This window comes from Rattus rattus, chromosome 3 (genome assembly GCF_011064425.1).
Source record: "Rattus rattus isolate New Zealand chromosome 3, Rrattus_CSIRO_v1, whole genome shotgun sequence".
NCBI classification, from domain to species: Eukaryota; Metazoa; Chordata; class Mammalia; order Rodentia; family Muridae; genus Rattus; species Rattus rattus.
The window spans coordinates 24,921,981-25,066,159 of NC_046156.1; the positions used below are offsets into that span (position 1 = coordinate 24,921,981).

The following is a 144,179-nucleotide window of genomic DNA, read 5'->3' on the forward strand; positions in this document are numbered from 1 at the left end:
TTAAAATTTTATTAAAAACAGAAGAGAGATAGGAAAAGAATAAAATTACATTTGGGAGTGTAGGTGTGGGTTTCTCAAAAGAACATAAAAGAGAGAGATGCCTGATAAAAGAAGAAGATATTCTCATGGAGGCTTAGATTTTCCCAGAGTCCCAGTTTATTTAAAGGGGTTTATGTAACAGTGTGCAACGACAGAACTAAAATCCAAGGAAATTCTCCTTAGAGTGTTGAACACCAAAAAACTGTGCAAAGGAGCTCAGAGGCAGACCTGCAGCAGATTCTCCACAGAGAGACAAACCACATCTTGACCATGATTTGATTTCAGCCTATCTGGTTGTGAAAGAACACGTATTTTTTATTTTAAGCCACTTGGTTCATGGTGGTTTGTCATGAAGAAATTAGTTTAAATGTAGGCTTCATGCTGTAGGAATATAAAGAAAGTCAAACCAGTAGGTTATGTATGCAAATGTTTGATAGGAAAGTGCATTGTCAAAGAGTAGCAAGTACTTAATATAACTAACTGGAAACATCAAGCATAGACATCTTGATAAAGAAATTTACCTAGGGACAAAAGAAGATCAATGAAAATAATTGTTAATAGGAGTTGTTCAATAAATTTCTACTTGAGTAAAAATTGTTAGATACTTTCTAAACATAAAGAGAAAGAACAACAAAGAATGAAGGGTTGAGGAGAGAAAGATGACTGCAGGAAAAAGCAGTAAAAATACAAATACTAGGTCTTAGATGGGTCAAGAAGTTTTAAGATAGTAGTAGAAGAAAAAAATTACATGAAGCTGTAGAAATTCTTAGGTGAATATATTTAATTGTGTTAATTAAAACTAAGACAGCAAAACTGGCTGAACATAAAGGGAAAATAGAAGATTCAAGGAACACACAAAGTTTATATCTAAGGACCTAATATTAGCACACATGGAGAGACTGTTTGGTATAGAGCAAAAATTACTTTTCCTTTTATTGAAAATAAGGCTTTTCATACAATGTAATCTTGTTATGGTTCCCCTCCCTCAACTCCTTCCAGCTCGTCCCCCTTCTCCTACCATGTAGTTCCATACACTTTCATTTTCTGCCTCTCCTTAGGAAACAAACAAGCCTCTAAGAAACAATAATAAATTAAAATAAGATAAAAAAAAACAAGCAAATTAGAATAGGGCAAAATAAACGGAAGAAAAGAGCCAAAGAAAAGCAAGAGAAACATATATAGATACAGAGACACACATTTGCCAAATAGGATTTTCATAAAAACATAAAACCAGTAACCATAATATATACATAAAGGGCTTATATGGTTAAAATTATCTAGGAATTAAAATTGTGAGATAAAGAACTTGATAGCACACCTGAAAGCCCTAGAACAAAAAGAAGCAAATACACCCAAGAAGAGTAGATGGCAGGAAATAATCAAACTCAGGGCTGAAATCAACCAAGTAGAAACAAAAACATCTATACAACGAATTAACAAAAACAGGAGATAGTTCTTTTAAAAAATCAATAAGATAGATAAACCCCTAGCCAGACTAAACAGTGGGCATAGCGACAGTATCCAAATTGATAAAATCAGAAATGAAAAGGGAAACATAACTACAAAATCTGAGAAAATTCAAAAAATCATCAGATATTACTACAAGAGCCTATCTTCAACAAAACTGGAAAATCTGGATGAAATAGACAATTTTCTAGACAGATACCTGGTACCAAAGTTAAATCAGGATCAGATAAACTATCTGAAGAGTCCCATAACCCCTAAAGAAATAGAAGCAGTCATTAAAAGTCTCCCACCCAACAAAAGCCCAGGACCTGATGGATTTAGTGCAGAATTGTCGCTTCTGTCTCTGACCCACAGAAAAGAGCAACACCACGACGTTCTTCTCAAAGCAGTTTATTCAGGAACCTTTCTTTCTGCATGTAAGCAGCAATCTCTCTTTTCTTCTCTCTCTCTTCTCTCCTCCGAGCACACTCCCTTATATCCTCCCTCAACTCCGCCTCGTCAGTCCAGTCTGCGTAATCTCAGTTCATAGATCCACGTCACATGGCCTGTTCTTGCGTCATGGTGCACCTGCACAGCTCTCACAATGGACGTGGCTAGTTTCAGGTGTGTGAGGAAGTCAGGTGCTAGTCATGAGACTTAGCTGCAGTCCTGGGCGCCATCTTGGGACTGCCGCCACACCCGCTCCCCACACAGAATTCTATCAGAGCTTCAAAGAAGACCTAATACCAATACTCTTCAAACTATTCTACAAAGTAGTGACAGAAAGAACATTACCAAAATTGTTCTATGAGGCCACAATTACACTTATACCTAAACCACACAAAGGCCCAACAAAGAAAAAGAATGTCAGACCAATCTCCCTTCTGAACATAGATGCAAAAATACTCAATAAAATACTCAATAAAATCTACAAAACCAAAACCAAGAACACTTCAAAATGATCACCCATCATGATCAAGTAGGCTTCATACTAGGGATGTGAGGATAGGTCAATATACAGAAATCCATCAATGTAATCCACTATGTAAATAAACCCAAAGAAAAAAAACCACATGATCATCTCATTAGATGCTGAAAAAGTATTTGACAAACTTCAACACTCCTTCATATTAAGTCTTGGAAAGATCAGAAATTCAAGGTCCATACCTAAACATAGTAAAGGCAATATACAGCAAACCAGTAGCCAACATCAAACTAAATGGAGAGAAACTTGAAGCAATCCCACTAAAATCAGGGACTAGACAAGGCTGCCCACTCTCTCCCTACCTATGCAATATGGTACTCAAAGTACTAGCCAGAGCAATCAGACAACAAAAGGAATTCAAAGGGATACAGATTGGAAGAGAAGATGTCAAAATATCACTATTTGCAGCTCATATGCTAGTATACTTATGTGGTCCCAAAAATTCCACCAAAGAACTCGAAAACTTCATAAACAACTTCAGAAAAGTGGCTGGATATAAAATTAACTCAAACAAATCAGTAGGTTTCCTCTTCTTAAAGGATAAACAGAATGAGAAGAAAATTAGAAGGAAAGAACACCCTTCACAATAGCCACAAACAATACAAAATACCTTAGTGTGACTCTAACCAAGCCAGTGAAAGATCTGTATGACAAGAACTTCAAGTCTTTAAAGAAAGACATTGAAGAAGATCTCAGAAAATGGAAATATCTCCCATGATCATAGATTGGCAGGATTGATATAGTAAAAGTGGCCATTTTGCCAAAGGCAATCTACATATTCCGTGAAATCCCTATGAAAATCCAACTCAATTCTTCATAGAATTGGAAAGAGCAATTTGCAAATTCATTTGAAATAACAAAAAAATCCAGGATAGCAAAAACTATTCTCAACAATAAAGGAACTGCTGGGGGGACTCACAATCCCCAACTTCAAACTGTATTACAGAGCAATAGGGATTAAAAAAACTGTGTGGTATTGGTACAGAGACCAGCAGATAGATCAATGGAACAGAATCGAAGATCCAGAAATGAACCCACATACCTATGGTCACTTGATCTTTAACAAAGAAGCTAAAACCATACAGTGGATAAAAGCATTTTCAACAAATGATGCAGGTTCAACTAGCAGTCAGCATGTATAAGAATGTAAATTGTTCCATTCCTATCACCTTGTACAAAGCTCATGTCCAAGTAAATCAAGGACCTCCACATGAAACCAGGTATACTCGAACTAATAGAAGAGAAAGTGGGGAAGAGTCTCAAAAACATAGGCATAGGGGAAATTTTCCTGAACAGAACATCAATGGTATATGCTCTAAGATCAAGAATCTACAAACGGGACCTCATAAAACCACACAGCTTCTGTAAGGCAAAGGATACTCTCAATAGGACGAAACTGCAATCAACAAATTAGGAAAAGATCTTTACCAATCCTACATCTGATAGTGAACTAATATCCAATATATACAAAGAACTCAGTAAGTTAGACTCCAGAGAATCAAATAATCCTATTAAGAATGGGAGACAGAACTAAACAAAGAATTCTCAATTGAAGACTATAGAATGACTGAGAAACACCTAAAGAAATGTTCAACATCTTTAGTCATAAGGGAAATGCAAATCAAAACAACCCTGAGATTTCACCTCACACCAATGAGAATGGCTAAGATCAAAAACTCAGGTGACAGCAAATGCTGGCAAGGATGTGGAGAAAGAGGAACACTCCTCCATTGTTGGTGGGATTGCAGACTGGTACAACCATTCTGGAATTCAGAATTTCCTCAGAAAATTGGACATTGCACTACCTGAGGACCCAGCTATACCTCTTTTGGGCATATACCCAAAAGATGCTCCAACATATAACAAGGGCTCATGCTACACTATATTTATAGCAGCCTTATTTATAATATCCATAAGCTGGAAAGAACCCAAATGCCCCTCAACAGAGAAATGGATACAGAAAATGTGGTACATTATATCACCTATTAAAAAATGACTTCGTGAAATTTTTAGGCAAATGGATGGAACTAGAAAATATCGTCCTGAGTGAGGTAACCCAATCACAAAAGAACACATATAGTATGCACTCACTGATAAGTAGTTATTAGGCCAAAAGCTCAGAATATGCAAGATACAATCCACAGACCCCATGAAGCTCAAGAAGTTGGAAAACCAAAGAGTAAATGCTTCAGTCCTTCTTAGAAGGGAAAACAAAACATTCACAGAAGGAAATACAGATACAAAGTATGGAGCAGAGACTGAGGCAAAGGTCATCCAGAGGCATCCTCACCCGGGGATGCATCCCATATACTATCACCAAGCCCAGACAATATTGTGGATGCCAAGAAGTGCATGCTGACAGGAGCCTGATATAGCTGTCTCCTGAGAGGCTCTGCCAGAGCCTAAGAAATAGAGTCAGATGCTCTCATCCAGCCATTGGAGTGAAAATGAGTCCCCCAGTGGAGGAGTTTTAAAAAAGGACTGAAGGAACTGAAGGGGTTTTCAACCCCATAGGAAGAGCAACAATATCAATCAACCAGGCCCCCTAGAGCTCCCAGAGACTAAACCACCAATCAAAGAGTACACATGGAGGCTCCAGCCATATATGTAGCTGAGGATGGCCTTATAGGGCATCAATGAGAGGAGAGGCTCTTGTCCTTGTAAAGGCTCAGCATCTCCGTGTTAGGGGAATGCCAGGGCAGGGAGATGGGAGAGAGTGGGTGGGTGGGTGAGGGAACACTCTCATAGAGGCTGGGGAAGTGGGTAAGGTATACAAGGATTTCAGAAGGGAAATTGTGAAAGGGGATAACATTTGAAATGTAAGTAAATGTCCAATCTAAATTAAAAAGAACTTCCAAAGATGCCACTGAGTTCATTTTTATTAAATTTTATTATTTATTCCCTTTAAGACCCAATATCAGCCCACCCTTTCCTCACAGTACCCCCCCTGCAAGTCTTCCCCCACTTCCTTGTTCCCCTTTTGAGAAGAAGCCTCCCTCTGGGTGTCAAACCCTATACCATACCACCACCCCACCTCCCACTCCCACACATGAAATCTCTGTAGGACTAGGCTTATCCTCTCCCACTAATGCCAAACAAGGCTATCCATTTAGGGGCACAGGATACAAGGGAAGGCAGTCAACAGGCTCAAGGAAAGCCCCTGCTCCAGTCGTTTGGAGGACCTGCATGACGATCAAGCTTCTCATGTGTTACATATGTGTTGGGGGTGGGGAATCGGCTAGGTCCAACCTGTTTTTGGTTGATGATTCAGTCTTTAAGAGCTCCCAAGAGTCCAGGTTATTTGACTCTTTTGATTTTTCTGTGAAGTCACTGTCCTCTTTGGGTCCCTTAATATTGGCCATCTACTACTAGGCATGGGTCTAACCTTAAGAATGTTTTGTTTCCCCAGTGAGACTCCCTTAGAGAAAACTATTTTTTTCATTTGCAAGTAGTTATCAATTGGAAATAGAATAGCACTTTGAATAGGGCTGGGGACATGTGTCCACTTCTCTCAATTCTAAGGCACCAGGCAGACCCAGTTCATGCTGACTCTCTCTGTATGATGTGGGCCAGATCTTTTGCATTTAGAATGTCTTTATTGGTTGGTGACATCGATTTCCTCTATTTGTTACCTGCCTTTGGCTTCAGCTTCTGCAGAGTTGCCTGAGCCCTGATGGGAGGAATTGGTGGAGACAACCCATTAGAGATGAAGTGTTTCAAGGACTCTGACTCTCAGAACACTGTTCACTTGTGGGTCTCTGTTTTTGCTTCCAACTACTTCAGGAGGAAGCTTTTCTGATGATGGCTGAAAAAATTATTGATCTGAGTGTAGTTGCGTGTCATTAAAGTTCATGTTCTTACTCTGCTTCTTCAGCAGAGCAATAGTATTTAATTTTACCCTAAGCCTCTATTCTATCTAGTCTCAGTTCTTGGCTATCCAAGCAGCATCAGGCCTGGGCCCTATCTCAAGAAGTGATCCTCAAACCAAATTAGGAATTGGTTGTTAGGCCCACAATCTCTGTGCCACAACTGCATCAGCATATCTTGCAGGCAGGTCACTATGGAGATTGAAGGGTTTATAGTTGGGTTGGTATTTATGTTTCTCCTTTAGTAGGGCATTTTCCACTACTGTGATCTGAACAATCGTTCATAGAGATGAGGCTCTATGTAGCCAACCAGCACAGCTTCTCCCTGTTCAATGAGTTGTGCAGGTCTTGTCTTCAGCCGGAGGGCCTTAATATCAGTTTGTGGAACAGTCAGTAGTCTTGGCAAAGCCCAACTTTGGTCAACTAGATTAGATGCATTCCATTCCTGGTACATGGAAACTCCATGTGGTAACGAGATGGCTCAGTAGTTAAGAGCACTGACTGCTCTTCCAGAGGTCCTGAGTTCAAATCCCAGCAACCACATGGTGGCATCTGTGATGAGATCTGATGCCCTCTTCTGGTGTGTCTGAAGACAGCTACAGTGTACTATATAATAAATAAATAAATCTCTTTAAAAAAAGAGAGAGAGAGATGTTAAGCTGGGGTTCCGTAACCCCGTTATTTGTTTATTTCATTTAGCTTGCTTTCATATATGTATATATTTTAGAAATCTTTTTTTCCATCTTTATTAACTTGAGTATTTCTTATTTACATTTCGATTGTTATTCCCCTTCCCGGTTTCCTGGTCAACATCCCCCTAACCCCTCCCCCTCCCCTAGGAATCTTTTATTGTGTTAAGTTTCCATAGGATCCCTCAAATGGCCCTTAGTTTTAGCTTCCTTTCCCAATGTTCCCTACTTCACCCTTTTTTCTCCCCACTTCTGTCTTTCATCCCAGAATTATCTATTCTATTTTCTCTTCTTAGGGAGATCAATCTCTCGCATATAGTCCTTTCTTTATGCCTACCCTCTGTGGTTATAAAAATTGTAGCTTGCTTATCAATAACAATAACTAACATTCACATTTAAGTGGATACATATTATATTTGCCTTCCTGGTTCTGAGTTATCTGATTTTTTTCCCTGGGTTCATCAATTTATCTGCAAATTTCATTTTCTAATACCTGATTAATATAGTAATTATAGCGAGAATTCTTAAGGAGCGCCTGTCCGTACAATGGAATGGAGCTGTACTGATTGCCAGTCTATCTTTGTTGCTATTCCGTTGTTTATAATAAAACACCATGACCAAGGCAACTTGCAGAAGAAAGTTTATTTGGGGAATATGCCTACAGAGTATTAGGTCCATAATGGGCAGATTGTCAGGGAGCAGGCATTGAAGTGGGAGCTGAAAGCTGAGAGGTGAGGGCTTACATTTTGAAATGCACTGGAAAGAGTACAGGTCTTTTGAAACTTTAAACCCGGATCTTGGTAGCATAGTTCCTCTAGCAAGATCACACCTCTTTTTTTTTTCTTTAAAGAAAGATACTTTTACTTTAGAACAGATTTAGATTTACAGAAAGTTTGAAATGACAGTGGAGCATTCTATCCCCAGTTTTTCCTAGTGTTGATATTTTATATTATCATGGTCTATATGTTACAACAAATAAGATAATACCAACACATCATTGTTAACTGAGGTGCATAATTTATATACAGTTCCTTACTTCCTACCCACTGTCCTTTCAAAAAGAAAGACTTATTTATTTTTATTTCATGTGCATTGCTGTTTTGATGCATGCACATATGTGCTTCTGGAAGTCAGAAGAAGGCATCAAATTTCCCCAGGACTAGAAGTACTGATGGGTGTGAACCACCAGGTGGATGCTGAGAGCTGAACCTGGACCCTGGAAGGGCAGCACCTCATAAACCTTCCCAAACAGCCACCAACCAACCAGGAACTAGGTATGCAAATGCCTGAGAATATGGGAAACAACTCATTCAAACTACCTCATTGGCTACCAGCAGTATTCATGAGCTTGAAGGTGACAGTCCAGAACTCAAAAACAAGAAATGAATCTGTAGTCACAGATGTGTAAATCACGGACCAATGGATCTGACACTGATAAGATAAAAATATTTCAACACGGTGGGAATAAACCGAATATACTGAAAAGGAATTACATGCAAAAGCTGCCAAACAGAAGATGATTGACAGAGACATCAATTTGGAACTTAGACAAAATTGTCCTTTCCAAACACCGGTTCCTCCACTAGCCAGCAGCATTACCTGAAATAAAACTTTACATATGAAATATATGACACTATGTCAACAAGTTAAGACAGGAAATAATAACACATAAGTGTTCGTTCTCTCTTATGCATTGTTGACAGACAGCTAGAGCCCAATTCCACTGTATATTCTGAGCAAACATGTAGCTAGCAAATAAAGTTTCTTGACCATTAGCAATAAGAAGTGAATATTCACATAATGATAGAACGCTTTGTCCTACTTAGTAATTAGATCATTTTAGTTTGCTGACAGGTAGAGCCTATCAACATTTCACGCCATGCTGTCTCTCACCCTGGCTATGTTTTCCAATATCCTCATATCTTGCTGATGGATGGGGTACACACATGTCATGCACATATACTCAAAGGTTTCAAATCACAGGTCCTGTTCACAGAGTTTGCTTCTGATCTTCTACCACTTACTCTGTGTTTCTATTGAAGTTCATAAGATAAGAGAAGGAAGAACATGATTTTTTAAAAATAGGTGAGTAGGGTCAGATAACAGTAGTACCTGGAATATGAAAAGCTACTTTTCATCTCCAAAACCTTTCACACACACACACACACACACACACACACACACACACACACACACACACACACGTCTGTAATTTATGACAGCCTGTATTTCAAGAACACATTCAATCCTCACAAAGGATCATACTAAGGTAAGCTGAAAGAATTCCAAGAATACCTGTGGTTTCAGCATCCTTCCATATTGCTAAATCTTCCAATATTTTTCTGTGTCTTTTTTTGTCTCGGGAAAACATACTGCTAGACTACAGGCTCCATCAGAGCTGGCTACTTTCCTGTTACATTCCCAGTACCTGGCATAACATTTGGGAGGAAATGCTTACACCTGAATCCTTGGATACCTACTCAGATTAACCAACAAGGTTTGTCTTGGAACCTTCTGGTAAATTTCCTGTGATGTCTATGGAAGTGCAGACCATTGCGTGTGGTTTCCACTCCACAAAGCACTCACAACCACCAGCTATCATCAAACTCAGAGGTCAGGCCATCAGGTCTGCTTGGAAAGTAATGTTTAAGTTCTGAGCAAAAGTCTGGAGCCGCATAAGCATGTGTGCACACTCGCTCTCCCCACTGGGTGCATTTTACAGGGGGCGAAGAGACCTACGCTCCGTCGATTTGTTTTAAGAACATTTACATTCCTGGTTTACATTCTGTTTGCTGGGACACTCTAATCTGAGAAGAATCCTCCAGGCTAGAAGTGTGGATCCATTTGAGGAGACTAAAAGCAAAGCTGTCGGGATTGGGGGCTGGAGGGTATTTCCAGTGACAAGGGTTAGGAGTGAAAGGAAATGGGTAGACGCTGAAAGTGGGAGCAAGAAAAGGAATCTCAGACTGAAAATATAAGCAGGATCCAAATGTTGAATTAAATCCCAAAGCCAGCGACACAGAAGTATAGTTGGCTACTGCATTCCTACACACTGTCCCCAAATTCACCTGTCATCTTGCTTTCTACTCACTAGCGAACAGCCAGTTGTTTCAGGAAAAATAAATTTTAAGGTAAAACTCAGAGCAAAACCCTAAAGTTAAAGGAGGGAAGTGAGTATTGGAAAGATTTTGATTTCAGGGGAACATCTTTCCCGTGCCATCAGCTGGCAGCTGACAGGAGAGGAGCAGAGAAAGATTGAAACCCAGAGTGTGGGCTAGAGAAGCGAAGACCAGGAGCTTGCGGGGTGGGGAGCAGGGGAGGAGGTGTTCTGTCAGTCGCTACCCGCGACGTCACGGAAGCTGGGGACTCCTGGAGGCTATAAAGCGCGCCTTCAGCGCAGATCTCAGCTCTCCCACTGCTGCCTGGGAGCTCCTCCCTGGCAGGACCCAAGCGAGGAGAATCTCTGGTTCTCTCCTGCCCAGAAGAGCAGCAAACTACCAGGAGTAAGTGAGGCTCCAGCTCCGTAGCCTTTGCCCCATCACAGCATCCCTGGGGGCGGTACCATCACTGCCGGCTACCAGGTAGTACCCCAAAACAACGTGCCTAAGGGGTGAAGAACTTCAAGGGAGCTGGCTCCTGCTAGCCGCCCCGGAGTGTGGCAGGTCCCAGGCTGCAGACGCTGGCCATGGCCTCAGTCCCCAGGGGCGAAAACTGGACCGACGGGACGGTGGAAGTGGGGACCCATACAGGGAATCTGAGCTCCGCGCTGGGGGTCACAGAGTGGCTTGCGCTCCAAGCTGGCAACTTCTCTTCAGCGCTGGGGTTGCCGGCGACAACCCAGGCACCTTCCCAGGTCCGGGCTAACCTGACGAATCAGTTCGTGCAGCCGTCCTGGCGGATCGCGCTCTGGTCCCTGGCCTATGGCTTGGTGGTGGCTGTGGCAGTCTTCGGAAACCTCATCGTTATCTGGATCATCCTAGCCCACAAGCGCATGAGAACTGTCACCAACTATTTCCTGGTAAACCTGGCTTTCTCCGACGCCTCCGTGGCTGCCTTCAACACCTTGATCAATTTCATCTATGGTCTTCACAGCGAGTGGTACTTTGGCGCCAACTACTGCCGCTTCCAGAACTTCTTTCCCATCACAGCGGTGTTTGCCAGCATCTACTCTATGACAGCCATTGCAGTGGACAGGTAAGGGGAGAAGGGAAAAGAAGCCGGTGAGGCATGGGCAGGAGAGCAAATTAGGCAAGCAGTCGTTAGCACTATAAAACAAATGATGACCCAACGGGATTTTAAAGGGATAGGAACTGTGAACCGGTTTCTGTTCTCATGGTCTCTCCCACTCCATTCCTGACTCTGGCATTGGGAGTCTGGAGGGACAGCAGAAGGCAAATGCGTGTGAAAATTCATCATGCCAAATAGGCAATCAGCTGGAATGACTGAACTAATGTTTAGAATTCGTGTTCCAAGAAAAATTGTTTTGCCTTCCTTTTCTCTGTTGTTTAGTCGCTATGCTGGCTAAGGAACATACAAAGAGCTACCCACCCATCCCCCTTTTTTCTGGAGTCCTAGTAAGTCTCTGCTCTCTAAACCTGACCCAACGCCAGTTCTTTCCTGCCATCCCTACCAGGTTCCAAGAGAGGCATCAAGCTCTGGCTAAAAATCTTGTCAGTTTCCATTTCGTTCTTGGCTAGAATTAAAGTCTAGTAATCCAAGGAAGACTCCTGTGCCTGGAAGCATGTAACTGAATTTCTCAGAAGATATAAGACATTACACCCACAGAATAAGGGGTTAAAGACTCACTTATATATACACATATATACATATATGTGCATATATATAGTGTTTACATATATTTGCATATATATTTGTGTGTGTATATATATACGTGTGTATATATGTGTGTGTATATATGTATATATATATGTGTGTGTGTGCATGTGTATGTGTGTGTGTATGCACATACACATACACGCACACATGCTCACACGTGCTCACACACACACATATAGGGAGTATGTTTCTCACCTAAAGTGGAATTCTGAAATGCTTAATTAAAAGCTGACTGAATCTCAAATAATTTTTACTATAGTCAAGTTTTTAAAAATTCTCCATGCATTTGCTTTCTCTTATAGAACACTAGAAAATGTATATGCTTGTGGAAACACTGGTGAGCCATTATCTGTCAGGGAAGATGGTTACATTTAAATTCAATATGATGATAGAGATGAACAGAGCCAGGTAATTCTGCATTCACCTTACTGATTGACATTTGCATGGGGCTTTAATGCCTGTCTTAGCATTAAAGATTCTGTGCAAAGATTGCTTTTTTACATTAATGAAGTTAATTATAAAGTCAAAAGGACTAAATAATTATTAATTATTCCTACACTCAGTCACCTATCATTATGTGAAAAATCTCAAATATTCAAAAATATTTTTTGAAATATTGAATGGAGAGTTTCTAATAGCATAGAGCTATGGAAATATTTCACATGCCAGGCCTACAATGTTAAGCCAAAGGAGCAATATATGCCTCTAACTAGGATAAACACACACACACACACACACACACCTTTTAAAGGTCTTCAATACTATCCAGTTCCTTTCCTTTCCCCTCTAGCTCTGATCTTCTGTATACCTCTGCTGGGGATAAACTTGGAGGCCAAGACTGAACAAAATCAGCCCAAAGTTTGGGAAAGTGAAATTCCTTCCCCTTAAACCTCGCCCCGTGGAAATAGAGCAAATGTTCCCTGATATTTGCAGACCATCCATTCTGATTTGCTCTTGTTTCTTTTTAAACAGATTTCCCACATGTGAGTTTTTGGGGTGATGAGGAAAGAGGTGTTAGTGTATCATGCCTTAACATAATCTGTGTCTTTTTTAAGTCCTAACGATGAAAATTCTAGTGTGTGCAAAATTGGCTTCTAATGGGGAAACTATTTTTCCGGTTTGATCTGGCCAACACGTCTGATGTGGCTTTGTGGCTCTCTTGACTGTAATGAAGAGCTACTTTATGCTGAGTACTTGGAAATATTATGAATTTATCACTTATTCTTCTTCATGCATTTCATAGAAAACATCATAAAACTAAATAAAATTCCCACAGCGCACATTCTGCTATGGAATTGAAGTGAGCTCAGTTTGTGCATTGCAGATCTCTTCTGCTTAAATGGTTATTTAAAAGAACACTCTTATCTGAGCAGACAAAATGATTTAAGAACTATATGTGTGAAGAAAACCATATCTGAGATAATTTTTAAATCAAAGAGTCCAACAGTTGGTAAAATTTGTTTTTAACCACTCCATAGATCCTTTCAGCGATGGTATCTTATCAAACACAGACTAGGAGCTGGCTCTGCAGCCCTATCATAAGCTAAACTGTGCAAGATTAGTCCTCCTGAGGTTGCAAAGGCATCATGGATTCTCAGGTTACAGTTACACGGACGGACTGCTGCACATAGCTGACATCATCACTAACAATACATGTTTCACAGAATGCATAGTTTCCTCTATAATTAATGCTTTATTAAAATAACTATAAATTTAAATAATATGCAAAATGTTCCCATTAATAAAGGATATGTCCAACCAGTGGCTGTCAGGTTTCATGCATCCCAGGACAGCTGGGTATGTGGCTCAACCCTTTTTAAATGACAGTCAGCATCCCTAATGTCGTATTAACCGGTGTAGGGGACCCTATTCTCATTGGAAAGCACATGCACTTTCATTTGTTTCTTTACCTAAAGTAAAAGAGCTCCCAAGTGTGGAAGGAGAATAAACTTGGTTCAGGCACGTGGCCTTCCACAGCAGCGGCAAGTGTTTGAAAGCCTCCTGCAGCAGTGGAAAACTCAGACTTGAACTAGGGCTATTTCCTTAATAAGCAATTGGCAGTAATGGTCACATGTTTATCTGATAAAAAAAAAATGTGTCTCTCTGAAATGCATTCTGCACTAATAGAATTGATTGTTTTATTTTTCCACTCTGTAAATAACTCCACCAAAAACTAGGATGTGACATCACAGGTGTTTGTTTTCTACTGGCATGTGGTGCTGACTACATTATTAGCAATCCCTCAATGCCTGCTTTGTTGCCTGAAAGGCCACTTCTCTATCATCATGGCCACCTTGATACCCAGACCACAAACACAAGGCAGAATTGCTTCCACTACCGGCCTGAGTTACTCTTCATCATCCTCTCCAAATTGCCTTCCTGAAATAAAACATTTGGCTACAACACATGCCTTTAAAAAGGCCAAACCTCTCCAAGATCATGTTGAGGAACCAAGATTCAAACCATTTCAGTCCGATCGGTGCTGTGCTCCTCTGAGCCTCTGTGCTGTTGTGCCTGGTTACCTTTGTAGCCTGGAATTAGTTGGACTAAGATTACCTTCAGAACTGTTGGAATCTAGCACTTGTTTATACCCCGAGCATTGATGGAAACACATAACAAGTTCTTGTTACCTGTGTCTTCGTAGAGAGTGTAGGAGGTAGAAAACTATTACTAGAATGGTTACTGCAATAAATTTTGATTTCTGCTCATTTACTGAGTACAGCACTTAATTTAGGGAAACGAATAGTCAGTAAATATTTTCCTCCATTTTCCAGGCATGCATTTTTAAATTAAGTTAGAAATTTCAGTACATTTTATTAACACAGTGAAAGGTTATCTCCACATACTGATCTTGTTTGATCTGAATTCAATTTGTTGTTTCTTCCTGGTAAACCTAAAGGAGATAATTTCATATGTTTTATGTAACTGCCCAAAACAAATTCACTGCAAAGAATAGTTTGTTATTTAGACTCAGAGATAGACCAAATTCATAATTATTGAAAGGAACACTTAAATGAACCAAGAAATAGTATTTATCCAAATAAGTAAAAGAAAATCAACTTATTTTCTATCTTCTGTTATACTGTTTCATAAAATTAATTCATGCAAATTAATCATGGAGGGTCTGGGGAGGGCTTTTAAGTAGATTCAACAAATGGCAGAAATGAAGAACAGTGAAGAGCTGACTCTAAGGGTATGATAGAATTCTACATTATTGCATATATGTATATATATATGTTTAATGTTTTTGTAAATGTTTTTCTAGAAATCTTTTTATCTATCTGACTCGAGAGCCCTGAGCCACTCTCAGGGAAAACACTCTCTGCAGTCACAGTTACTTCTCGCTATTCTCGTAACTCACGACACATTCTTTAGTCCATAAGATGAATCTGATGAAGTCAGCATAAGATAAGTCACTTAATATCACCGAATTACTTACAAAATAGTAATCAAATCTATGTTTTGAGTAATATTACTTTCAGGGAATATCATAAACCATTGGGTCTGCTGTAGTTCTTGTACAAGGACTTTAAAAGCCTTTTTGTATATAGAAATTATTGGTCTATAATGGCTAATGGTAGAAGTTCTGTTGCAGTGCCAATATTTTTAAAATTTATTTGTGTGTGTGTGTGTGTGTGTGTGTGTGTGTGTGTGTGTGTGTGTGTAAAACACATGTGCACACAGGCATTCAGGTGCCCACATAACCCAGGGGCACTGAATCCCTGGGTTCTGAGAATTTCATTCAGTAAGCACTCAACTGTTGAGCCATCTTACCAAGCCGTCATTGTGAATTCTTATAAAATTAGCCATGAGTGCATAACAAGAGCAATAAATGCATTTTAATTCATTAGATGAACACGTAAGGTCAGTGCATCTAAGCTACATTCAGTGATTTGTTATGTAATTAGAACTCCCGTTTGTGCCGTGATGACGCTATCAACCTTAGGTAGCATATGCCCCAGCTAATCTTCAGTAAGGAGGTACTGCTGAAGCATTGCTAGCACTGCTGCCCTCCAATGGGTACAGCTTTCAAAAGCAACTCCCTAATACCTAACGCACTATGCCAATATAACCCAAATGTAAAACAAAGGGAGAAATAGAACATTAACCAAATAAAGACAGATATCTAACAAGCATCAATCCTCCTACCCATTGCTGACATTCAAACATCGTGTTTCCTTATCAGCTCTTTGCTCATTAAGCCACGCAAACCTCCTTTCCTGTTTCTGTTCAAAGAGTCGTATGCTGAATCCCAGCCAGCATGTCAGTTCTCTGACCTTCCGGACCATTCTGCAGAGCTCATCCAAGGGCTTCTGCCTGCGAGTCTCGCCTCAGTTTCCAGTTCATTTGGCCCCTTCCTTCCTCCTGACTATGTTTCTGAAACCCCACCTGCGTGTAACAATTTCATTTTAGGGACTTCAGTTCCAAATACTGAATCTGTTTCTTTCTTTATTTTCTTGTTTGTGTACAAGCTGTCTCATCCAAACCTGAGCTTACATGTATCCCTTTGGAACAAAATGGTTGGTTGCTTGGTTTGTTATCTATAACTAGTTTTCTTCAGGTTATAAATTTCACAAAGATAAAATGCAAATACATTAAAGGAAATAGATAAATTAAAATCAGTTAAAAATTGAGTGTGGAGAAAAAGAATGTGTGTATATATGCATATATATATACATTTCTTCTATATCTATACAAACATAAGATATGATTAGGATAATGTAACACTGGCTATCAAGGCAAAGGATCCTAATCCATTGGAAAACTTCACTATCAATTATTCTTCTGTTATTTGGCTTCACATCTGAGGCTTTTTTGATGTTCTAACAACCTAAGTTTCTTGACAGCCATACACAAAAATAAACAGATTACTAACATTGCTGACTTTGTGCATACACACAGTGCTCTCGTTCAGCAAGGGCTGAAGAGTCTCTGATACTTCGTCATGAGGAATGTGCGCTATGGGTCAAAGGGACAACATCTTTTACCAAAACCATCACTGATAGAAAGTATGTTCTCTCTGGGTTTTATCAAGAGGTTTATCTTGGTGACAAAGACATAGAACCAACCAGAACTCAGTGAAAAGCTCCCGGAGTACTTGCAATTTCTGGGTGATCTCATCCGACCCAAGATCAAATGAAGAAGGGGATAAAATGCTGTTTTCTGTAGAACTATTTGGCTTGCCTTCAGTTTGAACACAGTGTGACAAGCAGAAAAAAATCAAAGCTGTCAGGCATGACCAAAGTCTTCCAAATCATCTTCACACTGGTCCCCGTCTGCCATCTGATGATCCCACTTTCCCACTGTAGTATTGAAGTTTGTTCACTGTTAAGAGTAGTGTTCACAGTGAAAAAAACAATTGTGTGTCCTTAGTGTGTGCAGTGGGAATGCTCTGTGTGTATGCATGCATGTGCGTGTATGTGTGTGTTCCTTGTGACAGAATTTCCCTCTACAGCCCATACTGGCCTGAAACCACCAGCTGATGAAATCAGAGAAGTGGGCATCTTCACCTGCATAGCCAAACAAATTTGAGTTTTCCTTGTTTGGGGCATGGAATTCAGTTTATTATTCTCAAGAGTGGGACCTGTCCTGGGGTGTGGTAAACCTACCAAGGCTCACATCATTAAAGAAAATTTATCAACATAGAAACCTACAATTGTCCAAGGTGCAAAAGAATCAGATACCATAGAGTGTTCAACCCTTCAGGGAAAGTATATACTGTGTCCTTCCACTGAGGGCTCAGAAGAGGAAATAGAAAAAGCATAAGAGATGATAGATGACTATAAGCAGCTACAGTCTTCTGGGGCAGCTGCACACATGATCCCAAAGGACAAGACCTGTCCAGCACAAGGCAGACCAGTTCAAGCAAGGAGAAGAGAGTTGGGCAAAAGTTTGCTCCATAGCCGGTAAACTGTTGGCAACTGTTCACTGTTGGGAAAGACCTGGTTTTCTCTAAGGCGTAGTCTCTCAAATAAGTCAACTACACTCCAAATGTGGAAGGCCCCACATCCAAGAATATTTGGATATCACAAATTGGCCTTAATGAAAGCAAGAATGACAAACATTGGGAAAGGGAGTTGAATCTAGGAAGAGTTGGGAAAGAGAAAGTGAATATGATAAAAAAATATAAAATTCTTTTAAAATGTATACAAATTTTAAAAGTACATAAGAAATCTCCTTGTGGAGACAGGGAGGGCAGGGAGGAGGTATGGGATGTGGAACAGTTGGAGGGTGGACCTAGAGGGGAATAAAATCTGGTGTGTAAAAACAAAAAGAAAAAAGAAAATAATAATGATAACAATAATAATAATGATGATGATGATGATGATTATAATAATAACAGTGATGATGATTATAATGATGATGAAGATGATGATGATGTAAAATTGATTTTACTTTTCCTAGCAGTTATCAAATGCCAACAGCTCCTCAAATGGGGGTGCGATTCCGTGTCCATTTCTCCCCCTCCATGCTGGGATTTTGTCTGGCGTGAGCTTGCACAGATAATACTTATGCTATCAAAACCGTCATGAGTTCATTTGTGCTACTGCCCCATTATGCACAGAAACAGTTTCCTTGAAATTATTTACAACTTCTGGCTCTTACGACTTTTCCACCATTCTTTCTCTAAACTCTCCGAGCTTTTCAGGAAACGTTCGATAGGTATGTCTCCCATTTAGGACTAAGTGCCTCACAGTTTTTATTCTTCTGTTTTTGATTGTGAGCTTAGCCTCTAACGGCTGAGCCATCTCTCCAGCCCGACAGCTTTTATTCTTTACATGTTCACCAGCTAATGGTCTATTATCACTGTCATCTACTTCAAAAAGCTTCCGTGATGATGCTTGAGAGACACTCTGATCTATGGTTATAACAATGAGTCACTAGGAGTCATTTTAGCACAGTGTGTATTTAGCAGAATGATAGTGATAGGTCCTCCCGTAGTACCTATTGCCTATCCAGCCACAATGACAGACCCCTTAAATAATATTCTATATGGGCTCTTTCTCGTGGACTGGACAACAGTTACAAAGTATGGGTTATTTCTAGAGCATCCATTTACCCTCGCACTAGTACCATGCCCTGTTGGCCATCTGTGTCTCCCGGTGTTTGCAGCCAGATGCGGTTGATGAGCATATTCATCCTCTGGTGGCAAGCTTTTGTTTGCCAGCACTAGGAAAGATAGCGAGCAGGGATGAAGCTTCCAACTAAATACTAAATAAATAATGATTTCTGCTGTGACTCGAGCATGTAGTATCTTCCACGATAAGCTCTTATCATCAGGTTCTGGAAGATAACCAAGAGTACTGGCAATAGCTTGTAATAATTGGGGTATATGGGACCCCACCTGCCAAAAATTGAAAAATAAGTAATCCATTTCTGGTACCATGGTTTTTACTTGTTGGTGTCCACTTTCTGTTTAGTATACTATCCTCCCACTATAAGGTAATTTCATTTCATTAAATATATATATATATATATATATATATATATCAGTAAATTTCTACAATGTTAGGTTTCCTTGTGACTCTTTTTAAAAGATTTATTCTTATTTCTAATTATGTGTGTCAATATGTGTATGCATATAGATAGTTCATGTGAGACCAGAAACGTCAAATCCCCTGAATCTCCTGTTGCTGGAGTTATAGAAGATCGCATGCTGCCTAACAACATGGGTAACAGGGATCGAATTCGGGCACTCTGGGAAGGAAGCATGGGCTCTTAACCACTGAGCAACCTCTACAGCCCTATATGGCTTTCTCAGAAGGTCTTCAGTGTTAATTACCCCTTCCTATATATTTTCCTCCTGTCTCATCCCAATTTAACTCTCCTGTCCCATTGCCTTTAGCCCTCTATACGACTGTGCTATACTTCATTACTCTTAAGACAACCCCCAGTTGTCCTTTACTAATTTCTCGATGTCTATGGGTATCCCGAATGAAGATTCAAAGCTGTTTCTCCAAATGACATAAAACATGGGGGATTTGTCTCTTTGTATCTGAATTGTTTCGCTTGAAATGATGGTTTCTAGCATCATTTCTCTGTGAATTCCATAATTTCATTTTAATAGATATTGCATCATGTAAATGTAGCACATTGAAGCTATCCACTCATCAGGATATTGACATCCAGGCTGTCCCCATTTCTTCACTCCTAGGAACATGTGAATGCTGTACATGGAAGAGTAAGCATCTCTGAAAGAATGTGTGCCTTCCTTTGGGTGTATCCCCTATAGTAGCACTGTCGTAGCTGGAGTTTCTACTGCTGTGTTTAAACATCACGAGCAAAAGGGTTTACTTCATCTCACGGCTTGTATTCCACCATCAGGGCAGTTAGGACAAGAGTTCAAGGCAGGGACCTGGAGGCAAGAACTGAAACAGTGACCATGGAGAGTTCTTACTGACTTCCTCAACCCATAATTTGTTAAAACATCCAGGACCACCCAGTCCAGAGGTGTCAATTCTAGCTTCAGTTAAGTTGGCATAAAACAGGGCAGCACCATTGTGTAACTGAATCATGTGGTAGATATGTTCCCGGTGTCTTCAGGAACCATGACACTCATTTTCATAGTGGTTTTACCAGTTTACCTCCCCATCACCAATAAGAGCTTTCCTTTCCACGCATCTGTACCAACAACATCTGTGTGAGCATCTTCTGTTGTTTGGTTGGTTTGTTGGTGGGTTGGTTGGCTTGGTTTGATTTTTATTTTGGTCATTCTGACTAGGGTAATGTGAAATAACAAAGCTGTTTTACTTTGCATCTCCCTGATGACTTAAGATGCTGAACATTTTTTAAAACTGTCTCTCAGCTATTGGAGTTTCATCATTTGATAGCTCTGTTTAGATGTGTGCCTTTTTACTGTTGTTTGTTTGTTTATTTTAATTTGGTCATTTGTTTCCTTGATGTTTAGATTTGTAGAGCCATAGCTATAGCTAAAACAGATGTCTCCATTATGTAGACTGCTCCTTCGCTTAATTATGGTGTCATCTGCTGTACAGAGGTATTTTGGTTTCATATGATCCCATTTGTTAATTATTTTCTTAATACCTGGGCTACTAGGATTCTATGCAGAAATCCCATTCCTATGCCTATACATTCAAATAAATTCCCTACTTTCTCCCTTAAACGGTATCAGTTCTTAAGGTCCTTGATCTAAGTTCTGCACAGATGATAGCTATGAACCTGTTTTTCTTTCTTCTACATAGAACTATCCAATTTGACCATCACCGTTTGTTGATGATATTCTTTTTTCCCCTATGTGAGTTGTTGGTTTCTCTGTCAAAAGTCAGGTAGTCACTGAACTGAGAATAGGGACCCCCCGTTGAAGGAATCAGAGAAAGAACTGGAAGAGCTTGAAGGGGCTCGAGACCCCATATGTACAACAATGCCAAGCAACCAGAGCTTCCAGGGACTAAGCCACTACCTAAAGACTATACATGGACTGACCCTGGACTCTGACCTCATAGGTAGCAATGAATATCCTAGTAAGAGCACCAGTGGAAGGGGAAGCCCTGGGTCCTGCTAAGACTGAACCCCCAGTGAACTAGACTGTTGGGGGGAGGGCGGCAATGGGGGGAGGGTGGGGAGGGGAACACCCATAAGGAAGGGGAGGAGGGGATGTTTGCCCGGAAACTGGGAAAGGGAAAAAAACTCGAAATGTATATAAAAAATATTCAAGTTAATAAAAAAAAAAAAAAGTCAGGTAGTCACAGGTTCTATGATCACAGTGGCCATAGCATGTGTTTTGATTACAAAAGCTCTGTAGCGTATAACTTGGATCAGGGATGGTGATACTTGAACAGCTTCCTATATTTCAGGGATATTTTAGATATCCTTTTTGTTTCCCAATTCAGTGTAAAAGCATTATTTCAATTCCTGTGAAAATCTGCTTTATACTTTTGATGGTATTCCAATGAAATCTATAGATTAGGTCTCATAGGGTAAGCATTTCCACAATTTTAATATTACTAATACACAAGCATAAGAGGTCTTTCCTTCTTCTAGTATCTTGTTCAATTTCTTCCTTTAGTGTCTTCAGGTTTTCATTTTGTCAGTCTTTCACTCCCTTAGAATTGTTCCAGTATATTTTTGAGAGTACCGTGAAAGGGATTATTTCTCTGATTTATCACTTGATATGTTTGGCATTTGCATATGGGAAGACTACTGTTCTGTGTGCTAATTTTGTATTCTGCTACTTTGGTGAAAGGATTTATCAGCTGTGGGAGTTTTCTGCAGTCTTTAGAACTAAACGTTCAGCAAATAAGGATAATTGACTTCCTTTCCTTTGCTATTTCCTCTCATCCATGTCACGTATCTTATTTCTCCAGATACAGAACCAACACTACATTGAACAGGAATCGAAAGAGTGGAATCTTAGTCTAGTTTCTCATTTTTATAGAAATGCTTTGAATTTTTCTCCATTTAACGTGATGCTGTCTGTGGGTTTGTTGTATGTTGCCTTTATGATGCTGAGATGTCCCCACAACCCTAGATTGTTCAGGACATTTCTGACAAGGGGGTGTGTGGTTTTAGTCATAAATACAACTCCCAGCCTCATAGTAATGTTCTGTAGGCTTAGAAGATCCTCTCCTCTGACCTTCAGAAGTTTGAAAGTGTCTCCCTGGATTCTTTAGGTGATCCTAGAATTCTAAGTTGGGTTCTACACTGTGTTGGTTCCAGGAAGTTGGTAGATATGGTGACTGACAGGGAGACAGGAAAATTGATCTGACTGACCTTCCTGGATTTCTGGTCTACACACTACTCAGGGTCTGTGTTGAGAGTGTGGGTGACTGATAGGAGTATTATTTTCTTTTCTTTCCTTTTTTCCTGTGTGTGTGTGTGTGTGTGTGTGTGTGTGTGTGTGTGTGTGTGTGTGTGTGTCTTATTTAGAGTTTTATTGCTATGAACAGACACCAGGACCAATGTAAGTTCTATAAAGGACAACATTTAATTGAGAATGGCTTACAGGTTCAGAGGTTCAGTCCATTATCATCAGGGCAGGAGCATGGCAGCATCTAGACAGGCATGGTGCAGGAGGAGCTGAGTTCTACATTTTTACCCGAAGGAAGCCAGAAACTGACTGAACATCCTCAGGCTACTAGGAGGAGGGTCTCCAAGCTCACTCCAACAGTGACACACTTCCTCTAACAAAGCCACACCTTCTAATAGTGCCATTCCCTGGACCAAGCATATGCAAACCATCACATTCCACTCCTTGGCCCCTATAGGCTTATTCAAACACATGAGTCTATGGAGGTCACCTAAACATAGTATAATAAAGTACATTTAGTCCAACTTCCCAAGTCCCCATAGTCTATAGCAGTTTCAACAATGTTAAAAGTCAAAAGTTCAAAGCCTCTTCTGAGGTCCATCCAATCACATAATTGTAATCACTGAATTAAGACAGGCAGCCAGTTGGGCAAACTTCAAACTCTGTCATCTCCATGTCTAATATCAAAGCCATCTTTAGATCTTCAACTCCTTTTTCATCTTTGTTGACTGCAACAAATTCTTTCTCCTGAGCTGGTTCCACTCCCTGTTAGCAGCTTTCCTCAGCAGATAGCCTGTGACTCTGGCATCTTTAACATCTTTGAGTCTCCAAGGCAGTTTCAATGTTACAGCTTGTTTCAATGTCTGGGACCAACACATGATCCTCCAAAGGGCTGGTTTCACTTCTCTAGTTCTGCCCTCTGTGGCAGTTTAACTTCAGGTTGATCCACAGTACACCGTTACTGTCGTTCTTGGTGATCATTCCATGGTACTGGCATCCCCAATACACTGGGGTCTTCCGCTGCAACTAGGCTTCACCAATAGCCTCTCCTAGGCTCTCTTCATGTGCCAACTCAACTCCTTTGCATGACCCCTTCAGTCCTGGGCCATCAATTGCAACTGAGGGTGCACCTTCACCAATGGCCTTCCACAGCCTCTCACAGTGCCCAGCCTCAGCTGCTTTTCATGACCCTCTGATGCCTTCAAAACCAGTACCACCTGAGTGACTCTTACACATTACCAAGTCCAACCACAGCACAAGGTACAACCTTGACATCTCTGGAACACAGCTCTCAAAAAGTACTTCCCAGAAGATTTCACCTCAGTGATGCTGATCTCTTTCTTAGCTCCAGCTAACCAGCATCAGGTGTCCCAGTAGTCTCCTCCTCTTGAATATAAAGCCAGAGTCGCATGACTGAGTCTGCTGAGTTCTGCTGCTTGCAGGAGCTGGAATATGACCCCATCATTCTATTACATTATCACTAGCTTCCTCTTCTCTAACTCCTTCACTGCCTAAGCTTGACTGTCCTGGATCTTGCTCTGTAGATTGACCTTGAATTTAGAGATCTGTATGCCTGTCTCCTAGGATTAAAGGTTTGTGCTAAGTTGCCTGGAGCTCACTTAGCTAAATGGGATCTTGCTGCAAGGTCATTACTCCCTTAATTTAATTTAATATCCTTGAACACAGGATTCAGCTCCATTTCACTTCCTGGTGTCCTTTTAATACTCGAACCATATACATTTGTATTTTTCCTTTCTCAACTTCCCCTTTTTTCATTAAAGTGCTCTTCATGAGACTTAACCAGAGAACAAAATCTATGATGGGCATTTCTGATATTTCCTTTGTCAATGCAATTAATCTGAGTCTTTTCATCTCAGCCTCAGGCAGACTCTTCAGACAAGGGCAAAAAGTAGCCACATTCTTCACCAAAATACCACAAAAGCAATCTTTACAGCACATACTGAAATCCATTTCCTCTGAACTCTCTTGGGCCAGGACTGCATAATTTAAATCACTCTCAGTTTCAAAGACTTCTGCATTCCTACTAAGATAGTCCATTAAGCCCCCATTTAAAGCATTCCATTGTTTTCCAAATCCAAAATCCCAAAATTCTTCCAAACAAAAGCATGGTCAGCAATATCCCAGGCCCTGGTACCAACTTCTGTCTTTAGTTAGGGTTTTATTGCTGTGAACAGACACCATGATCAATCTAAGTTTTGTAAAGGACAACATTTAATTGGGGCTGGATCACAGGTTCAGAGGTTCAGTACATTATCATCAAGGTGGGACCATGACAGCGTACAGCATCCAGGCAGGCATGGTGCAGGAGGATCTGAGTTCTACATCTTCACCTGTAGGAAGCCAGGAGCAGACTGAGTATTATTTTCTTATATATGCATTTCTCTACTTAAAAACATATATTTAATGATGACAGTGATTATAACTTTATATAAACAATAGGTTATTTTCCCACAAACTTACAAGAAACTGAAAGTTCACGTTGCCTGCTTTTATTCATCTTGTCTCCAATTTACTTCTAAAAGATCAATATTTGCCTTTACAAATGACCCTTGCAAGAGAGGTTGACTACACATAGTCATTCCTATGCACTTCTGAAATTATGTCATTAAAATAAGTAATGACATATCGTGTCCTATTTTCCACTTATTTTTATATAGTTATGGTTCAACTGTTGGCTTATAAATTTTTATAGAAAAACAGACTGAAGAATTAAAGGAAAACTTCTTACTTGAAACACAATATGGCATTTTAAAATGAACAGAATTGTTCACACATATGTCTTCATCATTGTCAATGTCATCATCATCATCACCACAACTACCACAAACATCATCATTACCATCATCATCATCATCATACCACCACCATCATCATCACCATCACTAACCTTCCATAATAAGCTTGCTTATTATGTACAATGCTCTTCATGTTTACTAGTTTTATTATCTCGCTTTCTGCTTCTATTGACTGCTCACCAGGAATTGTTAATTATATTCCTCAGTTTTCTTTGTACATTTTCGAGGTGTCATGTAACTTCAAACTATGACATTTTATTCTACTTTAAGTTAAATCCACTAAATTTACCTGACCTGGTCGCCTACTTTTAATCTTATAAATCTTATAAATTTTTAATTTTATAAATTTGGATGTTAAGGTAGAAAGACCATGATTCTCAGGTCAGTAGTGGCTATAATGTGTTTGAAGACATCCTTTGCTACATAACAATACATTGTCTAAATCATCCCCACCAAAAATAACCCACTTAAAATTTGTTATGATTGATGTAAAAATCTAAGCCTCTTAATACACAAATAACCTCATCGACACCATCATTTCATAGAATATTTTCATCATCACAAAAGAATTACTTCCAGTCACTTTGTATTCATGCCCTCAGCCTCCTTAAAACCCTATCAGTAACTAATCCATTCTCCATTGCTTGGTCTATCAGTGAAAAGGTCATATTAACATAAGCATTCTGTGTGTGGTCTTGAGAATTGGTACTTTTGCTCGCCAGAACATCTCTGGTATTATCTAATGGACTGAATAATTCACAGGGCTGTTCAAATATTCTTTATTGTATCCCATTGTGCAGTTGCCCACTCTGTGGGCCACTTACAGTTTCCTAGTTATGAGGAACTATAAGAAGAGTTGCTTTGAGCATCTCTGAGCCTTGGTCAACTTTCAGTTGAGCAAAATGTGGGCTTTTCTTTCTGAACCATCCATCTACAACTACCACACTCTGAATTGTATGCTCTTTTCACAGCACTTAAGTCTTCTAATATTTTCTTCTTTTTTAAGGTTGATTTTACTTCTGGAAACTTTGAATTCCTATATGACTTTTGGGTAAGCTTCTGTTAAGGGATTGGATTGTGGAGGTTTATTAGGATAGTGATACATGTTCTGATTAAGAGGGCATTGTCAGCTGAAGAGTATTGAGCCTTCCAGTCCATCTTCATTTCTTGTGTTTCAGTTCATCCAGCTCCTCTTTACTTACTGTCACCAGTACTTTGTAGACCTAAGTAATGAGCCATGCATTCCTTTTTTTTTAATTTTTATCTTAAGTATGGTTTTTAAAAGATTATTTTAAAACACACACACACACACACACACACACACACACTTTTCTTTTTTACAGTTCAGTCATTATCCCCATCCCAGTCCTCTTTCCCACTGTTCCACATCCCATTTCTCCTCTCCCGTCTCCCAGAGGATGCCCCCAGCCCACCCCACTTTAAAGTTCACTTTCAGATGTTTCATTTTCATCTCATTCTAATGTTTATCGGGTTAGATATTAGTGCACTCCATCTGGTTCTTTCATTTTTACTGATTTATTCCAAAGCTTGGAGAGTACTCTCTTTTTCCATTCTTTTATGTTCAACCCACTAGTCTGTGTAAGTTTAGTTTCTAATTAATGTGGACTTGAGACAACAGTTGATGTTACTTTCTCTCAGCCGGAAGAACATCTATTAGCATTTATTTAAGGTGGATATTTTGAACAAATTCTCTGAGTCCTGTTTATGTGAGAATTTCTTTAATTCCACTGGCTGTATATATTTTATGTTTTAGATTCAGGTAGATGGTTCTTTTTCAATAATATATAAGGTTGGGATCAAGGTAAGTGTTTTTTACATATGGATGCCCAATTGTTTCAAAATATTTGGTGAAGCAACTGTCACTTGTCCATTTCATCTCTTTTTCACCTAGGTCAAGAATCAATGAGCCATATTTCTGGAGGTCTATTTATGGACGCTTGATTTTGCTTCATTGATCGTTGTGTGTACCAAGTCCCACAGGCGTGATTACTGAGCATAATCTAGGTCCTGAAATTTCAAAGTGTGATTCACTCTACTTCAACCTTGTTTGCACTTGTTTTTCTGTTCTACTTCTTGGCTTTTCATACAAATTTCAGAATGAGCTCATGTAGTAACAACAGACTCTTACCTTATAATAACCACATTAAATCTGTTGGGTCAGTTTGGAGATCAACACTTATCATGCTTAATCTTCCAAACAATATCTCTCTTCATCATATTTAAGATTTTTTAAGGCAATAGTTTTTATTTCTCAAGTAAATAGATCCTGTTTTGTTTTGTTAGATTTATGAGTAGATTTTTAGAATGTAAAAATTTTCTGTTTCAAGTAGTTTATGGTTAATATATAACTAATCTTGTTATTTTGTTTATTAAACCTTGATGAACTCACTTAGTTTTAGGTAGAAGCTTATTAGACTTATTTGCATCACTGAAAGTATTTTGTGAGAAGAAATTATTTTTCTTTTATTAGATGTTTGTCAGCCCTTACTTGTGGCTTATTATACCATAAACATAATATTGAATAAAGGTAATAAAAGTGGGCATTCTTGTGTTATTCTTATAATAGGAAAATGTACAGAATTTTATCATTAAGCATATTATAATACTGAGATGCTATAGATTATGAGAGATTTATGAAATTATTTTATGTTTTAATGTGCTGAGAATTTATAATACACATGTTTTTTTTAACTTTATCTGATGTTTTCTGTATCACTTGGTATATTCAATAGTTTAGATTAAGATAATTAATTTTTTAATAAAGGACAAGCCGAACATTTTGTTAGTATTATATTAGTAAGGGTTCTCTAAAAGAACAAATATGATAGAATTAGTATCTCTATCAAAAAGGATTTATTAGATTGGCTGACAAGATGCTGTCTGGATAGTCTCACACTGGAGAGACTGGGACTCTTATAGTTGTTCAGTCAGCTAGACTGGATGTCTCAGCAGTTTCAAGATGACACTGAAAGTGTAGAGAATTCTTTGGAGAGCTGTTGGTCTCTGGTCTGTGTTGGAATTCCAAAGAAATTGCTTCTATATTGTTTAAAGAATGCCATAGCAACTTGCCAGCGAGAATAGACTTACCAGCAAGAATAAGGGCAAACAGGCAAAAAGCAAAATTTTCTTCTTCTATGACTTTTCTTCTGGGCTATAGCAAAAATTAACACCCAGATTTAAGGTGGGCCCTCTTGCTTCAACTGCTCTAATTAAGTAACTTCTTCTCGCCTTTGTCCAACAGTTTGGGTTTTAATTGATTCTAGATACAATCAAACCCACAATAAGGATTAGCTATCACAGTTAGAAATGAAAAGACATAATACTAAAATACTATAAACTTGTGCTGAATGTCCATCTTCAATTTCTGCCCTTGTATTGTTGAAGACTGGTGCAGGAGAACAAGGTAGAGCTCGGGCTTGTCCTCACCCACTTGACTGAACCTGGACTACAGTTTGTCCACATGATAGACATAGGCAAAGAAAAGTATAGAGGTGGCCCCCGTCTGGGCCATGACTTACAGTTTAAGTCAGGTTTAAGCTTGCAGCTTGTTTCCACATTGCACACACTACCATCTACCCTTTAGAGAAGCAGGGTTGTGTGAGAATGAGGCTTACTCCCTTATTGTTTCGTGTTACGTTAGCACCATCAAAGTTCAATCACAGAAGATTCAGTTCTTTGAATCTGACTCTTTTTGTTCACCCAGCATAATGCTTGTGAGATTCATTCCTGTTCTTGCATGTATCCACTGGCTTTTACTGGACATAAACTGTTGATGGAAACACTGAGTAAAACTAGTATAAGCATTGAAGGAGCTGGAAAGATGGTTCAGTGGTTAGGAGCCCAGCTGCTCTTACAGAGAACCTAGGTTGGGTCTTCAACAGCCACATTGTCCAGCAGTGTCTCACAACCATGTGTAACTCTAGCCCCAGAGGATCAAGAAACTTTCTTGACCTGCATGGGAACAAGGCACACACACCATGCACGTAAATACATGAAGGCAACCACTCACATACATAAGATAGAAATAGATATCTCTTTAAAAAGTAAACGGATTCCTTCTTGCCTAGTCAGTTTGCCCTACCTCACCTCCCCATTGTCTCTCCTCTGCTTCCCTCCCTCCTCTACTCTCTCTTCTCCCTCTTCCTCCTCAATGCTCTATTGAAGGTGAAAATCAATTATCTAGAAGGTCTTCAAAAGTCTTTGCTCTACTGCAATTTAATTAGCCTGTAATTAATCTCAGCTCTTTAACTTGCTTAAGAAGAGTCATGAACGTGTAAATTGTGTGGATTTCTTTTAATCGTCATAGTATGGTGGGTCTTATTTGTAGCTTTTTTGAAACATTCCACAAAAACTCTTAGTCTCAAAACACCTAAGATTCCACTAATGCAAAGAATCCTGGTTATTTAAGATGGACTTTTAAGTGCCTAGGAGAAAGAGAAATTTATCATAAAGAACCAGCCCCATGCAAACGAAATCTAAAAGAACCATGGGTTTGGAGCCATTGAAAAGCACTGTTAAACAACCATGCTTCCTGGCACCATCCTCAGCACAGGGGAAAGGACATAGATGCATGAAAGGATCTGCTGGGTTTGTAGGATCATGACCTTGTTCTTGTGACTCAAGATTATATCTAATACACCTAATCTAGTTTTAGGTTTATGGGGTTTTGTTTGGTTGGTTTGGTTTTATTACAACGTCCACTTTATTAGATTTTTTTTGAGGAGAAGACTATGAACAGATTGACAGCCTGGCTTGTCTTGTTTCTTTAATTTTCCTAGAAGCATCTCAAAGATGAAGACGTGAGTTGATAGCTTTCATTTGGAAACTCATGCTGAGGGCTGGAGACTTTCTTAATACTGACCTTCTGTGGAAAGAGGACTATGGCGATAGTAGAAGAAGAGATAGAAACAAGCTCTGTGTCTTCCATGAACACTTCTGATTCCGTGTGGTACAGCTCCCATGCCCTCACGTCTGAGGGAGGCAGTTCCTGACAGAGCCTGGAGCCCACTTTTCATTAAAGAAATACTTTAAAGGGGAATAAAAGTGTAGCTGACAGTGGAAGCACAAACTGCAAAGTGAGCCTCCAGTTTCAAAACGGCAATACTATATAGATGTTTATAGTGCAGACAAAGTTGGTGTCGCCTCTTGGGGTTCTTAGCTTCATTAGTAAAAGAATTTGAGATGGACTCAAGTGGAAACAAAAGAGAAATTTTGTGAGGGTTTAAAAGAAAAGCTGCAAGGTTGGAAGGCTGTAAACCCTTAACTGCTGTCCAAAGGGTAATGGAGGTGAGAAGGAAAAAGCCATGCCATTTCAGGGGCATGGGTGTCAGCTCGTGGTGGACAAACAGCCACATTGCTGGGGCAGTGCAGTGTGGAGGAAAGCTTTGGAAAAAGCAGTAAAGAAGCCCAAAATGATGAAAGTGTTAGGGAAATGCCAAAATGTTTGGGAAAGCATAGTTATAAGAGAGAGAGGAAGAAGAAAGGGCAAAGATAGGTTTTGCGAATTCAGGCAGGGAGAACTTTATGTGCCTGAAGTCGATAAGACACTGCTAATTGATTTAATTTGTTATTATTATTAAGCAAGTCTTGAGGAGTTAGAAGTCTTCCTCAGTGGGATGACTTTCACTGAGCATGTTCATAACTCTGGAATTGACCCTGAGGAACACACAAATACATGTATAGATGTATGCAGAGTTGAATCCCAAGAAGAAAAACTATTTGTTAATGGAACATGTCTCTCTCAGGTTAGGGTGGGAAGGAAGAGAGAGAGAGAAAGACAGACAGACAGACAGACAGAGACAGAGTCATATGAATAATTGTACTTTACATTACAGCTTTCTGTTTAGCTCCTGAGTAAATGTTGGTTTGTAGCATTTTTTTAAACTCTATTTATCTGCCTTTGGCATTAGGCTAATATTAGCCTCTGTATGGATCCTATAGAGCCTGTAGTTTTCAATTATTTTGCACTGTACCTCATTTATCATTATGCTCTTTAAATTTTTCACAGTATCCAAGAGTGAACCTACCCACTCCTAGATGAATAGGTAGATGTTTGACCAACAAGGGCCTTGCTTTCAAGGACCATTCATGGGATTAGAGAATTTCTCTATTTCTCCTCAGAAAATGTCTGCAACATTTGCTTATATTTGGGGACACAACTCCACAGTGACATCATTGACATTTTTAGGATTTTATGGCTCACTTGCTCTTTGTAGAATTCCCATACTTATATTATCTGCTTCGGGTGTTTTTCCAAGGAGTCAGCTTTCACATTCACAATTTTATGCTGTGGTTCTGTTGGGCCTTTATTGATTTTTCTATCATTTGATTTCCTTTCTTCCCTCTTGCTGAATTCATTTTTCTCTTATTGTTTTCTACTTTCTTAACCTTATAGCCTTTGTTTAAAGTTTTTTTTTCTTCTCTGATACTAAGCATTTGGTTCTGATTTTCATCAAAGTTTACATTAGGTGTCCTGCTAGTGTTTATATTTTACATACCTGATTCAATACAAGGTATTCTCTTAGATTTCTTTGGGAATACTTTGACCCATTTTGTGGCAGGCAGACTTTAAGGTGTTTCTCATTATCTCTGTCTCCCAGACATATTCTCTTTAAACTTACCTCCTGTTAAGTGATCAACCTCTGATTTGCATCTATCCAGCAAGATGTAGCAAATGTCATAAGATGTTAGAGTGATAATTATCTAATCTTATAATTTGCACCTCGTTACCATACAGACCTAGCAATTGCCTTTATTCTATTGATGACTTTAAAGAAACAAGTCGTGTGAGACTTGGGCCACAAGAAGGGTAGATGTAGGTGGTTTTGAGTCAGCATCCCAGAAGCAAATGTGTTCAAACCTCGTGAGCTCCAAGTAGAAGAACCAGTGAAAATCTCCACAGATTTCTGAATCATAGAAGTTGTGCCTTATTGAATTTGTGTGGTTTAAACCATTGAGTTACTGAACAGTTTGTTACACATCGCATAAAACAGAGTTATAAATTGTTGACTTAGTGACAGTGCATCACCTATCAACTGGGCTACAGCAGAGTTTTGTAAAACTCCCGAGCTTGGAAACTTTCCTCTATCGTGGAATGGTCCTCCAAGAGTCACAGTTGTCATCTTCAGCAGGACAGCGGTGATGACTTGAAAGAGGCATTTGATTTTTGACAAAGGAGCCAAATCCATCCAATGGAAAAAAGATAGCATTTTCAGCAAATGGTGCTGGTTCAACTGGAGGTCAACATGTAGAAGAATGCAGATCGATCCATGCTTATCACCCTGTACAAAGCTTAAGTCCAAGTGGATCAAGGACCTCCACATCAAACCAGACACACTCAAACTAATAGAAGAAAAACTAGGGAAGCATCTGCAACACATGGGCACTTTTCCTGAACAAAACCAATGGCATGCTCTAAGATCAAGAATGAGCTTCTCATGAAAGGACACTCTGGTTAGGACAAAGCGGCAAACCAACAGATTGGGAAAAAGATCTTTACCAATCCTAATATAATTCCAAAACCATACAAAGAACTAAAAAGTTGCAGACAAATAACCCTATTAAAAAATGGGAGTTAAACAAAGAATTCACAGCTGAGGAATGCATATGGCTGAGAAACACCTTTTCAACATCTTTTGTAGTCATCAGGAAAATGCAAATCGGAGATTTCACCTCACCAGTTGAATAAAAACTCAGGTGACAGCAAATGCTGGCTGTGGAGAAAGGACACTCCTCCATTGTTGAACTGGGATTACAGACTGGTACAACCATTCACAGAAATATAGTCTGGGTTCTCAGAAAATTGGACATAAACTGCCTGGGATAAATATCATTTTTCTAAAGATGCCCCAACATATAAAAAAGTTCCACTATGTTCTATAATTATGGAATGCCCTTCAACAATGTTTAGTCCACTATATTTGACTATGTTACTGGCTTATATATTCCCCAAACTATGCTTTTTACTCTCGTCTTAGAGTGCAGTCCTTCTAATGACTAAAAGAGTTTATGGTCTGGGGATGTAGCTCAGTGGTAGATTGCTTATCTACCAATGTCCTGAATTTAATCCCCATGCCATATATGGATGTGCGCATACACAGAAACACACACACACACACACACACACACACACACACACACAGAGAGAGAGAGAGAGAGAGAGAGAGAGAGAGAGAGAATACTAATACAATTTTTAAAGGTTTATTATAAAACAGTACATCAAGTTACCTGTCAACAGTCTCATGTGGACATGTGAACAGTTACCTATTACCATCTACAGAGTATACAGATGAACAAGTACACTCTGTGATGCATGGATATTTGGAAATGACAAACACATATCTCAGAATGCATTCATGTCAGCATTCATGACTTTACAAAATGAATACGTGTATTCATTGGTACATTTAGAACATAATATAAATAATATTTTAGACAAATTTTATAATGTCAGTAAGTAAATGATCCCTCAGTGTGTGGGAAAATAAATGTTGATGGGAAAGGTCATAAAACAGTATAAGCAACATGAATTCTTCTTGTGCTGTAGGATTGTTTCATTTTTAGGTTGGGAAGTTAATTTTTAAATATCCCATGCCATCAATTTGAAATGCAAACAGAACAGGAGAAACTTCTGTGTATAATTTTAGAAGCAAACATAGCAAGAAACACAATCAAACACAATCAATTAAAAATAAAACATCTGAAGAAGAAAAAAAAGTAAACTTAGAGATGGAAATTACCAGCAAACTGAAATCTTGTTATAAGAAGTTTTCAGACTATGTTATCAAGCAGGTGGCTGTACAGAATGATTGTCAATGTCGTAATAGCTCCATTAACAGTAAGTGAGAACACAAATGAGACAGTTATTTTTTCTTATTCTAGACAGTTAAAAAATTGTCCTCACATGGTGAGAAAAACAAAGCTGGAAAATCTATACCTCTCATCGATAATTTCAGGTAATAGATCTGTTAAATAAAAGCAGCTGTGAACTGGGAAATTGGACTCTTAATCAGGGTTCCATTCTTAGCCACATTGTAAAACACAGATGAAATGCTATTGTGTATATATCAATGATGACATGCTCACTTAATGATACTGAGAAAGATGTGTTCTTTTAAGTTAACCTAGAACCTTCCAATTGATGATCATGTAGGGATATGTATTATAGTAGGAAATACTTGTCGTGTAGCACAGATAGCTTTAATATTTGATGGACAACGGCATCAAGATATTTTCCAATTTTAATATAAATGTCTCAATATTCCGTATTATAGAAGATTTGAAAATATGGTAGAATTTTCTAATTTCTCATAGAATCACTGCCTGTTTGTCACAGCAGCCTCCATTTTATCCACAAAGGCACAAAGAGGTTGGTCAATAATGGTCAGCAACGTACTCAAGGGTGCTTGTGAGCTGTGTTTGATCCACGCATCCTGCCTCCTGGAAAGGGAGGATATCAAAAGGAAACTTTTGTCAAATGTCAAACTGTGGCTAACTGACTAAATGAAAGTGGCTAAATTATGGGGCTTAATATAACATGTAATTCATACTGAATAGATAGGGCAACTTTTCCAAGCTAATCATGAATCTTAAATTGCTTGAAGGTCTTAATCTACAAATATGTAATTAACAATTAAAGGTAAAAATAGATACATAACTATTTCTTTTGCTATATAAACCACACAAGAAAAAAAGATTTGCATATCGCCTCCTGCTCCATAGTTCTCGCTAGGCACCATGAAGATCACCCTTTATTTTTCCTGCTCTCAAGTTCCTGCCTTGGACATAGTCTGACAGCATGATGTATGCATAGTTTGAGAAAAGTTAGAGAAAACATTCGATTGAAGTAGTTAAGAGAGGTGAAAAGAACAGAGCTGCTTAGACAACGGTGTGCTTCTCCTTGCATGGATTTTAAGATGTTACCAACCCAACATCATAACTCAAAACCACTCCATATTGGGAAAGAAAAAGAAGCAAGAAAACAAGAGTAAACTACTATCAAACTCCATGATATGATGGGATTTGACTCAACTGAATTCTTTATGGTTTGAATTTTAAAAAAATCACATGTAACCTTTTCTTTTCTGTTCAGGAAGAATTTTCCTTGTAAATAATCATTCTGCATGCTCTTAGCATAGTCCTCCAGAGATGTCATTGCATTGAAAGACGAGATTACTTTAAGATTGAGCTTAAAGAGTTCAAAAGCATTTATTTTATTATGGTTAAGCAAGCGAAACTCAGTGTAGAAGATTCAGGTTTCCCCAAACTTTTGAAAATTTCACATATTAATATTGACTATACATCATTCCCCTTCCCACTCCTATCTCCAATTCCTTCTGTGTCCTCCCCATTCCTCAAATCCAAGCTCTCTCATTCTTTAGTTACAATTGTTTTGCACATGCCTATAGAGTATATAATTATAGAATATATAATTCTCAGTTCAATTCTCAGTTCTTGGAAACTGGCCCCCCTCAGATTATCCACAATGTGAATGAGTGAAGACAATTTTTCAAATTATTATTTTGTTAAAATGTATATTCTACTCAACTTTAGAGGACACGAAAATATAATTAAGGGACAAAATTAACTACAGGAACAGCCTCTACTTCTAACGTTTATTCTGAGTTTTGATGTTTAATGGCTGCTTTCTCCACGTGCACATTTAAATAAACCTTTGAGGCACACAACTTAGAAGCTAGTACAATTTGGAAATTCTACTGATAACTCTGATCTCTGGGAGTTTAAGACAATACACTGGGACGACTGCAAGCTGCTATTCATTTCAGAAAGGAACTTGATATATATAGATCTATGCTAAATAATTAATAGAATTGATTCCTTCTACGTTCAACTAAATTGCAGTGTTTTCAGGTGTAACATTATTTCCATTGAATCACTGAACACTAGAAGTGCTTGCTGAAATTGCACAAAAGGTCTCATCAGTCTTCATTTAAAAAGTATTATTTTAAGAAGAAACATTAGAAGAAAGGTCCACTACACTACATCATCCCGATGAAATAGATTTGGACAGAAAAGATAGGGACTGCATTAAAAGCAGATTTTTCTTTTAATCTTTAGAAATTAGTTACAAATGTATTTTTCTTTCCATGCTAATCACAGTACCAAAGATTCATTTTAAATAAGTTACACTTAGTTTTCATTTAAGTTTACCTTCATAGCCCTTTTATTTTCATGTTAAGTGCACCATGTTTATTATTGTTTAGAATACTTTGCTTACTACACTTCTGTCATCTAATTCTTAATATGTTTTCTTCTATATAATCTAAGAATCATATAAGTGAATAACTGATAGATAATATTTTTAACTTCTTACTCATGTTCACAGATCTCTCTTCCCCACTGTGTGTGTGTGTGTATGTGTGTGTGTGTGTGTGTGTGTGTGTTTTAGTCAATAGTTATTGACTTTAAAATCTGTCACAACAAAGCTGACAAATGACTCAGCAGATAGAACACTTGGAACAAAAGCTCAATGACCTGAGTTCTATCCTTGAAACCCACTGAACTCACTCTCCACAGTTACTTTCTGTCCTTTATACGTGTGGGACACCACACATGTGCCTGACACATACACACACACACACACATACATGTACACACACACATACGTGTGCACACATATATGCACACAAACATGTACACACAAGCAAACAATAAGCAAAAGAAGAAGAAAATAATGGATGAATGAATGAATGAATGAATGGGTGGATGAATAAAATGTATTATGATAACATGTATCATTCTTAAATTTTTGTAGATATTATGGTAATTAAAAAGAGAAAGCTGACCTAGGAAGTGCAACTTCAAAAAAGTTTTCGCATCTCTTAAGTGATGTTTTACAGCAGAAACCAACCCTGGCACTCAAAAGGGAGAAGTTGAAATGTTGAGTCACTGTACATCACCAGCAGCTATAGTTAGGAATCCAGAGTACGTGTTACATTGGGATTTATAGTCTAGAGCATTTACTGTGGCCAGTTGCACACTGAGAATAAGTAAGAATGGCTGAGAGCAATCTATACTGTCTCACGGACCTTTTCCTCACAGGATTTGCAAAATCAAGCAAGCACCCGAGGGTCGCGTTCTTCATTGCCAAACTTCCAATGTGTAGGAAGCACATAAAGTCAAGAAAATGCTTATTAAAAATACTAGCAGATAATGAATTATAACTAGATATCTATCATACTTACAAAACAGAACAGGCTGTCCCATGGAGAGTAAATAAACAAATTATATCAGAACATTTGATTTTCAAAAAACCATCAGAGTAAATACAAAAGACTCCCCCAGTTAGCAGGAAAAGATAGTAATGAAACGGAGTGTAGATTTGAGACAAAAGGCAAACCGAACACATGTACAGAAGTCCTTGAGTCCAAATGAGGAATACAAGAATGGTCATCCCTACAACACAATAGAAAACTTCGGAAAGTGTTAAGGTGACAGGCTAATTTGAATACTGAAGAAGCCTTAAGTATCTGTTACTTATGAAACAACCACGCCTCAGAAACTAGACTGCATGAAAATCTGGAGGAGAGGGTGGTCCCAGCTCAGCTAGGTGTCCAGGGGAACCCAGTGTGCTCCCATGAGAGGCTCGAGTTTCTTCAAAGGAATATACTGACGGCAACTGTTAGGATGATATATTTCTCAATTTGATCTTTTGTTTGTTAAGATCCAGAGGGGTTTGGTTCCCACAAGCCTGAGCATATATTTGCTCCATTCCTATTGGTGAGCAAGTTACTGTCAGTGGGACAAGGTACAGAACAGAATCAACTTCATACTGACCATCAGTGAGAAAATGTTTCTGTCTTTGTTTTGCTACGTCTCCCTCTGTATTCTGCCATTTTGTGACTTTCATCAAGCTTTTCCCTAAATGTCATCCTCGCCAGTGACCAGACCCTGTCCTTGAAGCATAATCTAATACAGGACAAAACAGTCTCCACAGAACTTACTGTCTCCGGTCTCTCGGGGAGCGTTCTCCAGCATAAACTTGGATGCTTTTCTTTCCATTTCCCCTCATCTCTGCCTTTCCCTATTTTCCTGCCTTTATGATATCAATTATATTTAATTAGGACCCAGCCTGTCTACTCACTCCGCAGAGTTTTAACCTGAAATGAGAACCTTAGGGGTACCCAATACACAATATAAACATAATTTAACCAGTCAATGGATTACCTTGGCCTTGTCTTTGCAGCACTTGTCACATTTGAATTGATATCTAGCGGAGTCGTTTGATTAGGTTCTGCTGTGATTTAGGTACTTTTCCTTGCATGCAGACTGATGTCTTGGAAGTTCAGTTCCCAATATTGGATATCAAAGGGTAGTGGAGATTTTATGGGTGAGCATAGTGGGGTGTGATTAGTTCAAATCTGAGAGAGAGTAATGAGACAAAAAGCAGGATCAGCCCTCAACGGCTACTCCCCATCAAGCCCATGATCTCCGTTTCCACAATCTGTCCTACCACTCTGGTGCCCCATGGCGCTCTCGCTGGCTGCTACCAGGACCATGTCTTTGAGCTCCAACACTATAAGCTACTTAAACTTTACTTCCTCATAAAATACCCAATTGGGTTATTATTTAAAGCAGTAGAAAATAGATTAATTCAGTATCTGTTTCACAGACTGTAAGTAATTAAAATGGCATGTGTGTTCATGGCTACATCAGTGCTTTGTGTGGAATAGCACAAAAGGCTTTAATCTGATGTTCCAATGAATGGCGTTGGTACTTATTAATAGACTAGAAATGGCAAAAATGTCTTCCTTAATTTTCAAGATCTGACATGATGGCTCATCAAATACAACTGAATTCAACCCCCAAACACACGTTAATGTGGAAAGAGAAAAAAACTCCACAGAGCTCTCTTCTGACATAGATATTATACTCACACAATAAAAATAAATAATAAATAAAAATAAGATTTTTTTAAAATCCTTTTAAAGTTTCAAGATTTCACATTAATTTGTGAGAACTTAAATTGATTCTACATAATTCAGGTGAAATAATAGTCTAACTATTAACAATTAATTTATCTAAAGTCAGGTTAACTAGACAAAAAGAGTCAATGAAAACTTTGGACTTGTTTTGACCTATCTGTGTTATAGGACCCGGAAAGTACTCTAAGTTTATAAAAACCAATTGTGCAAATATCCAAATGGCATTTATAAACCTCAGAACCAACAAAGAAGCCAGATGGTGACGTAATTGAGTAATACACACTTGGGTAGTACAGCAAACTTTATTGGTGAGCGTGCTTGGCTCTGGAAGCATTCATGCAGCCATAACTAATCTACTGAGATACTTTAAAATTGAGATGCAGTAGCAGTGAGAGCAAAAACGTGCCTGCCTACAGTTCCTGTGATAGAAAGTCGTCAGTGTTTAACATTATACATGAATGCTTTTGGATTAGAAGGTAAAAAATACTACTTTGATGGTCTATGAAGTTCCAGCTTATATCCATTTACCTACTCTTCTACAGGACTTACATGAATATTAAAGCCATAATTTCTTTCCATTTGGACTTTGACAACTACAAGAACATCCCGATAAAAGAATTCCTCTTCCTTCTGTTACCTCTATAGAAAATTGACAAGGATTTTCCATTGTTGTGCACTATGAGTAATTTTAATCAACCTAAACCTCCATTTACTTTTCTATAAAATATGTGCCATGGTAATATCTATTGATGAGGGTATTTTAGGTGTTGAGCATATGCGCAGTGAATTGCCTGGCTGTCGTTAGTAATCAGTGATGGCTGGGAGTGTTATCTTCATCACCAAGAACATGAGGGGTGAATTTTAAGTAGCCTTCCATTCCAACGTTGCATTACATGTTCTTGCGTGATTCACTTTGTTTTCCTAACCTACTGTACCATATTTTTCTATTTTAAAGCTGCCTTTTATTTTTCCATTTTAAAGCTACAATAATATATAATTGATACATATATTTTTATATGTATATATGTGTATATGTATATATATACATATATATATATATAACAATCTTACGAGTTTGAGAAAATGCATTTAACTATGATAACCCACATAGTCAAGTTACTAATTACATCCAACACCTCCAGAAATTCCTTGTGCATTTTATATGTATAGAGGGGATGTCTTAATTTCCTGAAACATTTAACTTGAGAAGTTCCTAATGCCATTTGGAATCATAGATTCTGTGTTGTACAGCCAATCTTTAGGGCATTATTTCTTGCATCAATGAAACTTCATGCCCAGTAAGCATTAGTTACCCATTTCCTTTTCTCCCCACTATTCTATGCTTGGTTCTATGAATTTAACTATTTTAGATGCTTCCTATCCATGCAATCTTGCAGCAAAGTATAACAATCACAGATAAGTAGAATGTTTGCATCTAAAACTTATATATTTATTATCTATCACATAGATAATTTTTCTTTAGGTAAATTATGACTAATGCTAATCTCCTTACTCTTAATGTTGCACTGGTTAGTATATGTTTGCAGGGGGCATCTTGGTGTGTGTCTAGGGGTGTATGCATGTATAAGCAATATTGTAATATTAACAACATTCTTCCTAAACCTGAAGTATAATCTCTGAACACAAATAAATAAAAAACATATTTGTAAAGCACAAAATAGACCACAGTAAAAATAAAACAACATGTATGTTTATTGGTAGAAACATGAATTAAATTGATTTTATAAATAATATTTTTCTCTAATCACTAGCTTAAAAATCTGTCAATTAGCCATATTTTATCCAATTTAAAGCTGAAATCATTTTTCTAAGGTACATGCTTGCCATATGGGCTGTAGGAATAATGTGACTTTTCTTTTGAAAATCCAGAGTGGGCTGCAGTAGCCATGTGTAAGTGTGCACTTCAGACTGCAAGTGCGCATTCCCAGACTGTGGGGCTGTGATAAATACCACAAATTCCCCCGGCTGCAATAAAACTCAGCTTGTTGGCTAGAGTGAAAGCCAAACCTCCATCCGGCTTGAAGTTCTCATCCCAGCTGAATGATGAATATTCCTTTTTTTGCAGGTTTAAGTAAGGGTGTGGCCACAGCGCTCATGTGGGGTTCTCTATTCTTGACAATAATCTACAATATCCATGTTGTATTACTTTAATTTTGTATTCAAAAATTAAGCCAACAGAGACAGAGGAGAAATGACAGTTGGTGTCTGGGAATGTACCTCGGTGGTAAAACACTTTCATGGCTAATGCAACAAGGCCCAAGCTTGACTCTCCACACTGCCAAGAGAAAAAGAAAGACAGGAAGAAAGAAAGAAAGAAAGAAAGAAAGAAAGAAAGAAAGAAAGAAAGAAAGAAAGAAAGAAAGAAAGAGAGAGAGAGAGAAAGAAAGAAAGAAAGGAGAGAGAGAGAAAGAAAGAAAGAAGGAAGGAAGGAAGGAAGGAAGGAAGGAAGGAAGGAAGGAAGGAAGGAGAGAGAACGCAGCTGAAGTATCAAGTCTGCATTTTCAGGCACTCAGTAGATACGTTTTCAGTTCCATCCAGCAGAAATTTATGAATTCAGATAGTGCACTAGGCACAGCACCAAGTAATCAATACTTCCACTTACATTGTTTCCATTGATCCTCACTGCACCCCTAAGGCGTGGATGTTCTTACTTCTATTTTAGAAATAATGAGGCTGAGTTTCAAACAGTTAAGCAGGTCTCAGAATAGGGTTTGACCCCAAATCTGCTGACTCCTGAGGCAGTGCCATCATTATCTGTCTTGCTCGTTGCAGATGTAAAATCCTTATCAACTTAAGCAGTGAGAAATGTCTATGAAAGCACTTTGAAGCTCCGGTTTTAAATTCCAAAAATGAAGGAAATGACAAAATGCTCTCGTCTGTTTCACATAGGTATATGGCCATTATTGATCCGTTGAAACCCAGACTTTCTGCCACAGCCACTAAGATTGTCATTGGAAGTATTTGGATTTTGGCCTTTCTACTTGCCTTCCCTCAATGCCTTTATTCCAAAATAAAAGTCATGCCGGGCCGTACTCTTTGCTACGTGCAGTGGCCAGAAGGTCCCAAGCAACATTTCACGTAAGTAAATTCTCCTTGACAATTTTTAGCTTGATCTATCAAGCTCTTAGAGAAATGAAGATTGGGAGAAAAACTATGCATAAAAGACAAAGCCATTCCCCTGGTGGGGGGGTAGGGGAGGATGGTCATATATTATATGGAAGAAGAAATGTGAAATACACTCCGATATCATGTGTTGGTTTGTATAGCTACAAAGGTTTTTAATTGGAGGTGTGATGACCTCTGTTGGAGAAGAACCTGCATTTCCTAAAAGGAGCGGTAAATGCTGGAGGCTGTGTGCCAGGACAGCAGGGTGCTATTGACAGAGCAGTGAGAAAGTGGGCACTGAAGCCCAAGTGTTGATTGCTCTTTTAGGAAACCTGGCAGGAGTGGAAGGAGGTCCTGGCAGGGGTTTTAATTTTGTTTTGCTTTCATTTGTATGGATTTGTTCATTTCAGCATGAAGAAACCTGGACACTAAATTAAAATGGAACTAGGTGGGCCATTTGAAAAAAGAAATGGAAAAATTTCATTTTAGATCTAAGAAAAGTAAAAGAGAAAAACCAACATAATTGTTTAATTGATTTTCTTCTGTTCCTGTATATTTCAGTAAAATTGTTTCTTTTCCTATTTTTAATGACATTTAAAAATAATAAATATTGACAATAACTACAAATCTTTTGAGACAGGGTCTCTTTATGTAGCCCTGGTTGACTTTCAACTTCAAGACATATTCGTGCCTATGCCTCCCAAGGGCTGAGGTCAAAGGTTTGTGAAACCCTGCCTGGCCAGCAATCACGTTTTAAACAGTTATTTTATCTAACTCTGCATCCCCAAGAGTCCAGAATTTTTTTTTAAGGGAATAAAAGGTAGTTTATTCTGGAGCCATTTTTGAGTTACTATAACACATGAACACAGATTTAGGTTAGTGTGAACTCTTTTATAGGCTCAGGTTGCAGAATATTTGATCACACGGTGAACCCTGAGATTGTGTTGTTTGCTGTAAAAGCCGGTTTCTGTTTGCAGTGTGGCTCAGCCTTAGCATACACCTTTAATCCATCTGGCTGAAATCCAGACACACCTTCAGAGCACACCTTTAATCCCAAACCATGAAGGGAAGGTTAATTTGTAGAAGGAACCAGCCATTTTTGAAAGTGATATCTAATTGAGAGGCAGAGATAGTGACGAATCAGATAATGATTTGACTAAATAGGATATGCCCAACTCTCATGAGAGCACAAAGAAAAAGAGAGGCTATGGCGGGGGGGGGGGGGGATTGAAAAAGCAGTTTTACTGGAACAGTTATGGAGAGACAGGTGGCAGATGGAGAATAATCTCAATGCAAATGAAAACAAAACAAACCAAGAATGAGAAGGAGCCGGAGGATTAGAACAGATTATCAAAGTTACTATGAGACCAAACAGAGAAATTTAATCAAAGGCTGAGAGAGGAGTCAGTTTGAGTCAGTCAGCTTAGAGAAGAGTTTGAGTCAGAACGGGTGAATTGAACCAGCCGACCAGAGTTCAGAAAGAACAGGAAAGGGTGAGCTTATTCAGAAGTAAATCTCAAAGTCTGAAAACAAGCTAGGCCATTGTATGGAGGTCAGAGGCTTCCAGGACTAAGCCTAGGTTAGCAGACAGAGACAATAAACCTTGAAGACGACAATCACATTAGGTGAATAACAGTTACTTTAATAAGCCCAAGATGCCATCGGATGACAGTTTTAGCTTTCAGGCTAGTGGAAGCTAGTGGTCTGCTAAGCTAATAGATTCCAGCTCATTTTTACCTCTCTGTAAAATGATGTTAGTTCAGACCAGAAGAGGGCCAGGAATAGCTTCTCCAGAGGACTAGAACTCAAGATAAAGAAAGTAGCCCCTGGGCCTGCAATAGTCCCATCTCTTCTCAGTTTTTGAGTTGGTCGTTCATTCAGCCATGCCTTCTTTTAAGTCTTCTTTCTGGGTTCTCTCACCTAAACAGGAAGCACTTTGTAAAGGGAAGGCAAGGTTATTAAACTGTGTTTTGCCTACCTGATATTGTGGGTAATCTTAGCTGTGAAGTGGTATCATTCTGGATCACTTCATCATTAATTTTAAACCAGTACTTAGCTACCAGGAAGAAGGTAGGGAAAGAGATTTAGGATTTGTCTTAGAAGATAAACCTCAGGTATAAAGTCATTAATTAATTTAAAGCCTTCAAAAGGCAGTAGAAACCACATAAAGTATGTAAAATTGCATGTGGGCCAGAATATTCTGCGTTATGCTCCCATTTCTCCCTAAGGGCAAACTTACCATTTTGGTGGGAAAGGATGGAATCAATTTGGCAATTTATAGAACTGTGTGTTTACCATGCCTGATGACAACGTGCTTGTATGTAATCCACCAAGCATCAAGGCAAGAAAATATTCCATGACCATACATGCTAACGTTTTTACCTGATTTTTTTTTAAATCAAAAGAATTGTACATCACGGCCCAGAGTGTCTAGTTCCTCTTCTCATGTGGAAGAAACCATTTATTTTGTGAATTTCTAATGTCACAGGAATAAAATAGTCTGTGGTGGCATATAATGCAGGTCATGGCAGGCTTATTCTATCCCATACCCTGATCTTTCAGGACTCCGTCCAATTGTTTAGCGCAACAATTACTAAACAAGGAACCAAGCATCAGGGATATTCGGCCTCGGTTCTAACTGAAGGGAATATGTACAAATTAAGAGAAGAAAGACCTTATTTATAAATTTTTATTCATAAAATTCAGTTTGGGACTGTGCAATTAAAATATTTGACACAGGACTCTAGGTTACAATGCTTACGAGATAATGTGTGAAATGAAGACAGAGAGATAAGGCGGAAATGAAGGTTGGCCTTTATGAGTTAAAGTTCAACAAACTCAAAGTCCTGTACGTTTCACTCAAATGATTTATCAGCACGTGTGTGTGTGCGTCTCTCTGCAGGTACCACATCATTGTTATCATCCTGGTGTACTGTTTCCCACTGCTCATCATGGGTGTCACCTACACCATCGTTGGAATTACTCTCTGGGGAGGAGAGATCCCAGGAGACACCTGTGACAAGTACCATGAGCAGCTGAAGGCTAAACGAAAGGTACTGTCCCATGTGACTGACCCATGTAACGCACCATTTTGGTGCAGACTGGACCACTTCCAAGGAGGAAAGCACTGACTGATATTAGAAATGTGTTCTCATATCTCACATTCTAAACGCCTCCTTTGTTTGCCAGGACTTTTTCCTTTGTGTAATCTTTGTTCTTGGTGGCAAACCTCAGCCCCTGGAAAGGTCTGTGAATGTCTGGCTACAGTAGAACAGCTGCACCCTTAAGGATGAGCTGTTTCGTCAGCCCCTGTTGTAGCCCATTCTCAATTACTTCACCTGAAATTCTCTAAGTTTCTCTTAAATGGAATCTAGCTGATTTTATTTCTGCATGTGTGGCTGCATTTTACAGTACTGGATCAGAGCACCTCTGCTGTACTCTGAAATCTGCTCAAAGTTGCATTTATCCTGAGTGACATGGCTCTCTGAAGTTAGAAGGCTGGAATTTTCTCATCCACTTTGTCTACTCTCCCTCACTCTCCTCTTCTCCCTCTTCTTCTATCTCTCCTTCTCTCCCTTCTCCCCCTCTGTCTCTCCCCTTCTCCTCTTTCTCTCCTTCCCCCATCTGTCTCTCCCCTTCTCCTCTCTCTCCTCCTCTCATGTCCCTCTGCTTCTCCTCTCTTCCACCTTCCTCCCTTCCGTCCTTCCCCCTCTCTTCTCTCTCTTTCCTCCTTTCTCTCCTCCCCTATCTGTCCCTCCCCTTCTTCTTTGCCTTCTCTTCTCTTTCCCTCCCTTCTCTCTTGTTCCTCCCACTCAGCAGCAAGCATATACACATGTTTAAGGGATGTAGTGTTCTACAATTCACTGAATGAAATGAAAAAAGAAAATTTCTGATCATTCACCTTAAATCCCTAAAATTTTGCTAATTACACAAACATGCCAGGCATTGTTATTTATTCCACCGAGGACTGCTTGATTTATTTATTGGACTACCTTCCAATGAGAGTTCTTTTAAAATTTTGTTGTAATCTTAAAGTATCTTGCCTACTTCTATGTCATTAAAAATCAAGCCAATTTTTAAAATATTGTGTAGCAAATCTTTCTGTCTTGATGGCACATCCTCTGCCTGATGATAACAAATGATACTATAATAATACTTTAGTTATGATACATCACAACTTTTATATCTAAAAACAGGAGGTAAGCATGATTTATTTCTGACTAAATACAGATAATATATAAAATTTTATGATTTTCAAGACTTCATCATAAAAATGATCTGTACAAACAACCTTTAAAATGTGAGGGGGGAAAAAACCTAAACTTGGATATACTTCAACAATATGCTTATCTTCAAATTATTATTATTATTGTTATTATTATTATTATTATTATTATTATTATTATTAGGGGATACCACTATGTGTCACAGGTGGAAGGTTAGAGGATAAATTTCAAGAAATTTAAGTCTATTATTCAAGATTTTAATTATTTTTCATATACATGTAGTATTTCTTCAGGAAGAAATGAAAATTTTTTATTTGTTCTTTTATTTTTTAACATAAAGTCTCATTGAGAACTAAAGTAAGAGGAAGTTTGTCTCTTTTACCCTTCTCCATTGCTGGTGAATATACAGCATTCATAAGCCTTTAGTTCATTAACCTACACTTTCAGAGTAGAAATAGCAACCCACAAAGGAACATGACTTCTCTAGATTATTTCAGAGAAGAGGACACTTAAAAATTCTGAGAGCATTTCTCTTTCTCTCAGAGTTTGTACTGACAGAAAATGTAAAATGCCTTCATGGCTATGGGCATCTCATAGCCAGTCACCTCAACTTTGGATTTCCTAACAGTTTATAATGTGTTTCTAACAGTGTCTGAACAGTAATTCTCATTTTACCTTAATTTTAAAGAATGGATATCTCTTCCTTTCTTCTTGTTTTAAAAAATGCTACTGACTTTATTTTATCTGATACATAATAGTTGTACATACATATATATGTATATGCATATATATGTTTCATATATATATATAACTTAAATATCATTTAGCAGATGGATTTATCTATCTCATTCATGTGTGTGTGTGTGTGTGAGCACGTGTGTGTGTGTGTTCACACAGGTGTGTGCATGTGTATGAAATATCCTGGTATAGTGTGAAATAGCATGCAATGTCTTTATTCAGCATGATAGTCTCATATTTTTTGTCATCACATCTGTAATTCTTGTGTTGGATGTTCTCTTTAGTTACGGCCTGTTTCCCAGAGAATAAATACATTATGGTAATACTAATTTAGACTTGAGACAGGAAACTCCTGGATATAGTGGTGCAAATTAGCCATGACCATTCAGGACAACTCCACAAACAACTTTGATCTAGTCATTTAAAAATAAACGATTTGACAAAGGTTGACTGACAGCTTTAAAAACATGTGTACAAGAATAAACACATTAGCTGGGCAGTGGTGGTGCACTCCTTTAATCCCATCTCTTGGGAGGCAGAAGCAGGTGGATCTCTGTGAGTTCAAGACCAGCCAGGTCTATAGAGCAAGCTCTAGGACAGCTACACAAATAAGCCTTGTTTTAGAAAACAAAACAAAACAAAAAGAATAAACACATCTTAAATATACTTAAAGTTAGCTAGCCAATATTGGCCCCTCTATCTCAATACTCAGAAAACTAATGTTAGAAGACATTAAATTCAGTGCCAGCCTGGTCTACAGTGAGTAGAAAGACAGCAAGAGGTTGAAAGTAAGACTCAGCTATTCTTACCATCTCTTTCTCCCATAATCCTTAGGGTAATGCTATGCTAAATCCTTTGAAGAATAGCTAGTACATTGTGTGGATAGTCAGCTAAAAGAATAAGATATAGAAGATATTACTGTCTCTTATACTATAAATGTTATGTGTCAGTTTAAGAATCGGTCAAAACATAAGAGTCTACATATTTAGAAGATTAAGGCTGTGGAAATCAAAAGGTGAATTAGAACAGTAGGGCAGAGAGAATCATTGTTGCTTCAATTTTCCTATTTTCTTATTTTAGAATAAACAGAGGTTCTGATACAAAAAAATGATCACTTTGAGACTCACTTGCATTTTGTCATTTATTGCTATCCCTTTACCCTGGTATGATGAATTCAAGGAGTCACACTTTGTACTTTCAGAGAAGCATTTATAGTTAATAAATAAATGCTGTCCAAAAAGGGACAATGAATCCTGGCGGGGCCCTGTTTTCCAGGATTTTTATTTTCTTAATCTTCTGATTTATAGTAATGAAGAAGAAAGTTAGCTCTGTAGAAGAAAGTTTTAGATTCCCATGTACTTGTAGAACCATCCTCTGACCTAAATTGACTAAGTTTTATTGTCCATTTAATTTTTATATCAAAGGATACTTTAGATTTGTCTTCTTGTTTGATTGTTCTTTTCTTAGACAAAACCTTTTATATAGCATTTTTGAAGAGACTAAGATTCGGTTCTTTTGGGGGCAGTGTCTATGTAGTTCACAGCAATAGGTAAAGTTTTAACTAGGTTTTGTAATCTTTGGATACAGCTTGGCCAAGGTAGACTTATGTGTGTGAGTGGAGTCTTCATGTTAAATGTAACTCTGATTTTATTCCTGACATCTAGAAAACTGTACCTCTTGCCTATGAAATAAAAACAAATCCATTTTGAATAGATAGATATGAACTGAATCTTGAGATTTACTTTTTTTATTCTTTTTTTATAGTAAATTGAAAGAACTGTGGGAAAATTTAACAATTGCCCAGACCCATGTTTCCACAACCAAATTGTTTCTTTTACGTGTCATTGAATTCCCTCAGAGATAAAAAGCACACTGTAAACCGGGATCTCCTGCCTAAAGGAATTTTCTGGATCCCTGGAAAGACAGAGGTCATATTTTAAATTCAAATGGACACTTCCTTCTACTTCCAAATTTCTACTTCTGTTTTCTTTTTTAACTTAAAAAAATTAGTATATTAAGCAGCCGTACAGAAGTCAGAACCAGTAGTTGACCTTAAAGAAAAGACATAAAGTCTCACCTTATATTGAGAAAAAGAAAACCAGACATAGTAGGGTCCACATGGGTCCCTTTTCCCACCAAAATGGGCCAGCTGCTGCTTCACAGATTTGTGGCTCAGTTTTGAGAAACAATCTCTGTCTTTCCCTGGGTTGCACCAGGAGTGTAAATTACTGAGAAGGCATATCTGAAATTGGTACAAAAAGTTAATACCTTCCTTTTTCTTTCTTCTGTTTATTTTTTGTGTGTAAGTACACAGCTGCTCTCTTCAGACACAACAGAGGAGGGCATCAGATTCCATTACAGATGGCTGTGAGCCACCATGTGGTTGCTGGGAATTGAACTCAGGACCTCTAGAAGAACGGTCAGGGCACTTAACCACTGGGCCATCCACCTCCCCAGCCTACATTACCTTTCCTTAATTTGAGTGATTTTAAATCTGGGAATTATTTCAAGTTTTGGGAGGATGGGAAGCTTTTGCTTCAGTGTGAAGAAGCCACTGCATGATCAACCCAATGTCGGCTGTTAATTATAAAATATTCTGAATATCCATTGTGTTTGAATTTGCCCAATTTATGAGTTCTTCGAAATAATGTATTAGAAGCTCTGATGACACAGACAGTAGGAAAATCTTATTAATTGTCAAGCAAGGTCTGCAGAGGATTGAAGCAGATATCTGGATCAGATTCTGTTACCTTTAGCTGCTTGAGAACATTAGCGACTGGGTGTGATGTTGTAACTACTGTGTAATGTAAGGGAGCACTGAAGAAGTGGGGTACTCAGTAACATAAAAGCTAACTGTAAGACTTTTGAGTCAATTTTACATCAGAGGCTCAACAACCATTGAATTCCCTCTCTTGGTGTCCCTCAGCACTGTGCTCCCCCTCCATTTGTGTGTCCTTATTGATAGTCAATATAGAGTGTGTGTTTCTAAAATTCAGTAAGTATGGTATTACTTTAGCCTATATCTATGGCAATCCGTGGCTCGTCACAGAAAATCCAGATTATACTACAGGAACCCAATGGGGTGCCATCAATTGTATCTGCTTTAATGAGAGAGTAGGGATTAAATTGATGCCTTCCTTGTTCTAGTGTCCATCAGGCTTATGGGTGCACACTGATGTCGACACAGCCTTACTGGTAGCTAATGGGTCATTCTCTGGGAGCTGAGGGTAGTTACCCAAGATCATTTCTTCTTCCCTTTGGAGTTACAAGGAGGAGAATGAAAGGCAAGCCCCACACACATTCTCTTCCAGATGAGAAGACAGGTCTCTGACTCTACAACTCTAGAAGGAAATTTGGTTCTTTCTTTTCTTTCTTGTTAAAGTTAGAAGTGTTTAGAGATCTGAAGTAAGACTGTAGTCTCCAGCACTGTCTAATTACTATTCTTTATAATCAAATTTTACTGACTTAAGCCTTGTTTTTCATTTTATTTTAGGAAAAAATATTACTTTATGATAAAAAAATATAAAATTTATTTATGATAATTGCTTTGCTAAACATACATATCTTTAAATCTTTGTACATTTTCTATTTACTTGTCCTTTAGTAAATTTGATTCAATTTTAATTTATGTCTTGAGGCAACATTTAAGAAATTTTCAATTAAGACATAATCATTTTCCCAAGGAAAAAACATTAGCAGAACGTATTTTACCGTATTAATAGCTTTCTGTATGTGGAATCACATGTCTCAATGTGAATTTAAAGTTGTTATCAATACTTAATAGTGAAGTCCCAAGGGAGAGGCAATTTTCAATTGTCAGCTATGAGTCAACAATACAAGCCAACAGTATGTCATATTTATTAAGAGGGCCAAACATATGTTGTTTCATCCTTAAAACTTAAGAAGCTAAGGTAACTTATGGATGCTATTTTGGGGAAAATGGCTGGGCTGAGCTACCTTGTCCTCAGAGCAGGAATGCTGTTGCCTCTGAGCAGGACTGCTTTCTACTCAGAAAAAGGTAACCATTATAAGCTGTGGCTGCAGACTCTCTTGTGGCGTCTTGGCTCTGCTGGAGAAGTCCACACTTTAATGAGAGGCCCAGAGCATCTGGAGTCTGACCTCTACTGACCCATGATGCCTTATGCAGATAACAAAAAGGAAACATCTCACAGGGTGAAACTTATTTCTCAGTAAAATAATGAGATGTCTGCCTGACCATTTACATATGAATGCTACAAATGGGTCCCACCCAATAAAACTTATGGATAGTCTTTTAACTACTATGGAGGCCTTTCTATCTCTCAAATGGTGTGATCTACTGTCTGGAAACATGGAAAGCATTAACAGAATAACTTAAACATTTAATAGAGAGATACATCCCAACCAATAGAGCAGGTAAGCAAATGTTAACGGTTCTGAAGACAGCTTGGCTTCATTTGTCTGTCTGTTTTGAGACAGGGCCTCACTATGTAGCTCTGGTTGACCTTGAACTCACAAAGATCTGCCTACTTCTATTTCCTGGGAGTGGAGATTAAAAATGTGAGCTATGATACCTAGCAATCTTTATTCTTCCAACAAATGAGACTTTACTCATTTGTCAAATATTTTAAGTCATAGGAATTGGAAGGGTTTGGGCTAATTTAACAGTTTTAATTTATGTGTGTGATCAATTGCCTATAAGCAAATTTGGTATCATGCAAACATTGTATGAAAGCAAGCATACATGTAGAGATAAGACAAAGTATGCCTATCCAAATAAACACATACAAAATACATTTTAAAAAACACAGTATCTCATAATTTTGTTAGATTTGTCATTTGTATGCTTTTAGGCTGTTAATGTAATTTTCTCAGTAACTCTAATATATTCATTGTACCCACATTCTAATCTCAAATCTATTCTTTTCAAGTTGAATGATGAGATGAAAGGAATAAAATTGATCTCCTTTATGAAACTCTAAACATAAACATGATTTAAGGCATAGTAGAAAACAAAATGTCAAAAGATAATGGCTGATATGTGGACTATATATCTTGTATTTTAATTTTTAAAAGAAATCAAAAGAAAAGAGTAGATGTCTTTAGAAACCAAAATTTATTTTGTAATGCATTGTAAAGTGATCAACAAAAATGTAGTAAACACTCTGGAGAGTTATAGGTAGACTGCTCTGACATAACTTGTTTTCAATCAGATATACAAAACTACTTTTAATGTTTATCCAATTTTCATTACTTCTTTTATTGTTTGAAGTTATAATATAGTTACATTATTCCCCCTACCCTTTCCTCCCTCCAAACCCTCTCATATGCCCCTCCTTGCTCTGTTTCAAATTCACACCTACTGCCTTTATTGTTTTTACATATGTACACACACACACACACACACACACACACACACACACACACTTACATTCCTGCTCATTCTGTACAATGGTACTTGTATATGTCTTTTAGGGTAGACCATTTGGTATTGGATAACTTGGGCTTTTATCTAATGAACTTTTTAAAAATATACATGACTTTTATATATACTCATGATGCGCAAATTCAGTGATATGTAGAATTTTTAAAAACTTTCAGTTCATTGCTTAAATACTCAGAAACTTACAGGTATTGCTATGCATCTGTGTCTATAAAATTTAAAACTTGAATGGAATGAAAGTTCTCAGACTTGGTTGTTCTTACATACAGCATGAGAAGCTTTGATTAGATTCACCTCCCTTTCTCAACTCTTCCCAGATGTGGGCCCTTTCCCAAAGTCTTTGTCTTTTTCTTTTTAAAACCAAGCCCAATTTGTGCTGTAAACTCACTCTTGTATATGCAGCCTTCCCCTGGAGAACAGTCAACCTACCTGTGGCTACATCTTAAAAATGTAGCTATTCTCTCAGAGGCTTACGTTTGCCAGTAGCTCCTCGGGCAGGGATAGTATTTTCTCCTTGACCTCCTATTCCTGCTGGGATTGTTGTCTGGCATGAGCTTGCACAGGCCCTCTGCATGCTCTCGAAACCAATGTCTTTTCATATGTGCATGTGCCCTACTGTGTCCAGAAAACACTGTTTCCTTGTAGTCACTTCTGACTCTGGCTCTTATGATCTTCTCTCCCTTCTTCCCATCTTTGAGCTACAGAAAAGAGGATATATATATATATATATATGCCACATTTAGAGCTAAGCATAACTTCCTTATTCTCTGTACTTTGACCATGACAGTCTTTGTGTTAATTGCTGAATGCAGAGGTTTCTCTAATGAAGGTTGAGGGATGTGTTAGTCTATGGGTAAAATGATAAGTCACTAGGGCTTAGCTTAATGCTATGTCCATTTAGCAAAATAATATGAGTTTTCCCCTAGAACCTATGACCTGTTCTTGGAGTAGCCACAGGTTCTTGGACTGATAATATTGCCAGGATTAGATCAGGCCTTAAATCCGGTCAGAAAAGGACTGGTTACTCCCATGATTGTTTTGCCACTATTGTACCAGTGGGCATGCCTTGACAGGTCTGTCATCACTGTAGCTTACAGGGTTCACAGATGGGTCATGGTGGTGTTTGTTTTATTCCTCCAGTACAATACATAGCAAGTTCCAGCACAATCAAAGCTAGTGTGGTGGTTTGAATACATATGTCCCCCATAGACTCATGTGTGTGATGGCTTGGCCCAGAGACAGTGGCACTACTAGCAGGTATGGCCTTGTTGGAGGAAGTGTGTCACTGTAGGGGTGGGCTTTGAGGGCTCATATATTTGTTCAAGCTCTACCCAATGTAGGCACAGTCCTCTTCTGAGTCTGTGGATCAAGATATAGAACTCTTAGCTCCTCCAGCTCCATGTCTGCCTGCAAGATGCCATGCTTTCTGCCATGATGACAATAAACTAAACCTCTCAAACTGTAAGCCAACCCCAATTACATGTTTTTCTTTTATAAGAGGTGTAATGGTCATGATGTCTCTTCACAACAATAAAACTCTAACTAAGACAGAAGTTGGTATCAGGAACACGGGTTTGCTATGATAGACCTAACCACGTCTTTGCTTGGAGATATGTGGGTTTTAGGACTTTGGCTTGGAAACGCAGTTGAATTCTCTAAACATTGCTTAATGGGGCCATACGAGACTCTCTCCTGTGGGTCACTCTTATGAAGAGTGCTTTTATCAAATATAGCAAGCTGAGAAAGAAAAGTAAAACAAAATGAGTTGAGGGTTAAAGGGACACCAGGAATTGGAGTTAAATCCTGTGTTCAAGGAGATAAACAGATAAAAGATAGTAAATGTAATAAAGGCAATCAAAATGTAATCAGGACAAGATCTCACCCAACTAAGCTTCCATTTCGTGAAGGATATTCCCCAAGGGACATTGCCACCTATGTGTTTGTGGTTGTAAATGGAATAGTTAGGCATTATTTTACCTTTCTTATGTTTTATACATTTGAAGTTTTATGAGAGACAGTTTTATCACGTTAGGCATTATTTTTGACCTGGTTATTGTTTTCTTTAGACATAAGGAGATATGATTGTGTGTCGAGTTGACAAGGGATGGATTGTGATACCAATTCTTTGTTGTCAACTTGACTAATTCTGGAATGAACTACAATTCAGAAATGGAGTCCCTACCTGTGATCTAAGTCTTGAGGCAGGAAGACAACATGCCTTTGATTTGGATCTTGAAGCTAGAAGACACAGGCTTTTGATTAGGATCATAAGGTGAGATGACATCCACATTTGATCTAGATTGACACATGTCTTCACTCCACACCTTCAGGCATGGCGGCCATGCTTATAAATTTCTTGTGATAAGGAATTGAAGAAAAGCTTGGGTCCAGGATTGGTGGTACATGCCTTTAATCCCAGCATTCAGGAGACAGAAGCATGCATATCTGAGTTCAAGGTCAGCCTGATCTACAGAACAAGCTCCAGGAAAGCCAAGCTTAATCAGTGAAGGAAACCATTGACAACAAATAGCTGATGAATTTGTAATTGAATGAGGAGGTCATGTTCCAGCCCCAGCAAGCAACAGAACTCGGTGGTTTCAGCCATGTAATTCTGGCTTTAGAATCAAGGATGGAATCCCCCTCAGCAACTAAGGAATTGTTGAGGCTAGATGTGCAGCAGGATGATCCTTCATGCAGACCTAGAAAGGCCATTGCATGAAGCTGTGAAGGTGAAGCCTGGATTGTCTTGGAGACAGCAAGATGTCAAAACCTACTGAGGAAAGCTTCTAACAAGGAATGGAACCATCCCAGGAGAAAAAAGTGTGTTGCAGTCAACAAAGCTGAGAGGAGGTGGAGATCTGAAGAGCATTTTGAGAAGAGACATGTAGAGTAGAGTTTGGCATCTGCTCAGCTGGTTTTTGGCCTTGCTTTGTCCCAGTGTCCTCACTATATTACCTTCCCTATGCTTTGGAATGACAATGTATATCCTATGCCAAGATATACTGGAAGTATGTAATCTGCTTTTTTTTAATTTTGATTCTATAGGGGATTACAGTTAAGAGATGCCTATGAGTCTCAGAAGATACTTTGGACTTTTAAACAGGATTGAGACTGTTATAGACTATGGAGACCTTTGAGGTCGAACTAAATGTATTTTGTACTATGTTATAGCTGCAAGCCTATTGGGCCCAGGGAGTAAAATGTGGTAGTTTGAATAGGTATGGTTCCGTAGACTACTGTGTGAATGCTTGGCCCATATGGAATGGCACTATTAGGTGTGGCATTATTGGAGTAGGTCTGGCCTTGTTGGAGGCAATGTGTCACTGTGGAGACAGTGTCACTGTGGAAGTGGTGTATCACTGTGGAGGAAGTGTGTCACTGTAAGGGCAGACTTTCAGGTCTCACAAATATATTCTGAAGCTCCACCCAGTGTAGAACACAGTCTCCTTCTGATGACTGTGGATCAAGATGTAGAACTCTCAGCTCCTCCAGCTCCAGGTCTGCCTGCAAGCTGCCATGCTTCCTGCCATGCTGATAATGAAGTAAACCTCTCAAACTGTAAGCCAACCCCAATTACATGTTTTCTTTTATAAGAGGTGCCACGGTCATGGTGTCTCTTCAGAGCAATAAAACTCTAAGATAGCTAATCAGCAGGAACGAAACTGCCAAGTTAGTACCAGCTTCATTTCTCCATGTTGTATGGATCAAGATCAAAGCCCAGAATCGATAATGGTTTACATTTTGGGGAGCTGTTGGACAGTGAGGTTCATTGTCAATGCTACTGTTTACTCTCCAGATCTTTACAGAGAGACCATACAGTTGAAGACACTACACACTTGAGTCACCTAGTAAACTAAAAAGCTTAACTACTTCTAAAGTTTAATTTCTTGAGTTATTCAGTATACACAGTGACTTTCCTTAGAAGGATTTTAAACTTTCTTAAGCTCAGATTAATTATATAATAAAAGGTATGTGGCAGAACCAAAAATTCAACTGTCCAAAATGATTATAAGTTTGCTTTTTGTTTTCCCACCAATATTTGTAAATAAATTTGTCTTTGACAACAACCTAAATATTTAACAACTGTACAACTATATTCTAAATCCACAAATATATCTGAAACTCAGTCACTATCTTGATCTGTAATCACATCTGATTGTTTATATGTTAACATTATACTGATTAATAATACTTCACAACTTACATCTACTATCCAACAAGTCAACAATCTACCCCTTCATTCTGTTTTGTTCAGGACGGCCTTAGATTTCCTTGCTTTACTCATGCATAAAAAATAAAACTCATTTTTTCCAGTTAGAAGGATTTTTACTTATTTTTTTAATATTTTTTAATGAGCTAGACTGTGATGGTACAAGCCTTTAATCACAGCACTAAGGAGGCAGAAGCCAGCAGATCTCTGTGAGTTTGACGGCAGCCTGGTCTACAGAGTGAGTTCTAAGGCAGCCAAAGCTACACACACAGATACACACAGACCCAGACCCAGACCCAGACCCACACACACACACACAGAGAGAGAGAGAGAGAGAGAGAGAGAGAGAGAGAGAGAGGAAGAGAGGAAGAGAAGGAAGAAGAGAAGGAGGAAGAGAGACAGAGACAGAAACACAGAGAGATTGCCATATGACAGACAGTGCAGCAGGTTTGTGTGATAGGGAAGATGAATTTTCTATAGGAGAATCCAGTAAGATTGAAACTATTATGGACACGTGGGAGTAAATACCACTTTGCAATAAGATGATAATTGACAGTAACCTCTGTATGCAGGTTCATACACCTATTCTGTTCTCTGTTTAGAGATTTTCCAAGAACCTCCTACTACACTCTAAGTTGCATAACAGTGAAGACAAACACGTGAACTACTAAGAATCATGAACACCAGTCCACTAGTGACCCTCCACCAGTTGCCTAACCCTAGAGCCTAGCTTACAGGGGCACAGAAAACAATCATTTTGCTACACTATTTGTATTTTCTCACTATTTTTGCAGTGTGTGTGTGTGTGTGTGTGTGTAAAAGAAATATCTCCATCCAATACATAAATCTAGATAAAATTGTATTACAGAGGTTGCCAACTGGAAACTGTGTATACAGTGTCCCTAGGGAAAGATGGGCTAATCACTGACTGATTCTGCAGCAATTTGGGTCCTTCAGAGGTAAGGACCGCCTGCCTCATTTTTTGGCCTGGTAATTACATGGTTTGTGTGAGTAACAGTATGTTGTCTCCTAGCCTCTGGTCCACTGTCAGCGGGAATGTCGTCTGTGGCTGTTTATTCAGCACGGTGACAGACTGATTGGTATTCACTAATATCTCTATATTTTCCTTATCCTCTGTTTTTGAAAGATTGGGAGGTTTTTTGTTGTTGTTGTTTTTTGTTGTTTTTGTTTTTGTTTTTGTTTTTGTTTGAAAACCACTGACTGAGTTTGAGGAAAGCTATGATCACAAAGTGAAACAAGAATAATTAAACTGTGCAAAGATTAATCCACAAGACTGCAGTGGGCTCAAGAAACTATCTGGCTATTTATTCAGTGTCCCAATCAACAGCACAAAGTATCACATTAAATAATAATAGTAATCTGCCCCAGGAACCTCTGTAATTTTATCCACTTAGCCATTAGAGTTATAAAATCTGAACTTTCTTTTCTTTCAGATGTTCAGCTTCTTTAACTGTCTATAATTAAAATGATATTATATATCAGATCACAGCTAGTCACATGTGTCCTCTGACTTAGACTTAGTAACACTGTGAGATAATGTTTGACTTAAGCTGATGGTGTAAGAAAAGCTTAAAGTGTTTTTGTAAAAGTAAATTTTACTCACCTGACTCCAACTGCCATCTCAGAGCTGATTGCTGAATGAGTTAACCCTTTCCAGTTCTTTCTGAACTCTGGCTGGCTGATTCAACTCAGCTGTTCTGACTCAAACTCCCCTCCATGCTGACTGGTTCAATCTGGCTTCTCTCAACCTTTCAATGAATTGCTCTGCTTGGCCTCAAGCTAACTCTGGCAATCTGTTCTAATATTTTTGCTCCTTCTCATTCTCTGGTTCACTCTGTCTTCACCTGTTTCTAGCTCGTTCTCTCTCCAACCTGTCTCTGTAAAACTGTCCATGTAAAACCTGCCTCTGAACTCCATGAACTGAACTCTGAACTCCTCTGAGTTTGCCATGAACACTGCACTCCACTGCACTGCCTCTCTCGACTCACTGACTCACAACTGACAGACCAACTCCATGGCACTGAACTCAGCTGACTAACTGAACTGGAAGATCTGCAGGCCTTTGTCTCTGGAGTGCTGGGATTAAAGGTGTGCACCACCATGCCTAGATTTAAGCTTTTCTTTACCTGAAACTTGCTCTATACCAGTTGGCCTTGAGCTGAGGTATTTGCTTGCCTTTGTCTCCTGGGATTAAAGGCAAATCTGTATTCCAGTCAGATCACACAAACCTAGAAGGTCTTTGGATGTGATCTCTTGCCAGAGCAGCTCTGTTACTAGATTCAATCTCCTCTACAGTATTTGAGTTCCTTGCAATTATGGTGTCAAGTGGATGGAGGTAACTGGTTTGGAACCCTACTCCTGAAGTCAGGGAAAGGATCAACTGCCTTTCTACTTCCTTTTATGGTGCATTATAGTTAAAATGAATCTCAGGAAAAATGGGAGAGATACTAGTTGTTTTACTTAATAATATTATTTATTTACATTCCAAATGTTGCCTCTTTCCCATTCCCCTTTCTCCTAATTCTTTACCCCATCCCTCCTCCTGTTTGCCTCTGAGAGGATGCTCATCGACCCACCTACCTACTTTACACCCCCCCATGCCCCTTCCCTGGGTCATAAAGTCTCCTCAGAATTAGGCACATCCTCTCCCATTAAGCCCAGACAAGGCTGTCCTTTGCTACATATGTGCTGGGGGCCACAGACCAGCCATGTATGCTCTTTTGTTGGCTTAGTCCCTGGAAGCTCTGAGGGGTGTAGTTAGTTAAATACTGTTGTTCTCCCTATGGAGTTGCAATCCCCTTCAGTTCCTTCAGTCCTCCCTCCAACTCTTCCATAGGGGTCCCAGCCTCAGTCCAATGGTTGGAGGTAAATATCTGGATCTGTTTCAGTCAGGTGCTGGCAGAGCCTCTCAGAGGACAGTCATGCCAGCCTCCTGTCTGCAAGTACAACATGACATCAGCAATAGTGTCAGGGATTAGTGCCTGCCCATGGAACAGATCCCAAATTGGGGCAGTCTCTGGACGGCCTTTCCTTCAGTCTCTGCTCCATTTTTGTCCCTGCATTTCCTTTAGACAGGAACAATTCTGGGTCAAATAATTTGAGATGGGTGGGAGGCCCCATCCCTCAACCAGGGGCCTTATCTATCTACTAGAGGTGCTCTCCCCACTGTTGACCATTTTGACTAAGGACATCCCCATTGAGTCCTGAAAGCCTCTGACATTCCTGGTGTCTGGAACTTTCTAGAGGTTCCTCCTGCCCCCACCCCTCAAAGCTGCACAAGAAATGGACTTTTAAAGGTGGGAAAGGCTCTGGAGAGATTGTTCAGTGGTTGAGAGAACACACTACTCTTGCAGATCATTTGGTTCCCAGCACCTACGTCAGGTAGCTCACACCTGTCAAAAACTCCAATTCTGAAAGGTCCCAGCCAATGCTTCTCACTCCCTAGGGCACCTGCAGACACACCCACAGACACATACTCATACACATCACTGAGAATAAAACAGTGGTGCTGGAGAGAGTCTCAGTGCTTAGGACCACCACCTGCTGCTTGTCCAGGGGACTCAGCTTCAATTTCTAGCACCCACATGGTAGTTAACAACTATCTGGAACTCCAGTTCTAGAAGAGACAACGCCCTCTATGAGCTAGGCATTTGCACACACATGTTACATAAACATGCATCCAGGCAAAATACTAATACACACAAAATAAAATATTTTTAAAAGAATAAAATCTTTTTAATAATAAAAATTAGAGATGAAGAAAAACATGATACTTCTATCATGATTAGCACTTCCTACAATGTATTCTCAAAATAAAATTTATTAAAACAGATTTCTTTTATACACTTAATCCCTTTAATGCTATTGTCTGGGTAATTAATGATATATTTTTCTCCTTGAAAGAACTGTCTCTTACCTCTTGGCCCTCTTGTACCTAGGAACCAAATTTTAATTAACTTTATCTATTCTATGATTTTAAGCTTTGTGTGTCCTGAAAAATAATTGCTTGTTTTATTGATGATTTTCTACGTGGGCCCCAAAACAGACCTATATTATCTCCACATGAGATTTCTTTCACACTGTCTTAGCTCAGTCACCAGGCAAATGTGTGTGTGTGTGTGTGTGTGTGTGTGTGTGTGTGTGTGTGTGTGTGTGTGTGTGTGTGTGTGTGTGTGTGTGTGTGTGTGTGTGTGTGTGTGTGTGTGTGTGTATATGTGTGTGTGAGTGTGTGTGTGTGAGTGTGTGTGTATGTGTGTATATGTGTGTGTATGTGTGTGTATGTGTGTGTGTGTGTGTGTGTGTGTGTGTGTATGCAGATCTCTTGCTCCATTTTCTTCTCCCCTCTTCTCTGTACCTTTTGCTGCCCATCTGGATCCACTGCTCAAGTTTAACTTTTCTATCATTTTTGTTTGTATGTGTGTATTAGATGTGGTTGTATGTGGTCTACACACATGGTGTTCATTTAAAGGTCAGAGACCACCTTTGGGTGTCATTACCCACCTCATGTCTTCTTCTGAGACAGATGATCTTTTGTTATTTGATACCACATACCTGACACTAGAGGTTTGTGAGCATCTGAGATTCTCCTGCCTCTGCCTCGTGTTCTCACACCTGGCTTTACAAGGTCTCTGGGAGTTCAAACCCAGATCCTACACTTGTGTGGTTAGTGCTTTAACCACTGAGTAACACAATTCCTCAATTCAAGATTTTATTTTTTAAAATTTAACATGTGATTTAAATATAAAACTACAGCAAGTGTTCCTATAATTTAAATAATGTGAATTCACTACTCTGCTTGAAAAAAAAAATGCCCTCTGTATTTCCAATTTTAGTCTCCTGCAGTCTGGATGTAGAATATAAAGACAGAAACCATATTTCTCTGCTACATGTTGCAAGAATACTTTATTTCTATGAGTACAGGTGTTTACTATATTACCTTTCTTTTGTCTTTTAACACATTTTTGCATTCTTATTTTTTTCAGCAGATATCAGAAAGATTTTTCTCTATGCTTTTGCTTAATTATTAGGTGCTCCAAGGATTCTAGCTGCCTCCACATTTCCAGCTTTTCCTTGTGGTATTCCCAAGTTCATGACTTTGTCAAATCATTCATATGCCTCCCAGCCTTTCTTTACTCTGTTTATATTTAAAAATCATATAGTGATTACTTCCTATCCTTTGGTTCTCAGGAATAACCCTGAGATTAATTCTCTCTAGTTATTTTATTATTCTCCAAAATGATGTGTCAGTCTTCTGTAAGCCTCTGAGATGGGGTTCGTAAAGCCCCCTGCTATGTCTAAGCCCGGATGAAGTAAGTGATTTCTATCGGTGTACATGAAGAGCACAAGCGAGCTGCACCTTGTACAGCAAAGGAAAGTAGCATCCTAATCCCACTGAAAATAGAACAGCGGTTTCATACCTAAAAGGGATATGAAAAAAGGACAGAAAAATTAGCCCTCCAAATGCTACCCATCTTGATTAAAAGGCAAATCAAATCCATTAATATAAATACAGGGAAGGTTAATGAGTGATGGTCAAAATTTTATTAACCCATTTTCGTATTTGCTTCTAAATGTGGCTTTCTGGAAAAGGAAAAGGTGTGTTTTTTTCTTACATGATTGTGAATACAAGCCAGTTCCCTATCGCCTCATCGTCCTTGAACAATGAGAATTCATGGTACATCACGTCACACACTTCTGAACCAGAAATTTTACGAGGAACATCCCTGCAGAGAGACTCCTTAATGGTTCTGTGAAGTGGTGAACAAGTCAGCCTCCATATACTTACAGCTCGCCTGTGACACAGTGAGCAGAGACTGTCTTTGGCTGCGTTATTGCCCTCATCTTCCTAAAAGATTCCCTAGGATTAGACTTTATTTAAACAAATGACTCAAAAATGAATAATCTCGCTGTTCCACCTCAAGTGTCACAGCCTAAAAGAGAGGCTTAGTCCAGAGACATCTTTGCTAAAATAGTTTCCACCAAAATTTTAATATATACCTAAATCACAAAAGTTGCTTTTATTATAAACCAAAAATTTCCATAAAATAAGCAGAATGTGTTATAGTCCAAAACATAAAATGATACTTTTCAAATTTTTTGAAGAAAAATAACATCTGTTTGCTGGCAGTTTCAGAACGTAAACAAAATTACAACTTCTCTGAACTATGTCGGCATACACACACATTCCCACCCAACTAAAGAACAGGGTTATATCATTCAAGTAGAAATGAGGCACGTAATTGTGTTTATGTAAATTTAGCACAAAGATAAACTGTCATGTACTCATATTCCATAAGTTTCCCAAGATTAATACACCCCAAATTGAGTGTGGACAGACGCATACACAGTAAATCCATCTTTAATTTTGACCTTGAATCTGTTAGATTAGAACAACACTTACCTCATTTGGCTTTGAGCATGTGGCTCCTTAAAGCTATTGAATGCCCTTAACCATGACCTGGATGTTAATCCCTTCTGCATCTGACCCCTCTGTCAGCCACAGGGCTCCACAGCAGAGCAGCTCGTGGTGGGTACCTGAGTAAGTCCTAGGTCTGGATTTAATTGGTACCTTCCAACAAGCTCCGTAAAGCTAATGGATAGGATCTATGTCTTATTCACCTTTATTTAGATGGTGAGACTCAGCTGAAGCCTAGCAAAAAGCACAGGTGAAAAGTTGATTTGTACGATTTCACAGACAAATAATTTCAGACTATTGTATAATTTTTTTCATGCCTTATTTTTTTCCCAAGAATTTTGAAGTCCCAGGGAATGTTTTGCTTTCCTGATTACAGTTTCTCCAGGATGAATGATAAACACCTTTCTTTCAAAGTAGGGATGGCAATCCAGTGTCTGAGAGATCTCAGGGGTCCAGGTTAATATAGACTGCTGGTCCTCCTACAGGGTTATCCTCCTCCTCAGCTTCCTCCACCTTTCCCTAATTCAACCAGAGGGGTCAGCAGCTTCTGTTCATTGGTTGGGTGCACATATCTGCATCTGACTGTTTCAACTGCTTGTTGGGTCTTTTGGAGGGCAGTCATGATAGGTCCCTTTTTGTGAGTGCCCCAGAACCTCAGTAACAGTGTCAGGTTTTGGGGCCTCCCCTCAAGCTGGATCCCACTTTGGGCCTGTGACTTGACCTTCGTTTACTCAAACTCTTCTCCATCTCCATCCCACTGGATCACCAACCAGACAATATACACCAGCTGAGATAAAGCCCCTAACACATATACAGCAGAGGACTCCCAGGTCTGGGCTCTGTCAGAGAAGATGCACCTAACCCTCAAGAGACTGAAGGCCCCAGGAAGTTTAGAGGTCTGGTGGGGCGGATGGGGTGGGGCATCCTCGTGGAGACAGGGGCTGGGATAGGTGGGAAGGAGAGATGAGATGTGGAACAGTCAGAGGGTGGACCAGGAGGGGAACAAAATCTAGAGTATAAAAGCAAACCAGCAAGCAAACAAACAAAGTAGGGATGACAATTAAATCTATTACTCTATTCAAGGATGAATCATTTAACAATAATTATTAAATGGGATAGCTTATATTTAACATAGGAAGTAGAATATTCCCAAATGTTTCTAAATATGCTATCTTCTTAAGTAGTGACTCAAACAATCATGTTCTTCTAATATTTATGACCCAAGTGCATAAATATGTCTAAAGATTGTGATAGTGTGTGCTCTGGAAACCAGGTATTCATTATTATAAGAAGGTATATAGCAATTATCATGATTTATAAGTTACTATCAAGAGTAAACTTTAATCAGACAGGGTTATGATTAATAAGAACTTAATATTTAAATGTTTTTCCCAATGTAGAGGTTGAAAGTTATTTTTCCCTCCTTTTAATGACTAAAAATGAGAGAAATATTATTTTGAAGGTATGAAAATTCTAGGGTCCTTAAAAATGTGTAGGATAATATGGAAATTATGTATGTGTGTGTGCGTACGTGTGTGTGTGTGTGTGTGTGTGTGTTACTAACTATTGCAGAACCAAAACTAAATGGAAATATCTAATATTTTGTATCAATTTTAAGGATTTATATTTGGTTTTCTATTTTCAACAGTTTTTGTATCTCACCTGAAATTCTTTATCTATTGATGTATTATTTGTCTATACCTACGTTAATGTAACAATCAGCTATTTAAAGGCCTATCAAATGGTAAAACTTACTTGTTGGATTGTAAGTCATTTTTCTATTTCTTTTCATGTTTAATAACTTTATGGTACTTAATGCACACTGTCAGACAAATGTTGAAATTCTGAGTCATTTCATTATCTATGTAATTCTGTGATTTCTCTTTAGAAATCACATGTTATTGCCACTAGACCAACTTAAATTTACTTTTTACCTCAAGAGCATAACTGTTTTAGTTTGTCTGAACATTTATATACCCCAAATTTAAGGGCCTCCACATTCATAAAAGAAACTTTACTAAAGCTCAAAACACACATTGAACCCCACACAAGAATAGTAGGAGACTCCAACACCCAAATTTCACCAATGAACAGGTCATTGAAACAGAAACAGAGCATAGACACAGTGAAACTAGTAGAGGTTATAAACCAAATGGGTTTAACAGATATCTACAGAAATTTTCACCCTAAGATGAAAGACTGTATCTTCTCAGTACCTCAAGGTCAATCTTGTAAAACACGGTTTTGTTTCTAATGTGTAGGCTTCCCGAGAAAAATCTAAGGATTTTACTGAAACCCTTTAAATTGATAGAACTCAAACTATAAACTCTATCATCCTTATGAGGAGTAACAAATGTTTTGTATGTGCAAGCAAAATGTGGTAGATCATAGGAAGATAGGTAAATGATAGATAGATAGATAGATAGATAGATAGATAGATAGATAGATAGATAGATAGATAGATAGATAAGAGAGAGAGTTATGTATGACGGACAGATAATAGATGGGAGATAAATAGAAATTACCATTTTATCAATGATATAGAAACTCTAGCTTGTGTCTCTTTCTATATACAGTCCTCCCTAAGCATTAGCAAAGGTGGTTCCAGGACCCCTCACAAGTACTAGAATCATAAGATGCTCAATTCTCTTATATAATAGCTCATACGATGTGCATACAATCCATTTGCATCTGCTTATATATCTTAAGTCATCTCTAGATTGCTTACACCTAATATGATGAAAATGTTATATAAAGTGTTATTGTAATATATTGTTTAGGAGTAGCATATATACGTTCTGTATAGATGCTTGCTTTATTCTTCTTTAAAATAATTTCAATATACAGTTGGTTTAATCTATAGATGCAGAACCTTAAAATGTATAGGTTGTTACCTGTATACACACACACACACACACACACACACACACACACACACACACATACACATTATATAGGTATGTAAGCAGCATCTTTGTGTGTATATAGAGAGAGGGGGAGAGAGAGAGGTAGATTGATATGCATTATTATTATGTGTGATAAGTACAAGGACCCCACCCTGTACTTACCAAAAGCTTCAAATAACCTAATCCCCTATGTAAAATATGTAATATTTTACATAACTTATATATGTCAAGTTCTATACTTTAAATCACCCAAACATTCCTTATAATACCTATTAAATGTAAATACTACAGAAATAACTTTCATATTATATTTCTCTGGTAATAATGAAAGAAAAACAAAGTAAATTTGTACATTTAGTAAAGATGAAAATATTGTAAGCTTGACTGCCTAGTGTATAAGCAATAATCTACACAAATTAATTTTACATGTCTCCAAATACAAATATATAGCCATACACATCAGTATATATGTGTCAGATTAAAAAACTGTTCAGTATGAACTAGGTGTGATACTCTCTATGTTATATGTATAATATATACATATTAACTGTATTGTTAATCTGTCATTATTAGGAGTCAGATATCCAAAATTACCCTCAAATTATCTAATTTCCACTATTTCTAATCCACTTGATTTTGTGGCATTGAATCTCTTAGAAATGCTCTAGTTTTCCTGACATAGTATGGAGAACATGTTTGGGATGTCTTAGATGTATTTCTAGAACTGTCAGAGCAGAGGATTTTTACTCTTGGCATTAATAACCTCAGTGAGTACATCTAAAGTAGACAAACTATCTTGGCTTTTCCCTAGACAAACTTTACAAGTCAGTACACATATCTTAAAGGCAAATAGTGAGTGATTCTGATAATTTGTGCTTTATACTAATCAATTGGTCTATATACAGTTTTAGCAATTGAATGGCGACTGGGTTCTTGCACTTTTTGACTTTTAAAGATACTTGTGGTTGGGACTGGAGTTAACAGTGGTAACAGCATATATTGCTCTTCCAGAGAACTCGGGTTCGGTTCCCAGAACCCATGTCAAGTACTTCACAGCTTCCTGTAACTCTAGCTCAGGGAGTGTGACACACTCATACACATATGCCCACATGTGCACACATACACTCAATTACAAATAGTAATAATATTTTAATTTGTCATTTTATTATTCAATTAATATTTTATCAAATACATTTCGCCTACCTAATTTTCCAAGTCTAGAATTCCTCCTGCCTCCAGAGACACCTATCAATCAGCATGCACCTTGCTTTTGCATTTTGAGATATTAGTTCACAATGATCTTGATCAGTTGTTGCTGTAAAATTATAAAAAAGGCTGACTTTTTTTTTTAACCACAGTGCCCCAAGATATCTGGTAGATATCTTGATCTCAGTCAGCAAAGCATCTCACCCACTTTGCTCTATCGCATATCACACTGCCAAAGGCTTCTCTCTGAGCCTGGCAGCAGTCTCTCTACCCACCTAGTTCCCAAGGCAGGTTGCCACCATGCCAGAAACACACATCCCAATTCCATGGTGGCTCAGTGTCACCAGCCACCACATACTTTCTTGAACTCAAATCGCCACATGAAAGAACACACAACACAATAACCTCTAACTCAATTGATAAGATTATAATTATCTTACCTATACACACAAAGCCCTGTACACATCCATCCCTTATGAACATTCATAACAACAGGTAAACGTAAAGAGTGGAATCTTAACATCAGCCTCCATGTTCTCTCAGTAGCTTCTCTCTCCTGTCTCTTCCACTCCAGTCTCCTCCTCTTCCCTCAAACTTTTCTCCCACCCATCCTTCCTTCTCGTCCAATGACAGTCCTCATTCTGTCTCCTACTTGCCTTCACCTGTATGACATCATCCTACAATCAGTAAGTAGTTCTAAAATGCCAGGGGTTCCCTTTATGAATTCTTTCTCACGCATTACAGTAAAAAAGAAGTTTCTTTCTTCCTAGCATTGCTGATATTGAGAAAGGGATGCGAAAGTTTCTAGAATATGTAAATTGAATCACACACACTTTGGAGTACAAAGTAAATTATTTTGATATACTATCACATTCTACAAAAGTAAATTGGTGCTTAAAAGATTCTGTGAGTGCTTCTGAGATAGAGTACAGAGAATAATACAGATAAGTAATGATTCACACCAAAAATAGCAACACACCAAAAATCTAACCAATAGCATGCTGAAGCTGTGCTATGCGTTTGTGCTGTTGCCAGTGTAATAACCTGTATCATTACCTCCTTGAGAAGCAGCCCCATCTGTGACTTTCAGTTTCTTATAGATATATAATATGGGTTAACTCACAGTTCTGTACAATTCCTGTTCATTCATCAACTACTTTGTTGAGAGTATTCTATGTGCTGTCTACGTTTCTAGACACATTGAGAGAACATTATTAAGAAACATGATGGCGTCAGATGAAATCACCCAGATCTTTTCATTGCATCATCCATAAATCTACCCACTTACGCCCTCTAATCTACATTCTCCAATCCCATTGCAGTGAAGAACTCCTGGTATCAATTAAACCATAAATGTCTTTCAGACTTAATCTCTTCATTAACATGCAAATCCAGTTTTACTCCAGGACTTGCAGGCTGATCACAGTGATAGTTAAGTATTGTTAAAGATGGCTAATTTTAGAAAATTATCCTTTGATTTAGTTTCTCTTCCTTCGCCTAGCTTCCAACCTCCATTAAAGGCAAACAAACTCAGAGTCATTTGAAAGTGGATCCCTCTGTCCCTCTTATTCAGGTTGCCTCTTGTCATCATGGAAACTTCTCTTCTCTTGCTGACAGTTTGATTGGCATTCTACAAGACTGACAGTGTTATGTCCTATAGGAGAGTAAATTTCTTATATTGACTTTCCTTGGGATGTTTCCATTACTTTCTAATCAACCTCTGTTACTTCCTTATACTCTTTCAACTCTTTCGCTCTACCTGCCATCCAAATAGCAGAACTAATGAGAGGTTAGTCAGAGCAAATTCTCACCTTCACTGTCTGAGTGACTTACTTCATATTTTCTGACATAATTATTATCTATAAATGTTTGAAACACATGTGTGGTTCAAACCAATTCCTCCTTTATGATCAATGTATTTACACAGCCAGCTATACACTTCATGCATTTGGTTTGAAATTTTCACACATATTTTAAACTCACAGTATATAAAAAATGACCTCTAATTTTTAGTTTCCATGCCTGGAATGAAAATGTCCTCTTTGCAAACTATCCAGACATCAGTAAATAGCATTTACACATCCCAGAACCAAATAAAGAAAAGAGCCAATTTGGAGCATTCTCTCTTCTTTCTTTATTTTTAGTTTTTAACCATAATAAGCCCCTATTCCATCCCCCCTTCCACCTACATCTATAAGGGTGCTCCTCCACCACCCACCCGCTCCCACTTCACCACCCTGGCATTCTGCTACACTGGGGCATCGAGCCTTCACAGGACCAAAGGCCTCTCCTGCCATTGATGACAGATAAGGTGATTCTCTGCTACATATGCAGCTGGAGCCATGGGTCCCTCCATGTATACTCTTTGATTGGTGGTTTAGTCCCTGAGATCTCTGGAGGGTCTGGTTGGTTGATATTGTTGTTTTTCCTGTGGGGTTTCAAACCCCTTCAGCTCCTTCAGTCCTTTCCCTAACTCCTCCATTGGGATCCCCATGCTCAGTCAGTCCAATGGTTGGCCGTGATCTTCCACATCGGTATTTGTCAGGCTATGACAAAGCCTCTCCACAGACAGCTATATCAGGCTCCTCTCAGCAAGTACTTCTTGGTGTCTGCAATAGTGTGTGGATTTGGTGTCTATATGTGGAATAGATTCCCAGGTGGGGAAGTCTCTGGATGGCCTTTCCTTCAGTGTCTGCTCCATATTTCCTTTAGACAAGAGCAATTCTGGGTTAACATTTTGAAGATGAGTGGGTTGCCCAATCCACTAGGGACCTTGCATAATTTCTGGATATGGTCTCTACAGGTTCTCCCTCCCCTTTGTTGGGCATTTCAGCTACTCTCATCCTCTTTGGGTCCTGGGAGCCTCTTGCTTTCTTAGTATCTGGGAATTTCTGATGGCAACCCCCAGTTCCCCTTTCGCCATTGCTACACACCTCTGTTCAACTTCCTGACCCTCTGAATATTACTCCTGTCTCCTCCCATACCTGATCCTTCTCTCCTCCTCTCTTCCTCCCAAGTCCCACCCACCCTCTACCTACTGTGAGTATTTTATTCCCCCTTCTATGAAGGACTGAAATATCCAAATTTTGGACTTCGTTCTTCTTGAGCTTCATATGCTCTAGGAGTTGTATTATGGGTATTCTGAGCTTATTGCCTAATATCCACTTATCAGTGAGTACAGACCATGTGTGTACTTTTGTGACTGTGTCCTCACTCAGGATGATATTTCCTAATTGCATCCATTAGACTTTGAATTTCATTGTTTTTAATAGCTGAGTAGTACTCCGTTATGTAAATGCACCACAATTTATGTGTACATTTCTCTGTTGAGGGATAACTGGGTTCATTCCAGCTTCTGGCTATTATAAATAAGGCTGCTATGAACATAGTAGAGCATGGGTCCTTGTTATATGTCTGAGAATCTTTTTGGTGTATGCCAAGTAGTGGTATACCTGTGTCCTCAGGTAGTTCTATATCCAATTGTTTTGGAACCACCAGAGTGGTTGTACCAGCTTGCAATCTCACCAACAATGAAGGAGTGTTCCTATTTCTCCTTGCCAGCACCTACTATCATCTGAGTTTTTAATCTTAGCCATTCTGAGTGATGTAAGATGGAACCTCAGGGTCATTTTGATTTCCATTTCCCTGATGACTAAGGATGCTGAACATTTTTTAGGTACTTCTAGGCCATTCAAATTTTCCCCTGTGCCCTTGGGTTTGAGGTTCTTCCCCACTTTCTCATCTATTAGATTCAATGTATCTGGTTTTATGTGGAGATCCTTGATCCACATGGACTTGAGTTTTGTACAAGTAAATAAGAATGGATCAATTTGCATTTTTCCACAGGCTGACTTCCAGTTGAACCAGCACCATTTGTTGAAAATGCTGTCTTTTTTCCACTGGATGGCTTTACATCCTTTGTCAAAGATCAAGTAACCATAAGTGTGTGGATTCATTTTGGTCTTCAGTTCTACTACACTGATCTACCTGCCTGTCTCTGTACCAATACCATACAGTTTTTAACAGGATTGCTCTGTAATATAGCTTTTGAAGTCAGGGATGGTGATTCACCTAGAGGTTCTTTTATTGTTGAGAATAGTTTTTGCTATCCTGAGTTTTTTTATTCCAAATGAATTTGCAACTTGCTCTTTCTAAGTCTATGAATAATTGAGTTGGAATTTTGATGAGAATTACATTGAATCTGTAGACTGCTTGCAGAAGATGGCTATTTTTACAATATTAATCCTGCCAATCCATGAGCATGGGAAGTCTTTTCATCTTCTGAGACCTTCAATTTCCTTCTTCAGAGTCTTGAAGTTCTTGTCATAGAGATGTTTCACTTGCTTGGTTACACCAAGATATTTTATATTCTTTGTGACTGTTTTGAAGGGTGTTTTTTCCCTAATTTCTTTCTCAGTCTGTTTATCCTGTGAATAGAGGAAGGCTATTGATTTGTTTAACTTAATTTTATATTCAGCCACTTTGCTGAAGTTGTTTGTCAGGTTTAGTAGTTCTCTGGTGGAATTTCTAGGATCACTTAAGTATACTATCATATCACCTCCAAATAGTGATATTTTGACTTCTTCCTTTCCAATTTGTATCCAATTGACCTCCTTTTGTTGTCTAATTGCTCTGGCTAGAACTTTGAGTACTATATTGAATAGATATGAAGAAAGAGGGCAGCTTTGTCTGTCTCTAATTCTAGTGGGATTGCTTCAAATTTCTCTCCATTTCATTTGATGTTGGCTACTGGTTTGCTGTATATTGCTTTTACTATGTTTAGGTATGGGCATTGAATTCCTGATCTTTCCAAGACTTTTAACATGAATGGGTGTTGAATCTTGTCAAATGCTTTCTCAGCATCTAATGAGATGGCATGTGTTTTTTTTCCTTTGAGTTTGTTTATGTAATGATTTACATAGATGGATTTCCTTATATTGAACCACCCTGCATCCCTGGGATAAAGCCTACTTGATTGTGGTGAATGGTCATTTTGATGTATTTTATATTTGGTTTGTGAGCATTTTATTGAGTATTTTTGCATTGATATGCATAAGGGAAATTGGTCTGATGTTCTCTTTGTTGGATCTTTGTGTGGTTATGCTATAAGTATAATTATAGCTTCAAAGAAAGAATAAGGTGGTATTACTTCCATTTCTATTTTGTGGAATAGTTTGAAGAGTATTGATATTAGGTTTTCTTTAGAGGTCTGATAGAATTCTGTACTAAAACCATCTGGTCCTGGCTCTCTTTGGTTGGGAGATTTTTAATAACTGTTTTTATTTCTTTAGGAGTTGTAGGGCTGTTAAGATGGTTTATCTGATCCTGATTTAACTTTGGTACCTGGTATCTGTCTATAAAATTGTCCATTTCATCCAGATTTTCCAGTTTTATTGAATATAGACTTTCATACTAGGAACTGATAATTTTTTAATTTCCTCAGTTTCTGTTGTTATGTCTTTCTTTTCATTTCTGATTTTAATTAATTGGGATACTGTCTTTGTGACCTCTGGTTAGTCTGGCTATGGGTTTATCTAGCTTACTGATTTTTTTCAAAGAATCAACTCTTGGTTCTGTTGATTCTTTGTGTAGTTCTTTTTGTTTCTACTTGCTTGATTTCAGCTCTGAGTTTATTTCCTGCCATCTACTCCTCTTGGGTGAATTTGCTTCTTTTTGTTCTAGAGCTTTCAGGTATGCTGTAAAGTAGCTAGTGTATGTTCTCCACAGTTTCTTTTTGGAGGCACTCAGAGCTAAGAGTTTTCCTCTTAGCACTGCTTTCATTGTGTCCCATAAGTTTGGGTATGTTGTGCCTCCATTTTCATTAAATTCTTTAAAAGTCTTTAATTTCTTTCTTTATTTCTTCCTTGAACAAGTTGTCATTGAATAAAGAGTTGTTCAGTTTCCATGTGTATGTGGACTTTCTGTTGTTTTTGATGTTATTGAATACCAGCCTTAGTCCATGGTGATCTGATAGGATGCATGGGATTATTTCAATTGTATCTGTTGAAGTCTGTTTTGTGACCCATTACATGACCTGTTTTCTAGAAGTGCTAAAAACAAGATATAGTCTTTTGCTTTATGGTAAAATATTCTATAGATATCTGTTAAATCCTTTTAATTCATAACTCTCTCTTCTTTCTAACCCACATCCAATGCTTCTCTAAGTTCTATTAAATATCTTCCGTAGAAATATCAATTAGCCCCTCTTCTCATCAACCCCATTGGAGTTCTTATCCCATACACTTCTACTGTGTGCCAGAACTATCAGAATAATCTCCTCAACCACATTCCCTAGGACCAGCCTTGTTATCAAACTCATTGTCCAGGAACCAAAGTTATATTCTTAAAATGCACATACTCATGAACGTACTCAGTTTACATTTTGAGTGGTTTTATAAAGCATTTATCAAAGTAACCCAAACACAGTTTGAGTTTTGTAAAATAATGTTTAAGACCACATGACTCTTGTTACACTTTACTCTTCCAACTAAAGTTTTTGTAACTTTATCATTCACAAGCACATTTCAGGTATGTTTGCTCCATGCAACTTTCTTCCTCATTAGTCATTCACATTAGTGTTAGCTGTCAGTGATATGAAAGTCTTTTCTACCAGGACATTCTCTAGATTTCAGTTGAATACTGTTTCCTCTAAGAGCTCTTAGACTGTATTCCACTGTGTATATTGATTACTTTCTCTAAAGATTTAATCGGGGAGAGAGAGCTCACTGCCGGGACAGGTAGGCACTCCGGAGATTGCAGAGCGGAAGAGATCACCTACACTGCCCACACCCTGCCCATATCCCTGGGCCAAGAGGAAACTGTATACGGCCTCTGGGTTCCCTTGGATAAGGGCACAGGAGCAGCAAGTCCTCTGCTTCTAAGACACTGCCGGAACCTGAAGGGACCAACCGGATAAGCTGTTCTCTGCACCCAAATCCCATGGGAGGGAGAGTTAAACCTTCAGAGAGGCAGACACGCCTGGGAAACCAGAAGCACAGGAATCCAAGCAACAGAAACCAAGACTACATGGCATCATCGGAGCCCAATTCTCCCACCAAAGCAAACACGGAATATCCAAACACACCAGAAAAGCAAGATCTAGTTTCAAAATCATATTTGATCATGATGCTGGAGGACTTCAAGAAAAACATGAAGAACTCCCTTAGAGAATTCCAGGAAAAGGACTTCAAGAAAGACATGAAGAACTCCCTTAGAGAATTCCAGGAAAACATAAATAAACAAGTAGAAGCCTATAGAGAGGAATCACAAAAATCCCTGAAAAAATTCCAGGAAAACACAATCAAACAATTGAAGGAATTAAAAATGGAAATAGAAGCAATCAAGAAAGAACACATGGAAACAACCCTGGATATAGAAAACCAAAGGAAGAGACAAGGAGCCGTAGATACAAGCTTCACCAACAGAATACAAGAGATAGAAGAGAGAATCTCAGGAGCAGAAGACTCCATAGAAATCATTGACCCAACTGTCAAAGATGATGTAAAGCAGAAAAAGTTACTGGTCCAAAACATACATGAAACCCAGGACTCCATGAGAAGATCAAACCTAAGGATAATAGGTATAGAAGAGAGTGAAGACTCCCAGCTCAAAGGGCCAGTAAATATCTTCAACAAAATCATAGAAGAAAACTTCCCTAACCTAAAAAAAGAGATACCCATAGGCATACAAGAAGCCTACAGAACTCCAAATAGATTGGACCAGAAAAGAAACACCTCCCGACACATAATAGTTAAAACACCAAATGCACAAAATAAAGAAAGAATATTAAAAGCAGTAAGGGAAAAAGGGCAAGTAACATATAAAGGCAGACCTATCAGAATCACACCAGACTTTTCTCCAGACACTATGAAAGCCAGAAGATCCTGGACAGATGTCATACAAACCCTAAGAGAACACAAATGCCAGCCCAGGTTACTGTATCCTGCAAAACTCTCAATTAACATAGATGGAGAAACCGAGATATTCCATTACAAAACCAAATTTACACAATATCTTTCTACAAATCCAGCACTACAAAGGATAATAAATGGTAAAGCCCAACATAAGGAGGCAAGCTGTACCCTAGAAGAAGCAAGAAACTAATCGTCTTGGCAACAAAACAAAGAGAAGAAAAGCACACAAACATAACCTCACATCCAAATATGAATAAAGCAGGAAGCAATAATCACTATTCCTTAATATCTCTCAACATCAATGGCCTCAACTCCCCAATAAAAAGACATAGATTAACAAACTGGATACGCAACGAGGACCCTGCATTCTGCTGCCTACAGGAAACATACCTCAGAGACAAAGACAGACACTTCCTCAGAGTGAAAGGCTGGAAAACAACTTTCCAAGCAAATGGTCTGAAGAAGCAAGCTGGAGTAGCCATTCTAATATCGAATATAACCAATTTTCAACTAAAAGTCATCAAAAAAGATAAGGAAGGACACTTCATATTCATCAAAGGAAAAATCCACCAAGATGAACTCTCAATCCTAAATATCTATGCCCCAAATACAAGGGCACCTACATACATAAAAGAAACCTTACTAAAGCTCAAAACACACACTGAATCATACACAATAATAGTAGGAGATTTTGACACCCCTCTCTCATCAATGGACAGATCATGGAAACAGAAATTAAACAGAGATGTAGACACACTAAGAGAAGTCATGAACCAAATGGACTTAACGGATATTTATAGAACATTCTATCCTAAAGCAAAAGGATATACCTTCTTCTCAGCTCCTCATGGTACTTTCTCCAAAATTGACCATATAATTGGTCAAAAAACGTGCCTCAACAGGTACAGAAAGATAGAAATAATCCCATGCATGCTATCAGACCACCACAGCCTAAAGCTGGTCTTCAATAACAATAAGGGAAAACGCCCCCATATACGTGGAAGTTGAACAATGCTCTACTCAACGATAACCTGGTCAAGGAAGAAATAAAGAAAGAAATTAAAGACTTCTTAGAATTTAATGAAAATGAAGGTACAACATACCCAAACTTATGGGACACAACGAAAGCTGTGCTAAGAGGAAAAGTCATAGCTCTGAGTGCCTGAAGAAAGAAACAGGAGAGAGCATATGTCAGCAGCTTGACAGCACACCTAAAAGCTCTAGAACAAAAAGAAGCAAATACACCCAGGAGGAGTAGAATTCCTTCTATGAAGCCACAATTACTCTTATACCTAAACCACACAAAGACCCAACAAAGAAAGAGAACTTCAGACCAATTTTCTGTATGAATATCGACGCAAAAATACTCAATAAAATTCTGGCAAACCGAATCCAAGAGCAAATCAAAACAATCATCCACCATGATCAAGTAGGCTTCATCCCAGGCATGCAGGGATGGTTTAATATACAGAAAACCATCAACGTTATCCATTATATAAACAAACTGAAAGAACAAAACCACATGATCATTTCATTAGATGCTGAGAAAGCATTTACAAAATTCAACAACCCTTCATGATAAAAGTCCTGGAAAGAATAGGAATTCCAGGCCCATACCTAAACATAGTAAAAGCCATATAGAGCAAATCAATTGCTAACATTAAACTAAATGGAGAGAAACTTGAAGCAATCCCACTGAAATCAGGGACTAGACAAGGCTGCCCACTCTCTCCCTACTTATTCAATATAGTTCTTGAAGTTCTAGCCAGAGCAATCAGACAACAAAAGGAGATCAAGGGGATACAGATTGGAAAAGAAGAAGTCAAAATATCACTATTTGCAGATGATATGATAGTATATTTAAGTGATCCCAAAATTTCCACCAGAGAACTACTAAAGCTGATAAACAATTTCAGCAAAGTGGCTGGGTATAAAATTAACTCAAATAAATCAGTAGCCTTCCTCTACACAAAAGAGAAACAAGCCGAGAAAGAAATTAGGGAAATGACACCCTTCATAATAGACCAAATAATATAAAGTACCTCGGTGTGACTTTAACCAAGCAAGGGAAAGATCTGTACAATAAGAACTTCAAGACTCTGAAGAAAGAAATTGAAGAAGATCTCAGAAGATGGAAAGATCTCCCATGCACATGGATTGGCAGGATTAATATAGTAAAAATGGCCATTCTACCAAAAGCGATCTACAGATTCAATGCAATCCCCATCAAAATACCAATCCAATTCTTCAAAGAGTTAGACAGAACAATTTGCAAATTCATCTGGAATAACAAAAAACCCAGGATAGCTAAAACTATTCTCAACAATAAAAGGACTTCAGGGGGAATCACTATCCCTGAACTCAAGCAGTATTACAGAGCAATAGTGATAAAAACTGCATGGTATTGGTACAGAGACAGACAGATAGACCAATGGAACAGAATTGAAGACCCAGAAATGAACCCACACACCTATGGTCACTTGATTTTTGACAAAGGAGCCAAAACCATCCAATGGAAAAAAAGATAGCATTTTCAGCAAATGGTGCTGGTTCAACTGGAGGTCAACATGTAGAAGAATGCAAATCAATCCAAGCTTATCACCCTGTACAAAGCTTAAGTCCAAGTGGATCAAGGACCTCCACATCAAACCAGATACACTCAAACTAATAGAAGAAAAACTAGGGCAGCATCTCGAACACATGGGCACTGGAGAAAATTTACTGAACAAAACACCAATGGCTTATGCTCTAAGATCAAGAATCGACAAATGGGATCTCATAAAACTGCCAAGCTTCTGTAAGGCAAAGGACATTGTGGTTAGGACAAAACGACAACCAGCAGATTGGGAAAAGATCTTTACCAATCCTACAACAATAGAGGCCTTATATCCAAAATATACAAAGAACTCAAGAAGTTAGGCCGCAGGGAGACAAATAACCCTTTTAAAAAATGGGGTTCAGAACTAAACAAAGAATTCACAGCTGAGGAATGCCGAATGGCTGGGAAACACCTAAAGAAATGTTCAACATCTTTAGTCATCAGGGAAATGCAAATCAAAACAACCCTGAGATTTCACCTCACACCAGTGAGAATGGCTAAGATCAAAAACTCAGGTGACAACAAATGCTGGCAATGTTGGTGGGATTGCAGACTGGTACAACCATTCTGGAAATCAGTCTGGAGATTCCTCAGAAAACTGGACAGTGAACTACCTGAGGATCCAGCTATACCCCTCTTGGGCATATACCCAAAAGATGCCCCAACATATAAAAAAGACACATGCTCCACTATGTTCATACATAGCAATGTTATTTATAATAGCCAGAAGCTGGAAAGAACCCAGATGCCCTTCAACAGAGGAATGGATACAGAAAATGTGGTACATCTACACAATGGAATATTACTCAGCTATCAAAAACAATGACTTTATGAAATTCATAGACAAATGGTTGGAACTGGAAAATATCATCCTGAGTGAGGTAACCCAATCACAGAAAAACACACATGGTATGCACTCATTGATAAGTGGCTCTTAGCCCAAATGCTTGAATTACCCTAGATTTCTAGAACACATGAAACTCAAGACAGATGATCAAAATGTGAATGCTTCACTCCTTCTTTAAAAGGGGAACAAGAATACCCTTGGCAGGGAATAGGGAGGCAAAGTTTAGAACAGAGGCAGAAGGAACACCCACTCAGAGCCTGCCCCAAGTGTGGCCCATACATATACAGCCACCTAATTAGACAAGATGGATGAAGCAAAGAAGTGCAGGCCAACAGGAGCCGGATGTAGATCTCTCCTGAGAGACACAGCCAGAATACAGCAAATACAGAGGCGAATGCCAGCAGCAAACCACTGAACTGAGAATAGGACCCCCGTTGAAGGCATCAGAGAAAGAACTGGAAGAGCTTGAAGGGGCTCGAGACCCCATATGAACAACAATGCCAAGCAAGCAGAGCTTCCAGGGACTAAGCCACTACCTAAAGACTATGCATGGACTGACCCTGGACTCTGACCTCATAGGAAGCAATGAATATCCTAGTAAGATCACCAGTGGAAGGGAAGCCCTTGGTCCTGCTAAGACTGAACCCCCAGTGAACTAGACTGTTGGGGGAGGCAGCAATGGGGGAGGATGGGAGGGGAACACCCATAAAGAAGGGGGGGAGGATTAGGGGATGTTTGCCCAGAAACCGGGAAAGGAAATAACACTCGAAATGTAAATAAGAAATACTCAAGTTAATAAAAAAAAAGAAGAAGAAAAAAAAAGATTTAATCATCGTTTTAAATGCATTCATAATAACATAGTGTCTTTATTTGGAATGTAGTGTAAGAATAGTCTTTTCTTTTTTAGTTCATTACTGTGTTTGTAGAACTGGCCTTTGTTACTTTAGAACCACAGCATTATTAGGAAATCAATTATTATCTTAGGCTATGATAGATTAAGTATAAAAGAAAGACAGTTCATTTTGAATATATATTCTCACATAGTTTATGCAGTCATTCTTTCCAAGTGCCCAAATAACCCAAAACAAAGGAGTGATAAAGATTTATTGAATTTAGCTGTAAAGTGTTTTACATCTTATTTTGTTCACGTGAATGATTTTGGGGTTCATGCAGTAGACATAATGCAGATAAACAGTGGTGGTGTAAAGTGTATTTAAATTATTCTTCTTTCAGTTAAAGTCTTCTAGCATGATTTAGAGGAAGCTCTTTTATTCAACAGATATTTATTCAGCATCATGGACTCTGGTAAGTTCTAGAGACACAAAGTTGAGTGATATATGCAGCCTTTTCTGGGCTGGAGGAACAGAAACCATTTTTCATGTTACCAAAATACATGTGTTAGACAACATCAGAGTAATATGCTGAGTCCCCTTAGACATTACCCTACACTGCCTGAAGATAGAGGGAAATGACTCAGAGAAGAGACCTAAGGAGCCTCCCACAGGAAAGTACTTCCCTGTGGCAAAGAGTGACGATCAGGGATACTGGGAAAAATATGTGTTTTCACATCACATAACTTTACTTCACTGTAAAAAGAAATAAGATCAGAATTTACACACACCACTGACTCAGTTTACAGGATGCTATACGGAAATCACTTTCTTTTCAGTGACTAATCTGACTTTCTACCGGATTCAGTGTGGGGAAGACTAATTTTAAATATCCTATATTACTGCAACTTCAAAGGGCAAAAAATAAATAATTACACTTTGACAATGAAAGGCCAACTTCAAAAGCACACTGAAAAATTGAGCAATAACAATAAAGTCTAGTCTCCTTCCATAAAGAAAAAAATCACACAGAAGCAGTAGTTGGCTCAATATTGTATTTTATACAGCATAATTGATCATACTGTGATTCTAAGAGAACTAGCTGAGTCAAAATCCCTAAGAGAAAGAGATGTGATCTGTATGTTCTGAGGCCTGAGCAGTGCACAATCTCTGTTAAAAATAGTATTTTATTTTACTACTTTATGAGTGGCTTTGGAATTTTGCTTGAATGTAGGTGTCTGTGTATGTGCCCCATTTTTATAGTGCCTACAGAACCAGAAGAAGACATGATGGTTCTCTGGAACTGGAGGTACAGAGAGCTGTGAACTGCTTTGTGGGTACTGGGAATTAAACTCGGGTCCTCTGGAAGAATAGCAAGTGTTCTTAGCCATTGAGCCATCTCTACAGACTTATTCCATATTCTCTTATTCTTTGAATGTTGACCAAATGAAAGTCTCCATTTTAATGGCCACCTACTGCAAGAAGAAGCTTCTCTAATGAAGGAAAACAGATGCTTTGATCTATTAGAGTTAGATGAGGTGGGAAAATTTTAAGAGCTAGAAGTGGTAGATAACATCAAGAAAACAGTATTTTCCTTTCATGACAAGGCAGTAGCACATATGAACTCAAAAGGGTTTTGACAGCATTCATGAGACCTGCACAAGGTCTAGACGTCAGCATCCCAATCTGAATCCCAGCTCAGACATGTATGTACAAAATCCTACCTCTAGCTATGGAAATACTGGCTCCTTGATAACTGCTATGAGTCAAATTTCTTTAATGCTGTGAGCCCTGGACTGTGAACCACATCAGGAAAGACATCATTCCTGAGACTAGATGGCAAACACAAACTAGAATCTATTTAAAGAAAGAAGGAAAGTCAATGTTGAATGAAAAGGGAGAGGAGGGAAGAAAGGGAGGAGTAGTTAGGGGAGGGGCAAATTAGTTCAAAATACATTGAATGAATAACTCAATTAATTAATAGAAAATATTGTCTTTGAAGATTAGAAAAGAGAACTAGTTGGTAGCAACATATAGAAAAACAATCTGTGATTCTGACACATGGTGTCAGCATAGACATTTTCTGCCTATCTAAGCAGTTTTGAACTCAAAGATCTCTCCTTGCAGCTCCTGGAACAGACAGGGATGGAAAGTCTCTGCCATATGAACTGCAGAGAGAAAGTGGGGGAAAGGAGAGAGAGAGAGAGAGAGAGAGAGAGGAGAGGAGAGGAAAGGAGAAAGCAGAGAGAGGAAAGGGGAAAGGGGAAGGGGAGAGGGGAAAAGGGAAAGGGGGAGGGGAAGGGGAGAGGGAGAGATTGTAGACCTCCTTATCTATTGCACTGTCTTTTCAAAGAAAGTAAAAAGGTAAATGAAGTCCGTCTTCCTTTTGTGCATCTTGAACCCTGATAGTAGCTATTTATCTGGAACTGCAGTAGTCCTTTCAGAAAATCGTCTGTGTAGCTTCACTTTATAACACATATACATGAGATTGTCAAGGACTTATAGATCCTATCTATTTGCCTTCAGATAAATGAATAGTGTGATATTATACTACGTAAGGACACAAAATATTGCAAGTACAGTCCCTATTTCTCAGTCTTCACTCAGAGAACTTCATTCATACTCATGTAGATTTAAAGCTCTTCATCAATCTTGAGCTGCCCACACCATATCAACTACTTTTCTCATTCTTTACTTTTTGGAGGCTTTTCTGTGATACTTCTTGGGGAAGGATGTTCCATAGATTCTGTTCCACATGAGCATTTGATGACCGTGGTAAAAGAGGGAAGAAGGAAAGAAGGATGTAAGGGCTTTCTCTAAAGGTCTTGAGAAAATGAGCTTTACCAAAAATGGGGTGCAAGCTAGTGAAGATTTGAGCCCCAGTAATAATAGCATGGACCTTGCATTTGGGAACTTGAAAAATCACTACATTTCCTTGTTTCAAACCCTTCATTGCAAATGTAGAAAAAAATAATAATTCTTCTGTCAAAGCTTTGCCAGGAAAATTAAATAGCCTCACACATTTGAAAGTTTTTTTTAATTTATCCATGAAGTTGGTATTTTCCAAGGTATATGTTGTTATACTTTGTTCTTAACATCCTCCTCCCACACTGCCCACATCCATCACCTGTCTCAACCAGAATTCTTTCTATTGCTGTGAAAAGACACTAAAACCATGTCACTTTTTATAAAGAAAAACATTTAATTCAGACTTGCTTACAGTTTCAGAGGTTTAGTCCATTATCCTCATGAGGGGAAGCATGGCGGCATGTAAGCTGTTATCACTGCTGAGAGTTCTATGTCCCAATCTGAAGGCAGCAGGAGAAGAGAGACACTGCTCATGGCTTGAGCATTTGAAATCCCAAAGCCTACCCTCAGTGACACACTTCCTTCAACAAGTCCATACTCTCTAATCCCTGTCAAGTAGCATCCCTACCTAATGACCAAGCATTCAAATATATGAGCCTATGGCGGGGGCAGCATTCTTATTCAAATCTTCCCATCAGATCTAGCCCAGACTGATGGTCCTACTACTCCCAAAGAGTCCCCCATTTCTGCTTTCATATAGTATACATTCCATTACTTTATTTTCCTTTCTGCCTCTCTGCTAAGATTTCCCTTCTTTTTATCTGGTTCCTTTTTTAACTTTATGACCTACAAACACACATATGCATATTATATATATATATATATATATGTGTGTGTGTGTGTGTGTACATATATATATGTATATATCATACAGTGATTTTTATGTATATATATATATATGTGTGTTTGTAATTTAAATTTTATTTCTTATAAATAAGAGAAGTTATGTAGTTGTCTCTTTCAGTGTGGCTTATTTCCCAAACAGAGCAAATACCAGTTTCATAACTGTCAGGAGCCATAATAGGGCAAGCTGATAACTAGTAGTTGATCCTCCTGAGATGGTCTGCCTCTAATTATAATATAATCTCTGACAGATTTGCTCTTGTGAGGCAAGGCCATAAAAGAATTCATTCTAAGAAAGATTCCTCCTATTAATATGCTTTTCCTGTTATCATTAAACATATATAACAATAACTAGGTATTAGCCCACCCCTTTGGAGCAGATCTGCAGAGCCATGAAGATGTACTGTCTCGTAGTGATGCTATATAGACAAATAGATGACTTCTTAAGTCTTAAAGATAATCCTATAAGAATTCCTAAAAATTATATCAGTGCTTATTAAGCTCTTTTATAGTGGGACTGCTATTAGGTGCTTTCCTGATATTCAAAATTGCAATGAGAACTTTGCCAGTCTCCCATGTGTCACCAGTTAACTGCTCTTAGTAACCAAACTTTCTCTTACTCAGAGCACAGTCCAAGAGATAAACCAATCAATTAACCAAAGGTCATAAAAAGGGAACTAATGGTTTATTATAGGTGCTAGGGCAGAAGATAAAATATTGACTGGGTTTATCTATAAAAAAAAACCCTTCACTAATAACTTAGTTATGGTTTTAAACCTTCAGTGAACCTGAGGAGCTGTGACAGGTGATGGAGGTCAACTACTAATGGACATGCGTGTAAACGCTCTCTGTTGTAAACTTCTATTTCAATTATGATTGGACTTGTGTGTGAACTTGTGATGAACTTTTTAACATGCGATCATGTACTCTGAAAGAGGTGTAGGTATCGAGGACAAAGAGATGAGGGAAGAATTTTTCCGTAAGAATTTTTTCCTTTAGGAGAAAATTTCCCTTTCCCTACATAGAAGAGTTTTCCCTTTACCCACTTAGGATCTTTCTGCTTTCCCCCCTTTTCTTACATAGCTTCAATAGGAAACGTTTTTACAACTTAGTGAAAAAAACGCCATAATCACTTTTCAGTGTCCCTTTTTCTTCCTGAGACTTATGACTAGCTGACTTGCAGCTGAAAGTTAGAGCCTTGCAGTTCCTGCTGAGATAGAACAAAGGCCTTTTCTTAATCCCGATGTTAGGCTACAGGTGTCAATTGCCAGTGGCATTTTACCCTCAGAAAGAGCAAGAAGGTTTTTAGGACTTTTTAGAAGTTATCATCAGCATTTTAGTATAGTTAGAGAGTTAGAACATCCGGAGACCCTCAGACTTTAAAGCCATGCCAGAGTCCTACTCTGTGCCCCTGCCACTATCCTCTCTGGGCTCGGATGATCTTGGCACATAGCATTTTCCACAAATGCTGTGACATTTATTTTTGTTGCTAAATAAAATGCCAGTGTATACATCTACATTTCTTTCTGATGGGATATTTTATGTATTTACTTTCAAATGTTATCCCCTTCCCTCCCATACCCCCTCTCCCTTGTCCCTGCTTCTGTGAAGATGCTCCCACTCCCACCTCAATGCCTTGGCATTCCCCTACTCTGGGGAAACAAGCCGTCACAGGACCAGACAATGCCATCCTCTGCTACATTCACAATGGCTGGTTTCATATCCCAACTATAAATGTGAGTTATAAATGTAGATATGTAAATGTCTTTGGGTTTTGTAGAGTACTACCTAAGTAATAGCTAGATCATATGGGAGTTCTACTTTAGCATTTGAGAAAACCCCATGGTGCTTACAATAGTTGCTGTGCCAATGTGCATTCCCAACTATAATGTGTAAAATCCTTCCTTCCTCATACTCTTGCCAGAAGTTACTGTTGTTCTCACTCCACACAGCCTTTCTGACTTATGTGAGATGAAATCTCATGGCAATTCTTTTACGTTTGTTTTTAATTAAAGTATGAAAATATCATTTTCCCCATTCCAATCACTCTCTCAAACACTTCCCATGCTCTGCCTTGTACTACCTCAAATTCATGAGCTCTGTTTTCTTAGTTACTGATATACATACATTTTTATATATTACATATTTATATTTATAATATATATATATGTATATGTATGTATTCCTAAATATGTAAACACAACTTGATCACACTATATAATGTTACTTACAAGTATATGATTTCAAAGCTGATCACTTGGTATTAGACAATGAATGTGGAGAAGACTATTCCTGGGAAGATTATTTCTCCCACTCTCATCTTTCCTTAGTTGCCTATGTTTCTTTGTCTATGGCTGAGGACATTTAAAGAACTACTGGTTACTACCAAGACATGTGTGCCACCACTCCACCCTTAGGGCTATCATCCTATGGTGGTCATTATTGTAATTCATGGGTTAATAGCTGGGGTAAAACCATAGGTTGCTTCCCTCCTTTGGAAGTTTGCATGGTGTCTTCCAGTACCAAAAAAACTAAGTCCTCTGGGAGGAGGCATTCAACTCATTTGCATATCAGGTGCCTCTGAGCCCTGTGTCTGAAGCACAAGGTATCTTCAGCAATAGAAACTTAACCTTCTACTTCTGGAAATCAAGAACAAAAGGAACAATCTGTAATATTTTGGGAGTCTCTTGGACAATTCTAGTCAACAACTCAAAAGAGGGCTTCTTACACCTGGTGAGGAGGTTGCTGTTAGCTCATGTCTAACTGTTAAAGGGAGTATTATCAGCCCAGATGAGAAAGTTTTATTTATAGACTTATAGGCTTATGGTTATATAGCCCATATTTCCCCTAGAAGTTTCAAACTTTCATATCCTACAATGAAGCTATAATGCATTCTAAATTGATTCCTGTGCAGGGTAACAGGTAGATCCAGTTTTATCCTTCAACATGCAGACATCCACATCTAGAGGCCATCTTTTTTCTAATCTGTGTTTTTACACTGTTGTCAAGAACTAGTTGACTGTAGCTGTCACTGTAGTCACCTATTCCATTAGACAGGCCCGCATGTCTGCATTTATGCTAACACCATACAACTGGGTTACTATGACACTATAAGATCAGATGTAATCTATGACACCAACAATATTGCTCTTTCTACTTAAAGTCAAACTGGTTATTTCAGGTTTTACTGATATTTGACTCCATATGAACTTCAAGATTTCTTTTTCCAGTCTTTAGGAGTATAATTGAGATTTCAAAGGTGTTTGTATTGATCCTGTAGATTTTGGAAAAATAACCACTTACAATATTGGTTTTGCCAATCAATAAGCACAGGATGTCTTTCCATCTTCTAGTGCCTTCAGATTTTTATCCTGTGTTTTAAATGGTTATTATAAAATCTTTATTCTCCTTGGTTAGGTTTGATTGCATTTTGTTTTAGCAATTAGAGGTTCTTTTTATTGCTGTTATTTTCTACTTGTTCATTATTGGTATGTTGAACACTACTGACTTTTGTATGCTGATTTTGTACCTCGACAATTCATTTAAAATATTTATCAAACTTAAGAACTTTTTCTGTGGAGCCATTAGGGACTTTCAAGTATACTATAGTATCATTTTCCAATAGAAAAATTTATATTTCTTTCTTATAAGTATCCCTTCCATTTCTTTGATTTAATGCTTCAACACTAAGTTCTATAAGAGGGAGAGTAGTGAACACTGTCTCATTCCTGATTGTTTAGTAAATGCTTTAAGCGTTTTACCAATTAGTATGATGTTGTTTGTAGACTGTCACTTGTAGCTTTTCTTATGCTGAGGGATGTTGACTCTACTCCTAGTTTCTTCCTGATACGTATCATAAAGGGGTGAGAAAACTTGTGAATAATCTTTGCTTAAGATATTCAGATAACTTCATCATTTCTATCCTTATGTTAATTTATGTGCTATTTTCAATTTATTGATATGTGTTCATGGAATGATAACAAGTAGTCACAATGTATGATGATACTGTGTTCCTGGAGCTATAGGATCTTTACTGAGAATTTTGTATACAAATTCAGCAAAGAAATTGATCTATTTATGTTGTTACTATTGTGTTCTTTTCCAATTTCAATACAAGAGTATTGCTGGCTTTAGAGAATCAAGTTGGTAGTCTCCCTTCCCTTTCTATTGTATAGAATACTTTGAAAAACATTGATGTTTGCTCTTAATTAAAAGTTTGATAGAATTTGGGGACAAACTTGTCAGTCACAGACATTGTTTCTTTATTATCATTGTTTCTTCTTCTATGTTGTTCATATCATTCGGGTTTCATATATGTCTTTACATGTATTCATTTTTCTGTATTTTCCAGTTTGAGGACCATAAATATTCAATATACTTTTTTTTTCTTTTTTCTTTTTTTCGGAGCTGTGGAACGAACCCAGGGCCTTGCGCTTGCTAGGCAAGTGCTCTACCGTTGAGCTAAATCCCCAACCCCTCAATGTACTTTTTAATGATTATCTGGATTTCATTAGAATCTATTGTAACTGCCTCCTTAACATCTCTATTTCTATTAATTTTAGTTTTGTCCTTTTTTGGTAGGCTTGGCTACGGACTTGTCAATTGTGTTTATTTACTCATAAAACTTTCCTTTTTATTGGTTATTTTATTTATTTATATTTCAAATTTATCCTCCTTCCCAGTTTCCCCTCCACATGCTCCCTATCCCCTCCTCCCTGCCCCCTGCCTCTAAGAGGGTGCTCATCCACTCCTGCCTCTGCAGCCTAGAGTTCCCCTATCCTGGGTCATCAAGCCTCCACAGAACCAAGGGGCTCCCCTCCCAGTGAGACCAGATAGGCAATCTTCTGCTACATTGTCAGCTGGAGCCATGGGTACTCCCTGTGTACTCTTTGGTTGGTGGTTTAGTCCCTGGGAGCATTGGGTGGGGGTGGGGTGGTCTGGTTGGTTGATATTGTTGTTTCTATGCATTGTTCTTTTTGACTCTGTGTCATTAATTTCTGCTCTAATCTATAGACTATTTTTGCTTCAGCTGATTGGGAGCTTGACTTGCTCGCATGCATCTAAATGTTTTAAGTACAACATTAGGCTAATTATTTGAGATTTCCCTGACATTTTAATGTAAACAGAAAGAGATATAAGCTTTCATCTTTAGAACTGCCTTATCTATACCACAATGGTTATAGGAAACTATGCCTCCATTTTCATTTAACTCACTGATTTTTTTTTATGTCCTGAAAGATTTCTTCAAAGATGTACTGTTCTTTCAAGAATATTCTTTTCAGTTTCCAAGTATTTGTATAGTTTTTCTTGCTAATGAATTCTTAGTTTTACTGCACTGTGATCTAACAAGAGAAGAAAATATTCTGAATCTTTTATATTGGTTATTTTATATTTTATATTGGTTAAGAGTTGATTTGTAGACCAGAATGTGGTCTGTTTTAGAAAATATTCCATGGACTATTGAAAAGAATGCATATTCTGTTCCTGTTGGATGGAACATCTGTAGACATCTGTTAGGTCTTTTTGATCTATAGTGTAACTTACCTTTAAAGTTTGATGTCTTTTAGTTTAGAGGTCTAAATAAAGATGAGTGTGGGGTATTAAACTCATCAACTGTCTTTCTGTCGGGGTTTATCTGGCTTTTTAGTCCTCTTACTATTTGTTGCCTAAAATCAGATGCCCCTACCATGGTCTACAAAGAGATACACATCAGCCAGAGAGCTACATAGTGCGACCCTTTCTCAAAAATGAAAGAAAAAGAATTGGAAGCCCAATATTTAACATATATTTATAACTTTGCATCTTCTTGGTGAGTGTTTCTCTTTTATTAATATGTAACAGCCTCCTTTTTCTTTACTACATAATTTTGGCTAGAACTCTGGTTTCCTGATATCAGAATAACTATGTCAGCTACATTTTGCCCATTCACTTGATAGATTAACAGCGCTTATTTAAAATTAATTATCTTATTTATCTACATTTCAAAAGTTTTCCCCCTTCCCTGTCTCCCCTCCACAAATCCCCCTATATCCCTTTCCCTTTGCCTCTAAAAGGGTGCTCTCACACCCACTCACCCACCCACTCCAACCTCACTCCTCTAGTATTCCCCATCACTGGGGCATCAAGCCTCCACAGGACCAAGCTCCCACTGAGGCCAGACAAGGCAATCCTCTGCTATATATGATATAGCGGGAGCCATGGATCAACTCATGTATACTCTTTGGTTGGTGGTTTAGTTCCTGAGAGCTCTGAAGGGTCCAGTTAGTTGATATTGTTGTTCTTTTTATGGGGTTGCAAGCTCCTTCAGTCCTTCCCCTAACTCTTTCTTGGGGTCCTCAGGTTCAGTCCAGTGGTTGGCTGTGAGTATCTACATCTGTCTTAGTCAGGTGTTGGCAGAATCTCACAGAGTACAGCTCTATTCCAAGCTCTGTTCTGCAAGCACTTCTTAAAGTCAGCGTAAGTGTTGGGTTTTGATGTCTGCAGATGGAATAGGTCCCAAGGTGGGACAGTCTTTGGATGGCCTTTCCTACAGTTCACTCTCAGTCTGTGGTTGTATTTACTGGCGAGGCACGCTGCTTGACAAAAACAGATGGCTACGTCTTGTTTTCTAGCCCAGCCAACCAATCTGAGTCTGTATTGATGAGTTGAGACCATTTACCTTTAAAGTTATTATTGAAAGATGTTCATGAATTCCTGATAATTGGTTGTTTTGTGATCGGCTGCTTTGCTGTTTGTCCTTTATTTCCTCTCCCCTATGACTTATAGTCATTTAGGCACGATGGATTGCTTCTTTGCTCTGCTTTGAAAGTATTCTCCTCCAGTGAAATCCATTTCTTCTCTTTTACTTTCACAATAGAACCTCTCCTATTTGTACAATATTCTTTTAAACATCTTATGAAGTGCTGGATTGGCAGTCATGATCTACCTAACTTTGTGATTGTCTTGACTCTATCTAATACTCTATTTTAAGAGGCAGATTTTCTGAATATTGCAATCTTGGTAAATTACTAGCTTTCAGGCCTTGAAATGTATTGTTTCATGCTTTCCTGGCTTTTAGAGTTGCTGATGAGAATTCTAATGTTATTGTTGATGAGCCAGTTTATCCTTTGCAGCTGTTAATATGGTTTTTTTTTTTTTTTTTTTTTTTTTTTTTTTTTTGCTTTGCATTTTGGCAACTTGACTAGGTCATGGAGAGGTTCATCCCTGGACCTGGGTTGGAGATTCTAAATACATTTTGTATTGGGATATTCACTTTTTTTACTTTAGCATTTGGACATTTTCTGCTGTAATTTCATTGATATATGTATATAATATATATTCTCTATGACTTTTTAACTGAGACCCTTCTTATAGTCTATATATTCTTAGGTATGATCCATTGATCATACTCTACAATCTTAAGATATTGTGGCCATGGACTTCTATTTCCAAGATACTACCAGGATGAGTTTCTATGATGATTCTCTAAAGATGTACAGGAACCAGGTGGCTTACAGAACAAAGACACCAATTAATATTGGATTTCGTACAACCCCAAATATAACTGAAACTGTTGCTTGAGCTTAGACTGAAGAGTGAGTCCTTTTATGTATTGAACAATACCTTCAGCAACACAGAGGCATACACAGAAAGTTGCTCAAGGAAATAGTGCAAGGGAAAATGTAGTAATAGTAATAGAAGCTTAAATAGTAGAATGGAATGTCCTTAACTAGACCATGAAATGAAAATATTGCTAGCTCATCATGAATTTATTAGAGAAAAACCTAAAGGACAAAAGAACAGTGACTGACCCTCTACTTCGTCTATTGCCATGTAATAAGCTAGTCATCATCATAAGAAAAGCAGAAGTGTGAAACCCTTTGGTAAAACCAACACTTGGGATGATGAACAGGGAACAACAAATGATCAACGCCAGCCTGGGATACAGAAGGACATGTGACCTCAATGAAACAGAAAGATGGGAAATATTTATCAAAAACATGGTCAACCTTATCTGGCAAGACATGCCCACAGGGGCAATAGTGACATGAACACCTTGAAAGTGAGAAACCACTTTCTTATTTTACTTAAGTCCCACTCCACAAGATAAAACCAATACTTGGTACCACTACCAGGGCAAGAACCTATGACTAGGCAGGTCATAGGTCCTAAAGCAGAACCTGTTACTATTATATTGCTAAGTAGACAACATAAAACCAACTCTTGGTTGCCTATCATTATACCCATAGATTAATGCATCTCTCAGTTCTCATCAGAGAATTTTCTACTTGAAGTGGGTAATGATTAACATATAGACCCACGACTGGCAAAAAGCACAAAAACTAAGGACCACAGAATGCTCAGCCTAAATGGAACACAAGCAATCCTTTCTGCCAAGGCTCGGGGATCATGGAAGAAGACAGAGAAAGTGTAAAAGCCAGAGGCATGGATGATGGCAAAGAAACATATCTTATGGACAAGCAGAGCAGCCACACATCTGAACTCAGTGCTTGTAACAGCAAGCCAAGTCTAGTACAAATCCAAGACCAAGCCTCAGCATGCAATCCACCCTAGATATTGAACTATTGACAATTAGTAGTCAATAGGTGGGAGAATAGGAGTCAACTGAAGAGAGGAGCAGAAGGCAAGTCAGTTTTTTCGAAGAGAGTGGCTCCTAAATCAGACATGCTCCAGGAGAATACCACATGTCCATGAATATTTAAATAGCAAAATTTGTCATAGTTTTTAATGATACAGTATTATGTATATGAGAAGGAGGGATTGAATCTGGGAAGAGTTATAATAGATGAGTGGCATGACCAAAGCACAGTATGTGAAATTCTCAAAGAACTAATAAAAATTTTAAAACATGGTCTAACTCCTATTCGTATTACAAGACTATGCGTTTAAACTCTGTTGTGTATTTTACATATTTTGACTATATACGCAATGAATAATGTATATTTATTACATGTTTGTATTTATTAGTCAGATTCATACCTTCAAAAGAGATAGCATTTTCAAGCTACATTTGACTTTTTAAAAAAAAGTTAAATGCCTCAAAACCAAGAATCAGTCATAATATTTATCATATTTGGGCTTTCATCTAAAATTTATTCCAATACTGGCAAATAAATCTATGTCTGTAGTTTTAAAATCATGTAAGTTGCACGGCCATTTCCTATTTTCGTTCTTCTCTAACGACCAATGTTGCCAGAGGTGAATGCTTAAGTGTGATCACTAAGAAGCCTTTCGCATCATCAAAGGGACTTACTTTTCAACCTTAGCTCAAGTGACAGATTCAATTTGATTTCTGAGTTTTATGAAAACCAAGACTAATCTGTCTCCACCTGGAAAACAAGCCTTCAGTGTGCTTGTCATTCCTTCTTCTATACGGGAATTAGTGTGGAAAGCAGAAACTGTGAGGAGGACCATATCTAACCTAAAAGAGGCCAAACTGATAGGAATAGAATCCCTGCTCTATTTTGTATACTGCTGCAAGAGGGTCTACAGGCAACTTAACCATTAATCTGTATTTCACTAAGATCCTGCAAAATACATTTACCTTATCAATTCTTAAATTCAAATTCTTAAATGCATGTAAGTATATATGCATATAAGTATATGTGTGTGTTTGTGTGTGTGTGTGTGTGTGTGTGTGTCTTACTTGAAAAATGGGTTGAACTTGAAGGAAAATCCATTTTGATGAAAATAATTTCTAAAGCTATTATGTGACAGTTTCCTCCCAGTTCACATAGTTCTTCCACTGAGAGAGAAGGGAACTCTAAGCACATAAACAAAAGATCGCATGTCTAGAAAAACAGAAAGCTTCCTAAGGCCCCTGCCTCACAACACAAAGGAACTAATACCTGCTTAGGGAGGCACTTGGCCAGCTGCAGAGACTGTAGCTGTGAGAACGTCCTGGTCCTATGGACTGCTTACAGGATGCCCAGAAAGCTCTAGGCTTGCAGCCAGCTTTCATGAGTCTTCACCAATATTAGAGTGGGCTTTTTGTGATGTGCCTGATTTTGTAGGCCCCCCTGCTCTTGTAAGGAACCCCTCTCACATACTCTTGTCAGTAACTTCCAAAACCTTTGTTGATTCGCCAACTTGGACATCAGAACAATCACAATTTGGAGCTCTAAAAGGCTCCCTTTCAGGGGTGAATAAAACGTGTGTGTGTGTGTGTGTGTGTGTGTGTGTGTGTGTGTGTGTGTGTGTTACACATCCTCCTGTGAAAAGTCTGTCACATCAGCTATGATGCCAGACCGTTACCTGCTTCAATACAATGGCAGAAAGGACACATGGCAAATGTTCCCCCTCTAAAGGGGAGAACTCAGGAAAGATCAGGGATGGGCCCCAAGACTTTTAGCATTTTGAAATATTTATTACATACATCAAGATCCCCTTTGCATGAACAAGTTCCACGTTTGTTTTTCTGAGTAACAGAATAATACACTTGAAAGGACAAATAACAAGGTGCTCCTCGGAGTTTTGAAGGTTAGAAAGCTTGAAAGCTAGTGGGACAAATTCTATCTCATTTAAATGATTGACCAAGGTGCTGTAGATCTGTGTTCTCTGGGCTCATAGTGGCAAGGCAGTCCTGTTAACCTGTCAGCTGCCTTCCTTCCACTGTCTTGAAGGAAACACATGCATGCTTCCCTGGTGAGATCCCATCTCTGTCTCCAAATCAAAGATGACAGATTCTCTACTGGTAAAACCTTCCTCCTATTTCTGCCATCCACTGAGACACCAGTTTAGGTCTTATGTCGTCTCCTGCAACCACTTCAGCAAATGATGATATGGCCATGTCTCTGTGTTCTCTCCAGAAAACACTTCCACACTTTTGTCATTTAGACAGACTGGCAATTGTTTATCTTTATCTATGTCCTGTTTTGTCGGAAACAGCAAGAGAACTTAGGCCAGGCCTTTAAACTGGTTAGAATTCCCTTTTATTAATTAACATCCCAGTTCCTCATTCACACGTTCTGCTTTCTATAGACATTAGAACATTACCTGGCTATATAGCTTCCAGATCATAAGAAGAATTGTCTTTACTCCGTGGTCCAGTAACTGTGTTTGAATTTTATCCCGGAATTTACCAGACACAGCTGAAACACCTTTGTGAATATTCTATCCATCAGTATACATGTATATCCCTCCCTAGTGTCCTATTCCACTATGAGCCCTCACTAAAGTTCCCTTCCATTATCCACTGTCTTATCAATAGTCTCTCAGAGAAAAGCCAGGCTCTTGATTACATATCAAAATTCTTTTGCCCAACATCAATAGCCTAGTTCTAATGCCTCAGCACATTTTAAAATATTTATTACATCAGCACCCCACTTTCCATGAACAAATTCCACATTTATTTTTTCTGGGGCAACATAATACCAGACTGGAAGATGTAAATAACAAGGGTCACTTTCTCAGAATTTTGAAGGTCATGAGTACAAGCACAAAAGCAGCACAGGGTGCTTTCTTCCGAAGCTGACCTACCTGCAGGCCCGTGGCCATCTTCGCCCTGTGCCTTCACACACAGTCCCATGGATGTCTCTGTTGTCAAATCATCTCTTCCCAAAAAATACAAGTAATGTTGGAGATCTCCCATCATGCTTTTTCACCAAATCACAATCTTTCTAAATAGGATCACATTCGACGACTTGATATTCAGATTTCAAGATATAACATCTGAAGGGTACATCATACAGGCTAGGACAAACCTGTGTACATTATCTATAGTTTTCTGTCATAATTCCATGGAATTAATCCATGTTTCCTTTGTTTTCATGTTTCCTTTGTTTCATCTTTATAATGCCACACATCTCCTTACTAATGATGTACCCCTTCAATTATTTTAATTCATGATATTATTAAAATCTTAGCATCATCCCAAAGGCTATGTTTTTAATGAGAAAATAAATAAGACATTAAAATTGTGTCTGATAAAGTATAGAAAATAAGTTGCAAGTACATTAAGTATATACAAATGTTTCATCTGACACATGAGCATAGCTGCTGTCTTATCATGTCTTATTAACATGGGCTTCATATCACCCCTTATAGGCAATATTCAAAGCTAGTTGGATTTGGAATGCTGCCTAATTTCCTCTATGACCTTAATATCAGTGTCACAATATGCTCAGAATACAGCCATATCCTCACCTTTTCTGAACAGACTGGCATGCAGAATATCTTTCTAACTTGGAGTGAAAATTTTAAGCACTGGTTTTGAAATTGAAGTGCCAAAACTTAGCTTAAATAACTGGTGAAATAGTATTTTAAATGTAGATGTTTTTATTTTTTTGTTACTTTTGCAGTTCAAATAAGAAAGGTCTATGTTTCTCAAAGCAATGTTCAATTGAAGTTTCTAACAGAGAGAACAAATAAAGGAAGGGATAGGCTGTGGTCTATAGTTTCAAAAAGTATGTGCTTTGTAGAGATGCTATCCAAAAATCTTTCTTTCACACAGGATTGACTTTAGATATTCAGAAAGAAATTTTATTGCATGAAAAATTGGCTCATGGTTTTTCTAATAGTGTGCAATGTTTTAATTTCCTAGACTGACTCTTTCTTTGTGACCTAAATCATAAAATCACCCATTCTGCTGTAATTGAATGTGAAAGATAAGAACAGCTGCAGGCATTGTAGTCTAACCTGTATGAGATACAGAAATCTAACGTTTCTTTTCCCCTTTATTAGAGGTAGAAAAAAATGGGTATTTATCTCATTAGCATGTGATCTGTGCTTCAATCATGCATGTTTGGTTAAAGTAGATTTTTCAATACTAAGAACGGGCACTGGGCAGGCGAGATGGGTCAGCTGGTAAATGTGCTTGCCACCAAGTCTAATGACCTGAATTGGATCCCTCGTTCCCATATGGTAGGAAAGAGAATCAGCTCTCAAAGACGTCCTCTGACCTCCATGTATGCCATGTAGCTGCACACATATAAACACACAAAGTAGAAGATAGATATATACATAGATATATACATTGATAGATGATAGATAGACACATACATATATATATATATAGATGATAGAAAATAGAGAGATGACAGATAGATACATACATACATACATACATAGATGATAGATAGATAGATAGATAGATAGAGAGATAGAGAGAGATGATAGAGAGATAGAGAGATAGATAGAGAGATAGATATAGGTAAACGAGAGAGAGAGAGAGAGAGAGAAGAGAGAGAGAGAGAGAATTGAAGTAAATAGGTAAAAACAGGCACCAAGGCATTTTAAGACATATGTCACTTGTTTATGTGCCTTTCCTGTTGCTCACAAAATCCTGAGTCAATGAAAAGGGATGGTAAAAAAAAGACTTTTTCCTTCTTTTATGTTTATGGAATATTTTTAAGTATTTCTTTTGGTTGGTTGGTTGGTTTTGGTTTGATTTGATTTTTGGGATCATAACATTATGTTCTCTCTCCTTTTTCGTCCTCCAAACCCTCTCACACACTCCTCCTTGTTCTTTCAAATTTATAGACTCCTTTTCCACTGATTTTTGTTACATAAATGTATTTATATGAACAGATATAAATATTTCTAGATACATAAATACAATATGCTCAGTCTATATTTCTTAGTATTTTATGAGGAAGAGGATTATAAATTTGTAATATTTCTTACAACAAAATAATTTCTCCCATCCAGAAAAACTACTTTTGTATTTACATAAAAACAAGATGGTGGGTGAGATGGTTCATCATATGAGTGCTTACTGCTAAGGCTGACTGCCTGAATTCCACCATGGAATCACACGGTGGAAAGAAAAAACTGTATCCTACCAGTTGCCCTCTGACCTCCACACGCATAACGTGGCGGGGACATACACACACACACACATACATACACACACACATATACACATATTCACACACACATACACATACACACACACATATACACATAAATTCACACACACACACACACACACACACGAGAAAGAGGGGGTAGTCTCTTTGGTTTGCCTAAGACACTGTAAATGCACTTCTAAATCCTTAGCGAGGAGGTCTGAGGGGCTCTGTGTAGATATTAGTATCAGCTCCTCTCCTTCACTATGCACGTGAATTGGAAATTATTTCAAACCTCTGTTCCATCTCCACACACGTCTCAGTTGTGTCTTTCCTTTTCGAGCTCTTTCCCCTGCAATGAATCCACTCACAAATACACTGATAATGGTAATGAGTCTTCATTCGGTATTATTGCAGAACTATTTTATTCTCTGGTGGTTTGTGTCTCTATGAAGGGCTCCAGTAAGTTCCATATTCCAGTCTCAAGGGTGGTTTTCTGATGCTTTATGTTTGCTCACAATGAAATTTATTGCCTCACCTAAAGAGTATAATTCTATATTGATTGTTTATTCATTCTTTCTCTCTATTTACCAAAATTTATTTCCCATAAAAAAGAAATCACTTTTATATATATATACATATATATATATATATATATATATATATATATACACACACACACAATTCAAAACTTAATGAATAAGTGACACCCACAACTCATTATTGCATATAATATTGGGCACCACTTAAACACTTACCCACCAGTGTGCCTCTTAATATCTTTTTTACACTCATCTTCATTCTCTTATTTTTAACATTTTAAGAACTAATTATATATAAATGCCATCTATGTATCTAAGATAGATCAGTAAAGGGTAAAAAAAATAAAGAGCAAACATAGCAAATAATATTTTAAAACAGGTACATACTAAGTGGTTCTGGTTCCACTAGAAAGACAGCAGGTCACATTACTAAATAAGATGATTGACAGCTGTGCAAAGGCTTCAGGGAGATGAGAGCATTGGCCATTGGAACATCTAGAAGCAGAGTGTTTTAGTGGCAGAGCATTATGAATGGTGCATGGTAGAGGCTCACACCATTTGTTCAAGGAATGGTGGGATTGTTCGCATACCCAACTTCATTCAGTCCAGAATCCCTTCAGCATTCAGCTAGGTCTTGCATCCAGCTAATTATTGCAATATCAAGTCCATGTTCATAAATATTTTTATTTTATTCATAAATGTTCACATCATCGTATTACTGTGCACTTTACAAGAATCTTACATTCTTACTATTGCCGTTGTGGTCTAGGCATCAAGGTAATGCACTTGCCCACTATCATTATATTTCTCAGGATATTTTTTAGAATTCAACAAATGGAACAAATGTTTCAAGCTTGTATAAAAAACAAAGGTGTAAGAGTTATGCTCTGAAGACCTAACTTTGTCCCATTAAAAAGCAATTAAATCTCTTAGTCTTTAGTTTCCTAATGAACAGCAGAGAGACCATAACCTGTTGAAATGTATAGTGCTGCTTTTGGACAGGAAAGACGATGGAGACAACATGCTGCTTGAGTTCTAAAAGCCAAAGCTCAGAAGGGGAGAAACTGCTTCGAGGCAGAGGGCACAGCTACCATATCGTCATGGTGATTAAGACATGGCTAGGATCCCCTTGACCCTCCAGGAGCCATTAAAGCTGATGAACCCGCCTGGAAGGACAGTGAGCCTGCTAGCTTGCCCAGCTGATACCTCTCATGCTTGTCTGGTTGTGTGTACCACAAGATGGTCCGCTACATGAGAACTGAGCCACAAGTACTCCTCCTTCCCCTTCGTCAATGCCAAGGCCAACAGCATCTTACTGCAGTGCCAGCAGCAGAACTTCATGCTCTTGCCCTTGACACTGCTAATGCTTGCGAGAATATGAAGGGTAGAGCACAGGTGGGGACAGAGCATCAACTTTAATAGCACCCTGTGGCAGCTCAGTGATTGACAACCAAAAGGAAGGAAGAGGAGAATTACAACAAGCCGGCATTACCATGAGAACTTTCCAGGGGAGACACAACAGACAGTTCTATTGACTCCAGATAGAGAAAGAAAGACAGATCAGAGTAATGATTACACCAAAGTCCAACTTGTGAACCAGTGGATTTATTTAGGTTACTTATAGGAGCGTGGATACAATATTACTTGCAAAAGAGACAAGTCAAAAGCAGCTTTGTCATAGCGGTTTGAAGAGAGTGGAAAGACAGGTGGGCAGGCAGAGAGACATCTCTGAAATAGTCACTTAGTGAGGTCACTCTTGGATGGACTGATGTGGATCTCAAAGAGAACTGGGATCAAGGAAAACCACATTTTAGGAATATTTAGTGGCCATGGATGAGAAATACTTCCCTCTTTGGATGCTGGATCTTCCTAGTTTCCAAATGATTATAATACTTATTCCATCGTATTGTGAGAAAGTAAGACATTATTCCATAGGTATCCCCTAGCACAGTGCCAGATAGCACATTGGCTCAGTGTTATCCATTCCTTTCCCTCCCTTTCTTTTTTCCCCCTTTGAGAGAAAACTTCTTATGGTCCAAGGATGTCTTGAACTCACTGTATGACTGAAGTTGGCCTTGCATTTCTGATTTCCCTGTCTCCACCTCCTGGGCATTAGGATTAAAGACATGATCCACCACCCCGGCATCCATTAGACTTCCTTTAAAGAAGCCAGAACTTTGTCCATTCACATATTTGTCAGGTATTTATTGAATATCTGCTCTGTAGAAGGAGATCTCTCAGATCATAAACGTTATATAAGCTCTAGAACTTTCCCTGACAACCTGGAGGAAAGAAAAGCCACACTTATTAAAAGTCACAGGCATCAAGTAGCACTCTTCTGCGTCAGGTTAGTGTCTGTTAACCACTAAAGCGAGGATAGAGGAATGGCTTGTGTGCGTGATCATCAGAGAACATTAGCTTTAAGGGAATGATGAGCAGAACATCAAGCAATTCCTGCAAGTATGGTGTAGTGGTCAAGGGTCTAGGCTATCTAGTCGGTCATGGTTTCAATTCTGCCCTTGTCACTCACTGACTGTATGTCTCTCTGAAGTTCTAGTTTACTGGCTATAGAGTGATTTTAACGTTACAGTCTTCATAGAATGTATAAACATGTATGATGTGTGTCAGGCTTGGCTCCTACACACAGTGAATAGAAGCTAACACTGATGCTGGTAGTGAAACAGCAGAGACAGAAAGGTCAACATATATGGCTGTAATTTCCTGACAGGCTAAGTAGGAGGAAGAGTGATGCTGTGAAGTCTGTGATCATAATAAACACAATGAAGATGACCAAAAAAGAAATGTATAGTGCTGAATTAATTACAAATTAATGTATGATCCTTATTTGAGTTCTATAAATACATGAGTAAGAAACATGAGACTAACTGCAGAAATTTGATCTTCAGATAAAATGAAATTTAAGGAATAATGGCAAATCAAACGACCTCACATGATTGGGTCAACAATATTTTTTTGATATCTTTGAGCTACTGACCTGTATTTTCTGCTCTAATGGTCAATTTCCCACCAGGTCAGTACCAGAGTCGTTAGGTCCTAAGGGAAATGTTATCTTCCACATTGATCCATTTCAGGCTTTATCTATTTCTAGAATAACGTCTCTCATGATTCTTAACCTTGCCAACTCACATCTAAATTCACAACTCGCAGTCAAATGGCAAGTGGAGTTCATAAATAATGTATTTTTCTACATCTAAGATGCCTCATGGCCACGTCAGGTTCTTCCTTTGAGTTATGCTAATCTTACTGTGGTTAAGCCTGGAAATGGTTTCATTGAATATATCTCATTCTGAACTTATTCCTACATTCCCAAGGAAGTGTGGAGAGATTTATGGTGTCTGAGTAATGAGAAATATTAGTGAGATAATCATATCCGTGATACACACAGCATGAGGTATTTTTCTACCTCATAGACACATAGACGAGATACTACTTCATTTATAGACACATAAAACATTCTTGATTCACTGCCTTTCATTCAGCCGTTGCTCGTCATACATGCATTCTTTGTCTGCTTATTTAGCTCCAAGTCCATTTGAGACTGAGCTTCTGTTAGGATCTCTCTGCCTTTCACCAACCAAAAGGAAGGAAGAGGAGAATTACAACAAGCCAGCATTATCATGAGACTTTTCCTGGGAACACACAACAGACAATTCTATTGACTCCAGTTAGAGAAAGAAAGACAGATTAGAGTAATGATTACACCAAAGTCAAACTTGTGAACCGGTGGGTTTATTTAGGTTACTTATAGGAGCGTGGATACAATATTACTTACAAAAGAGACAAGTCAAAGGCAGCCGCGTTACTGAAAAGCTCACCCCAAAAGAGTGGGTGATGCCTCTCCCATGAATGCTGCATCCCTAGAGCTTTCTATATGACTTGCGGGCACTCGGTGTCAGAGAATCTCTTCTCCAGTGACTGTTGAGTGCTTCTATAGCTTGGGAAGGAGGCCCATAAATTTTACAGTTTTCACATTCACTAGATGTGGGAAGTTTGTTTACTTCCTGAGTCCTCAAAAAATACCCCTCCTTCCTGGAGGCCATGTCTTAACTTAGAATTTTTCAAGCCTCAATGAGCTGCACATCAAGGCAGAATATTTCAAATAGGAGGAAATTACTATGCCACACTTTATCCCTTCCTCCAACTCTTACATCTCTTCTAAGATGTTCCTTGAGCCTGGGATGGGTGTTGTAGACCACCATCTACCATCTTCATCAGCATTTGTGCCTTACTGGGGATTGAACTCAGAGTCCTTTGCATGGACGGCATCATCACAGGCCAAGCGTAGGCTCATACATAGGCAGTTATTCTTTCTCCAGCTATGTGATGTCTGTTTACATTTATATTATTACAGGTACTCATCCTTGTGTGATGTTTGTATTCATAACACCTGTGTTCCAGACATCTACAGGGATGGATGCTGCCCTTTCAAACATTTCATCTAACTTAGCCATTGGCCCAATTCTTTGAGGGTGCTCAGTATCTTAAAATGCCACTGACCCCAACATAGCCTGTGTGGTATTAATTACATGGTTTGCAAGCACCATAGCCTATCGCTATAAATATGGATGCCACCCTTGTAGGATTTGATTGTGTGTCTCCCCAGAAATAAGGTTCACCAACCCTTAATTAGACAAGCTGTCTGTACTGTGACAGAGGTGGAGTCAAAGATAGATTTTATCACTTAAGTACCATACATTAAAATTCTGCTGACATCTATGACCGAGACCAAAACCATTTATCTAGGATGCTACTCCCCAGCTGCAGTCTTCTTAGATTCTGAAGGCTTTTAACATGGTGGAACAGTGGAGGTGTGAGGCACAGAGATGTTTAACTTCTCCTAAAAAGAGCTTAGTGTGTTCAAAAGTATCATGTGCCTTCTCCCATTAAGATCTTAGTGTGTTCAAAAGTATCGTGTGCCTTTCTGTCTCATTCTATATTGAATCCCTTTTTATAATGTCATATAGAGGGTAGGCAATGGGGAAATGTGGTATGAATGCCCCCAAGGAGATCCCAGGATCTCCAGGAAACTTGTTGCCTTTTCATATTTACCACAATAGGATTTTTTGCAATGTTATCAGCTCTCATATCCACATTACTGGGCCATATACTCCCAAGAATTTTACAGCTATGCCTGTCCTTTGCACCTTGAGTAACCTGATCTCCCTCTTTTGCTTCCTTCTGGCACCTCTTTATGTGTTTAGCTTTTCTAAATCTGCAAATTACTCAGAAGTTAGCATTATGCCAACTATATAATGAGACTTTTTTTAACAGGGGATATGCTGGGTGACAAAGTAATGTCACAGGCATTCCATGACAGATAAACTATGGGAGAATACTGGGAAGGTCACTATGGATCATTACAAGCAAATGAAAATTTATCTTGAAATCTAGCTGCTAAGGAAACATAAAGGAAAAATGTGGTAGCAGGGTCTAGTACAGTTACAAAAGATGCAATCACTTATCTGGGTTCTTTATCCTTGCCTAGCTCTGTGGGCCACATGTATTTCCCCATACTTGATAAACTGGCTTAAGTTGCTTGGTGCTACGCCCCTAGCCTGACTGTGCTTGTGTGCCTGAGGCCTGGTAGACTCTTGTCCTGAAAGGTAACTGTGGCCTTTCCCATTGTCTCTCCCTCAGAGACAGGTAGCTGTGGACAGAAGCACGAGGTTGGCGACAATTTCCACAAGCAGCTTACTTTCTGCTGGTTTTTATCTGAAGAGTTTCATCCTCTATTAGTCACTTTGCCCCTGTCCCCTGGTACTTTGGGCGCTTGCCATAAATTAAGAAGACTCAGCTCTAGAATCCACAGAAGCTTCCCCTACTATAAAAGTCATGTCCCACCATAGAGCTCAGAAAACAAACTAAAACCCCGTACCAGTCCAGTGATCTCTTCTTTTATAACTATGAACATGGTTCTATCTGCCCATGGACATCAGATTCTATCTGTGGACTGGACATCAAACACAGCTTTTCTTCTCTTTTTTTAAGATTCATTTACTTATTATAGATAAGTACACTGTAGCTGTCTTCACACACACCAGAAGAGGTCATCAGATCCCATTACAGATGGTTGTGAGCCACCATGTGGTTACTGGGATTTGAACTCAGGACCTCTAGAAGAACAATCAGTGCTCTTAACTACTGAGCCATCTCTCCAGCCCTCAAACACAGCTTTTATCCTCTCCCTTCCTATCACTCACCTCGAAACATTAGATTCCTTTTACTATCCAACTCTTCCCCTGGGTTCAGGATTTTTATTTGTTTTTTTGTTTTTGTTTTTTTGTGTTTGTTTTTTTTTGTTTTGTTTTTTTTTGGTGGGGGCAGTTGTTTTGGTTTGGTTTAGTTTGATTTGGCTATTGTTTTTTTTTTTTTTTTTGAGTTTTTTTTCTTTTATTTTTTTATTGGATTTTTTTATTTACATTTCAAATGTTATCCCCTTTCCTGGTTTCCAGTCTGTAAACTCCCTATCCCTTCCCCCTCCCTTTTCTTCTATTAGGGTATTCCCTGTCCCACCTCCCTGCCCTAACATTTCCCTACAATGGGGGTCGAGGTTTGGCAGGACCAAGGGTTTCTCCTCCCATTAGTGCCCAACATTAGTGTAGGTCTGCTACATATGCAGTTGGAGCCCAGGGTCTGTCCCTGTATAGTCTTTGGGTAGTGGTTTAGTCCCTGGGAGCTCTGGTTGGTTGGCATTGTTGTTCATTTGGGGTTGCAAGCCCCTTCAGCTCCTTTAATCCTTTCTCTAACTCCTCTGATGGGGGTCCCATTTGGAATGGAATCCCTATTGGAGTTTTTATTTGTTTTGTTTGCTGGTTTTGTTTTCTTTTTGATCCCAGGGAGGGCTCTTTAGCACAGATATAAATTATGCCTTCTTGTTCCTCTGTCCTGCCAACATTAAGAATAAAAAGCAATACTTTCTCCTCATTTTAATCCAATTTCCTTTCTAAATAACAGATTATTACAGAGATGCTGAGCACACCTCCTTTCCCCTTCCTAGTCCCCCTGAATATGAGCAAGTTCCCTTTGGGCTGCCACAGTGGTCTCAAATGCATTTGTTAGTACACATACGTGAGCCAGGCGACCTCACCAACATCTTGTCCTTTATACGTTACCCTCGGGACTATGATATTTGTTATTTACCTTTGATTGTTCTCAAGGGAATTCTGTGATCATGCAGTAGACTCCAGGTATCAAGCTTGATTTGCAGCAGGCTTGACACTGTATGGTACAAAATGTAAGACAGTCCCACTTGGATTGTTCCTGGTGACTTTGCACCTAGGCTTTCCCTGTGGGAGAAAGACTCAGTCCCGTTTGCATGCCTTATCATCCAAAACAAGACCCGTGAAACTACGACTGCAGCAAGAGGGTACATTGTTCCCTTCATACCACATGGGGAAAGGTTCCATTCTAGGATTTCCCCTGTGGGTTTCCCACCTTCGATAGGTCAGCGTCAGTTCCATGTCTCAGCACTCGATGCAGACGAACCATTCCGCCCCAGCCCATCTTTGGTTCTGTTGGTGCTGGTTTATGTACTGAGTATGTTACATGGACGTTACCTGGGCACGAGGCATGACGCAAACTTCTGTTCCTCAGATAGGGAACGAATGGCCGAGCAAAGTAATTATTACTGCAAAATACAGATTGGTGAACCAGTAAGTTTGTTTGTGTTACTGACAGTGGTATGGGTGAAGGGGCAGAAGCCACTCATGGCAACTCCATGGTCAAACACTCACTCCCGAAAGCTCCACCCCAGGAGCACTCTGCATGACTTGCAGGCAGCCAGCAGGTCAGATCTCTTCTCCAGCAACTGTTTACTATTTCTATAAAGGTAGGAAGGAACCCCAAGAGCTTTCTGGGGTTTTCAACTTTCTGGGATTTGTGAGTTGTTTACTTTTTGAGTCCCATGAGCCTCCCACTCTACTTCCTGGAGGAAATATTTTAACTCAGAGCTTCCTAAGCCCTAAGGGGACTTTCTTCAAGATGCAATGTTTCAACTCCCAGGAAATTGCAACATAATACCATCCTACTCAGAATCTTCTAGGATATTAAGTTTCAAAATTATAGAAAAAAATTGAAACTTAGTATCCTAAAAGATTCAGTTTGAGATTATGTGGGAAGAACAGGGAGTCTCCTTGCTCTGAAAGCAACTTCCAGCTCTACCTCCTAGTAAAAGACACTAGCAAACCAATCGTATAAGTCAATCACTCGTGTACAAATTGAAAGTTAATAAAAATTTCCTTAGATTATTATATTAATGATCACTAATCAGAGGACATGTCTCTAACATATAGAATCAAAATAATATCCAGACAGTTGTCTAGTAAACATAATAATAACACAATTTAAATAGTCTATAGGTCTGAGAAGACTAACAAATAATGAAAAACCAGCCCATCCATCTCTGTTAGAATAATATACCTCCATAATGACTTAGTTTCCCTAAATATATCCTCACTAATACACATTGCAGACTATCAAAGCCTAACCCAGCTCCATGGACTTTTGTAAACAGCTTCTCGAGATCAATTTGTGTGTGCACATGGATCAGAAAATTCAAACAGGCTATTATTGTACAGTCTAGGCAAATACTGTAACACTGGACAACATGCCTAGCCTTATTCCGGATCAATGAAAAATATACTCTGATATATGTGTGTTACTGTCACTATTAGGTAGAGATGGAGTTGTGGTGTAACACACATTTTTATATTTAGCTTAGATAAGTATGTATATCTGTCCATATATACAGTCAAAGGGTATATATTAGTCTTGGCCACTTACAGTGTGTCAGTTCTTCAATATACACAGTATTATTTTATAATTTAGCTATATTACTTTAAATGTAACGTGTAGAAAGATATTTAAACTATCCTAATGACTTTTTAACTTGCTCAGAGTGATTTTATTCTTTCTTTCCAGGTGGTAAAGATGATGATCATTGTGGTGGTGACGTTTGCCATCTGCTGGCTGCCCTATCACGTGTATTTCATTCTCACTGCAATCTACCAACAGTTAAACAGATGGAAATACATCCAACAGGTCTACCTGGCTAGCTTCTGGCTGGCGATGAGCTCGACCATGTACAACCCCATCATCTACTGCTGTTTGAACAAAAGGTAAAAACAAGACTGCTGGTGCATGGGTCTCTTCGAACCTCCATCTTCCCTAGAAGACTGGGCAGAGAGTGTAAGAACTCAGAGAGAAACCGAGCTTGCTCTTGTAGGATTTTCTTACATCACTAAATGCACCACCTTAAAACCTAGATACTCAAAAGTATCACTAGAACACTGGCTCGACCTTGCTAATCCATGACCCTTTCATTCAGTTCCTCATGTTGTGGTGACCTCCATCCGTAAAATTATTTTGTTGCTACTTCACAACTGTAATTCTGCCTCTGTTATGAATTGTAATGTAAATGCCTATGTTTCCTGATGGTCTTTCTATGTTTCCTGATGGTCTTAGACAACCCCTGTGAAGGACTGAAACCCACAGGTTGAGAATCACGCATTACAGGTTTTTATAGGTGGACTTTACATGGGCCAATTTCTTCCCTTAAAACCTTCAGAATTTATTCTACCAGTGTAAAAGAGACCCTTATGAGTGGAGGTTCATCCACATTCCCAAGGATGAGATTTCTTCAACACAGTTAAAATACTTTTTCTATGAGAGGGAGAAATAACGGGTTCCACGATGGGGACTCTATTAAAAAGCACTCTCATCAACAACCTTCAAAGTGCATGCTTCTGTCAGAGAAAGGAGAATCCCTGCCCTTCCCACATAGCCCTGCAGGCTGATGGACAGGGTGAGACTAGAGAGGTCAAGTAAAGAATTTTTCAAACATCTTTTCTAAATAAGATCATTCATGCCACACGTAGTGGCGTATGCCTATTATCTTAGCAGTCTGGAAACGGAGACAGAGGGATTGGGAATTTGCTTTGAGCCAGGTCTACATAGCAAGGACCTGTCTCCCCCCCACCAAAAAAAGGGGGAGGGGGTAGAAGCACTTATAATCAAGTTTAATAATATGAAGGTTAACTCTGGCCTCCATATTTAAAAAACATAAAAATTCTAAAGCCAAACCCACTGTGTTGCTATATGAACATGTGGAGGAGTAAGTTAAATTTTACAAGGCAGTTCCCTCAATAAACCCGTGGATTGGTACACCAGTAGAAGTAGTTCTTTAGGTAGATGTAAGTAATTGCACAGTCTAACTTCTCAACGTGGGAAGACAAGAGACCTGTGCCTTAAGTTAGTGAACCACTTAACGAATTCCTTTTAACTTAATTGTACCAGCCATTTCTCAATTCTAGCCACTGCGTAAGTAATAAATCTGCTTTGAATCAAGTGACAAGGACTTCACATGTTTATATATGATTAAATAAAACCATTACAATGAACAATTTTAACATTAAATGAGACTAATTTGTAAATGTGCAATTATTTACAAAATTAATAATATTAATTAATAATAAATGCTTTGGGAATAGAATAAGCCATTTTGTAATGCCTTAACTCGGCAGGCTCATGTGATTAAGTGTGTAAATGTATGAGATCACTGCCAACAAGCCATTTGCCACACTGATAACCCCAGGCGATGCTTTTTCAATTTGATGAATTATTTCCCCAATGACGGGAAATGATACTTTTAGAACAAGAACTCACAGGACGGATGCTGCACTAGAAACACAATGCTGTGTAAAAAGTCAAACTTCAATCTGTGGAGTATAACATGGGTATCCTGTATTTTACGGCTTATGGAAGTCAAATTTAAAGCCAGGGTTAAATCATTAATTAGTGTCTAAAATCAGCTAAAGGAAACTGCCTTTTTCTCTCCTGCTTCTCAGATTCCGCGCAGGCTTCAAGAGAGCATTTCGCTGGTGTCCTTTCATCCACGTCTCCAGCTACGATGAGCTAGAGCTCAAGACCACCAGGTTTCATCCCACACGACAGAGCAGCCTGTACACCGTGAGCAGGATGGAGTCGGTGACCGTGCTGTTTGACCCCAGTGATGGAGACCCAACCAAATCCAGCCGCAAGAAGAGGGCGGTGCCCAGAGACCCCAATGCCAATGGCTGTTCCCACAGAGGTTCCAAATCTGCCTCCACCACATCAAGTTTCATAAGCTCACCCTATACCTCTGTAGATGAATATTCCTAAGTCCATGTCCCAAGGTGAAAGCTATCGTGAGGCCACCGTGAGGCCAGCCTAGGTCCCTCATTCTCCTAACCATGCCAGATCCTGTTCTAGGTACTTTGGGGAAGCAGCAGGGCAGTTCTTAGGTGGGCATACTTAATCTGAGAAAAGTGGAATACCAAGGTAACGAAAACTACCAACATGTCAGCCAGCACAGAGAAAACTGAGTCTTTAATTTATTCTTTAAGATTCTTAAGGGTCCTATGCAGCAGGTACAAAGTGTGAGTCTGAAAAATGCCCTAAGTGTCCACTGTCCGCCATTTAACAATGGCAGTGCGCCTTTGTGACCGCAGAAGAACAGAGGGGTTTTCCAAGAGATTAAGGACGCTCTAAACTGCAAATCTGACCAAGGGAAACATGACCTACACAAAACAGAAGTTCTCTGTGGCTATGAAGTAGAAAGGGCAGATGTCTGACTTCCCACACACAAGTAATAAAAAAAACCAACCTCAAAGAGTAGGAAAATATGTAAGTCTTTTCTCGAGAAAATTCATTTTGTAGAATGAAAATTTTCAGAAATTCCCTCTAAGAAATTTTGCAAAAAAAGGAGACAGTCAAATCATTGCCCGAACATAGTATGTCTTTCTTTTGATTATTTTTCCCAAGGAAATAATTTCAAAAGGAATAGGAATCATCATTTGATTTTGACCACTAGGTGCTTTGAGTGCTAAACTAAGTTGCAGTCCGATGTGGGACCTTAAACAACACAGAAAATCCTCACCATCTTCTTTATGGCTCACGCTTTTTTTTAATTAAGTAAATTGTAAAACACTGAAGATATCTTCTAGTGCAAAGGAGAGTTCACATTTGCCTCTGGAGAACACTTGCTCGCTTGACTTGGGTAACACATTAATAGTACTTAGAACTTATCAAACCAATCACTAACATCTCCAAGTCCCCGAGCTAGCGGCTTCTTCCTACTGCCATCCAAAACAAAGTCAAAGTCATGAACTTTATTGGTTATGTCACGGTATCCTTCTCTTCTTTCCTCACTGCGGGGGGTGGGGAAATAGGCCATTGGGGGAGTATCACAATGTATTTCAAGGGTAAGCTGAGTTACCAAAGGACAAATTAAAAAATACTAATATATGTACTGATAAATCAGAGAATACATAGACCCACAAGGAGCTAGCAAGAAAAAGAAGATGCATAATACCCTGGGGACCTGAGCTACAGATGAGGAAGAGGACAGCACGCACCCTTCCGGGCACAAAATTGATTGTCTGTACAAAATTGATTGTCTGTACATAGATAAGGAAAAGTCCCTCTAGAAAGAAATGAGTTAGTGATGTGTGTGTATATGTATGTATCTCTTCCTAAAGGTTGTCTGACTTATCTAATGTAAATTAGTATTTTTGGCAGTCTCCTTTCTTACCCCTATAACTCCTTCCTGTATTAATTTATGCTTGGAATACATTGTGATATTACTTCTTTCCAGTTAGGGAATCTACCATATGTAGGCACATTTAAGAGGCCCAGGGCAAAATAAGAAACATCTGGAAATGTAGAATGTGTCTTCCAGACTATATCTCTTATGATACACAACTGATCGAGAAACTGTTCTGGTCACGAAATCACAAGCCTTCTGGGAATGAGATTTGCCCTACACACATGCCTTTTCCAACACTCAAGAGGGTTTCATAAACTATCTGTCTAAAATAATTGCCTCTAACGCTGTTTTCCTTTGTGAATGCTCTATCAACGTAAGAATATTTCTGAAGAGTTGGGCAGAGGCAATTACCTGATAGTAAATCATGGTGGATAATCACAGCATTTGTCTCCGGTCCTTCTTTATCATTTGAAGCCCAAAGCATAAATATCTGATTGTTATACAATTTCAACTCTCTAAAGCACCAAATTATATATGTTTGAGTTGACTCTAATCACTCTGATAAATGAGCAGTCAGAAGCACATATGGGTGTTCAGACAAACACTGTCAGAAATGAATGTAACTGCTTCGAGGATTGAATTCAAAATTAAAACCAAAAGGGCAGATGATCACTACAGGATTGCCACCAAAACCACTCGGTGACGTCTATGAAGCCTTGTGTGCATGCCCCCCCCTTTGCAATTGTATCAAGAATCTCACTGTCTGAATATAGTGTTTCAAAATGTTTATTCTTAAGATATGTAAGTGCTTGTCAAATGTAAAACTGTCACGAAAACCTGGTACGTGTCATTTTTCTTCTTAAATTCACAGGTATGTAGGGCTGCTGTAATTAAGTTTACAGTACAGGGGAGCATGGTCAGCCTTCAAAATCTCAGTCAGCGGATGGGAAGTTGGCCTTCAAATTCAATGTAGTCACCCACGCCCCTACACATTTGAAGAACACGACTCCTGGCTTTCATATTAGGCAAGCTCAGCAGAATTTCCTAAGACCTTCCCAGGGTGGCTCTTGACACAATCAGTTGCTCTTACTTTTGTTTGGATTTTTTTTTGTCACATCTGCTGCTGCTTTATTTGGTTCCCTTCTGCTGACACTCTTGCCCCTGTGGCCCACACACTAGCTTTTTAGGGCCTTGTAAGGCAAACTGACATCATTCGCTCATAGCTCCTGGGGAAACCAAGACTTAACAGGCAGACATTTTTAAGCTCAGAAGTTTAAACAATAAGAAACCAATTAAATGAGCAGAAAAGATATAAGCCCTTTTCGTTGAATTTCAACACTGGACTGCAGAATAAACCACATGGAGGTTGGCTTCAATTGTGCTGGCTTTGAAGAAGGCCATGTTTGCATATTTGACAGAGTTTACATGACTTGGCCTCCAAAATCCAGTCTACCATGTAATAGCAAAGTTCAGATGGGATCTTTTTCACTGTTTACAGACACTGACTCTGAGTCCTCTCTTGGGCTTTTATGCTTAAGTACCAGGAAAAAAAAACTAAAATAGTTTGAGGGAAATATAGAAAAGAATGAAATAATTGATTGGTGTTTTGTTTCTCTTTTGAAAAAGAAATGGTGAAACAAAAGTAAGCATCCGGCTTCGTTATTTCTCATTCGGAGGAAACAACAAACCCACTTACTGAAGAATCCAATCTAACACAGCTCTCAGTGCTTCAGTAAGCAGCTGCGTTTACTATTCCACCTCCCAACGTTAGGGCGCCGACATTTCCAACCTAGCAGCCAGTTTACATTCTCTTTGGTGTCTGAAAGTCTCTCAGAAACAGGCATCCGACCAACTTCAAAGTGCTTCCGCCCTTACATCCTACGCCAAATGCCAGAAGGCTTGATAGCAAACCCAAGGAACACAAACTAGATGCGAAAACAGTGCTAGCCAGCTCAGAATTTTTGTGACTACATAAATCCCTCGGAAAACTTCTCATTGCTGTCTGGCCAATTATCCCATCGAATAAAATGGCAACAATGTAGCAAAAAAACTGGAATAGGCAGCTTCCTTTGTCTTTAACCATGTGCCAAAAGTTAAGGGAATTAAGCATGGCTCTGGCCAGGCAGAATAACAAGATTAGAGTTAATTCCCTTCAGGCCAAACAAGAATTGAGATGATGTCCATCAGGGCTAATTGTCTGGTGTGTGTGTGTGTGTGTGTGTGTGTGTGTGTGTGTGTGTGTGTGTGTGAAAAATCTGTGTTTATAAGACATTCAAATATATACACCTTGTAACTAGTGAATAAAGTATTTTTGTTGTGATAATTATACACTGACTATATTTAATAAGTGCATACTCTCTGCATATATGGCAGTAGATAGAAAAATTAATGTTTTCATTTAAATTTATTAAAATATTATACAAATTGTTAAATCCCTAAGCTCGTCCTATGTGGTAGCTAAAATATCTTATAATAGGCTATCAACTTCAAGCACTCCAAGGCAATCAGTTGTCAAACCATAGTGTATTTTATTGCTTGCCTTTCCACTTGAAATGGTTTTCCTAAGTTCCTTCGATTCAAGAAAGAAAAGGTATTTATGAGAAGCACGTTTACTAAAGTATAGAAGATCACACTTTAGACAGAGCAGGAGTGTAGAACACTGTGTTTCAGAACACTGGTCTCCAAGCTTTCCCGACTGAGAGACTAGGATTAAGCCCAAGCCTTCTAACATCTCTCTAGCACTGAGAGGAAGCCATTATCTGTTCTGAGCCCCACTTAACTTATCAATAAAAATAGAAAATAACAATATCCTTATAGTAATGGTGAGAGAAATTATTCGTTAATACATGAACAGTTCAGAGCTAAGCAGAAGTGTGTTTAAAAACATCTCACATAAGCAGGGAGACAGGTAGCCCTTTGTCATCTAACTGTCATTATTTCCTGTGCTTTCAGGCCTTGCAGTTACTGCAATTCAGAGCTGTTCAAGAGCTCTGTAATGGTCCCATGCTCCCTTCCTAGGTTTCATTTTGTTTTCTAGCTCTACCAGGGAGGAAAGCCATGGCAGAAAGAGTTAACCCAATGGCCAATTGACAAAGGGAGTAAGTAGTTTCTTGCCACATGACTCTAACTTCTTTCTTCAGAAAGAAGCAGTTAATTACGGCCATATTTGGGTTCCAGAAAAAGTCAAACATCATACAATAACAGATGAAGAATGAAGACAGAGAGTTCTCCCCTAAAGTTTACTCAGAAGTTTCACTGATTCACCTCATGGGTCCAGCATGATTCTGTGAATAGTGCCCAGTATCATTTTCATGTCAGGGACAGCAATGGCTTACACTGCCTATTCTGCTTTACAAGTTGCAAGGACAATTTTCCTCGTCTAGTCTTTTATCCTCAGTTGGATACAAGCCTCATTTTCAACCATCTCAGTATGAAGACAGAAGGTAGTAAGACTTCTCATCCTGTAAGCATCCAAATATGTGGAGTGGGGTAAGGTGGGGCATCTCTAGGATGCTGAGAACTGAGATGTGGGTGGCCTCCATGAGTCTATGGAGACTTTTAGCTGAAACTCCTTAGCAGTGGGGGATACGAACCTGAACTACACCTCCTATAGCTGCAGGACCCCCAGTGGACAGATAAGGACACCAACCCACCCACAAAATTTTTGACCCAAAATTTGTCCTGTCTACAAGAAATGTCAGGACAAAGACGGAGCAGAGACTGAGGGAATGGCCAACCAATAACTTGCCCAACTTGAGACCCATCCCATGGGCAAGTACCAATCCTTGACACTAGCAATGATACTTTGTTATGCTTGCAGACAGGGATCTAGCATAACTGTCTTCTGAGAGGCTCCACCCAGCAGCTGACTGAAACAGATTGCAGAGACCCACAGCCAAACATTGGATAAAGCTCTGTGACTCTTATGGAAAAGCTGGGGTACCGATTGAGGGCCCCAAAGGAGATAGGGACTCCACAGGAAGACCAACAGAGTCAACCAACCTGAATGAACCCTTGAGGGAGAGAATGCTCACAGAGACTGACCCAAAGAGCACACATGGGCTGAACCAAAGTCCCTGGCACGTATGTAGCAGATGTGCTCAGTCTTCATGTAGGTACCCCAACAATTGGCACAGAGGATATCCCTAAATCTATTGCCTGCCTTTGAATTCCTTTCTCCCTAATTGGGCTGCCTTGCCTGGCCTCAGTGGAAGAAGATACACCTAACCTAGCAGAAGCTTGATGCAGGATGGGGGGATACTCAGAGGAGCTCCACCCTCTCAAGGAGAAGGGAAGGGGTGAGGGAGAAGGATCGTGTGAGTGGACACTGGGAAGGGGCAGTGATCAGGATAAAATGAGTAAATAAATGAAAAAATTAAATACTGATGCATGCCAAAATATAGATGAATCTCAAAGCCACAGAGCCATGCGAAAGAAGTGAGCTAAACAAAAGACAAATGCAATTGATTTGCAAAAACAGACAAATCCACAGAGAAAACAGGAGGTTTAATCACCTACCTGATGGTGCCAGAGAGGCGAGGTAAGAGGAAAGGGCTCTAATGGCTGGAGAGTGTACAGAATTGTCAGAAGAACGTAATGAGAGAAACTAAAATTAGGTTATCATGCTAGATGTCACAAGTCCACAACCATGCTTAAAACTCTTGGATTGATCGCAAATGTGAGAATTTATGAAAACTACTTTTAAAAAGAAAAAGCATTTCTGAAGTAATGGCTAATGACAGTATAGAAAAAATTCACATTATTAAAGAATTTAAAAAAACCTTCTAATCCTCACAAAACAGTTGATTACATAAACTGTAAATTCAAAAAACAGAGGATAAATTCTCCTCAATAAATAAAACTGATAAGTAAAATTAATCAGTCCATCCCTTGTTATGAGCATAGCCCTAGAAGTTTCCTTCAGAAAAATCCTAGTCCACAGAAAGCATTTAGCCAGGATTCAAAATCACATCATAATTTTAGCATACATCAAAAATAATCCCCTGGGGACTGGAGAGATGGTGCAAATCATTTGCTGTTCTTGCAGAGGACCTGAGTTTTGCTCCCAATACTGATGTTGGGCAACTCATAGCAACCTGTGGTTCGAGCTACACAGAAAACAATGCCTTCTTCTGGCCTCCATGAGCATACCAATATACAAACTGATGATGACGATGACGATGACGATGACGACGACGATGATGATGATGCACTAACTTAATGTTTTCATTTGTAAGTAGGTTCTAACTCTGATAATCTTAACCTAGGGAATTCATTAAACATGGGGCTATGCTGTCACTGGCTATGCCTAAGTCACATCCAAAGACGTCACTGTAACTGTACTGCCACCCCAACTATGAGGCAAAGTCGCTATCGTTTGAAAAACTTTTATGCCCCAAACCCAGGTCTTCTGCTAGAACTCCTGTCGCTTCCATGCCTAGAACCTAGGTCTTGCTCCATTGCTACACCAGCGATACTGGACGAATCTGCTCTGTGCTGCTGCTGTTTTGCCTCATGAGATTTCAAAGCCTGAGTCCATTGGATGAATCTGATGCAGCTAAGCTAATGTGTTTGCTCCTTGCCCGGAGACTTTCTACTTGTAAAATGAAAGGCAGGATCTGCCTCATACTGTGAGAAATCCCCAAAGGCAGAAGGTTGAGTATTCAACAAGAATAGCTCGTCTATAATAAATGCCTGGACAAAAAAAAAATACATTTGAGTTAAGTGGGTGTCTTCAACTTGCAGAATCCCAACTTCTAATTTTCTTTTTACTCATCCATGTTAAATCACAGTTACACCTATATATTTCCCTTTTATTACTATGCAAATAACAAAAATATTAAACAGTATTCTGAGGTGTGAGTATCCTATTTAAACAGGAGCCTTGGGGGAAAAAATACATGCAGCTTTTCAAGGTTATTTTACCCTCACTTGCAGACACGAAAAACAATTGTTACAGGTTTGAAAGGTTAAAATTGGCTGTTGATAGGCAGCCGATATCACAATTAGGGATAATTAGCATGATTACTTCTAAATAGAATGTCACTTTCACAAAGGCACGGAATAAATTAAAAGGTAACTACTGTGGTCCTGACACATCGCACAGGCGGTGATCAACAATCCAGTCTCCTTCTAAAGAGCTTTAAACTGCTTGATCTGAGAGTTCAGGGTATGTTGCAGAGCTTCTTTGACTGTACGTTTTATACACAATATTCTCACCTCCTAGCATGATTATCACAGTGCATTCTAAATGTATTACAAAAACCAGAAAATGATCATTGTTTATGAATAAAAAATATTAGAATATTATTTTACGTACCAAAGTGTCCATCTTCTCATAGGTTGACTAAACTACATGGTACATACATATACTAAAGATTGCATTGTACCTCATAAACAATTATTATTTTTCAAATAAAAACAATCTTTTCAAAATTCTGCTTCTTACAAAAGAACATCGATCAGATTAAGTTCCTTTTCCATCACCATCCAAATTGCTCAGAGTAAATTCGGGAGGGGGTACCCTAAGATTCTGAGAGAGCAAATGAATATTTTAATGTATTCAACTCGAGGTTGTATAAATACACCAGGCTAGAAATAGTTCAACAACAAGCTTCAATTCTACTCTTCAGAAAGAAAGCAACTTTAAGTGGCATGGCCTTTACTTGGGAAAGTATCATAAATTCTTCACATGTAAATGTAGCGGATAGAGATGCTTTGTAAGGTGCATAACTGAAAGAGTTGATTTCAGAATATGTGCTAGGTCTACGGCCATACCACCCTGAACGCGCCCGATCTCGTCTGATCAGAATATGTGCTAGTAGCATCAAAGCATACAATAATCCACTAAGAATCTGAAGTAAAAGAGAAGCCAAGTAGAAAACGCCAGTGGTGTCAAGTCCAGCCAAGACTGTATATTTGAAGAATAAAATAAAAGAGCAAAAAGAATTATTTTCTTACTTTCATTAATTATTTTATTTATTTACATTTTAAAAGTTGTCCCCCTTTCCCAGTCCCCCTCAATGAGCCTCCTATCCCCCCTTTGCCTCTAAGAGGGTGCTCCCCCACCAACCCATCCACTCCCACCTCACCCCTCTAGCATCCCCCTTCTCTGGGCATCAAGCCCCGACATGACAAGTGCATCCCGTCCCACTGAGGCCAGAAAAGACAGTCCCCTGCTGCACATGTAGCAGAAGCCACCCACCAGCCCATGTATGGTATTTGGTTGGCGGCTTAGTCTCTGGGAGCTCTGAGGGGTCCAGTTGGTTGTTGTTGTTCTTCCTATGGGGTTGAAAATCTCTTCAGCTCCTTCAGTCCTCCCCCTAACTCTTTCATATGGGTCACCAAGCTCAGTCCAGTGGTTGGCTACAAGTATCTGCATCTGTCTCAGTCAGCTACTTGTAGAGCCTCTCAGAGGACCACCATACCAAGCTCCTGTCTGTAAGCACAACGCGGCATCAGCAATAGTGTCAGAATTTTGTTCCTGTGCATGGGAGGCAGTCTCTGGATGACCTTTACTTCAGTCTCTGATCCATTTTTGTCCCTGCATTTCCTTTAGATAGGAACAATTCTGGATCAAAAATTTTGAGATGGATGGGTGGCCTCACCTCTCAACTGGGGGCCATACCTCTCTACTGGAGGTGGTCTCTTCAGGTTCCATCTCTACACTGTTGGGCATTTCAGCTAAGGTCATCCCTATTGAGTCCCAAGACCCTCTGACATTCCTGGTGTCTGGGACTTTCTAGAGGTTCCTCCTGTCCCCCCATACTGCTGCATATTTCTATTCATTCTCCTGGCCCTCTGGGCTTCTCTCTTGTTTCTCCCCATACCTGGTCCTACCCCTCTTTTTCCTTTCCCCACTTCTCATCCACCCAAGTCCCTCCCTCCCATTGCCTCCCATGATTATTTTGTTCCCCCTTAGTAGGATTGAAGCATCCACATCTGTGGATATAACCAAAAAGTTCAGATTACCCATGATACAACTCTCAGACAATATAAAACAAAAAGAATTATGATAAAAAACATATGATATCAAATTGGAATACAGAAAAAAAATCTGGTAAAATTCAACAACCTATGATAAAGCAAACCTGAAAAACCTAAGTATAGAAGGATCATGCATCAACATAATAAAGATTATATATAATAAACATACAGCCAATACCATACTCAATAAAGAAAAGCTGAAATAGTTCTTCTAAAATGAGGGACAAGTCAAAACTTTCTACTATCAACACTCTTAATCAACATAGTACCATAAATTTTAAATTAGGAGAGAAGCAATAAAAAGCATTTATATTGTCTGTTGAAAGACAAGTTACTTTGATGAGGGGTGAGGTCGAATGTTTAGATAGTTGTTAGGGACTATGCTGGTTTAGTGAAGAATAGCTATAGGTTTACTTCCAAGATCTATGACTTCACTAAGTAGTTGGCTAGGTTTCCAGGGCATGGTTTCTCTTTTGTTGAGCAGTCCAGAGACTACTATAGAAAATCACAACCAATCAAAAAATAGTTATGCCCTTCCAGCTAGTACCTTCTGCTGGGACAGACTGCTAGCTAGTCTGCTCCACTGAAGATACTGCATCCTGAGACATCTCAGGAGATCTGCTGCACACAGGACAACTGAGCAATTGGTTGGCAGTTTGTCTGCTCACTTGAAGACACCACAACCTGAAGGTATCCTCTGTACACAGGGTAACTGGGCAACCAACACTACAGTCTGAAGACCTTTACGGGGCTCTGCAGCATGCAGGGCAACTAACCCAACAGACAGAAAGCCTCCCTGGAATTCTGCTGCACACAAAGTAACAGAAACCACAATTCATAGCCCCCAATCCCAGTACCGGAGAACAGCTTCACACTGGAAAACATCTTGACTGCTCCTCTGAAAATCCAACAGTTCAAAAGTCTTCCAGGAGATCTACTTCAGCCAAGGCAACCAACTTCTCTGCACCTCTGAAGACCCCACAGTTAGAAGGTCCCACAGGAGGCCTGCTACAGCCAGGGTCACAGACCTAGCAGGAGACCTAACGCAATTCAGGGACAAAAAAGGCAGGCTTCAGACAGCCACCCAGACCACCAAACACCAGGGATAACCAGATGGTGAGACGGAAGAACAAGACCATAAGCAATAAAACCCAATATACATGGGAATCATCAGAGCCCAGTTCTCTTACCACAGCAAGCCCAGAATATGCCAAAACACCTGAAAATCAGAAAGCTGACCTAAAATCATACTCATGAAGATAATAGAGTCCTTTAAGGAGGATACAAGTAATTTTGAAAGAAATACAGGAAAACACAGGTAAACAGGTAGAAGCCCTTAAAGAGGAAACAAATAAATCCCTTAAAGAAATACAGGAAAACACAATCAAATAGGTGAAGGAATTGAATAAAGCTGTTTAAGACCTAAAAGTAGAAGTAGAAACAATAAAGAAACATAAATGGAGACAAACCTGGAAATGGAAAACTTAGGATACTTACAGATGTACGTATCACTAACAGGATACAAGAGATAGAACAGAGAATCTCAGATGTAAAAGTTACTGTGAAAGAGATTGACACAATTGTCAAAGAAAATTTAAAACATAAAAAAACTCCTAAACCAAAACATCCAGGAAATTCAGGACACAATGAAAAGACCAACTCTAAGAATAATTGGGATAGAGGAGAATGAAGATTCCCAGCTCAAAGGATCTGAAAATGTCTTCAACAAAATCATAGAAGAAAACTTCCCCAACCTAAAGAAAGAGGTGGCTAAGCTTATAGAAACCAAATAAATGGGGCCAGAAAAGAAAATCCTCTCATCACATAATATTCAAAACAAAGAAAGAATATTAAAAGCTGCAGGGAAAGGGGCGAAGTACCATACAAAGGTACCATACAAAGGTTTGAAATAATTCCACGCATCCTATCAGACCATCCTGGCTTAAGCCTGGTCTTCAATAACGCAAAAACAACAGAAAGCCCAGAGTGGAAACTGAGCAACTCTCTACTAGATGATAACTTGGTCAGGAAAGAAAGAAATAAGGAAATTAAAGACTTCCTGGAATTTAATGAAAATGTTGACACATCATACCGAAACTTATGGGATACAATGAAAGCAGAAAGCAGTGCTAAGAGAAAAATTTATGGAACTAAGTGTCCTAGTAAAGAAACTGGAGAGATTTTACACTAGCAACTTAACAGCACACCTGAGAGCTTTAGAGCAAAGGAAGCAAAGAAAACCAAGAGGAGTAGAAGGCAGGAAATAGTCAAACACAGGGCTGAAATCAACCAAGTAGAAACAAAGAGAACAATGCAAAGAATCAGCAGAACCAAAAGCTGGTTCTGTGAGTGAATCAACAAGATAGATAAACCCCTAGCCAAACTAAGTAAAGGGCCCAGTGGCAGTCTTCAAATTAACAAAATCAAAAATGATAAGAGATATATAACAGAAACAGAGGTAATTCCAAAGATCATCAATCCTACTACAAAAGCCTGTACTCAAAAAAATTGTAAAATATAGATGAAACGGATGGTTTTCTAGACAGATAGTACATACTGAAATTAAATCAAAAGCAGACCCATATCTCATAAGAAAATAGAAGTCTTTAAAAACTTACCAAATAAAAAAGCCCAGGGCCAGACAGATTTAGTGCAGAATTCTTCCAGACCTTCAAAGAAGACCTAATACCAATGTTCCTCAAACTATTCCATAAAACAAACAGAAAGAACACTACCTAATTCATTCTAAGAAGCCACAATTACTCTGATACCTAAATCAAACAAGGCCCCAACCAAAAAACAGAACTTCAGGCCAATTTCACATATGAATATTAAAGCAAACTGCCCAATAAAATTCTTACAAACCAAATCTAAGAACACATCAAAACCATCAATCACCACAATCAAGTAGGCTTCATCCCAGGGATGCAAAACTTGTCCAATATATGAAAATCCATAACATAATCCACTATATAAACAAACTTAAAGAAAAAGTCACACATCTTTGCATCGGCACATGGATGCAGAAACACACTTGAGAAAATACAACACTGCTTCATGTTAAAAGTATTGGAGAGATAAGGAATTCAAGGTCCATACCTCAGCACAATAGCCACAATTTACTGCCAACTAAAGTCAATATGAAATTAAATGGAGAGATACTTGAAGTCATCTCACTAAAATGGAGAACAAGACAAGGATGGCTATTCTCCCCGTGCCTTTTCCATACAGTACTCAGAGTGCTAGCTAGAACAGGAAGACAACAAAGAGAGATCAAGGGGATACAAATTGGCAAAGAAGAAATAAAGGTATTACTATTTGCAGATGATATAATAGTATACATAAATGACACAAAAAAATTCTACCAGAGAAGAGCTGATAAACAACTTCAGCAAAGTGGCTAAATATAAAATTAACTCAAATAAATTAGTCCCCTTCCTTTATACAAATGATAAACATGATGAAAAGAAATTAGGGAAACATAATAGCCACAAATTTTATATATATGTGTGTGTGTGTGTGTGTGTGTGTGTGTGTGTGTGTGTGTGTATGTATGTATATCTTGGGGTAACTCTAACCAACCAAGTGAAAGATATGTATGACAATAACTTCAAGTCTCTTCAGAAAGAAATCTAAGATCTTAGAAAATGAAGATATTTTCCAAGCTTATGGATTGGCAGAATTAACATAGTAAAAATGGCCGTCCTACCAAAAGCAATCTACAGGTTCAATGCAATCCCCATCAAATGCCAAAGACAATTCTTCAAAGACATGGAAAGAGGAATTCTCAAATTCATCTGGAAAGGCAAAAAAAAAAAAAAACCAACAGAATAGCAAAAACAATTCTTTTTTGTTTGGTTGTTTGTAAATACTTTTAATTTTCCATTTTTATTGAATTGGACATTTCTTATTTACATTTCGAGTGTTATTCCCTTTCCCGGTTTCCAGGCCAACATCCCCCTAACCCCTCACCCTCCCTTTCTATATGGGTGTTCCCGTCCCCATCCTCCCCCTATTACCGCTCTACCCCCAAAAATCCCATTCACTGGGGATCCAGCCTTGGCAGGACCAAGGGCTTGCCCTTCCACTGGTGCCCCTATTAGGCTGTTCACTGCTACCTATGAATTTGGAGCCCAGGGTCAGTCCATCTATAGTCTTTGGGTAGTGGCTTAGTCCATGGAAGCTCTGGTTGGTTGGCATTGTTGTTCATATGGGGTCTCGAGCCCCTTCAAGCTCTTCCAGTCCTTTCTCTGATTCCTTCAACGGGGGTCCCGTAATCAGCTGAGTAGTTTGCTGCTGGCATTCGCATATGTTTTTGCCATATTCTGGCTGTGACTCTCAGGAGAGATCTACATCCGGTTCCTGTCAGCCTGCACTTCTTTGCTTCATCCATCTTATCTAGTTTGGTGGCTGTATATGTATGGGCCACATGTGGGGCAGGCTCTGAATGGGTGTTCCTTCAATCTCTGTTCGAAACTTTGCCTCTTTATCCCCTCCTAAGAGTATTCTTGTTCCCCTTTTAAAGAAGAAGTGAAGCATCCACATTTTGGTCATCCTTCTTGAGATTCATGTATTCTCTGCATCTAGGGTAAATCAAGCATTTGGGCTAATAGCCACTTATCAATGAGTGCATACCATGTGTGTTTTTCTGGGATTGGGTTACCTCACTCAGGATGATATTTTCCAGTTCCATCCATTTGCCTATGAATTTCATAAAGGCATAGTTTTTGATAGCTGAGTAATATTCCATTGTGTAGATGTACCACATTTTCTGTATCCATTCCTCTGTTGAAGGGCATCTGGGTTCTTTCCAGCTTCTGGCTATTATAAATAACGTTGCTATGTATGAACATAGTGGAGCATGTGTCTTTGTTGGATGTTGGAGCATCTTTTGGGTATATGCCCAAGAAAGGTATAGCTTGGTCCTCAGGTAGTGCAATATCGAATTTTCTGAGGAAACTCCAGACTGATTTCCAGAATAGTTGTACCTGTCTTCAATCCCACCAACAATGGAGGAGTGTTCCTTTAACTCCACATCCTCGCCAGCATCTGCTGTCACCAGAGTTTTTGAACTTAGCCGTTCTGACTGGTGTGAGGTGGAATCTCAGGGTTCTTTTGATTTGCATTTCCCTTATAACTAAAGATGTTGAACATTTTCTTAGGTACTTTCCAGCCATTTAATATTCCTCAGATATGAATTCTTTGCTTATTTCTGAACCCCATTTTTAATAGGGTTATTGGTCTCCCTGCAGTCTTAACTTCATGAGTTCTTTGTATATTTTGGATATAAGCCATCTATGAGTTGTAGGATTGGTAAAGATCTTTTCCCAACCTGATGGTTGCCATTTTGTCCTAACAACAGTGTCCTTTGCCTTACAGAAGCTTTGTAGTTTTATGAGATCCTATTTGTCGATTCTTGATCTTAGAGCATAAGCCATTGGCGTTTTGTTCAGGAAATTTTTTCCAGTGCCCATGTGTTCCAGATGCTTCCCTAGTTTTTCTTCTATTAGTTTGAGTGTGTCTGGTTTGATGTGGAGGTCCTTGATCCACTTGGACTTAAGCTTTGTACAGGGTGATGAGCATGGAATGATCTGCATTCTTCTACATGCTGACCTCCAGTTGAACCAGTAGCATTTGCTGAAAATGCTCTTTTTCCAATTGGATGATTTTGACTCCTTTATCAAAAATCAAGTGACCATAGGTGTGTGGGTTCATTTCTGGGTCTTCAATTCTATTCCACTGGTCTATCTGCCTGTCATACAGTTTTTAGCACGATTGCTCTGTAATACTGCTTGAGTTCAGGGATATTGAATCCCCTGGAAGTCCGTTAGTTGTTGAGGATAGTTTAAGCTATCCCGAGTTTTTGTTATTACAGATGAATTTGCAAATTGTTCTGTCTAACTCTCTGAAGAATTGGATTGGAATTTTGATGGGGATTGTATTGAATCTGTAGATCGCTTTTGGTAAAATTTTCACTATATTAATCCTGTCAATCCATGAGCATGGGAGATCTTTCCATCTTCTGAGATCTTCTTCAATTTCTTTCTTCAGAGACTAGAAGTTCTTATCATACAGATCTTTCACTTGCTTGGTTAAAGTCACAATGAGATATTTTATATTATTTGGGACTATTATGAAAGGTGTCATTTCCCTAATTTCTTTCTCAGCTTGTTTCTCTTTTGTGTAGAGGACGGTTACTGATTTATTTGAGTTAGTTTTATACCCAGCCACATTGCTGAAGGTGTTTATCAGGTTTAGTAGTTCTCTGGTGGAACTTTTGGAGTCACATAAATATATTATCATATCATCTGCAAATAGTGATATTTTGATTTCTTCCTTTCCAATCTGTATCCCTTTGATCTCCTTTTGTTGTCTAATTTCTCTGGGTAGGATTTCAAGAGAGAGTGGGCAGCCTTGTTTAGTCCCTGATTTTAGTGGGATTGCTTCAAGTTTCTCTCCATTTAGTTTAATGTTAGCTACTGGTTTCCTGTATATGGCTTTTACTATGTTTAGGTATGGGCCTTGAATTCCTGTTCTTTCCAGGACTTTTATCATGAAGGGGTGTTGAATTTTGTCAAATGCTTTCTCAGCAGCTAATGAAATGATCATGTGGTTTTTATCTTTCAGTTTGTTTATATAATGGATCACATTGATGGTTTTCTGTATATTAAACCATCCCTGCATACCTGGGATGAAGCCTATTTGATCATGATGGATGACTGTTTTGATGTGCTCTTGGATTAGGTTTCCAAGAATTTTTTTGAGTATTGTTGCATCAATATTCATAAGGGAAATTGCTCCAAAGTTCTCTTTCTTTCTTGGGTCTTTGTGTGGTTTAGGTATAAAAGTAATTGTGGCTTCATAGAAGGAATTCAGTAGTGCTCTGTCTGTTTCAATTTTCTGGAATAATTTAGACAGTATTGGTAAGAGGTCTTATATGAAGGTCTGATAGAATTCTGCACTGAACCCATCTGAACCTGGACTCTTTTTGGTTGGGAGACTTTTAATGACTGCTTCTATTTCTTTAGGAGTTATGGGGTTGTTTAAATGGTTTACTTGTTTCTAATTTAACTTTGGTACCTGGTATCTGTCTAGAAAATTGTCCATTTCGTCCATATTTTCAAGTTTTGTTGAATATAGGTTTTTGTAGCAGAATCTAATGATTTTTTGAATTTCCTCTGAATCTGTAGTTATGTCTCCCTTTTCATTTCTGATTTTGTTTATTTGGACACACTCTCTGTGTCCTCTCGTTAGTCTGGCTAGGGGTTTATCTATCTTGTTGATTTTCTCAAAGAACCAACTTTTGGTTCTGTTGATTCTTTCTATGGTCCTTTTTGTTTCTACTTGTTTGATTTCAGCTCTGAGTTTGATTATTTCCTGCCTTCTACTACTCCTGGGTGTTATTTGCATCTTTTGTTCTAGAGCTTTTAGGTGTGCTGTTAAGCTGCTTATATATGCTCTCTCCTATTTCTTTTGACAGGCACTCAGAGCTTTGAGTTTTCTTCCTCTTAGCACACCTTTCATTGTGTTCCATAAGTTTGGGTATGTTGTACCTTCATTTTCATTAAATTCTAAGAAATTTTTAATTTCTTTCTTTATTTCTTTCTTGACCAAGTTATCATTAAGTAGAACATTGTTCAACTGCCATGTATATGTGGGCGTTCTTTCCTTATTGTTATTGAAGACAAGCCTTAGCCCGTGGTGATCTGATAGGACACATGGGATTATTTCTATCATTCTGTATGTGTTGAGGCCTGTTTTGTGACTGACTGTATGGTCAATTTTGGAGAAAGTACCATTAGGTGGTGAGAAGAAGGTGGATCCTTTTGTTTTAGGATAGAATGTTCTATAAATATCTATTAAGTCCATTTGGTTCATAACTTCTGTTAGTCTGTCTATGTCTCTGTTTAATTTCTGTTTCCATGATCTGTCCATTGATGAGAGTGGGATGTTGAAATCTCCTACTATTATTGTGTTAGGTGCAATGAGTGTTTTGAGCTTTAGTGTGTAGGTGCCCTTGAATTTGGAGCATAGATATTTAGGATTGAGAGTTCATCTTGGTGGATTTTTCCTTTGATGAATATGAAGTGTCCTTCCTTATCTTTTTTGATGGCTTTTGGTTGAAAATTGATTTTATTCGATATTAGAAGGGCTACTCCAGCTTGCTTCTTCAGACCATTTGCTTGGAAAGTTGTTTTCCAGCCTTTTACTCTGAGGTAGTGTCTGTCTTTGTCTCTAAGGTGTGTTTCCCGTAGACAGCAAACTGCTGGGTCCTCATTACACACCCAGTTTGTTAATCTCCATCTTTTATTAGGGAAGTTGAGTGCATTGATGTTGAGAGGTATTAAGAAATAGTGATTATTGCTTCCTGTTATCTTCATATTTGGAGGTGAGATTATGTTTGTGCACTTGTCTTTGTTTTGTTTCAAAAAGATTAGTTTCTTGCTTTTTCTAGGGTGTAGCTTGCCTTCTTGTGTTGGGCTTTACCATTTATTATTCTTTGTAGGGCTGGATTTGTAGATATTGCATAAATTTGGTTTTGTCATAGAATATCTTGTTTTTTTCCACCTATGTTAATTGAGAGTTTTGCTGGATACAGTAACCTGGGCTGGCATTTGTGTTCTCTTAGGGTCTATATGACATATGTCCAGGATCCTCTGTCTTTCATAGTCTCTGGTGAGAAGTCTGGTGTAATTCTGATAGGTCTGCCTTTGTATGTTACTTGACCTTTTTCCCTTACTGCTTTTAATATTCTTTCTTTATTTTGTGCGTTTGGTGTTTTGACTATTATGTGACGGGAGGAGTTTCTTTTCTGGTCCAATCTATTTGCAGTTCTGTAGGCTTCTTGTATGTTTATGGGCATCTCCTTCTTTAGGTTAGGGTAGTTTTCTTCTATGATTTTGTTGAAGATATTTACTGGCCCTTTGAGTTGGGAGTCTTCACTCTCTTCTATACCTATTATCCTTAGGTTTGACCTTCTCATTGTGTCCTGGATATCCTGTATGTTTTGAGCTTGTAGCTTTTTCCATTTTATATTATCTTTGACAGTTGTGTCAATGTTTTCTATGGAATCTTCTGCTTCTGAGATTCCCTCTTCTATCTCTTGTATTCTGTTGGTGATGCTCGCATCTGTGACTCCTGGTCTCTTCCCTAGGTTTTTCTATCTCCAGGGTTGTCTCCCTTTGTGCTTTCTTTATTGTTTCTACTTCTATTTTTAACTCCTGGATGGTTTTGTTCATTGCCTTCTCCTGTTTTGCTATTCTTTTCCATTAGTTCTTTCAGGGAATTTTGTGTTTCCACTTTAAGGGCTTCTAGTTGTTTACTTGTGTTGTCCTGTATTTCCTTAAGGGAGTTATTTATGACCTTCTTAAGTCCTCCATTATCATGATAAAATGATTATCTAGTTCTTGCTTTTCTGGTGTGTTTGGATATACAGTGTTTGCTTTGGTGGGAGAATTGGGCTCTGATGATACCAAGTCGTCTTGGTTTCTGTTGCTTGGGTTCCTGCACTTGCCTCTCGCCATCAGGTTTTCTCTGGTGTTACCTTGTCTTGCTGCTTCTGACAGTGTCTTGACTGTCCTATAGGCTTGTGTGTCAGGAGTGCTGTAGACCTGTTTACCTGTTTTCTTTCAGCCAGTTATGGGAACAGAGTGTTCTGCTCTCAGGCGTGTAGTCATTCCTGCCCACTGGCTTTCAACTCTCCCTATGGGCAAGAACCAGAAGGGCCTATCCCTACTTCTCCTAGGTCCCTGTGTGCAGGGGCCCAGATGATACTAGGCATTTTCCTCTAGAGTCAGAAATGTGGGCAGAGAGTAGTCTCCTCTGGTTTCCCAGGAGTGTCTGCCCCTCTGAAGGTCTAGCTCTCCCTCCCATGGGATTTGGGTGCAGGGAGCTGTTTGACCAGATCTGAACTGATCTGGGCACAGTCTGGACTGCAGGGCTCTTGGAGCTTGACTGCTCCTATCTTCTGGATACAATTTCCTCTTGGGCCAGGGATGTGGGCAAAGATAGGCAGAAGTGGTGGTCTCTCCTGCCCTACAGTCTCAGGATTGCCCACACTTCTGGGTGATCAGCTTTCTCTCCCTTCGGGTTTGGGAGCAGGGAGCTGTGGTCCAGGATCAGCAAGGTTCAGGCACCAGCTAGAAACCAGAAGTGTCTAATCCCAGAGGAATTTTGCCTTTGAGTGTCCTGAGTAAATCAAGCAGATCACTTGGAGCAGAAAAGTTGGTCTTACCTCTGGTCTCAGACCTGAAGTCACTCTTAGGGGCTGGCTTTCAGCTCTCCATGAGGGCAGCAACCAAAAGGGCCATGAAAATAATTTTTAACAGTAAAAGAATGGTTGAGGGAATCATCATTCCTGACCTCAAGTTATACTACAAATCAATAGTGATAGAAAACTGCATGATATTAGTACAGAGACAGATATGTTAATCAGTGGCATAGAATTGAAGACTCAGAAACAAACCAGACACTTATGCACGCTTGATCTTTGACAAAGAAGTCAAAATATACAATGGAAAAAAGAAAACATCTTCAATAAATGGTGCTGGTGTAACTTGCTGTTTGTATGTAGGAAAATGAAAATAGATCCATATTTGTCCCCTGCACAAAGCTCAAGCCCAAGTGGATCAAGGACCTCAACATAAAACCAGATACACTGAATCTAATAGAAGAGAAAGTGGAAAAGAGCCTGGAACTCATTGGCACAAGAGGACATCAATAGAGGACTAATATCCAAAAAATATAAAGAACTCAAGAAGATAACCACCAAAATGCCAAACAACCAAACCAGAAAATAGGGTATAGACTAAACCAAGAGGAATCTCAAATGGTGGAGAAGCACTTAAAGAAATGTTCAAAATTCTTAGTGATCAGAGCAATGCAAATCAAAATGATCCTGAAATTCCACCTTACAATAATCAGAATGGCTAAGATCAAATCCTTAGTGACAGCACATATTGGCTAGGGTGTGGAGAAGAGGAACCCTCCCCCATTACTGGTGGGATTGCAAACTGTTAAAACCCCTCTGGAAACCAATCTGGATGTTCCTCAGAAAATTGGAAATAGATCTGCCTGAAAATCCAACTATAACACTCTTGGGCATATATCCTAAAGCTGTCCCACTATGCTACACGGGCACATGTTCCACAATGTTCATAGTGGTCTTATTTGTGATACCCAGAAACTGTAAACAAACCAGATGCCTCACATCAGAAGAATGGATATAGAAAATGTGGTTCATTCAATGAAATTCTACTCAGCTATTAAGAACGAGGACATCCTGAGTTTTGTAGGCAAATTGATGGAACTAGAAAATATCATCATGAGTGAGGTAACTCAGATGTAAAAGGACACACCCTCGGGGTTGGGGATTTAGCTCAGCGGTAGAGCGCTTGCCTAGCGAGCGCAAGGCCCTGGGTTCAGTCCCCAGCTCTGAAAAATAGAAAAGAAAAGGACACACCCTCACTAATAAGTAGATATCAGCCACCAAGAAGTACAGAATACCCAAAATACAGTCCACAGAACTCAAAAAGCTCAACAAGCTGAAGGGCCCAATTGAGGATTCCTCAAACCCACTTGGGAGGCAGAAGAAAGTAATCACAAAGGGGGAGGGAGGGAACTGGGAGGGAACTGGGAGGGAAAGGAGACAGGGAGAGGAAGAGGGGAATATGATCAGGTATTGGGTGGGGGGAACAGGATTCAAGCCCTGAGGGCCAGCAGAAAGAATGGAAACTGGCAATTTCGGGAGGTAGGAGGTTGGGAGGACCCTCCAGAAATACCAGAGACCTGGGAGATGAGAGACTCTCAGGACTCAAACAGGGGACCTTAGATGAAATGCCCTACAGTGAAGAGAGGAAACTTGTACAGGCCACCTCCAGCAGAAACACGGGGCATCAAGTGAGGGATGGGGTTGCCATCCCACAGTCAAAACTCTGACCCATAAACGTTCCTGTCCAAAAGAACTGCAGGGATGGAAATGGAGAGGATTCTGAGAAAAAGAAGGTCCAGCAATAGGCCCAAAGTGGGATCCAGCTCAAGGGGAGGCCCCAAGGTCTGACACCATTACTGAGGCTATGGAGCACTCACATAAAAAAAAAAAAAAAAAGAATAACCTTCACCAGATACAGTGCATTACCCTGTACAACAATAGTTCTCAACTCGTGGATCATGATCCTTTGGAGTCATATATCAAATATTTATATTGCTGTGCATAGAAGTAGCAAAATTACAGCCATGAAGTGGCAACAAAAATAATTATATGGTTGGAGGGGCACCTCTGCTTGAGGAACTGTACTAAAGCATCACGGCATTAGGAAGGTTAGGAACCACTGCTCTATGCCGTCATTTAGAGACAAAAGACTAAAGGCCAGCATCCCATGTCCCTTGCAATTCTTCTCAGCCTCTGCAGCTGTGTGTCACACTGCCATGAACTGGTACTAACCAGTTACAAAGGATCAAGGATGTTGCTGTCTGTGACACTGGGCCTGGGAGAGCACTGAATCCTGGTTAGCAAGTAAATGAAGGACTGAATCTCTACAACAGTGCACAAGTTACTACAATCATTTGATACTTAATGCCCTGGCATGAAGCTGTCAATGCTGTCGCTTTTGTTTCAGGAAGACTCTGAAGAAACCCAGCCTTTTTCAGTGGCGTCTACTTGTACACAGGTGTTCGTCTCATGTCTGAAATGTTCCTCTTAAGGTCAGAGATGAAATGGGAATACGACCAGGGTCCAGAATGGGTGGGGACATTGAGGTCTTGACTGGGAAAGAAGAAAAATATAAAAGCAGCAGTAGAATAAAATCCAGTCCAAGGTGAGAGTAAAAGTTAGGAGTGAGGAGTGTGTATATAATAAAGAGGATGTACCATGAGATTGTGCATTGCCTCAGGACCACAGGAAAATAAATAGTTCTGAGGTACCATTCCACTAACAAACCATCTTCCCCTGTTTGCTATTCATTAATGTTCTAAAACTGTAACTATGTGAAAATAGATGATACATGATGGATGGATGGATGGACCGATGGATGGATGCAAGAATAATTAATTAATGAGTAAATAAAGAAACAAAGCTATATCTTTGCTATAAAAGTATATGCAAACTTATTTAGTCCTTGAAAAGATCTTATTATTACTAAATAGATGTTACAGTTCAAAGCATGCAGTGATGTTTATAAATAGAAAATTCAGCACTGAAAACTATAGGTTCATCAACAGAAATTCTTTCAATAAAGGATGTAAACAATCATTTTGAGGATAATGGTAGGATGCATTTTTATTTTTTATCCCTGCTTCTTAATCTATTGATTATTCTTCCAATTCTAAGAAAACCAGCTAACAGTGAAAGCAAAAGGAGACAAACACTGCCAGGTAAGTTTTCTACCCATCGCACGAAAAGAAGATAGAAAAGGAAAATAAAATTGATAAAGAATGACTCTCCTCCTTCAAACACCCCTTGCCTATTTGTTGTTATATTATTTTATAAGCGAAACAATGTCGTGTCTGCTCAACGGCAGGCCTTGTGGTCAACTAGAAATGCTGTGAAGGATGACCTCAGCAAAGAGCACATCCTCACAGCACTCAGAGCCCGGTGAAGTGATACCATGCTTGCTCTCTCACACCTTTCCCCAGCCATCTGGTGTAGATTCAACCCACAAAGGCTTGCCAAGAATTTTATTTTGGTTTCATGCTCAGGATAAACCCGATCATGATTTCTTGCTCACTTTATTTGTTTGGTTTTTTTTTTCCCCTGGGGCTAAGGACCGAACCCAGGACCTTGCGCTTCCTAGGTAAGCGCTCTACCACTGAGCCAAATCCCCAACCCCTCTTGCTCACTTTAGAACCCATGTGGAGATGGGTGCCCAGGTGCTCTTCTGAGGCCTCTGGGAACCACGCAACATAGCGTTTACCCATCTGGGTAAAACAGGCTCTCACTGAGAGCAAACCCAGAATAGAAAAAGGCTGCCCGGCAGCCCTGAGAACTCAATGAAGCCCAAGTTTAGGCTATTTCTTACAGTTCCTTCAAAATGTACTGTTAATTGTTTCTTCTATTTTTTGTTTACAATATAATTATTTCATTTTCCTCTTTCCTTCCCTCGCTCTGACCTTCCAATACCACTTCTTGCTCTCTTTCAAATTTATGGCTTTTTTTTTTATCAGATGTTCCCACATACATGTAGAATCCTATATATGTAAGCAAGTTAACTTTAACTATGCTTTCCGAGCTGACTATTTGATTTTAGATATGAAATATTTTGGTGCAGTAAAAGTTACTGTAGATAAAATCTACAGCTGTTTACCCCCATGTTATTGATTAATTTTGAAAGCAAACTATTCCTATTAAAACAGTACATCCTATCTCTATCACACAATTTTTTTTAATTCCTTAAACATTGCCATAGTGGAAAGATACCTAAAATTTCCTTCTACATATTTTTTTCAAGGGAACTCAAAATTCAATTAGTTTTATACTATGTGGTGATGTGTGTATTTGTATTAAGAAGAATTGAAGTGAGACTTTAAAAGGTCACCTTGGTGATATTGATTTTGAAGCTAAGACCGAACTTAATTACCAGCTGGGTTTACTTCATATTATTTTATTTCTCATTACAAAGAAAGTCCTTCATGATGCTTGCACCAATGAAGTAACTTGTTTATATTCATCAGTAAGATATTTAAATTCAGGCTTGATTGCATCATCACAAAAATGTCATAAATGATAATGGCCTTAAAGGAACTTCATGAGAAGACTTATGCAGGCATGGTCAACATTATTATTCACAGTCATCATTTATATATGCATATACATTCATTTACATATGCCTATACATTCATTTATATATGTATATACATTTATATATATGCATGCATTCATATATATATGCTTTCATATATAAATATATAAATATATAAATATATATACGCATTCATATATAGATAGATAGATATAATTTGGATCTCTATCAGAACTCCAACATCACCCCAGAAACACCAACATATGAGAAACACAAGAAAAAATAATTTATATTAATTCAGGGCAGTGATGCAATTTACCTTAATAAAATATCTAAAGTAACTGTAAAAAAAAACTGCAGAATATTTTCAAGCCCTTAAGTGTCTGTCTAATTCCCTCTTTCCTCTGCTTTCTGGGCGACATGGCACTTAGCCTACAGTCCCAGCACTACAGAGAAAGTCCTTCTGCAGCTCAGTTTCATTTATGATTTCCAAAGCGGGAGGTCCAGAAAAATGTGAAACCGTAGCAAAGGCAGATGCTGCATTTTCATTGAAATCGTCAAATATGCCTTGGCCTCCACCACAGGGTAAGACATGTGCATAAATGTCTATTTGTAAATGCTAATACTGTAAGGTCAAGATTTGATTCTCATAAACTTAAAAAAGAAACCAAACAAACAAAAAACTCATGCCTAGCATTGTAACTTCTACTTTTTGTGATTGTGTGTGCTCTATTCTTTCCAAATAATTTTGCAAAAATATTTTGTCTCTTTCCTTCAACTATGCATAATAGATCATTGATGTCTCTATAGCTTTATTGCTACTATTATAGGTCCTAAATTAACGCAAGTACTCAGTAAATTATATTAAATGTTTATTTCACGTAAGTCATAATTATAAGCAATTTCCACGAATTAACTTACTGAATCTTCCTAACTTTCCTGTGAGGAGTCTCAGTTATCCTCATCTAAACTCAGGCTGTGTCTGGGAGCTTACAGCCTCATAGCTGTGGCACCTTTCCTCAAAACAAAGGTAGCATCTCCCAGAGGTAGCCATCTTTGCATAATAAAAATCCATCGAATGCCATAAAATAAAAGAAAGCTGAGCCACAAAGATTCAATCAAGCTATGGAGAGTTTATATGAATTTAATTAACTTTTGGCAAAGATTCCACAGGTTGGGGATAAGGAGGTACACACTCATCAGTTTCAGTTGGTTTCTTTTTCACAATTGAAAGATAATAAAAACTCTAAATCTCTCTACAAAGGCCTTAAACATAGCTTGTTTGGAAGAACCGAGATGTGATAGATCGAGGCTTCCCCTCTCTGAACTCACCCCTCTGTGATCTGAAGCTTCACAGGACCTGTGCCATTTTTGCTTGAACGCTTTGAGCAGAGCTTGGGGGAAAATATTGCCCGATGAGATGTTATGGAGAGTTGAGGAGAGAGCATTTCTGTCTTCTAAAAACAGGTAAACACTTGTCAGCAAACCTTGTGCATTAAGAGGCCATAATGAACTTAAGCGCTTGGGGTGTTATTTTGGTGAGAAATGCATTAGAATGTATGCAGCATAAAAGAAAAAAGGAAAAGGCTTGAGCAGCTGATGATCTGATGATGGGGACCCACGGAGGAGCATGAAGGACAAATGACTGTTTCCAGGCCATTCATATTGATTATTCCTTCTGGTGGCTTTACGGGGTACTTTGATTTTCCCCAGGACCTTTCCTTTCTTTATCAACAGAAAGAAACGTGAATTCAAGAATTCAAGACTTCCCACAACAAGACAGAGGAAACTTTGAGACTGATGCTTTATGCCTTTTTTGCCAGTCTTCCATGTGTCTGTGAGTTCCTTGTCTCTTAGAAACCACAAACACCACACAAAACAAATACCAAGTATCTCAAAGCTCAGTGGAAAAGTACTGAGGGGAAAATAACCACTTCTCAAGGATTACTCTAGGCCAATTTTTTTAGGCTCCGTTTCTCTTAAGTATTTTATTCCGTTATCTCTGGTCAAGAGAACAGGATTGGCCTTGGACCAACAGAGGAAATGTGGGTTTTAAAAATAAGGTCTCCACGGCTCCAGCTGCATATGTAGCAGAGGATGGGCCTTATATCTGGCATCAATGGGAGGAGAGGCCCTTGGTCCTGTGAATGCTCAATGCTCCAGCATAGGGGAATGCCAGGCGGGGAGGTGGGTGTGTAGGGGGGCACCCTCATAGAATCAGGGTGGGGGGGATGGGATAGGGGGTTTGCGGAGGGGAAATTGGGAAAGGGGATAACATTCAAAATGTAAATAAATAAAATATCCAATAAAAAAGTAAAAATAAAAAATAAGTATGTAAAAAAATAAGGTCTCACCAAAATGACTGCCTTAACATTAGACCTGCTAACAGGGATCGGGGTGGGCAGTAGGCCTCAAGCCTACTCCAAGATTGCAGGCAGGTAAGGAATGTGGACAGTGGAATGGTGTTCCCCAGGGACAAGCACTCCCAACTGTTATCCAATACCAAAACTATGCATTAACATTATATAGACAGAGCTAGTTGTACTATGCAGTTAGGAATATGTATGTATGTATGTATGTATGCACGTGTGTACATATGCACATACATATATAATATGTATGTATATAACTATGTATTATGATGTGTATATGTGCGTTGTGTATATTTATAAACAATTTATGGATGCACATGCATATATGTATATAGAATATGTGTGCATTACATATTAAATTTTATTAATAAAAAGAAGTTATGAATCAAAAATAGCAAGGGGGAATATGTGGGAGACTGTGGAGGGAGAAAGAGGAGAGGATAAATGATATAATTATGTTATAATCTCAAAAAATAAAATAACGTTTTTCAAAAGTTAAGGTGTTTCCAATTGACTATTTCTGTCATCCAGTGCATCTTTGTGTTTATCAAGCGCGCGTCCTACTCAAGGCTCAGGGAAGACCCTAGAGGAGGAGGCAGAAGAGAAGAGCACAGGAGAGGGTGGGAGGAATGCTACAGAGAAGTGTCTTCTTTGCATGGTATGATCATTGCCCTCATGAACTCAAAGCAGGTGCGGTCAGCTGCACAGGACCCACGTGTGATGAGGCCAGCCAACGTTCCAGCATAGGTGGAGGAGGAACTCTCCAGGCCCCACCCCTTACTGGGAAACTATTGGTAGATAATAATTATTTGGGAAGGGGGAACATCCTCCTTTGAGGATATGGATACTGATAGGTTACCCAGGATCCAGTGGTTTCCCATACCCAGGCATACATATGGACAGCATTAATTAAACTTTGTAGGTGAGGAAGAGAAGGGCATTTCCTTTCCCAGTCTTACTATTTTTTTTCCTTTGGTAGTCAGAACAATGGGACTCTGTTGGAAAACCTGCTTCTACCACAGATACATTTTTGAGACATTGAGGGGGATTCGTAAAATATTCACTTGCCTCAGTTCTTAAGAGCTTCTTGGAAGCAGACACTAAAGTTGTGAAGTATTCAAATGCGTTAAACTAAAATTTAGCTTGGCTCAAATGAAATTTGAAATCCTTGAATAAAACAAAATAATAAAATAAATGACCGGGGTTCTTTTTTTTCCCATCAACTCATTATTTTAGAGAAATCAGCCATGTCTTTCTCTACTAAAATAGCTTGTAGCTATCCTGAGGAGTGCTTTTGCTCTTTATGGATCATAGAACATTCTTTCAGTACTAAAAGTTAACTCAGAATTCATCAGGGTTCAAGCCATGAATTACCTCCCGGCAGTGAAAACTAGCAATGCTGGTTTTACACGTTCGACATTAAAAGTCTGTCGGTGGGAACATACCACGTGTAATGTGGAGTCGTCCTTGTAGCCCTTGAAAAGAAGGTTACAGCGCCATGAATGGTTTACAACTCATACGCCCTGGATGTAATCTATCACGTATGGCTGCAAACAAGTACTTATGCATAATAAGTACCGAGATAGAATTTAATGCTCCAAAAGAAATAGGTGTTTGAATACTGGCTTGTGCATGTGTTTCAGAAACACAGGAAGGACCATCACACACTTGTGACCTCTGCAGCTTAGCATGTAACCACACTGAGTGGCAACCATGGGTTTTGACATCATTGGGAAAGGAGTGGGAGAGCTGACGTAGCCATTGTCGGTGAGGAGGTGGAGAAAGCAGAGCTTTTGTGCCCTGTGAATGAGAATGTAAAATGGGCAGACACTAGGAAAACGAAGAACACTCCTCAACAGAGCGATCATATCATTATCACGCCAACAAGAGATTCCACTTCTGGCTGCACATTTAAACCTTTAAACTCAAACAGACATTCATCAGTGAAAATGTCCTATAATCTCCTCCTCCTCCTCCCCCTCCTCCTCCTCCTCCCCTTCGTCCTCTCCCTCCCTCTCCTCCTCTTCTCCCTCCCCCTCCTCCCCCTCTTCCCCCTCTTCCCTCCTCATCTTCCCCCTCCTCCTCCCCCTCCTCCTCACCATCATCATCATCTTCATCCTCACCCTCCTCCTCCTCCTCTTCTTCCTCCTCTTCTTCCTCCTCTTTCTGTTCTTTCTTTTTGGTTAGGTCTATCTGTTGTTATCAGAGATTATTAGGTTTATAAAGTTAGTTTGGTAATGTTCTTCCCCTTTAATTTTATGGAAAAACATAAGAGTTCGGGTATAATCTCTTCTTTGCTACTTATACATCTGACAGTAGATTACTATCTAAATATAATAAAAAGTCCAAAGCCCGTTCTTCCTGTAAGCCATCTGAGGTGACTCTGTGGAGCAGTGAAAAACCCTACAAAATCATGCAAATCAAGAGGTTCAAGTCTTTGTGTTTACTTTAAGAACAGAACAAATATGCCCAGGACATCAAGAATATACACATCATGAAAGCCACCAAGTATTTGAAAGACGTCACCTTAAAGAAGCAATAGTTGTATAATGGATTGGTAGGTACACCAGACCAAACAGCGGGGGTCAGACACAGGGTCGGTGCTCTGAAAGAAGTGCTGAACTTTTGCTGCCCATGTGGAAGGGTTTAGATGTGGATTCACTACTCATTGCACGTATCTAGGGAACCAGGCACCTGAAATGCACCAAGGACCTTAGGGAGCTCATGGCCGCATTAATGCATACATGAGCTCCTCCTGCCACACTGAGATGATTCTCACTGAAGAGGAACAAATTGTCCTGAAGCACAAAGAGGGGTTGCACAGAAGAAAAATGTATCCTAGGTGAAATGAAGAAACAAAAACTCATGGCCAAAAATCTATCTCAAAATATGGCCAATTAGCATTTGGAAAAAATGTTTAGCGTTCTTATCCATTTAGGAAACACAATTAAGCAAGACCAAGAGTCAATCATCTCACCTCAGTCAGACTATTAGCCTAAAAAATAGAGCGAGGAAGAGAGATTCTCATCCTAATTTCTATTATCCACACATCCGGGCCTGATATCTAAGCTGTATACAATGAATAGATGCCTTAGAACTAAAGACGAAATCCCAATAAGCCTGAAGATGTTGTTAAATATTTAAAAAAGCAAATCGCCACTCCTTGGGGAAAAGAGAAAGAGCCTATACCCTCCATAGATTAATATCTACATTCTTTGTGATATAAAACCATTATAAATGATGGGGGGAGGGAAACAAAATTAAGCCTAAGCATGATGAAATGAATAGAAAAGAGAATAGCAATTTTAACTTTTTATATAACAATTCTCAGTGAAATGCGATATGACCTTTGTTTGAAACTGGAAAATCTCAGCAGAGGAAGAGAACTGAAGAAACAATGGAAGCATAGACTGTAAACTCGACAACCGTAAGGGGGTCAAGAGAGTAGCGCCATCTAGCGGCGAGCAGGACGTTGCCGATATGTTTGGGTAGTTTCCTGAAGGAACAAAGCAAGGAAATTCCCAGTAACTTCAATGTTTCCTCTTTTATTAGTATTCCAGCAAAGTTACCTTTGCACAAACGCAAACCAGAAAAAGGATTATTTTCTTTCAATCTTAAAAAAAACTAGTAAACGAACATTGTCCCCTGAACAGGGTAATTTAAAGACAAAAAGTATTCAAATGCCTGTCCTCTGAGGGACTGAATAATTCTGCAGTCCTTAGCGTGAAGAACAGGGAAACAGAAAGGAAAAGAAATACAAAGAAAAGGATGGAATTCATTAGACTTTTCAAATATTGGTGACGGTGACAGGCACAATAGCTACTAAAACAAAGAACTCTTAACAAAAGTAGATTAATTTTAATATAGAAAAAAGTATTTTAGAAAGAAATTCTTTGAAATAAGTGTCTTAGAAATTCAAACTTATTTATACATTTCTTTACCTTTTGACCATCTATTCTGGAATATCTGTGAGATAAACAAAATAATAAAAATAAAAAAAGCAAGCCACTTGGGATGAAGCTTGAAGGTATAAGATTAATTATAAAAATGAATTTTAGCCTATTTCTTCAATATTTCCTTTAGGCGGTGTAATACTACCCTGCACTAGCAGTCAGAGTATATTAAGCTCTGATCCTAATTTGATAAAAATCAAAATGGAAAGCTTCGATTCCTACCCATCTTGAGGAAGAATCATAGTTAAGTTGATCTAGTTCACATTTATGAGTTTAATTAACACTTGTTCCTTTTAAGAAATTCACCCAGCCTTATTTATAATAGCCAGAAGCTGGAAAGAACCCAGATGCCCTTCAACAGAGGAATGGATACAGAAAATGTGGTACATCTACACAATGGAATATTACTCAGCTATCAAAAACAATGACTTTATGAAATTCATAGGCAAATGGTCGGAACTGGAAAATATCATCCTGAGTGAGGTAACCCAATCACAGAAAAACACACACGGTATGCACTCATTGATAAGTGGCTATTAGCCCAAATGCTTGAATTACCCTAAATGCCTAGAACAAATGAAACTCAAGACGGATGATCAAAATGTGAATGCTTCACTCCTTCTTTAAAAGGGGAACAAGAATACCCTTGGCAGGGAATAGAGAGGCAAAGATTAAAACAGACACCGAAGGAACACCCATTCAGAGCCTGCCCCACATGTGGCCCATACATATACAGCCACCCAATTAGACAAAATGGATGAAGCAAAGAAGTGCAGGCCGATAGGAGCCGGATGTAGATCTCTCCTGAGAGACACAGCCAGAATACAGCAAATACAGAGGCAAATGCCAGCAGCAAAGCACTGAACTGAGAACGGGACCCCGTTGAAGGAATCAGAGAATGAACTGGAAGAGCTTGAAGGGGCTCGAGACCCCATATGTACAACAATGCCAAGCAACCAGAGCTTCCAGGGACTAAGCCACTACCTAAAGACTATACATGGACTGACCCTGGACTCTGACCTCATAGGTAGCAATGAATATCCTAGTAAGAGCACCAGTGGAAGGGGAAGCCCTGGGTCCTGCTAAGACTGAACCCCCAGTGAACTAGACAGTTGGGGGGAGGGCGGCAATGGGGGGAGGGGGGGAGGAACACCCATAAAGAAGGGGAGGGGGAGGGGTTAGGGGGATGTTGGCCTGTAAACCGGGAAAGGAATAACACTCGAAATGTAAATAAGAAATACTCAAGTTAATAAAAAAAAAAAAAGAAAGAAAGAAATTCACCGAGACACTGAGTGTTTCAACAGGCTTCATGTAGCAGTTGCCTTGGGAGCTTTACCTGAGATTTCTACTGAGTTCCCAACTTAGAAACATGTCGGACCAAGTGTGGTGAAGATATTGTCCCTCCTCTCTAGATCATTTCATCATCATTTCATTGAATAATAGAAGAATGGAATTAAGGAAGAATCCATTAAAATGAAACCATTGAATATCGTGTCTGTGTGTGTCTGTGTGTGTGTGTGTGTGTGGCTTTTAGAACACAGTTATTAATACTTCTATAAATTCATTTCAAGGTAAGGCTTCCTTCTGAGACTATGAAATTGAATTGGTTTTAAAAGATATAGAGCCACAAAAACAATCTTTTTTATATATGAGTACATTGTAGCCATCTTCAGACACACCAGAAGAGGGCAGCAGATCCCATTACAGACAGTTGTGAGCCACCATGTGGTTGCTGGGATTTGAACTCAGGTCCTCTAGAAGAGCAGTCTGTGCTCTTAACCACTGAGCCATTGCTCCAGCCCTGCTCTGTCCTTGTACACCAGAAGTCTTGATGCAGACAGAGTCGAGCCCTTTGGATCCCTAGCAAAATGAGCCCCGAGTGACGTGCAGAACCTTCAGCTCATGTTTAACATGACAGTCACGTAAAAAAAGAGAAGAGAAATGTACAATGACAGAGTCCCCAGTGACATTCAGATATTTAGTGACTTTCAAGAATACCCTAATTCTTGCAACATTAAGGGCCTTTCCATTTTCTCCAAGGATATATTAATGATCTGATCCTATTAAAGTTTTTCCAACAGTCCAGACAATTATATTTCAATGCTTTCTGTTTTAAATGAGCCCTGCATGGCATATACCACACAAGCAGTCTTATCAAGCTTGCTTGGGGACATACAGTCACAAGCTACTTTATTTCCCATCTCCCCCAAATGAAGTTCTAGAATGACCATTAGTACGAAAGCCCACAACGCACCTCTATTAGTCGACAACTACAAGTCGGTCCACTGTAGTCTCCCATGCATATCTTCTCAGTCAGCATCACAGATTTTTACTATAACTTATACTGAGTGCCCCCAAAGGCCATGTGTTGAAGACTTTTTAAGAGCCTGCAGTCTCATGAGAGGCAGCAGAAATTTCTAGAAGGTGAGGTGCAGGAGACAAGAAGTTTAGTCACTGGGAGTATACGCTTCCGAAGATAATTAGAACTTTACCACCTTTCTCTTTCTCTCGTATTTCTGCCCGGTTGAGTAGAGCCACTCTTTACTCATGACAACCATTATATTCTCTCCTTACAATGGCCCGCAGAGAAGGGGTGAGTTAAACCTGGCTTACTCTTATCTACAGCACCACCGGTGCTCACCGAGAGCCATTGGTCTTTTATGTGCAGCCTCCTGTGGGAAAGAAACGAGCTGACTGAAGCAGAGAACCTCCTGAACCCTGTCCAGGCCACTCTACTTCATCTGTAAGTGTGCAATTCTCCTCTTCTGACGTTGGCACAACTAGACACCGTCATCTCTCTATAAAAGTTCTTTCTCCCAATATAAGATGCCTCCAACTTCTTGGAGATCGTTGTTTCAATAGCCTGGGATCCAAAGTAGGGCACAGCACGAACATCTCTTCGGAATATCTCCCTTTCTGTCAGGAACCTGGAAACGTATACATTAAAACCAATAGATGGAAGCGTTTCACTGTCTTGGCCTGTTGCTGCAGTAAAACGCTCTAACAAAAATACCTGAGTGGAGAAGCAGTTTATTCTACCTCCCAGCTTGCTCCCGGTACAATCCACCACAGAGGGAAGTCAAGGCCTTGAAGCAGCCACAATCCGGAACCAGAGAATAAGCAATGCATGCCGCTCCTCTTTCAGCGTTTTCACAGCCAGGATACACCATGCATGGAGTGGCGCCACCTACCCACAGTTAACAGCACTTCCCACCTCAATCAATGCAATCAAGAAAACCCCCAAGGGCCTGCCCAAAGGCTGATCTCTCACGGGAGTCTATCCTGCCATGTTGGCAATTAACACAACCCTTCACCGGCTGGAACCTTACAAACTAATAAATGCTGAAAAGCATGGACATTTCTAATTTAACAAATACTACGCCATATTTCCATATAGTGAAACGTCACACAGCCCCTTATTAATTAATTTTAAATATCGTTATAAATAAAAATTTAATTGATAAGATTTCCTTAAGTTAATGTATAAATAAGTATACCTGGCTCCTGGATGATGCATCGGGAAGAATGATAGAGAAAAGGCTGGCGTCCAAAAATTCAAAGCCTTCACTTAAATATGACACAAGGAAGTAGAGATCAGATGTTGGCGACAATAAGTATTTGAAGCAAACTTACAACTTCCCGAGTAGACCCACAGAATGGCCGTTATGCTTTGCGATAGCACTAATTAAATTCTAAAGAACATGTTTGCAGCATAACTAATTTACAACCACCTCTGTTTGTCTCTGGGACTAGGTCTTAAACTTCTAGAACACAGGTAGAAATTTATGTCCGTAATAAGAAAAGTGATGATCTTACAATTTCACTGCTTAGGCAGATACAGTGCTTTTGTCTTTGGGAAGAAAGCATTATTCGGGATGTCCACAGATCAACTAATTTATCTTCCAAAATTATCTGAAATAAAATCTAGAACAAACATGTTGATATAATTTGGTTTTTCAAAAGTGCAGGAATATCAATATACAATTTTAAGAGCACTGTAAACCCAAACCCCAGTTCCTAAGGTGCTCATATTGACAAAGAAAAGGCACCTGATGTTGCTCTAAGAACTATTGTCTGATAGCGGGGATTAAAACCAGGGTTTCATACATCACAAGCAAGCCTTCTATGACTGGGCTATAACTCCATCCCTAAATTGAGATTATTTTAATCATCTTTTAAGAAAATTAATCTACACTGTTTCACCATAATCTTCATTACCCTGAATCTAACTCGGAAACTACCAATCAAAACTCAACAGAACAGCCCTTGAGCACATGCAATCACAGTTTAATTGCACAGGACCCATTGTCTAAAGTTTTAATAGATGCAAAACGTATTTCTCTGTGCTATTCACACTGAACCAGCAATTTTCTTCTTCCCAGGACATGAAGCTATTATGTCATCTTAGGACATGTTTGTATAGAAAGGGTTTTTGTCAACAAGTCTATTGGACCAAACAGACAAACATTAACTTGTTTTCCAAGATAGCTTCATTGTGCAAAGGTATAAATTTGAGCCAAGAATATGGTTGCTGGAGGAAATAGCATTGTGCCTCTTTAGCAGTATCAGTCTAAAGTGATTAAGGTGAACATGAAGTTTATTAACAGCCTCTGGGAAAGAGGAAGGAAAAGCTATGGGAACAAAGTAAATGACATAAACACAGCAAACATGGAGCCAAAAT

The 144,179-nt window shown here is 38.9% G+C and overlaps 2 protein-coding genes across 2 annotated transcripts in view; one reads left to right on the forward strand and one right to left on the reverse strand.

The window, feature by feature from the left end:
- The first annotated feature begins 10,484 nt into the window (after window positions 1–10,484).
- On the forward strand, window positions 10,485–109,661 carry Tacr3 (tachykinin receptor 3). Its single transcript, XM_032896623.1, has 5 exons — window positions 10,485–11,219; window positions 42,320–42,508; window positions 45,438–45,588; window positions 106,849–107,045; window positions 108,774–109,661. The coding sequence occupies exons 1-5, from the start codon at window positions 10,711–10,713 to the stop codon at window positions 109,084–109,086; spliced, it is 1,359 nt and encodes a 452-aa protein (XP_032752514.1). The 5' UTR covers window positions 10,485–10,710; the 3' UTR covers window positions 109,087–109,661.
- A 32,574-nt stretch (window positions 109,662–142,235) lies between these two features.
- The window catches only part of LOC116895241 (interferon-induced protein 44-like), a 47,509-nt gene continuing 45,565 nt past the window's right edge, over window positions 142,236–144,179 (reverse strand). The window contains exons 6-7 of the mRNA XM_032896562.1: window positions 143,132–143,190; window positions 142,236–142,425 (exon numbers count right to left, since the gene is read on the reverse strand). Coding sequence (XP_032752453.1) covers window positions 142,236–142,425; window positions 143,132–143,190 — 249 coding nt within the window. The remainder of the gene's footprint in view (window positions 142,426–143,131; window positions 143,191–144,179) is intronic.

What these genes read in the sequence shown, in the direction of transcription:
- Tacr3 (XM_032896623.1), top strand. Translation starts at nt 10,711, where the DNA reads ATGGCCTCAGTCCCCAGGGGCGAAAACTGGACCGACGGGACGGTGGAA. An exon ending in GGTCCCAAGCAACATTTCAC is followed by an intron (nt 42,509 to 45,437) that starts GTAAGTAAATTC and finishes GTCTCTCTGCAG; the next exon opens with GTACCACATCATTGTTATCA. An exon ending in AGCTGAAGGCTAAACGAAAG is followed by an intron (nt 45,589 to 106,848) that starts GTACTGTCCCAT and finishes CTTTCTTTCCAG; the next exon opens with GTGGTAAAGATGATGATCAT.